Raw genomic sequence first — 144179 nt, forward strand, 5'->3', positions numbered from 1 at the left:
CTCTCTCTCCGTGTCTCCCTCTCTCTCTGTGTCCCCCTCTCTCTCCGTGTGTCCCCCTCTCTCTCCGTGTCTCCCTCTCTCTCTGTGTCCCCCTCTCTCTCCGTGTGTCCCCCTCTCGCTCCGTGTCTCCCTCTCGCTCTGTGTGTCTCCCTCTCGCTCTCTGTGTCCCCCTCTCTCTCTCTCTGTCCCCCTCTCTCTCTCTCTGTCCCCCTCTCTCTCTCTGTGTGTCTCCCTCTCTCTCTCTGTGTGTCTCCCTCTCGCTCTCTGTGTCCCCCTCTCTCTCTCTCTGTCCCCCTCTCTCTCTCTCTGTCCCCCTCTCTCTCTCTGTGTGTCTCCCTCTCTCTCTCTGTGTGTCCCCCTCTCTCTCTCTGTGTGTCTCCCTCTCTCTCTCTGTGTGTCTCCCTCTCTCGCTCTCTGTGTGTCTCCCTCTCTCGCTCTCTGTGTGTCTCCCTCTCGCTCTCTGTGTGTCCCCCTCTCGCTCTCTGTGTGTCCCCCCTCTCTCGCTCTCTGTGTGTCTCCCTCTCTGTGTGTCTCCCTCTCGCTCTCTGTGTGTCTCCCTCTCCCTCTCTGTGTGTCTCCCTCTCGCTCTCTGTGTGTCCCCCTCTCTCTCTCTGTGTGTCCCCCTCTCTCTCTCTGTGTGTCTCCCTCTCGCTCTCTGTGTGTCCCCCTCTCGCTCTCTGTGTGTCTCCCTCTCGCTCTCTGTGTGTCCCCCCTCTCGCTCTCTGTGTGTCTCCCTCTCTGTGTGTCTCCCTCTCGCTCTCTGTGTGTCTCCCTCTCGCTCTCTGTGTGTCTCCCTCTCTCTGTGTGTCTCCCTCTCGCTCTCTGTGTGTCTCCCTCTCTCTGTGTGTCCCCCTCTCGCTCTCTGTGTCCCCCTCTCTCTGTGTGTCTCCCTCTCGCTCTCTGTGTGTCTCCCTCTCCCTCTCTGTGTGTCCCCCTCTCTCGCTCTCTGTGTGTCTCCCTCTCGCTCTCTGTGTGTCTCCCTCTCGCTCTCTGTGTGTCTCCCTCTCGCTCTCTGTGTGTCCCCCTCTCTCTGTGTGTCTCCCTCTCTCTGTGTGTCTCCCTCTCTGTGTGTCCCCCTCTCTCTGTGTGTCCCCCTCTCTCGCTCTCTGTGTGTCTCCCTCTCGCTCTCTGTGTGTCTCCCTCTCGCTCTCTGTGTGTCCCCCTCTCGCTCTCTGTGTGTCCCCCTCTCGCTCTCTGTGTGTCTCTCTCTCGCTCTCTGTGTGTCTCCCTCTCGCTCTCTGTGTGTCTCCCTCTCGCTCTCTGTGTGTCTCCCTCTCTCTGTGTGTCTCCCTCTCTGTGTGTCTCCCTCTCTGTGTGTCCCCCTCTCTCTGTGTGTCTCCCTCTCGCTCTCTGTGTGTCTCCCTCTCTGTGTGTCTCCCTCTCTGTGTGTCCCCCTCTCTCTGTGTGTCTCCCTCTCGCTCTCTGTGTGTCTCCCTCTCTCTCTCTGTGTGTCTCCCTCTCTCTCTCTGTGTGTCCCCTCTCTCTGTGTGTCTCCCTCTCTCTCTCTGTGTGTCCCCCTCTCTCTGTGTGTCTCCCTCTCGCTCTCTGTGTGTCTCCCTCTCGCTCTCTGTGTGTCTCCCTCTCGCTCTCTGTGTGTCTCCCTCTCGCTCTCTGTGTGTCTCTCTCTCGCTCTCTGTGTGTCTCTCTCTCTCTCTCTGTGTGTCTCCCTCTCGCTCTCTGTGTGTCTCCCTCTCTCTCTCTGTGTGTCCCCCTCTCTCTCTCTCTGTGTGTCTCCCTCTCTCTCTCTGTGTGTCTCTCTCTCGCTCTCTGTGTGTCTCTCTCTCTCTCTCTGTGTGTCTCCCTCTCGCTCTCTGTGTGTCTCCCTCTCGCTCTCTGTGTGTCTCCCTCTCTCGCTCTCTGTGTCCCCCTCTCTCTGTGTGTCTCCCTCTCTCTCTCTGTGTGTCCCCCTCTCTCGCTCTCTGTGTGTCTCCCTCTCTCTCTCTCTGTGTGTCTCCCTCTCTCTCTCTGTGTGTCCCCCTCTCTCGCTCTCTGTGTGTCTCCCTCTCGCTCTCTGTGTGTCCCCCTCTCTCTCTCTCTGTGTGTCTCCCTCTCTCTCTCTGTGTGTCCCCCTCTCTCGCTCTCTGTGTGTCTCCCTCTCGCTCTCTGTGTGTCTCCCTCTCGCTCTCTGTGTGTCCCCCTCTCTCGCTCTCTGTGTGTCTCCCTCTCTCGCTCTCTGTGTCCCCCTCTCTCTGTGTGTCTCCCTCTCGCTCTCTGTGTGTCCCCCTCTCTCGCTCTCTGTGTCCCCCTCTCTCTGTGTGTCTCCCTCTCGCTCTCTGTGTCCCCCTCTCTCTGTGTGTCTCCCTCTCGCTCTCTGTGTGTCTCCCTCTCGCTCTCTGTGTCCCCCTCTCTCTGTGTGTCTCCCTCTCGCTCTCTGTGTGTCTCCCTCTCGCTCTCTGTGTCCCCCTCTCTCTGTGTGTCCCCCTCTCTCTGTGTGTCTCCCTCTCTCTCTCTGTGTGTCCCCCTCTCTCTGTGTGTCTCCCTCTCGCTCTCTGTGTGTCCCCCTCTCTCTGTGTGTCTCCCTCTCGCTCTCTGTGTGTCTCCCTCTCTCTGTGTGTCTCCCTCTCTGTGTGTCTCCCTCTCTGTGTGTCCCCCTCTCTCTGTGTGTCTCCCTCTCTCTCTCTGTGTGTCTCCCTCTCTCTCTCTGTGTGTCTCCCTCTCTCTCTCTGTGTGTCTCCCTCTCTCTCTCTGTGTGTCTCCCTCTCGCTCTCTGTGTGTCTCCCTCTCTCTCTCTGTGTGTCTCCCTCTCGCTCTCTGTGTGTCTCCCTCTCTCTGTGTGTCTCCCTCTCTGTGTGTCTCCCTCTCTGTGTGTCCCCCTCTCGCTCTCTGTGTGTCTCCCTCTCTCTCTCTGTGTGTCTCCCTCTCTCTCTCTGTGTGTCTCCCTCTCTCTCTCTGTGTGTCTCCCTCTCTCTCTCTGTGTGTCTCCCTCTCTCTCTCTGTGTGTCTCCCTCTCGCTCTCTGTGTGTCTCCCTCTCTCTCTCTGTGTGTCTCCCTCTCGCTCTCTGTGTGTCTCCCTCTCTCTGTGTGTCTCCCTCTCTGTGTGTCTCCCTCTCTGTGTGTCCCCCTCTCTCTGTGTGTCTCCCTCTCTCTCTCTGTGTGTCTCCCTCTCTCTCTCTGTGTGTCTCCCTCTCTCTCTCTGTGTGTCCCCCTCTCGCTCTCTGTGTGTCTCCCTCTCTCTCTCTGTGTGTCTCCCTCTCTCTCTCTGTGTGTCCCCCTCTCTCTCTCTGTGTGTCTCCCTCTCGCTCTCTGTGTGTCTCCCTCTCGCTCTCTGTGTGTCTCCCTCTCTCTCTCTGTGTGTCTCCCTCTCTCTCTCTGTGTGTCTCCCTCTCTCTCTCTGTGTGTCTCCCTCTCGCTCTCTGTGTGTCTCCCTCTCTCTGTGTGTCTCCCTCTCTGTGTGTCTCCCTCTCTGTGTGTCCCCCTCTCTCTGTGTGTCTCCCTCTCTCTCTCTGTGTGTCTCCCTCTCTCTCTCTGTGTGTCTCCCTCTCTCTCTCTGTGTGTCTCCCTCTCTCTCTCTGTGTGTCTCTCTCTCTCTCTCTGTGTGTCTCCCTCTCTCTCTCTGTGTGTCTCCCTCTCGCTCTCTGTGTGTCTCCCTCTCTCTCTCTGTGTGTCTCTCTCTCTCTCTCTGTGTGTCCCCCTCTCTCTCTCTCTGTGTCCCCCTCTCTCTCTCTCTGTGTCTCCCTCTCTCTCTCTGTGTGTCTCCCTCTCGCTCTCTGTGTCCCCCTCTCTCTCTCTCTCTCTCTGTGTCCCCCTCTCTCTCTCTCTCTCTCTGTGTCCCCCTCTCGCTCTCTGTGTGTCTCCCTCTCTGTGTGTCTCCCTCTCTGTGTGTCTCCCTCTCCCTCTCTGTGTGTCTCCCTCTCTCTCTCTCTGTGTCCCCCTCTCTCTCTCTCTCTCTCTGTGTCCCCCTCTCGCTCTCTGTGTGTCTCCCTCTCTGTGTGTCTCCCTCTCTGTGTGTCTCCCTCTCCCTCTCTGTGTGTCTCCCTCTCCCTCTCTCTGTGTGTCTCCCTCTCGCTCTCTGTGTGTCTCCCTCTCCCTCTCTGTGTGTCTCCCTCTCTCTCTCTGTGTGTCTCCCTCTCTGTGTGTCCCCCTCTCCCTCTCTCTGTGTGTCTCCCTCTCGCTCTCTGTGTGTCCCCCTCTCGCTCTCTGTGTGTCTCCCTCTCTGTGTGTCCCCCTCTCTCGCTCTCTGTGTGTCTCTCTCTCTCTCTCTGTGTGTCTCCCTCTCTCTCTCTGTGTGTCTCCCTCTCCCTCTCTGTGTGTCCCCCTCTCTCGCTCTCTGTGTGTCTCTCTCTCTCTCTCTGTGTGTCCCCCTCTCTCGCTCTCTGTGTGTCTCTCTCTCTCTCTCTGTGTGTCTCCCTCTCTCTCTCTGTGTGTCTCCCTCTCTCTCTCTGTGTGTCTCCCTCTCGCTCTCTGTGTGTCTCCCTCTCTGTGTGTCTCCCTCTCTGTGTGTCTCCCTCTCTGTGTGTCTCCCTCTCGCTCTCTGTTTCAGCCGTTCTCACTCTTCCTCTCTTTGTCTCTCATGTGTGTAAAATTGTGGGAACTGACATCTCTGTTATAGTATGACAGGCCAGGACAGACTCTGCAGCAAAAAAAGTAATGTATATTCACCTCAAAAGGCAGTTTAAGAAATCCTGCAATTTGTTCTTCAAATTTTAGAAGCTAAATACCACTGATTGAGTCATATGTGGAGCAGTGGACCAGGAAGAGCTGCTCCACCTCTACCACAGTGCTTACAAAGTCTGCTCTGGCCGTCCATGTTTGTTTATGGCGTCCTGTCTCTATTGCCAGGCTATGGTCACTCAGTCTGTACATTGTTCATGTCTTTCTTTGTTTGAAATATTTTATTTGGCGAGGTGTTGTGCTAATTTGATATCTCGGTTTGTAATTTGGTAACATTGAAGTTTATATGATTAAATAGAATTTCATTTTGCCAATAATTAGTGTATTAATAATGCACAGAGATTTCTATTTTTTGAATTTTGTTATTCAAAACTGTTATTCCCCCCTCTTTCGCTCTCCCTTCCGGCCCTGTGGCCTTTGTCCGGTGGTGATCCATGGATGACCGGTGTTTTCAGCTCACTGCTTTCGACAATTACCCCAGTGCAGCGTGGGAACGTCAGGCTGAAGAGGGCAGGGGCCTGTCAATCACACGTGTGTGTGTGTGTGTGTGTGTGTGTGTGTGTGTGTGTGTGTGTGTGTGTGTGTGTGTGCGTGTGTCAACTGCCACATAAGACTTCCTGGACCAGACCAGACCAGTCCTACTGTTGCTCCTTGGGATCAGTCTCTCGCGCTGCCTTCTGAGATGTGAAAACACTGTTTACACCATTACAGCTGGGGGATAGGAATGTTCCCAGTGCTAAACTGATGTTCAGCAGAGATTTTGAATTGAAGGCATGGTAGCCAACAAACAGCAATACAATTTTGACTGACATAAGGAAATCAATGTATGTAGAATTAGTCCTGACGGCTAGCCAACCACATGGTACAGCCCATATCCTAGGACTGACAGAAGGCTTAAGGGATCAATAGGGTCTCTGTGTGAATGGATGTTCCGCATGGACGATAGACCTGAGTCACTGACGGAGAAAACCCCTTAAAGATGGTGGTCTGATTAAGTTTGTGTTTGTTTGGGCAGAGAGCCAGACAGCTCATCCGATTCCCAAACAACACCCTATTCACTGAGCAGACAAAACATTGACAGACTAAAAAGGTGAATCCAGGTGAAAGCTATGATCCTTATTGATGCCACTTGTTAAATCCACTTCAAATCAGTGTAGGTGAAAGGGAGGAGACAGGTTAAAGAAGGATTTTTAAGCCTTGAGACAACTGAGACATGGATTGTGTATGTGCGCCATTCAGAGTTCGAATGGGCAAGACAAAAGATTTAAAGGGCCTTTGAACGGGGTATGGTAGTAGGTGCCAGGCGCACCGGTTTGTGTCAAGAACTGCAACGCTGCTGTTTTTTTTCTTCTCCAAGCTCAACCGTTTCCCGTGTGCATCAAGAAGGGTCCACCCAGAGAACATCCACAACTGACACAACTGTGGGAAGCATTAAGAGTCAACATTGGGCCAGCATCCCCTGTGTCCACGCCCCGACGAATTGAAGCTGTTCTGAGGGCAAAAGGGGGTGGGTGCAACTCAATAGTAGAAAAGGTGTTCTTAATGTTTTGTACACAATGTATAGTGAACTTCTTTTGACCACAACCCATAGGGAAACCCATAGCACTCCAGGTAAAAAGTAGTGCACTATATAGGAGATAGGTAGTGCCGAGTCCCCTAAAGGGTTTAGTTCTTCCTGGTGTGCAGCCAATCAGCTCAGCCGGTAACAGAATACACTTCAACTTAGCTGAATTAAATAGAACATTATATTTTTCCCCATTCCCGGAGCGAGTGCGCATACGAAGTGGCTATGTTGAGCGTAAAAGGCATCATTTGAAACAGGTCCCCGTGTGGCTCAGTTGGTAGAGCATGGCGCTCGCAACGCCAGGGTTGTGGGTTCGATTCCCATGGGGGGCCAGTATTATTTTTTTATTTTTTATGTATGCACTCACTAACTGTAAGTCGCTCTGGATAAGAGCGTCTGCTAAATGACTAAAATGTAAATGTAAAATGTCCTATACGCTAGATTGAGTTATTAGGCAACTTTAGTCGTGAATGATACAAACCATAAAATGATGTGACTATAGGCTGTTGACCATTTAAGAAAGTGCCAAAAAAAAGCTCTGTTCCTTGCCTCAGGCTGCACAGCTGTTCTCTCATCAAGTGATCATATTTTCACCCATCAGACTATTCTCAATTTAATCTTGTCTTTACTAATATGTAAAATGAGTTTCTATTTAGGATGGCCCATTATCAAATGGGAAGGAACAGGGACAAGGGGAAAAAAGACGTCATCTGGAATAGCGAACGGAGGCCGCGCGCTTTCCTGCCCGTCCGTTTGTCAAAGATGCACATTAGGCTGCTCCGGTTTTATAGCGGAGCTTAATATGAACAGCTGAGAAATAAATATAATAACACTCATTTCACTCCACACTTCAACCACATGCTCTCGCTGAGCGACCGGTGATATTCTGCCCAAACTCTGTATGCCATGGGCTCTCCAACCCTGTTCCTGCAGCTACCCAGTACTCTGTATGCCATGGGCTCTCCAACCCTGTTCCTCCAGCTACCCAGTACTCTGTATGCCATGGGCTCTCCAACCCTGTTCCTGCAGCTACCCAGTACTCTGTATGCCATGGGCTCTCCAACCCTGTTCCTCCAGCTACCCAGTACTCTGTATGCCATGGGCTCTCCAACCCTGTTCCTCCAGCTACCCAGTACTCTGTATGCCATGGGCTCTCCAACCCTGTTCCTCCAGCTACCCAGTACTCTGTATGCCATGGGCTCTCCAACCCTGTTCCTCCAGCTACCCAGTACTCTGTATGCCATGGGCTCTCCAACCCTGTTCCTCCAGCTACCCAGTACTCTGTATGCCATGGGCTCTCCAACCCTGTTCCTCCAGCTACCCAGTACTCTGTATGCCATGGGCTCTCCAACCCTGTTCCTCCAGCTACCCAGTACTCTGTATGCCATGGGCTCTCCAACCCTGTTCCTCCAGCTACCCAGTACTCTGTATGCCATGGGCTCTCCAACCCTGTTCCTCCAGCTACCCAGTACTCTGTATGCCATGGGCTCTCCAACCCTGTTCCTCCAGCTACCCAGTACTCTGTATGCCATGGGCTCTCCAACCCTGTTCCTCCAGCTACCCAGTACTCTGTATGCCATGGGCTCTCCAACCCGGTTCCTCCAGCTACCCAGTACTCTGTATGCCATGGGCTCTCCAACCCTGTTCCTCCAGCTACCCAGTACTCTGTATGCCATGGGCTCTCCAACCCGGTTCCTCCAGCTACCCAGTACTCTGTATGCCATGGGCTCTCCAATCCTGTTCCTGCAGCTACCCGGTACTCTGTATGCCATGGGCTCTCCAATCCTGTTCCTCCAGCTACCCAGTACTCTGTATGCCATGGGCTCTCCAACCCGGTTCCTCCAGCTACCCAGTACTCTGTATGCCATGGGCTCTCCAATCCTGTTCCTGCAGCTACCCGGTACTCTGTATGCCATGGGCTCTCCAACCCTGTTCCTGCAGCTACCCGGTGCTTAATTTGGGAAACCAAGTGAAATCTGTTTGGGAACATCAATACTAACATGGTTTTCGCAACTAAACATATTTAGGACCGGATAAAAGTACACTGCAGTTGAGGAACAATGGGAAAATAATTCTGCTTTGAAAGTTGATAAACCTGTAACCTCACTTTTGAGAAAGTGGCCCTTGAATGTTTTGGTACCTAGTGAAGAGCTCTTCTTTGTCTACACCCATTCAGCATCGTTCACACCCTCTTAAGCTTTAGCCCCAGCCATCTCTTTAAGGATTCACATGTGAGGCCATGTGCTAAACAGAGTGAGTAAGGTAGTGTAGTAAACAACCAAAGATTAAGACTAAAAGTGGTGAAAGTAGTAGCAAAAATCTAGTCCTTGGCCTATATCCTAATTTGACTTTGGTGCAGGTCATATTGTTCTTCACATTACTGTCTCTGATAAACACTATATCAAATAAAACCAACGTTTATTTGTCACATGCACAGGATACAGAAGGTGTAAACGGTACAGTGAAATGGTTATTTGCATGTTCGCATAGTAGCAATATCGAAAATAGCATGTGTCCCTAGAAATATTTTATCATTATTAGATGATGCTTACCCAGACACACTTGTCTAAATTGATGGGTCATGTGAAAGAAATGCTATAACCCCCCCTTTTCAGCCACATCTAGCTAAGTGGATGGGTCACTATTGTCTAGACATGTTCATGAAATACAGTAGATTACCGTAATCACACCCAGACACACCTGGCTAACTTGACGGGTCATGTAATCATCTGATGAAGTGGAGTCTTTTGTTAAGACATGAAGCTAAAACAATTAACCTAATGCTGCTTTCAAGACAACTGTGAACTTGGAAAAATACGAGGTCAAATCACGACGTCAGGTGATCTTCAGGTCGGAAAGTCGATGCTCTAGAAAGACGCCCGAGTTCCTGAGTTGGAATTCCGAGTTGGATAACCGTTCAAAATTATTTTCTCTCAGTCTAAGCTAGTTTTTTTTGTTGAGTTCCCAGTTGTCTTGAATGCACTAAAACACGGAAGTCTGAGATTTCCGAGTTCCCAGTTGTTTTGAACGTGGCAATAATCCCAACCCATACCACTAGCAATACAAACTGATTGTCATAGCTAGCCACCAGGCATTAGTCTGCAGCTAGCTAGCTAACATTAGGCTATAACTAGCAATGCAAATGGCTCTGAGATACAAATAATATTACTACACAGATCATACACGTAACGTTAGCTAGCGAGCCAGCCAGCTAACTAGCTAGCTAGCTAACAGTACACTTTAACTTGCAATGAAAATGACTTGCTGACAAAATTATAAACGTATAATATCTAGCTAGACTGTCTTACCCGTATACATGGAGGGACGCTTCTCCCTCTCTGTCACGGATGCCATGGTTGCCCTTAGTTTGAAGATGTAATCCGGAGACAGGTGTTTTATACAACAGCATATTTGCAATCAAACACCTGAATTTTCTCCATCTCCTTAGCTATCATACTCCACCGGGCATTCCACTGATTTCAGAACTCGTTCAACTTCTTCAATGACAACAACACTGTTGATCGCCGTTTCTTCCTACATCACTGTCATCAGAAGATTCTACAATGTCTGGTTCAATTTATTTATTTTTAACCTAAAATCAGAGATTTCCTCATCGTCAGATTCATTTTCAGAGTCAGAGAGAGTCAACATGGCAACGATCGTCCTCCAGAAAGTGGAGAGCAACACTTTTGCAGTTCTTCATGATATCTTTCAAAAAAGTTGTGGTAGAAAGGATTATCTACACATACAGCCCATGTTATAGACAGAAGCGTGCTACATGGCAGACCAATCCAAACTCATCTCTCGGCATGTCCAGCCCTATCCATTATCTCAGCCAATCATGGTTCCTGTCTTTTTCCGCGGCTAAACAAACTAGGCATCGTAATTTAACAATTTTATACGTATTTACAGATGGCATACAAGTTTGATATTAAGGCACATGAAAGTTCATATGTTCCCAGAAGGCATTTCTGCCAAAAAAACGATTTTTGCTAAAATAATACATGTTTACATTCAAAAGACTCTCCTGTGAAGTTGTGACGTGCGACATCCTCCTAGTTTCCTGAAACAAGTCACATTTCATTAAACTATTCCTCGAGAAAGGAATAAAGGAGAGAGAGGAGGAGATGGGAACGCACGGTGGTGAGATATTCTGTATAGCTAAAAAGGTAATGTGTCACCCAATTAATTATAAATAATTCCCTACTACTAGGCTATTCAAAATCAATGAACCGACTGCATCACCCAGGACTATACGTTCTCTCCCAGGATCATGGATAGAAATGTTGGAGCATAGCATAACCGGTCCATCCAGTACTCAAATGTGTTTCATTGTCGAGTATAGGGTAGACCAATTATGTACCAAAGACATCTTCAATCAGTTTTGTTTTTTTTGTTTTTCTGCCATGCGTAACATGTAGACTACGTATTGTATAAGGCACAATCATAATATACAAAATAAAAAATAACAGCCTTGGGCTCATAAAGGTCTATGGATGTTTTGAATGAATCATCACCTTAGAAAGCGCTGTCCATTTCGTTGTGTTAGGGTTTGAAACAACATCCACATCGACCATGTTTTCCACTCAGTTTCAACCTGCTGTTGATCTTCTTTATTCAAATTGATCGATCACAGTGTGGCAGGTGAGTTTTAAAAGCGTAATACTGTTTTGATGATAAGTGTTTGATGTGATTTTCGATTGCATTTGCATTGATGTCAGTCAGAGTGGTTAGAGGGGACAATAGAGCCCAGAGTACCAGGCCGTTAGCGACCTGATGGTAGTTTGGGTACTACCAACGCATGTCCAGAGTGCATAAGAGGAGATTACCGTGACTCAATAACATCCCATTTAGCAGACGCTTTTATCCAAAGCGACTTACAGTCATGTGCGTACATACATTTTTACGTATGGGTGGTTCCCGGGGGATCGAACCCACTACCCTGGCGTTACGAGCGCCGTGCTCTACCCATTGAGCTACGGAGGACCACTCAACAGTCACGTGGAATTTGACTGCGGTCATGGCTCGTGACTGCCGGCGTGTCGGTAATAGGGTCACCGCAACAGCTCTAAATGTATTTGGGGGTCTTTGGGAGAAAGGAAGGAACGGCTTCAGGACAAACTAACACACACTTGGCCTACATTCCAGATGTGTATTGATCATTCAATAATCAAAATCAGCTGATCAGCGTCAGGAGTAGGTCATGCACAATAGAGTTAGATATGGTTAGGGTTGTATGCTAACACAATTGACATTGGTCTGGTCTGGTCCTCTACTCGGTCACACACAACAACTGCAGCATGATTCTCAGAAGCTTCAGCAGGAAGTCATTGGAATGGCATCAGGACAAACTAACACACTTAGCCTACATTCCAAATGAGTAGGGCCTATTGATTACTCAATAATCAATTACTCAATCTGGTGATCAGCTTCGAGGGTATCAATCATGTCCACTGGTCAACCCAACCAAAGGCTGCATTGGACTATGAACATGTGATCAGGGTGTTCCATCGTCAGCCGACCACAGAGGGTGACCTGCCTGACCCTGAGGTGACCTCAGGTTTTGACTTATGACCCCCACGTGATCAGGCCTCCTAATGAGGGCAGCCATGGTGTCTGTTCACCGGGGGGGGGGGGGCAGACTGCAGTAATAGAAACCACAAGAGCCTTAATATTCCTCCTAGACAGGAGCTAGCTACTGACACACAGAGCTACTGACAACACAGAGCTACTGACACACAGAGCTGCTGACAACACAGAGCTACTGACACACAGAGCTACTGACAACACAGAGCTACTGACAACACAGAGCTACTGACAACACAGAGCTACTGACACAGAGAGCTACTGACAACACAGAGCTACTGACACAGAGAGCTACTGACAACACAGAGCTACTGACACACAGAGCTACTGACAACACAGAGCTACTGACAACACAGAGCTACTGACAACACAGAGCTACTGACACAGAGAGCTACTGACAACACAGAGCTACTGACACAGAGAGCTACTGACAACACAGAGCTACTGACAACACAGAGCTGCTGACACACAGAGCTACTGACAACACAGAGCTACTGACACACAGAGCTACTGACAACACAGAGCTACTGACAACACAGAGCTACTGACAACACAGAGCTACTGACACAGAGAGCTACTGACAACACAGAGCTACTGACACAGAGAGCTACTGACAACACAGAGCTACTGACACACAGAGCTACTGACAACACAGAGCTACTGACAACACAGAGCTGCTGACACACAGAGCTACTGACAACACAGAGCTACTGACAACACAGAGCTACTGACAACACAGAGCTACTGACACACAGAGCTACTGACACACAGAGCTACTGACAACACAGAGCTGCTGACACAGAGCTACTGACAACACAGAGCTACTGACAACACAGAGCTACTGACAACACAGAGCTACTGACAACACAGAGCTACTGACACACAGAGCTGCTGACAACACAGAGCTACTGACACACAGAGCTACTGACAACACAGAGCTACTGACAACACAGAGCTACTGACAACACAGAGCTACTGACACAGAGAGCTACTGACAACACAGAGCTACTGACACAGAGAGCTACTGACAACACAGAGCTACTGACACACAGAGCTACTGACAACACAGAGCTACTGACAACACAGAGCTACTGACAACACAGAGCTACTGACACAGAGAGCTACTGACAACACAGAGCTACTGACACAGAGAGCTACTGACAACACAGAGCTACTGACAACACAGAGCTGCTGACACACAGAGCTACTGACAACACAGAGCTACTGACAACACAGAGCTACTGACAACACAGAGCTACTGACACACAGAGCTACTGACACACAGAGCTACTGACAACACAGAGCTGCTGACACAGAGCTACTGACAACACAGAGCTACTGACAACACAGAGCTACTGACAACACAGAGCTACTGACACACAGAGCTACTGACAACACAGAGCTACTGACACAGAGAGCTACTGACAACACAGAGCTACTGACACAGAGAGCTACTGACAACACAGAGCTGCTGACACAGAGCTACTGACAACACATAGCTACTGACACACAGAGCTACTGACACACAGAGCTACTGACAACACAGAGCTACTGACAACACAGAGCTGCTGACACACAGAGCTACTGACAACACAGAGCTACTGACACAGAGAGCTACTGACAACACAGAGCTACTGACAACACAGAGCTGCTGACACACAGAGCTACTGACAACACAGAGCTACTGACAACACAGAGCTACTGACACACAGAGCTACTGACAACACAGAGCTACTGACAACACAGAGCTACTGACAACACAGAGCTACTGACACACAGAGCTACTGACAACACAGAGCTACTGACAACACAGAGCTACTGACAACACAGAGCTACTGACAACACAGAGCTGCTGACACACAGAGCTACTGACAACACAGAGCTACTGACACAGAGAGCTACTGACAACACAGAGCTACTGACAACACAGAGCTGCTGACACACAGAGCTACTGACAACACAGAGCTACTGACAACACAGAGCTACTGACAACACAGAGCTACTGACAACACAGAGCTACTGACACACAGAGCTGCTGACACACAGAGCTACTGACAACACAGAGCTGCTGACACACAGAGCTGCTGACACACAGAGCTACTGACAACACAGAGCTACTGACAACACAGAGCTGCTGACACACAGAGCTGCTGACAACACAGAGCTACTGACAACACAGAGCTACTGACAACACAGAGCTACTGACACACAGAGCTGCTGACACACAGAGCTACTGACAACACAGAGCTACTGACAACACAGAGCTGCTGACACACAGAGCTACTGACAACACAGAGCTACTGACAACACAGAGCTACTGACAACACAGAGCTACTGACAACACAGAGCTACTGACAACACAGAGCTACTGACAACACAGAGCTACTGACAACACAGAGCAACTGACAACACAGAGCTCCAATACTACATTATGGGTCTAAATCTTCTTCTTGTTTCAGACTTTCATGTTACTACTACAAAAATAGTGGAATACAGTAGGTGTGTCTGCTCGAGGACATTCAAACAAGACATTACAGGCTGCTGTTCCTGGGAAGAGAGACAAACGATTAAGGGCCAACTCCAGGAGGAGTCACCCTTTTCACACGGGGTGGACTAAACTGGGCCACCACTGTTTTGATCTCTCCTCAACACGGGCCTCCTCCGGTTGTGTAGAGGGCGTGAGGGCCCAACGATTTAACAGCAGAGAGCTACTTAACACCAAGTCCTGTATTGTGTTCTGTCACCGTAGCGTGAATCCACCGGAGTCCTTCTGTATGTCTGGGGCTCAACCTCTCGATCCTAAAACTCTCTTCTCTGCCAAGTCTCTGATTAGCCGTGACCTGGCAGAGGACAAACAAACACACACCAGGTATGTGTCCCAAATGGCACCCTATTCCCAACATAGTGCACTACTTTTGTCCAGTGCCCATAGGGACTATAGGAATAAGGTACCATTAGGATGCCACTTGGGATACAACCACAAAAAAGTGAAAAGCTGAACCTGTAGGAGGTACAAATTGTTCTATATAAGTGCCAAATAAGGGTTGTTAGGCTCGTAACCATAGCAGATCACTTGATGGTGCTAGACAGAACCCTGTGTTATAAAGTTATATAAAATAACCCTTTCCTAAGGTTCTACAAATAACCATTTAAAAAAAGGTTCTATATAGCACCAAAGGGTTGTAACGATAGCGGAACCGTTTTTGGTGCTATATAGAACCTTTCTTAAAATGGTTCTTTATAGAACCATAATGGAGAATGTGATTGAAAAAAGGTTCTTAATATAACCTAAGGTTCAACGAATAACAGTTTGAAGAACCGTACATGGTTTTTTATTCTGGTCAGCCATATTATATTGTTAAAATTCCCAGAGGTGTTATTATTGTGTTGATAATTGACTAGCTAATCAGGTGTGCTAGTTCTGGAACAGATGAGGAGAGAATTGACACAAGACCATACATGAGTCTTTCAGAAGACACCATTACTGGCCATAGTCATACAGTTGAAGTAGGAAGTTTACATACACGTAGGTTGGAGTCATTCAAACTTGTTTTTCAACCACTCCACAAATGTCTTGTTAACAAACTAGTTTTGGCAAGTCGGTTAGGACATCTACTTTGTGCATGACACAAGGAATTTTTCCAACAATTGTTTACAGACAGATTATTTCACTGTATCACAATTTCAGATGGTCTGAAGTTTACATACACTAAGTTGACTGTGCCTTTAAACAGCTTGGAAAATTCCAGAAAATGATGTAATGGCTTTACAAGCTTCTGATAAGCTAATTGACATAATTGTCACAAATGGGTCTTCCAAATGGACAATGACCCCAAGCATACTTCCAAAGTTGTGGCAAAATGGCTTAAGGACAACAAAGTCAAGGTATTGGAGTAGCCATCACAAAGCCCTGACCTCAATCCTATAGAACATTTATGGGCAGAACTGAAAAAGCATGTGCAACTAGGAGGCCTTACCTGACTCAGTTACACCAGCTCACCCAATTCACCCAATTTATTGCGGGAAGCTTGTGGAAGGCTACCCAAAACGTTTGACCCAAGTTAAACAATTTAAAAGGCAATGCTACCAAATACTAATTGAGTGTATGTAAACTTCTGACCCACTGAATGCGATGAAAGAAATAAAAGCTGAAATAAATAATTCTCTCTACTATTATTCTGACATTTCACATTCTTAAAAATAAAGTGGTGATCCTAACTAACCTAAAACAGACAATTTTTACTAGGATTAAATGTCAGGAATTGTGAAAAACTGAGTTTAAATGTATTTGGCTAAGGTGTATGTAAACTTCCGACTTCAACTGTATATAACATGTAACGGCATTACACAACACATTAAATAAACTGGAATGACACTCTCTCACGGTTGCACAAAAAGAGCTGTGAGCAAACCACGCCCCAAAATATTCTAATGAGCTGCCGCCCCTACATTTTAATTACACTAAAAGAGCAAATAACCCTTTTCTAATCTGTAATGAACCATTCAAATCAAATCAAATTTTATTGGTCGCATACACACACACACACACACACACACACACACACACACACACTACCAGTCAAAAGTTTGAATATACCATTCAAGGGTTTTTCTTTATTTTTACTATTTTCTACATTGTACAATAATAGTGAAGACATCAAAACTATGAAATAACATATATGGAGTCATGTAGTAACCAACACAGTGTAGGTGTCCTGGAGGGCAGGCAGTGTGCCCCCGGTGGTCCGTTGGGCAGACCGCACCACCCTTTGTAGAGCCCTGCGGTTGTGGACGGTGCAGTTACCCTACCAGGCGGTGATACAGGCTGACAGGATGCTCTCAATGGTGCATCTGTAAAAGGTTTTGAGGGCCTTATGGTCCAAGCTGAATTTCTTCAGCCTCCTGATGTTGAAGAGGCTCTGTTGCGCCTTCTTCACCACACTGAATGTGTGGTTGGATCATTTCAGATTGTCAGTGATGTGTACGCCGAGGAACTTGAAGCTTTTCACCTTCTCCACTGCGGCCCCATCGATGTGGACGGGGGCTTCTGGCACCACTCCGCCAGGGCCCTCACCTTCTCCCTTCAGGCTGTCTCATCGTTGTTGGTAATCAGGCCTACCGTTGTTGTCGTCTGCAAACTTGATGGTGCGATGGCGATTGAGTCATCCGTGGATCTATTTGAGAGGTATACAAATTGCAGTGGGTGTCAGGTAAGGTGGAGGTGATATGATCCTTAACTAGCATCTCAAAACACTTCATGATGACAGAAGCGACTGCTACGGGGCGACAGTCATTCAGTTCAGTTACCTTCGATTTCTTGGGTACAGAAACAGTGGTGGGCATCTTGACAACAGACTGGTATCGGGAGAGATTGAATATGTCCGTAGACACTCCAGACAGCCGGTCTGCGCGTGCTCTGAGGAAGAGGTTAGGGATGCCGTCTGGGCCTTTGCGAGGGGTTAACATGCTTAAAGGTCTTACTCACGTCAGCCACGGAGAATGAGAGCTCACAGTCCACAAAGAAGGTGTTTGGCTTGTCCGGGAGCAAGACGTTGGTGTCCGTGAAGTGTCCGAATTTCTTTTTATAATCCGTGACTGTCTGGAGTCCCTGCCACATACATCTCGTGTCTGAGCCGTTGAATATCGATTCCACTTTGTCTCTGTACTGCCTTTTTGCCTGTTTCACTGCCTTACGGAGGGCATAATTGGACTGTTTGTATTCGACCACATTCCCAGTCACCTTGCCGTTGTTAAATGTGGTGGTTCACGCTTTCAGTTTTATGCAAATGCTGCCATCTATCCACAGTTTCTGGTTTGGATAGGTTTTAGTAATCACAGTGGGAACAACATCCCCTATACACTTCCTGATGAACTCAGTCACCGTGTCAGCGTATACGTCAATGTTATTCTCAGAGACGACCCGGAATACGTCCCAGTCCGCGTGATCAAAACAATCTTGAAGCACGGATTCCGATTGGTCAGACCAGCGTTGAACAGTCCTTACTACGGGTACTTCCTGTTTAAGTTTCTGCCTATAGGAAGGGAGAAGCAGGAGGCGTTATCTGATTTGCCGAAGGGAGGGCGGGGGAGGGCCTTGTAGCCTTCAACAGGCTGTTGATTGTGGCCTGTGGAATGTTGTCCCACTCCTCTTCAATGGCTGCGCTAAGTTGCTGGATCACTAACAGGGATGTAAACTCATTTGTGCACAACACTTGAGAGACATTTTTGTGTGTATGGAAAATTTTTTAGATCTTTTATTTCAGCTCATGAAACATGGGACCAACACTTTACATGTTGCGTTTATATTTTTGTTCAGTATAAATAAAACATTTTCTACCCAGTCAGTCTAAATCACTCAGTAAATGAAGCAGTGGAATGGAGTCCTTCTATATTCTACCCAGTCAGCCTAAATCACTAATTAAATGAAGCAGTGGAATGGAGTCCTTCTATTTTCTACCCAGTCAGTCTAAATCACTCAGTAAATGAAGCAGTGGAATGGAGTCCTTCTATTTTCTACCCAGTCAGTCTAAATCACTCAGTAAATGAAGCAGTGGAATGGAGTCCTTCTATTTTCTACCCAGTCAGTCTAAATCACTCAGTAAATGAAGCAGTGGAATGGAGTCCTTCTATTTTCTACCCAGTCAGTCTAAATCACTCAGTAAATGAAGCAGTGGAATGGAGTCCTTCTATTTTCTACCCAGTCAGTCTAAATCACTCAGTAAATGAAGCAGTGGAATGGAGTCCTTCTATTTTCTACCCAGTCAGTCTAAATCACTAATTAAATGAAGCAGTGGAATGGAGTCCTTCTATTTTCTACCCAGTCAGTCTAAATCACTCATTAAATGAAGCAGTGGAATGGAGTCCTTCTATTTTCTACCCAGTCAGACTAAATCACTAATTAAATGAAGCAGTGGAATGGAGTCCTTCTATTTTCTACCCAGTCAGTCTAAATCACCTAGTAAATGAAGCAGTGGAATGGAGTCCTTCTATTTTCTACCCAGTCAGTCTAAATCACTAATTAAATGAAGCAGTGGAATGGAGTCCTTCTATTTTCTACCCAGTCAGTCTAAATCACTAATTAAATGAAGCAGTGGAATGGAGTCCTTCTATTTTCTACCCAGTCAGGCTAAATCACTAATTAAATGAAGCAGTGGAATGGAGTCCTTCTATTTTCTACCCAGTCAGTCTAAATCACTAATTAAATGAAACAGTGGAATTGAGTCCTTCTATTTTCTACCCAGTCAGTCTAAATCACTCAGTAAATGAAGCAGTGGAATGGAGTCCTTCTATTTTCTACCCAGTCAGTCTAAATCACTAATTAAATGAAGCAGTGGAATGGAGTCCTTCTATTTTCTACCCAGTCAGTCTAAATCACTCATTAAATGAAGCAGTGGAATGGAGTCCTTCTATTTTCTACCCAGTCAGACTAAATCACTAATTAAATGAAGCAGTGGAATGGAGTCCTTCTATTTTCTACCCAGTCAGTCTAAATCACCTAGTATTGTAAAGTGGTTATCCCACTGGCTATAGGGTGAACGCACCAATTTGTGAGTCGCTCTGGCTAAGAGCGTCTGCTAAATGACGTTAATGTGCCCTTGAGCAAGGCACTTAACCCTAATTGCTCCTGTAAGTCGCTCTGGTTAAGAGCGTCTGCTAAATGACTAAAATGTAAATGTAAAATGTAAATGAAGCAATGGAATGGAGTCCTTCTATTTTCTACCCAGTCAGTCTAAATCACTCAGTAAATGAAGCAGTGGAATGGAGTCCTTCTATTTTCTACCCAGTCAGTCTAAATCACTAATTAAATGAAGCAGTGGAATGGAGTCCTTCTATTTTCTACCCAGTCAGTCTAAATCACTCAGTAAATGAAGCAGTGGAATGGAGTCCTTCTATTTTCTACCCAGTCAGTCTAAATCACTAATTAAATGAAGCAGTGGAATGGAGTCCTTCTATTTTCTACCCAGACAGTCTAATCACTCAGTAAATGAAGCAGTGGAATGGAGTCCTTCTATTTTCTACCCAGTCAGTCTAAATCACTAATTAAATGAAGCAGTGGAATGGAGTCCTATTTTCTACCCAGTCAGTCTAAATCACTAATTAAATGAAGCAGTGGAATGGAGTCCTTCTATTTTCTACCCAGTCAGTCTAAATCACTCAGTAAATGAAGCAGTGGAATGGAGTCCTTCTATTTTCTACCCAGTCAGTCTAAATCACTAATTAAATGAAGCAGTGGAATGGAGTCCTTCTATTTTCTACCCAGTCAGTCTAAATCACTAATTAAATGAAGCAGTGGAATGGAGTCCTTCTATTTTCTACCCAGTCAGTCTAAATAACTAATTAAATGAAGCAGTGGAATGGAGTCCTTCTATTTTCTACCCAGACAGTCTAATCACTCAGTAAATGAAGCAGTGGAATGGAGTCCTTCTATTTTCTACCCAGTCAGTCTAAATCACTAATTAAATGAAACAGTGGAATTGAGTCCTTCTATTTTCTACCCAGTCAGTCTAAATCACTAATTAAATGAAGCAGTGGAATGGAGTCCTTCTATTTACTACCCAGTCAGTCTAAATCACTAATTAAATGAAGCAGTGGAATGGAGTCCTTCTATTTTCTACCCAGACAGTCTAATCACTCAGTAAATGAAGCAGTGGAATGGAGTCCTATTTTCTACCCAGTCAGTCTAAATCACTAATTAAATGAAACAGTGGAATTGAGTCCTTCTATTTTCTACCCAGTCAGTCTAAATCACTAATTAAATGAAGCAGTGGAATGGAGTCCTTCTATTTTCTACCCAGTCAGTCTAAATCACTAATTAAATGAAGCAGTGGAATGGAGTCCTTCTATTTTCTACCCAGTCAGTCTAAATACTAATTAAATGAAGCAGTGGAATGGAGTCCTTCTATTTTCTACCCAATCAGTCTAAATCACTAATTAAATGAAGCAGTGGAATGGAGTCCTTCTATTTTCTACCCAGTCAGTCTAAATACTAATTAAATGAAGCAGTGGAATGGAGTCCTTCTATTTTCTACCCAGTCAGTCTAAATCACTAATTAAATGAAGCAGTGGAATGGAGTCCTTCTATTTTCTACCCAGACAGTCTAATCACTCAGTAAATGAAGCAGTGGAATGGAGTCCTTCTATATTCTACCCAGTCAGTCTAAATCACTCAGTAAATGAAGCAGTGGAATGGAGTCCTTCTATTTTCTACCCAGTCAGTCTAAATCACTCAGTAAATGAAGCAGTGGAATGGAGTCCTTCTATTTTCTACCCAGTCAGTCTAAATCACTAATTAAATGAAGCAGTGGAATGGAGTCCTTCTATTTTCTACCCAGTCAGTCTAAATCACCTAGTAAATGAAGCAGTGGAATGGAGACCTTCTATTTTCTACCCAGTCAGTCTAAATCACCTAGTAAATGAAGCAGTGGAATGGAGTCCTTCTATTTTCTACCCAGTCAGTCTAAATCACTAATTAAATGAAGCAGTGGAATGGAGTCCTTCTATTTTCTACCCAGTCAGTCTAAATCACTAATTAAATGAAACAGTGGAATTGAGTCCTTCTATTTTCTACCCAGTCAGTCTAAATCACTAATTAAATGAAACAGTGGAATTGAGTCCTTCTATTTTCTACCCAGTCAGTCTAAATCACTAATTAAATGAAGCAGTGGAATGGAGTCCTTCTATTTACTACCCAGTCAGTCTAAATCACTAATTAAATGAAGCAGTGGAATGGAGTCCTTCTATTTTCTACCCAGACAGTCTAATCACTCAGTAAATGAAGCAGTGGAATGGAGTCCTATTTTCTACCCAGTCAGTCTAAATCACTAATTAAATGAAACAGTGGAATGGAGTCCTTCTATTTTCTACCCAGTCAGTCTAAATCACTAATTAAATGAAGCAGTGGAATGGAGTCCTTCTATTTTCTACCCAGTCAGTCTAAATCACTAATTAAATGAAGCAGTGGAATGGAGTCCTTCTATTTTCTACCCAGTCAGTCTAAATACTAATTAAATGAAGCAGTGGAATGGAGTCCTTCTATTTTCTACCCAGTCAGTCTAAATCACTAATTAAATGAAGCAGTGGAATGGAGTCCTTCTATTTTCTACCCAGTCAGTCTAAATACTAATTAAATGAAGCAGTGGAATGGAGTCCTTCTATTTTCTACCCAGTCAGTCTAAATCACTAATTAAATGAAGCAGTGGAATGGAGTCCTTCTATTTTCTACCCAGACAGTCTAATCACTCAGTAAATGAAGCAGTGGAATGGAGTCCTTCTATATTCTACCCAGTCAGTCTAAATCACTCAGTAAATGAAGCAGTGGAATGGAGTCCTTCTATTTTCTACCCAGTCAGTCTAAATCACTCAGTAAATGAAGCAGTGGAATGGAGTCCTTCTATTTTCTACCCAGTCAGTCTAAATCACTAATTAAATGAAGCAGTGGAATGGAGTCCTTCTATTTTCTACCCAGTCAGTCTAAATCACCTAGTAAATGAAGCAGTGGAATGGAGACCTTCTATTTTCTACCCAGTCAGTCTAAATCACCTAGTAAATGAAGCAGTGGAATGGAGTCCTTCTATTTTCTACCCAGTCAGTCTAAATCACTAATTAAATGAAGCAGTGGAATGGAGTCCTTCTATTTTCTACCCAGTCAGTCTAAATCACCTAGTAAATGAAGCAGTGGAATGGAGTCCTTCTATTTTCTACCCAGTCAGTCTAAATCACCTAGTAAATGAAGCAGTGGAATGGAGTCCTTCTATTTTCTACCCAGTCAGTCTAAATCACCTAGTAAATGAAGCAGTGGAATGGAGTCCTTCTATATTCTACCCAGTCAGTCTAAATCACTCAGTAAATGAAGCAGTGGAATGGAGTCCTTCTATTTTCTACCCAGACAGTCTAATCACTCAGTAAATGAAGCAGTGGAATGGAGTCCTTCTATATTCTACCCAGTCAGTCTAAATCACTCAGTAAATGAAGCAGTGGAATGGAGTCCTTCTATTTTCTACCCAGTCAGTCTAAATCACCTAGTAAATGAAGCAGTGGAATGGAGTCCTTCTATTTTCTACCCAGTCAGTCTAAATCACTATTTAAATGAAGCAGTGGAATGGAGTCCTTCTATTTCTACCCAGACAGTCTAATCACTCAGTAAATGAAGCAGTGGAATGGAGTCCTTCTTTTTTCTACCCAGTCAGTCTAAATCACTCAGTAAATGAAGCAGTGGAATGGAGTCCTTCTATTTTCTACCCAGTCAGTCTAAATCACTCAGTAAATTAAGCAGTGGAATGGAGTCCTTCTATTTTCTACCCACTCAGTCTAAATCACTAATTAAATGAAGCAGTGGAATGGAGTCCTTCTATTTTCTACCCAGTCAGTCTAAATCACCTAGTAAATGAAGCAGTGGAATGGAGTCCTTCTATTTTCTACCCAGTCAGTCTAAATCACTAATTAAATGAAGCAGTGGAATGGAGTCCTTCTATTTTCTACCCAGTCAGTCTAAATCACTCAGTAAATGAAGCAGTGGAATGGAGTCCTTCTATTTTCTACCCAGTCAGTCTAAATCACTAATTAAATGAAGCAGTGGAATGGAGTCCTTCTATTTTCTACCCAGTCAGTCTAAATCACTCAGTAAATGAAGCAGTGGAATGGAGTCCTTCTATTTTCTACCCAGTCAGTCTAAATCACTAATTAAATGAAGCAGTGGAATGGAGTCCTTCTATTTTCTACCCAGTCAGTCTAAATCACTAATTAAATGAAGCAGTGGAATGGAGTCCTTCTATTTTCTACCCAGTCAGTCTAAATCACTCAGTAAATGAATAATCCCTTTTGACACACACTTCCCTTTTCTTCCTGCTGGAGGGTCTCAATGGCTCTGGTCTCTGGTTAGTATCACTCTTTACCTTCTCTTATCTCTGTCCCAGACCCTCCCTCTCCCTCCTCCACTACCCCAGCGCAGCCCACCCCACCTCCCCGCCCTCTGCCATGGCTATCGCTGCGTATGAGAACCAGACCCCCTTCTATTTCCCTGCACTTAGCTCACATGCTAACAGTTCTAACGTTATCCAGCCGTTAGCTCACAGGGGGCGTGTCCCAAATGGCACCCTATTCCCTACACAGTGCGCTGCTTTTGACCAGACAATCCCTGGTCCTCGTCAAAAGAAGTGCACTATATAGGGGATAGGGTGCCATTTGGGAAGCAAAAGTCTAACATTAACCAGCCACATGTTTCCATTATACAGAGAGGGCAGCAGATGCGGTCACACTCAATAAAACTGCATTTGTCTGTTTCATTCCTCCTTTATCCCCTTTCCATTCCCCCTCCATCACAGAGTACCACATTGCCATTCCCCCCTCCACCACAGAGTACCAACCACACCGGTGACTTCCGTCTCGCTTCCGCATTGTCTCCGTGCTGCTGTGCTGTTTGTTGCTACTTGGCTACCTGCCAAACTATTCACGTTTTACTTTTAATAAACGTTTAATCAATCTCTGTGTTCAACAAATTTACCAACTTTTTAGTTTTGTCCTCACTCATCTTTTTTCGTTAAACTTTTTCACCCCGGACGTTTATCCCGAGACAGAAGAGTCATTTTCCTGTGCGTTTTAGCTGCCAACTTTACGTTATTTTCCTTTTTTCCATCGCAACTTTTTTCCCTTATTCAACTTTTTCACTCCGGACGCTTTATCTGGACATGGTTCATCAACATCTTCAACAGCCGAAGCTAAGTAGTAACATTAACATGATGTCTTCTAATTGCAGTCGCTGTACTCATAATATACAGGAGAACGATCGCCTTACGGCGAGAATAGCTGTGCTACAAGCCCAGCTTCAGACGCAATCGTTAGGCAAGGGTAATCTCAGTGTAGGAAAGGAAGAAACAGCGTCTGTGCCACCAGTAAGTACAGACAGTAACGTTAGTATAAATCCCCCCGCACAGTCCCCGCAGCCGGACAACTTTCTCATGGCTTCTGGAGGGAAATACTGTTGGAATGCTCAACCGGTGTCGCTCATTCAGCCGACAGAAACCTTCAACCGGTTTTCCCCATTATGTAGCGAGTCGGAGTCTGAGTCTGAGTCTTCTCTAGTCTCTACTCCTCCCGTTACGGGGTCTGAGACGCCGAAGGCTCCCACCATTAGCTCTGACAAATTGAAAACCCTAGTCATTGGCGACTCCATTACCCGCAGTATTAGACTTAAAACGAATCACCCAGCGATCATACACTGTTTACCAGGGGGCAGGGCTACCGACGTTAAGGCTAATCTAAAGATGGTGCTGGCTAAAGCTAAAACTGGCGAGTGTAGAGAGTATAGAGATATTGTTATCCACGTCGGCACCAACGATGTTAGGATGAAACAGTCAGAGGTCACCAAGTGCAACATAGCTTCAGCGTGTAAATCAGCTAGAAAGATGTGTCGGCATCGAGTAATTGTCTCTGGCCCCCTCCCAGTTAGGGGAAGTGACGAGCTCTACAGCAGAGTCTCAGCACTTAATCGCTGGTTGAAAACTGTTTTCTGCCCCTCCCAAAAGATAACATTTGTGGATAATTGGCCCTCTTTCTGGGACTCACCCACAAACAGGACCAAGCCTGACCTGCTGAGGAGTGACTGACTCCATCCTAGCTGGAGGGGTGCTCTCCTCTTATCTACCAACATAGATAGGGCTCTAACTCCTCTAGCCCCACAGTGAAATAGGGTGCAGGCCAGGCAGCAGGCTGTTAGCCAACCTGCCAGCTTAGTGGAGTCTGCCAATAGCACAGTCAGTGTAGTCAGCTCAGCCATACCCATTGAGACTGTGTCTGTGCCTCGACCTAGGTTGGGCAAAACTAAACATGGCGGTGTTCACCCTAGCAATCTTATTAGGATAAAGACCTCCTCCATTCCTGCCATTATTGAAAGAGATCGTGATACCTCACATCTCAAAATAGGGTTACTTAATGTTAGATCCCTCACTTCAAAGGCAGTCATAGTCAATGAACTAATCACTGATCATAATCTTGATGTGATTGGCCTGACTGAAACATGGCTTAAGCCTGATGAATTTGCTGTGTTAAATGAGGCCTCACCTCCTGGTTACACTAGTGACCATATTCCCCGTGCATCCCGCAAAGGCGGAGGTGTTGCTAACATTTACGATAGCAAATTTCAATTTACAAAAAAAAAAATGGCGTTTTCATCTTTTGAGCTTCTAGTCATGAAATCTATGCAGCCTACTCAATCACTTTTTATAGCTACTGTTTACAGGCCTCCTGGGCCATATACAGCGTTCCTCTCTGAGTTTCCTGAATTCCTATCAGACCTTGTAGTCATAGCAGATCATATTCTAATTTTTGGTGATTTTAATATTCACATGGAGAAGTCCACAGACCCACTCCAAAAGTCTTTCGGAGCCATTATCGACTCAGTGGGTTTTGTCCAACATGTCTCTGGACCTACTCACTGCCACAGTCATACTCTGGACCTAGTTTTGTCCCATGGAATAAATGTTGTAGATCTTAATGTTTTTCCACAAAATCCTGGACTATCGGACCACCATTTTATTACATTTGCAATCGCAACAAATAATCTGCTTAGACCCCAACCAAGGAGCATCAAAAGTCGTGCTATAAATTCTCAAACAACACAAAAATTCATTGATGCCCTTCCAGACTCCTTCTGCCTACCCAAGGACGTCAGAGGACAAAAATCAGTTAACCACTTAACTGAGGAACTCAATTTAACCTTGCGCAATACCCTAGATGCAGTTGCACCCCTAAAAACGAAAAACATTTGTCATAAGAAACTAGCTCCCTGGTATACAGAAAATACCCGAGCTTTGAAGCAAGCTTCCAGGAAATTGGAACGGAAATGGCGCCACACCAAACTGGAAGTCTTCCGACTAGCTTGGAAAGACAGTACCGTGCAGTACCGAAGAGCCCTCACTGCTGCTCGATCATCCTACTTTTCCAACTTAATTGAGGAAAATAAGAACAATCCAAAATTTCTTTTTGATACTGTTGCAAAGCTAACTAAAAAGCAGCATTCCCCAAGAGAGGATGGCTTTCACTTTAGCAGTGATAAATTCATGAACTTCTTTGAGGAAAAGATCATGACCATTAGAAAGCAAATTACGGACTCCTCTTTGAATCTGCGTATTCCTCCAGGGCTTAGCTGTCCTGGATCTGCACAGCTCTGCGAGGGCCTGGGATCGGGAGAGACACTTAAGTGTTTTAGTACTATATCTCTTGACACAATGATGAAAATAATCATGGCCTCTAAACCTTCAAGCTGCATACTGGATCCTATTCCTACTAAACTGCTGAAGGAGCTGCTTCCTGTGCTTGGCCCTCCTATGTTGAACATAATAAACAGCTCTCTATCCACCGGATGTGTACCAAACTCACTAAAAGTGGCAGTGATAAAGCCTCTCTTGAAAAAGCCAAACCTTGACCCGGAAAATATAAAAAACTATCGGCCTATATCGAATCTTCCATTCCTCTCAAAAATTTTAGAAAAAGCTGTTGCGCAGCAACTCACTGCCTTTCTGAAGACAAACAATGTATACGAAATGCTTCAGTCTGGTTTTAGACCCCATCATAGCACTGAGACTGCACTTGTGAAGGTGGTAAATGACCTTTTAATGGCGTCAGACCGAGGCTCTGCATCTGTCCTCGTGCTACTAGACCTTAGTGCTGCCTTTGACACCATCGATCACCACATTCTTTTGGAGAGACTGGAAACCCAAATTGGTCTACACGGACAAGTTCTGGCCTGGTTTAGATCCTACCTGTCGGAAAGATATCAGTTTGTCTCTGTGAATGGTCTGTCCTCCGACAAATCAACTGTACATTTCGGTGTTCCTCAAGGTTCCGTTTTAGGACCACTATTGTTTTCACTATATATTTTACCTCTTGGGGATGTTATTCGAAAACATAATGTTAACTTTCACTGCTATGCGGATGACACACAGCTGTACATTTCAATGAAACATGGTGAAGCCCCAAAATTGCCCTCGCTAGAAGCCTGTGTTTCAGACATAAGGAAGTGGATGGCTGAAAACTTTTTACTTTTAAACTCGGACAAAACAGAGATGCTTGTTCTAGGTCCCAAGAAACAAAGAGATCTTCTGTTAAATCTGACAATTCATCTTGATGGTTGTAAAGTCGTCTCAAATAAAACTGTGAAGGACCTCGGCGTTACTCTTGACCCTGATCTCTCTTTTGACGAACATATCAAGACTGTTTCAAGGACAGCTTTTTTCCATCTACGTAACATTGCAAAAATCAGAAATTCTCTGTCCAAAAATGATGCAGAAAAATTAATCCATGCATTTGTTACTTCTAGGTTAGACTACTGCAATGCTCTATTTTCCGGCTACCCGGATAAAGCACTAAATAAACTTCAGTTAGTGCTAAATACGGCTGCTAGAATCCTGACTAGAACCAAGAAATTTGATCATATTACTCCAGTGCTAGCTTCCCTACACTGGCTTCCTGTTAAGGCAAGGGCTGATTTCAAGGTTTTACTGTTAACCTATAAAGCGTTACATGGGCTTGCTCCTACCTATCTTTCCGAGTTGGTCCTGCCGTACATACCAATACGTACGCTACGGTCACAAGACGCAGGCCTCCTAATTGTCCCTAGAATTTCTAAGCAAACAGCGGGAGGCAGGGCTTTCTCCTATAGATCTCCATTTTTATGGAACAGTCTGCCTACCCATGTGAGAGACGCAGACTCGGTCTCAACCTTTAAGTCTTTACTGAAGACTTATCTCTTCAGTAGGTCATATGATTGAGTGTAGTCTGGCCCAGGAGTGTGAAGGTGAACGGAAAGGCTGGAGCAACGAACAGCCCTTGCTGTCTCTGCCAGGCCGGTTCCCCTCTCCACTGGGGTTCTCTGCCTCTAACCCTGTTGCAGGGGCTGAGTCACTGGCTTGCTGGTGCTCTTTCATGCCGTCCCTGGGAGGGGTGCGTCACTTGAGTGGGTTGAGTTACTGACGTGATCTTCCTGTCTGGGTTGGCGCCCCCCCCTTGGTTTGTGCTGTGGTGGAGACCTCTGTGGGCTATACTCGGCCTTGTCTCAGGATTGTAAGTTGGTGGTTGGGGATATCCCTCTAGTGGTGCGGGGGCTGTGCTTTGGCGGAGTGGGTGGGGTTATATCCTTCCTGTTTGGCCCTGTCCGGGGGTTTCTTCGGATGGGGCCACAGTGTCTCCGGACCGCTCCTGTCTCAGCCTCCAGTATTTATGCTGCAGTAGTTTATGTGTCGGGGGGCTGGGGTTAGTTGGTTATACCTGGAGTACTTCTCCTGTCTTATCCGGTGTCCTGTGTGAATTTAAGTATGCTCTCTCTAATTCTCTCGTTCTCTCTTTCTCTCTGAGAACCTGAGCCCGAGGACCATACGTCAGGACTACCGGGCATGATGACACCTTGCTGTCCCCAGTCCGCCTGGCCTTGCTGCTATTCCAGTTTCAACTGTTCTGCCTGCGGCTACGAAACCCCTACCTGTCCCAGACCTGCTGTTTTCAACTCTTAATGATCGGCTATGAAAAGCCAACTGAGAGACCTGAGCCCTAGGACCATACGTCGGGACTACCGGCCGTGGTGACTCCTTGCTGTCCCCAGTCCGCCTGGCCTTGCTGCTATTCCAGTTTCAACTGTTCTGCCTGCGGTTATGGAACCCCTACCTGTCCCAGACCTGCTGTTTTCAACTCTTAATGATCGGCTATGAAAAGCCAACTGAGATTTATTCCTGATTATTATTTGACCATGCTTGTCACTTATGAACATTTTTGAACATCTTGGCATGGTTCTGTTATAATCTCCACCCGGCACAGCCAGAAGAGGACTGGCCACCCCTCATAGCCTGGTTCCTCTCTAGGTTTCTTCCTAGGTTTTCGCCTTTCTAGGGAGTTTTTCCTAGCCACCGTGCTTCTACACCTGCATTACTAGCTGTTTGGGGTTTTAGGCTGGGTTTCTGTACAGCACTTCGAGATATTAGCTGATGTAAGAAGGGCTATATAAAATAAAATTGATTGATTGATTGATTGCCATTCCCCCTCCATCACAGAGTACCACATTGCCATTCCCCCTCCATCACAGAGTACCACATTGTCATTCCCCCTCCATCACAGAGTACCACATTGCCATTCCCCCCTCCACCACAGAGTACCACATTGCCATTCCCCCTCCATCACAGAGTACCACATTGCCATTCCCCCTCCAGCACAGAGTACCACATTGCCATTCCCCCTCCAGCACAGAGTACCACATTGCCATTCCCCCTCCATCACAGAGTAGCACATTGCCATTCCCCCTCCATCACAGAGTACCACATTGGCCAAGCTGTATGCTAGGATTAGATCTCCCTCGCTCTGTGTGTGTGAGAGAGAGAGCGAGAAGGCTACTTAAATGATTTCTCAGCGTTGTTCCCAGCCTACTACTGTTCTCTGTGTGCTGTGACCTGGCATTCCCCACAAAAGGACAACTTTCTATTCTGACCTTTCAACGGCCTACATCATGATACAAGGCAGGTATAAATATGCCCCAGGCCCACATTATGATATTTCCAGACTGTTTGTTTTTGCGGAGGAGTAAACTCCTGAGCAAAACCTCTTCTCATTCAGATGGATGTTAGCATCACACCTGAGCGCTCGGTCTGTATTTCATATAGAAAAAGACATAACCCAGTGGAGGAATTCACACAGCAAGAACCAATAGGACTCTACCTGAACAGCTAACCCTCCTCAGCAAACATCCTGAAGACTTTACCTGAACAGCGAACACTCCTCAGCAAACATCCTGAAGACTTTACCTGAACAGCTAACCCTCCCCAGCAAACATCCTGAAGACTTTACCTGAACAGCTAACCCTCCCCAGCAAACATCCTGAAGACTTTACCTGAACAGCTAACCCTCCTCAGCAAACATCCTGAAGACTTTACCTGAACAGCTAACCCTCCTCAGCAAACATCCTGAAGACTTTACCTGAACAGCTAACCCTCCTCAGCAAACATCCTGAAGACTTTACCTGAACAGCTAACCCTCCCCAGCAAACATCCTGAAGACTTTACCTGAACAGCTAACCCTCCTCAGCAAACATCCTGAAGACTTTACCTGAACAGCTAACCCTCCTCAGCAAACATCCTGAAGACTTTACCTGAACAGCTAACCCTCCTCAGCAAACATCCTGAAGACTTTACCTGAACAGCTAACCCTCCTCAGCAAACATCCTGAAGACTTTACCTGAACAGCTAACCCTCCTCAGCAAACATCCTGAAGACTTTACCTGAACAGCTAACCCTCCTCAGCAAACATCCTGAAGACTTTACCTGAACAGCTAACCCTCCTCAGCAAACATCCTGAAGACTTTACCTGAACAGCTAACCCTCCTCTGCAAACATCCTGAAGACTTTACCTGAACAGCTAACGCTCCTCATCAAACATCCTGAAGACTTTACCTGAACAGCTAACCCTCCTCAGCAAACATCCTGAAGACTTTACCTGAACAGCTAACCCTCCTCAGCAAACATCCTGAAGACTTTACCTGAACAGCTAACCCTCCTCAGCAAACATCCTGAAGACTTTACCTGAACAGCTAACCCTCCTCTGCAAACATCCTGAAGACTTTACCTGAACAGCTAACGCTCCTCATCAAACATCCTGAAGACTTTACCTGAACAGCTAACCCTCCTCAGCAAACATCCTGAAGACTTTACCTGAACAGCTAACCCTCCTCAGCAAACATCCTGAAGACTTTACCTGAACAGCTAACCCTCCTCAACAAACATCCTGAAGACTTTACCTGAACAGCTAACCCTCCTCAGCAAACATCCTGAAGACTTTACCTGAACAGCGAACACTCCTCTGCAAACATCCTGAAGACTTTACCTGAACAGCGAACACTCCTCTGCAAACATCCTGAAGACTTTACCTGAACAGCTAACCCTCCTCTGCAAACATCCTGAAGACTTTACCTGAACAGCTAACGCTCCTCATCAAACATCCTGAAGACTTTACCTGAACAGCTAACCCTCCTCAGCAAACATCCTGAAGACTTTACCTGAACAGCTAACCCTCCTCAGCAAACATCCTGAAGACTTTACCTGAACAGCTAACCCTCCTCAGCAAACATCCTGAAGACTTTACCTGAACAGCTAACCCTCCTCTGCAAACATCCTGAAGACTTTACCTGAACAGCGAACACTCCTCTGCAAACATCCTGAAGACTTTACCTGAACAGCTAACGCTCCTCATCAAACATCCTGAAGACTTTACCTGAACAGCTAACACTCCTCAGCAAACATCCTGAAGACTTTACCTGAACAGCTAACACTCCTCGGCAAACATCCTGAAGACTTTACCTGAACAGCTAACCCTCCTCAGCAAACATCCTGAAGACTTTACCTGAACAGCTAACACTCCTCAGCAAACATCCTGAAGACTTTACCTGAACATCTAACACTCCTCAGCAAACATCCTGAAGACTTTACCTGAACAGCTAACCCTCCTCAGCAAACATCCTGAAGACTTTACCTGAACAGCTAACACTCCTCAGCAAACATCCTGAAGACTTTACCTGAACATCTAACACTCCTCTGCAAACATCCTGAAGACTTTACCTGAACATCTAACCCTCCTCAGCAAACATCCTGAAGACTTTACCTGAACATCTAACACTCCTCTGGACAGAGACAAAGACCAGGGCTCATTAGGAGAATGGTCATCCTAACAGACAGCTAACTGTAAGGGAATGTAAATGGAGGGATAAGGTGAATTATGGAGCGAGACAGAGAGGAGCAAGAGAGAGTGAAGAGAGGGATCAAAAGCCCACAGGGATTGATACTGAAAATGACCATGATCTGCATCAGATGGACACAATGAATAAACTATGTGTTTGTTCCTGTCCCTATTCAAATAAGCCATAAATAAAGGACATTAAATGAGCACAGAAACAGTGCTCCTTCCTTCCCCAACGTAGTTTCTGCTCGCGTCCCAAATGGCACCCTATTCCCAATATAGAGCCCTACAGGCCCTAGTCCAAAGTCGTGCACTATAAAAAGGATAGGGTGCCATTTAGGAGCACTACAGTCAAAAGTTCTCAAATATTTACACATGTTAAGTTTGCTGAAAATAAACACAGTTGACAGCGAGAGGGCGTTTCTTTTTTTTGCTGAGTTTATGAATAAAAGGGGGAAAAGACTGTAAATTACCCACCACTCTAATGTATGAATAAGGGAAAAAGCACACAACAGTTTTGGGGTGAGACAAAAGGGAGCCACTGATCAGCAGGAATAGACACCATCCATGGTCCCATACTGCTGTTACCCTGCTCTGCCAATAGACACCATCCATGGTCCCATACTGCTGTTACCCTGCTCTGCCAATAGACACCATCCATGGTCCCATACTGCTGTTACCCTGCTCTGCCAATAGACACCATCCATGGTCCCATACTGCTGTTACCCTGCTCTGCCAATAGACACCATCCATGGTCCCATACTGCTGTTACCCTGCTCTGCCAATAGACACCATCCATGGTCCCATACTGCTGCTACGCTGCTCTGCCAATAGACACCATCCATGGTCCCATACTGCTATTACCCTGCTCTGCCAATAGACACCATCCATGGTCCCATACTGCTATTACCCTGCTCTGCCAATAGACACCATCCATGGTCCCATACTGCTATTACCCTGCTCTGCCAATAGACACCATCCATGGTCCCATACTGCTATTACCCTGCTCTGCCAATAGACACCATCCATGGTCCCATACTGCTATTACCCTGCTCTGCCAATAGACACCATCCATGGTCCCATACTGCTATTACCCTGCTCTGCCAATAGACACCATCCATGGTCCCATACTGCTGCTACGCTGCTCTGCCAATAGACACCATCCATGGTCCCATACTGCTGCTACGCTGCTCTGCCAATAGACACCATCCATGGTCCCATACTGCTGCTACGCTGCTCTGCCAATAGACACCATCCATGGTCCCATACTGCTGTTACCCTGCTCTGCCAATAGACACCATCCATGGTCCCATACTGCTGTTACCCTGCTCTGTCAATAGACACCATCCATGGTACCATACTGCTGCTACGCTGCTCTGCCAATAGACACCATCCATGGTCCCATACTGCTGTTACGCTGCTCTGCCAATAGACACCATCCATGGTCCCATACTGCTGTTACCCTGCTCTGCCAATAGACACCATCCATGGTCCCATACTGCTGTTACCCTGCTCTGCCAATAGACACCATCCATGGTCCCATACTGCTGCTACGCTGCTCTGCCAATAGACACCATCCATGGTCCCATACTGCTGCTACGCTGCTCTGCCAATAGACACCATCCATGGTCCCATACTGCTGCTACGCTGCTCTGCCAATAGACACCATCCATGGTCCCATACTGCTGCTACGCTGCTCTGCCAATAGACACCATCCATGGTCCCATACTGCTGTTACCCTGCTCTGCCAATAGACACCATCCATGGTCCCATACTGCTGTTACCCTGCTCTGCCAATAGACACCATCCATGGTCCCATACTGCTGCTACGCTGCTCTGCCAATAGACACCATCCATGGTCCCATACTGCTGCTACGCTGCTCTGCCAATAGACACCATCCATGGTCCCATACTGCTGTTACCCTGCTCTGCCAATAGACACCATCCATGGTCCCATACTGCTGTTACCCTGCTCTGCCAATAGACACCATCCATGGTCCCATACTGCTGCTACGCTGCTCTGCCAATAGACACCATCCATGGTCCCATACCGCTGTTACCCTGCTCTGCCAATAGACACCATCCATGGTCCCATACTGCTGCTACGCTGCTCTGCCAATAGACACCATCCATGGTCCCATACTGCTGCTACCCTGCTCTGCCAATAGACACCATCCATGGTCCCATACTGCTGTTACGCTGCTCTGCCAATAGACACCATCCATGGTCCCATACTGCTGTTACCCTGCTCTGCCAATAGACACCATCCATGGTACCATACTGCTGTTACCCTGCTCTGCCAATAGACACCATCCATGGTCCCATACTGCTGTTACCCTGCTCTGCCAATAGACACCATCCATGGTCCCATACTGCTGTTACCCTGCTCTGCCAATAGACACCATCCATGGTACCATACTGCTGTTACGCTGCTCTGCCAATAGACACCATCCATGGTCCCATACTGCTGTTACCCTGCTCTGCCAATAGACACCATCCATGGTCCCATACTGCTGTTACCCTGCTCTGCCAATAGACACCATCCATGGTCCCATACTGCTGTTACCCTGCTCTGCCAATAGACACCATCCATGGTCCCATACTGCTGCTACGCTGCTCTGCCAATAGACACCATCCATGGTCCCATACTGCTGTTACCCTGCTCTGCCAATAGACACCATCCATGGTCCCATACTGCTGTTACCCTGCTCTGCCAATAGACACCATCCATGGTCCCATACTGCTGCTACCCTGCTCTGCCAATAGACACCATCCATGGTCCCATACTGCTGTTACCCTGCTCTGCCAATAGACACCATCCATGGTCCCATACTGCTGTTACCCTGCTCTGCCAATAGACACCATCCATGGTCCCATACTGCTGCTACGCTGCTCTGCCAATAGACACCATCCATGGTCCCATACTGCTGTTACCCTGCTCTGCCAATAGACACCATCCATGGTCCCATACTGCTGCTACCCTGCTCTGCCAATAGACACCATCCATGGTCCCATACCGCTGTTACCCTGCTCTGCCAATAGACACCATCCATGGTCCCATACTGCTGCTACGCTGCTCTGCCAATAGACACCATCCATGGTCCCATACCGCTGTTACCCTGCTCTGCCAATAGACACCATCCATGGTCCCATACTGCTGTTACCCTGCTCTGCCAATAGACACCATCCATGGTACCATACTGCTGCTACGCTGCTCTGCCAATAGACACCATCCATGGTCCCATACTGCTGCTACGCTGCTCTGCCAGTGGGTAGAAACTTTACTGGACACTGCTGATGTTTCTGTAACTTCGGTATCTACATTTTACATTTACATTTGAGTCATTTAGCAGACGCTCTTATCCAGAGCGACTTACAGTTAGTGAATACATTTTTTTTTTTTATACTGGCCCCCCGTGGGAATCGAACCCACAACCCTGGCGTTGCAAACGCCATGCTCTATCAACTGAGCTACATCCCTGCCGGCCATTCCCTCCCCTACCCTGGACGACGCTGGGCCAATTGTGCACCGCCCCATGGGTCTCCCGGTCGCGGCCGGCTGCGACAGAGCCTGGATTCGAACCAGGATCTAGTGGCACAGTTAGCACTGCGATGCAGTGCCTTAGACCACTGCGCCACTGGCAGAGCAGAGCAACTGCAGTATTATGTTACAGTATCTACCCACTGGGAAGTAACCTTTAATGAACCTCCAGGGCTTTACTCTCCCAGAGAGAGAGAGTATTCTATATGAACTGATGAGAGAGTGATGAGGCCTTTCTGAACTGTGCGTATGCAGGCAGGCATGCATGTGAAACAGATAGAGGGTGAACGCCACGTCTAGTCAATTGGGCATAATGGAGGACGTGAGAGACCAGTGCAGACGTCCATTGTTCCTTATCCTAAACTTTAATTAATGAAACATCAACAAAAGGAGGAGACTGGTGGGCTTTCCTGCCCTTCACTTAACAAAACACATTACTCCTGTTAATTATGAGGGCTAGTTAGAGGATGGACAGGGCTAGTTAGAGGATGGACAGGGCTAGTTAGAGGATGGACAGGGCTAGTTAGAGGATGGACAGGGCTAGTTAGAGGATGGACAGGGCTAGTTAGAGGATGGACAGGGCTAGTTAGAGGATGGACAGGGCTAGTTAGAGGATGGACAGGGCTAGTTAGAGGATGGACAGGGCTAGTTAGAGGATGGACAGGGCTAGTTAGAGGATGGACAGGGCTAGTTAGAGGATGGACAGGGCTAGTTAGCGGATGGACAGGGCTAGTTAGCGGATGGACAGGGCTAGTTAGAGGATGGACAGGGCTAGTTAGAGGATGGACAGGGCTAGTTAGAGGATGGACAGGGCTAGTTAGAGGATGGACAGGGCTAGTTAGCGGATGGACAGGGCTAGTTAGGGGATGGACAGGGCTAGTTAGGGGATGGACAGGGCTAGTTAGGGGATGGACAGGGCTAGTTAGAGGATGGACAGGGCTAGTTAGAGGATGGACAGGGCTAGTTAGAGAATGGACAGGGCTAGTTAGAGGATGGACAGGGCTAGTTAGAGGATGGACAGGGCTAGTTAGAGGATGGACAGGGCTAGTTAGGGGATGGACAGGGCTAGTTAGAGGATGGACAGGGCTAGTTAGAGGATGGACAGGGCTAGTTAGAGGATGGACAGGGCTAGTTAGAGGATGGACAGGGCTAGTTAGGGGATGGACAGGGCTAGTTAGAGGATGGACAGGGCTAGTTAGAGGATGGACAGGGCTAGTTAGAGGATGGACAGGGCTAGTTAGGGGATGGACAGGGCTAGTTAGAGGATGGACAGGGCTAGTTAGGGGATGGACAGGGCTAGTTAGAGGATGGACAGGGCTAGTTAGGGGATGGACAGGGCTAGTTAGAGGATGGACAGGGCTAGTTAGAGGATGGACAGGGCTAGTTAGAGGATGGACAGGGCTAGTTAGGGGATGGACAGGGCTAGTTAGAGGATGGACAGGGCTAGTTAGGGGATGGACAGGGCTAGTTAGAGGATGGACAGGGCTAGTTAGAGGATGGACAGGGCTAGTTAGAGGATGGACAGGGCTAGTTAGGGGATGGACAGGGCTAGTTAGGGGATGGACAGGGCTAGTTAGAGGATGGACAGGGCTAGTTAGGGGATGGACAGGGCTAGTTAGAGGATGGACAGGGCTAGTTAGAGGATGGACAGGGCTAGTTAGGGGATGGACAGGGCTAGTTAGAGAATGGACAGGGCTAGTTAGCGGATGGACAGGGCTAGTTAGCGGATGGACAGGGCTAGTTAGCGGATGGACAGGGCTAGTTAGCGGATGGACAGGGCTAGTTAGAGGATGGACAGGGCTAGTTAGGGGATGGACAGGGCTAGTTAGAGGATGGACAGGGCTAGTTAGGGGATGGACAGGGCTAGTTAGAGGATGGACAGGGCTAGTTAGGGGATGGACAGGGCTAGTTAGAGGATGGACAGGGCTAGTTAGAGGATGGACAGGGCTAGTTAGAGGATGGACAGGGCTAGTTAGAGGATGGACAGGGCTAGTTAGAGGATGGACAGGGCTAGTTGATGAGAATAAGATTCGTCAGGCTCAGCCTTGCGCTGGTTAAACCAGAATGAATGCCCTAGGAGAACTAAAGCCCTCCAATATATGTTTAACGCTGTAAAAACCCCTAGAGTCCGTTTAAGCTGATGACGGCATCCGCCGACGGTGGAAGGCGACAGAGCTACAGCTGTGTTTGTCAGACCAGGAGACATCCAGAAAAATCTCACAAAAAACGTCTGTAGCTTCCGAACGGTTTGGGCTACAAAACTCATATGACCCGACCATCGAAAGATGAGACTCTCACGAACATGTCGGTAACAGGTACAACCCGGTACCAGGGGTGTAATCATTATTCCAAAATGTTCCGGTTAGCAACTAAAATGAGAATTTCTATTGGACAAATTCAGGTAGGTCCCTCCCCGTTCCGATTGCTTCCATTTAAGAAAAGTTTTGCAAAATCGGCATAATGAATACACCCCAGTTTAAAAAAAAAAAAGGAATGGAAGTACTTTAGTGGCCAAAAAAAACGGGTTAAATATTGTTTTTATACATATATATATATATATACAGTGGGGCAAAAAAGTATTTAGTCAGCCACTATTTGTGCAAGTTCTCCCACTTAAAAAGATGAGAGAGGCCTGTAATTTTCATCATAGGTACACGTCAACTATGAAAGACAAATTGAGAAAAAAAAATCCAGAAAATCACATTGTAGGATTTTTTATGAATTTATTTGCAAATTATGGTGGAAAATAAGTATTTGGTCACCTACAAACAAGCAAGATTTCTGGCTCTCACAGACCTGTAACTTCTTCTTTAAGAGGCTCCTCTGTCCTCCACTCGTTACCTGTATTAATGGCATCTGTTTGAACTTGTTATAAGTATAAAAGACACCTGTCCACAACCTCAAACAGTCACACTCCAAACTCCACTGTGGCCAAGACCAAAGAGCTGACAAAGGACACCAGAAACAAAATTGTAGACCTGCACCAGGCTGGGAAGACTGAATCTGCAATAGGTAAGCAGCTTGGTTTGAAGAAATCAACTGTGGGAGCAATTATTAGGAAATGGAAGACATACAAGACCACTGATAATCTCCCTCGATCTGGGGCTCCACGCAAGATCTCACCCCGTAGGGTCAAAATGATCACAAGAACGGTGAGCAAAAATCCCAGAACCACACGGGGGGACCTAGTGAATGACCTGCAGAGAGCTGGGACCAAAGTAACAAAGCCTACCATCAGTAACACACTACGCCGCCAGGGACTCAAATCCTGCAGTGCAAGACGTGTCCGCCTGCTTAAGCCAGTAAATGTCCAGGCCTGTCTGAAGTTTGCTAGAGTGCATTTGGATGATCCAGAAGAGGATTGGGAGAATGTCATATGGTCAGATGAAACCAAAATAGAACTTTTTGGTAAAAACTCAACTCGTCGTGTTTGGAGGACAAAGAATGCTGAGTTGCATCCAAAGAACACCATACCTACTGTGAAGTATGGGGGTGGAAACATCATGCTTTGGGGCTGTTTTTCTGCAAAGGGACCAGGACGACTGATCCGTGTAAAGGAACGAATGAATGGGGCCATGTATCGTGAGATTTTGAGTGAAAACCTCCTTCCATCAGCAAGGGCATTGAAGATGAAACGTGGCTGGGTCTTTCAGCATGACAATGATCCCAAACACACCGCCCGGGCAATGAAGGAGTGGCTTCGTAAGAAGCATTTCAAGGTCCTGGAGTGGCCTAGCCAGTCTCCTGATCTCAACCCCATAGAAAATCTTTGGAGGGAGTTGAAAGTCTGTGTTGCCCAGCGACAGCCCCAAAACATCACTGCTCTAGAGGAGATCTGCATGGAGGAATGGGCCAAAATACCAGCAACAGTGTGTGAAAACCTTGTGAAGACTTACAGAAAACGTTTGACCTGTGTCATTGCCAACAAAGGGTATATAACAAAGTATTGAGAAACTTTTGTTATTGACCAAATACTTATTTTCCACCATAATTTGCAAATAAATTCATTAAAAATCCTACAATGTGATTTTCTGGATTTTTTTTTCTCATTTTGTCTGTCATAGTTGACGTGTACCTATGATGAAAATTACAGGCCTCTCTCATCTTTTTAAGTGGGAGAACTTGCACAATTGGTGGCTGACTAAATACTTTTTTTCCCCACTGTATATATCTCCTGAGCTTTTTTATATCTCAGATATAGGACAGAAACTTCAGAACAAACATCCTTTTGATTTATTTTTGGACTGTCTGTTTTTCCATGTATGAATATTTTATTCAATGCGTTTCTATGGACTAAAAGCAGTAAAGGACAAATCCAATGGTTCATTAAATAAAAAAATTATATATTTGTTTTATACCTGCAGGGGTCCTAAAGTAAAAAATCTAATCGCTAAATTATCCTTGGTATGACCATCTTAAAACAATTCCATATGTTAGCTTGGTAGAAACCCAGCCCCGACTATGGAAAAGGAACAGCAGACATTTGACAAAACCAGGGTGAAAGCTTAAAGTGGGCAGACGCTATAAAAACAAGACAAGACACTGAAAAGCACTAGACCACTAGCCAAGGGTTTCCTATGTCGTTCACTTGAGTTCTTGGAATCGCAGTTGGTCTCAAATTAAGTAAATTGAGAGACAAGTCCCTAGAATTTAATTGTTACAAAAACACATTGCTTACAAACTTGACTTATAAATGAACTGCTTTACGGCTGCAGAGATGCCCTGTGGATGTGAGGCATGCCTTCTCAAATGTAGAGCAACAGCTCCCTCTAGTGGTAGTCTAAATAATAAACAAATAAATGACAAGTACTAACTGAAGAGTGTGTGTGTGTGTATATATATAAATAAAGATCAGTCAATAAGGAACATTTCAAGAACTTTTAAAGTTTCTTCAAGTGCAGTCGCAAAAACCATCAAGCGCTATGATGAAACTGGATCTCATGAGGATCGCCACAGGAATGGAAGACCCAGAGTTACCTCTGCTGCAGTTAAGTTAATTAGAGTTACCAGCCTCAGAAATTGCAGCCAAAATAAATGCTTCACAGACTTCAAGTCACAGACACATCTTAACATCAGCTGTTCAGAGGAGACTGTGTGAATCAGGCCTTCATGGTCGAATTTCTGCAACGAAACCACTACTAAAGGACACCAATAAGAAGAAGAGACTTGCTTGGGCCAAGAAACACGAGCAATGGACATTAGACAGGTGGAAATTTGTCCTTTGGTCTGGAGTCCAAATTGGAGATTTTTGGTTCCAACCGCCGTGTCTTTGTGAGACGAGGTGTGGGTGAACGGATGATCTCCACGTGTTATTCCCACCGTAAAGCATGGAGGAGGAGGTGTTATGGTGTGGGGGTGCTTTGCTGGTGACACTGTCTGTGATTTATTTAGAATTCAAGGCACACTTAACCAGCATGGCTACCACAGCATTCTGCAGCGATACGCCATCCCATCTGGTTTGGGCTTAGTGGGACTATCATTTGTTTTTCAACAGGACAATGACCCAACACACCTCCAGGCTGTGTAAGGGCTATTTTACCAAGAAGGAGAGTGATGGAGTGCTGCATCAGATGACCTGGCCTCCACAATCCCCTGACCTCAACCCAATTGAGATGGTTTGGGATGAGTCAGACCGCAGAGTGAAGGAAAAAGCAGCCAACAAGTGCTCAGCATATGTGGGAACTCCTTCAAGACTGTTGGAAAAGCATTCCAGGTGAAGCTAGTTGAGAGAATGCCAAGTGTGCAAAGCTGTCATCAAGGCAAAGGGTGGCTATTTGAAGAATCTCAAATATAACATATATTTTGATTTGTTTAACACTTTTATGGTTACTACATGATTCCAACATAGTTTTGATGTCTTCACTATTATTCTACAATGTAGAAAATAGTAAAAATAAAGAAAAATCCTTGAATGAGTAGGTGTGTCCAAACTTTTGACTGGTACTGTGTGTGTGTGTGTGTGTGAGAAATGATCAGTCTATACGTTTAATGGTAGGTTTATTTGAACAGTGAGAAACAGAATAACAACAACAAAATCCAGAAAAATGCATGTCAAAAATTGTATAAATTGATTTGCATTTTAATGAGGGAAATAAGTACTTGACCCCCTCTCAATCAGACAGATTTCTGGCTCCCAGGTGACTTTTATACAGGTAACGAGCTGAGATTAGGAGCACACTCTTAAAGGGAGTGCTCCTAATCTCAGCTTGTTACCTATATAAAAGACACCTGTCCACAGAAGCAATCAATCAGAAAATCCAAACTCTCCACCATGGCCAAGACCAAAGAGCTCTCCAAGGATGTCAGGGACAAGATTGTAGACCTACACAAGGCTAGAATGGGCTACAAGACCATAGCCAAGCAGCTTGGTGAGAAGGTGACAACAGTTGGTGCGATTATTCGCAAATGGAAGAACCACAAAATAACTGTCAATCTCCCTCAGCCTGGGGCTCCATGCAAGATCTCAACTCGTGGAGTTGCAATGATCATGAGAACGGTGAGGAATCAGCTCAGAACTACACGGGAGGATCTTGTCAATGATCTCAAGGCAGCTGGGACCATAGTCACCAAGATAACAATTGGTAACACACTACGCCGTGAAGGACTGAAATCCTGCAGCGCCCGCAAGGTCCCCCTGCTCAAGAAAGCACATATACAGGCCCGTCTGAAGTTTGCCAATTAACATCTGAATGATTCAGAGGAGAACTGGGTGAAAGTGTTCTTTGGCATCAACTCAACTCGCCGTGTTTGGAGGAGGAGGAATGCTGCCTATGACCCCAAGAACACCATCCCCACCGTCAAACATGGAGGTGGAAACATTATGCTTTGGGGGTGTTTTTCTGCTAAGAGGACAGGACAACTTCACCGCATCAAAGGGACGATGGACGGGGCCATGTACCGTCAAATCTTGGGTGAGAACCTTCTTCCCTCAGCCAGGTCATTGAAAATGGGTCGTGGATGGGTATTCCAGCATGACAATGACCCAAAACACACGGCCAAGGAAACAAAGGAGTGGCTCAAGAAGAAGCAGATTAAGGTCCTGGAGTGGCCTAGCCAGTCTCCAGACCTTAGTCCCATAGAAAATCTGTGGAGGGAGCTGAAGGTTTGAGTTGCCAAACGTCAGCCTCGAAACCGTAATGACTTGGAGAAGATCTGCAAAGAGGAGTGGGACAAAATCCCTCCTGAGATGTTTGCAAACCTGGTGGCCAACTACAAGAAACGTCTGACCTCTGTGATTGCCAACAAGGGTTTTGCCACCAAGTACTAAGTCATGTTTTGCAGAGGGGTCAAATACTTATTTCCCTCATTAAAATGCAAATGAATTTATAACATTTTTGACATGCATTTTTCTGGATTTTTTTGTTGTTATTCTGTCTCTCACTGTTCAAATAAACCTATAATTAAAATTATAGACTGATCATGTCTTTGTCAGTGGGCAAATGTACAAAATCAGCAGGGGATCAAATACTTTTTTCCCCTCACTGTATATATATACACACAGTGGGGAGAACAAGTATTTGATACACTGCCGATTTTGCAGGTTTTCCTACTTACAAAGCATGTAGAGGTCTGCAATTTTGATCATAGGTAGACTTCAACTGTGAGAGACAGAATCTAAAACAAAAATCCAGAAAATCTAATTGTATGATTTTTAAGTAATTAATTTGCATTTTATTGCATGACATAAGTATTTGATCACCTACCAACCAATAAGAATTCCGGCTCTCACAGACCTGTTAGTTTTTCTTTAAGAAGCCCTCCTGTTCTCCACTCGTTACCTGTATAAAAGACACCTGTCCACACACTCAATCAAACAGACTCCAACCTCTCCACAATGGCCAAGACCAGAGAGCTGTGTAAGGACGTCAGGGATAAAATTGTAGACCTGCACAAGGCTGGGATGGGCTACAGGACAATAGGCAAGCAGCTTGGTGAGAAGGCAACAACTGTTGGCGCAATTATTAGAAAATGGAAGAAGTTCAAGATGACGGTCAATCACCCTCGGTCTGGGGCTCCATGCAAGATCTCACCTCGTGGGGCATCAATGATCATGAGGAAGGTGAGGGATCAGCCCAGATCTACACGGCAGGACCTGATCAATGACCTGAAGAGAGCTGGGACCACAGTCTCAAAGAAAACCATTAGTAACACACTATGCCATCATGGATTAAAATCCTGCAGCGCACGCAAGGTCCCCCTGCTCAAGCCAGCGCATGTCCAGGCCCGTCTGAAGTTTGCCAATGACCATCTGGATGATCCAGAGGAGGAATGGGAGAAGGTCATGTGGTCTGATGAGACAAAAATATAGCTTTTGGTCTAAACTCCACTCGCCGTGTTTGGAGGAAGAAGAAGGATGAGTACAACCCCAAGAACACCATCCCAACCGTGAAGCATGGAGGTGGAAACATCATTCTTTGGGGATGCTTTTCTGCAAAGGGGACAGGACGACTGCACCGTATTGAGGGGAGGATGGATGGGGCCATGTATCGCGAGATCTTGGCCAACAACCTCCTTCCCTCAGTAAGAGCATTGAAGATGTGGTCCTCTGTAGCTCAGCTGGTAGAGCACGGCGCTTGTAACGCCAAGGTAGTGGGTTCGATCCCCGGGACCACCCATACACAAAAAAAAAATGTATGCACGCATGACTGTAAGTCGCTTTGGATAAAAGCGTCTGCTAAATGGCATATTATTATATTATAAGATGGGTTGTGGCTGGGTCTTCCAGCATGACAACGACCCGAAACACACAGCCAGGGCAACTAAGGAGTGGCTCCGTAAGAAGCATCTCAAGGTCCTGGAGTGGCCTAGTCAGTCTCCAGACCTGAACCCAATAGAAAATCTTTGGAGGGAGCTGAAAGTCCGTATTGCCCAGCGACAGCCCCGAAACCTGAAGGATCTGGAGAAGGTCTGTATGGAGGAGTGGGCCAAAATCCCTGCTGCAGTGTGTGCAAACCTGGTCAAGACCTACAGGAAACGTATGATCTCTGTAATTGCAAACAAAGGTTTCTGTACCAAATATTAAGTTCTGCTTTTCTGATGCATCAAATACTTATGTCATGCAATATAATGCAAATTAATTACTTAAAAATCATACAATGTGATTTTCTGGATTTTTGTTTTAGATTCCGTCTCTCACAGTTGAAGTGTACCTATGATAAAAATTACAGACCTCTAAATGCTTTGTAAGTAGGAAGACCTACAAAATCGGCAGTGTATCAAATACTTGTTCTCCCCACTGTATATTCAGTGTATTTATTTTTTGTGTCACTATTTTTATTTTTAACTGTGTATTGTTAGAAAATAACCCATAAGTAAGCATTTCACTGTTAGCCTACACCTGTTGTCTACAAAGCATGTGACAAATACAATTTTATTTTATTTGTTGTGCACTGAAGTCCACAAGCGAAGGGAAAGAGGAGGAGAGCATGTAGGAAGGAATTATACAACGAGCAAGTGATGAGGCTGTACGTGGCTGCTATTAAAAGTGAACTGTGTGATCAGGAGTGTATTCATTCCGCCAATTCTGTTGCAAAATGTTTCCTAAACGGAAGCAAACGCAACGAAATGGTGAGGGACATACCTGAATTTGTCCAATAGAAACTCTCGTTTTAGTTGCAAAAAGGAATGTTTTCGCAACTGTTTGGACTAATGATTACACCCCAGATCAGCTAGATGCAGGGAAGAGTGTGCAAGGTGGTATTGAATGTGTCACTGTCTGCCACCTTGATTACTCCAACTTGTCTCTCGACCTGTGCACCTACATTATAAACTTTCATTTGTAGGCTAGGTTGTAGCAGCCTTTTGATGGGTATAGGGCAAATTCAAGTATCATGTTGCAGCCTAAACCCATCGATGTTACATTGAGCTGGGTGAATGGAATATGAATGACAGTCATCCAATATGCTATAATAGAAATAAAGCCATACTCATTTATTCATTTTTATCGTCCTCCCTAATCTTGAACGGCACCAACCGCCACTGCTTAGTAGTTGCCAAAGTTCTGGAGCATGTCTTTAACCATTTTAAAATGTCAACTTCAATGGAGTAGGGATGTCCCAAGGATCCCGAATTACAAAGACCACATCCGATCATCGAATGCATCAAACATTACAGAATAAACTAGCTTATTATCAGTTACCCCAAGACAAAGATATAACAGTCAGATGAAAAAAACAACTTTAGTCCACCTGTTTATGGTGTTGGGCAGGGCTGCCCAAACCTCTTCCTGGAGATATACCATCCTGTGGGTTTTCAGTCCAACTCTAATTTAAAACACACCTGATTCTACTTATTAGCTGCTCAACAAGACCTTAACTAGCTGAATCAGATATGTTAAATTAGGGTTGGACTGAAAACCTACAGGACAGTAGATCTCCAGGAAGAGGGTTGGGTCAGCCCTGGTGTAGGGTGTTCAGGGTCTTTCCACTTACCTTGACAACAAACTTGTGAGGAGACATTCTTGTTGCGGTAGCTAGCTGTGGCTAATTGTAGTAACGTTAACTACGACCTGAAACAAACATTTAATGTTCTTTAGATTTGCCACCATATGCCTTCATAAAGATGACAATGGTTTATGTGACCTGGTGGAGAAATCACTAAGTAGCCTAACTGTGGTTTTTGCTTGAGTCACAATAGCTAGCATTCATTAGATATCCAGCTATGGAATAACGGATAGTAATTGCAATACTTATTTTAACAGAGTAATAACTTACTGTAGTTGCGTTTGGGGCTAACGTTAGCTACAAAACTTTGCTTGCTGAACATAACATACAAGCTAAACTAGTTAACGTTAGGTAGCTTGTAAGACGTGTTTGTTGAATTTACCGTAGCTTGCAAGCAAGAAACCGACTGTTATGCAATCCTCGGACTTCAGGACGAGCTGTAACGTTAGCTAATTCCTCTAGCTACTTTAATTGAATACCTGCATATCAACTCATTTTCCGTCACTAGTTACCACAGCCACAAAGTAAAAATGGGCTATAACGTAAAAATTAAAACAAAGGTTAGGGTTAGGCATACGGTTAGCATTGTGGTTAGGGTTAGGTTTAAAATCAGATTAGAAAAATATTAATTGTAGAAATAGGCAGGGTTTAGCCCTAATTATGACTTTGTGGCTGTGGTAACTAGTAACGACCATTTTCCGCCGAATGTTTTGAAAATGTATCACGTGACTTTTAGGACCCCATAGCGGGTCTAAGCTGTCATGGAAATGGTTTGGCTGTCCAAGAGAAGCCTGTGTTTCTCATCAAATAACCTCCAGGAAAATACACATTTCACCATTGACAACTAATAGAATAATTCATACACTATTATAATACACATTTCACCGAGTATAGGTACAGTCATTTCTGAGTAATAGGATTTAATCAACGTAATATATTGTATTGTAATCAGGCATTTTTCAATATACCTGAAACAGTCAAAGACAGTAACGCACTGTTGCTGTTTCGCAGCTCTAAAATGTGAGTTAAAGACAAAAGTCCAAGGCTATATGTAGCAATACCAAAGGGTGGGGTAAACATTTGTAATCGAGCAAAATCACACCCGAATTGATCAGAATGTGTGCTATTATAGTAGCTAGCTAACGCTGGCTAGCTATGCAACAATTAAGTTTTCATTTGGATGGCTTCTCGTCTTGTGTCTTCAGCTCCAATGATTTGTGCATGAAATAATAAATAACTATGTCTCGAGTTACCAAGAAAGCGTCGTCTGTGTGTACAGACAGCCCACTGAGCATGAGTGAAGTCTGTCGGAAGATGACACTGATGAGGCAGATCCTCACCTCTTGTTTCGGACCCAATGGTAGACTGAAGCAAGTCCATAACAACGTTGGCGGACACGTCCTGACCACATCCACCTCTACATCCCTACTTCAAGCTGTCTCCTCATCGGAGCCATTACTCAAACTCATAACTGCCTCCATCCTAAATCACCTGTCTCGGTTCAGTGACTGTGGTCTGTACACTGGCATCCTCTGTCTTTCCCTCATTGACCATGTTCAGAAGTCTGGCTTGAGACCAAGTGTTGCGATCAAAATCAACAAACAACTATTGGGGGTTTGCACCAGTTTCCTCAACCAGGAGGACTGTGGCTGTAAAGTGAATGTCGATTTCAACAGCTGCCAGACCTTGGTGACACTAGCCAGGAGTGTAATCTCTAGCAAACCTGCTTGTGTGTTGACTGAGAGAGAGCAACAGCATATCAGCACGTTGGCTGTCCATGCCTTTCTACTGACTGTCCCCTGTGGTGACACCCGGGGCTCCCCAGACAGAGTCCGTCTCGGTAGGACTGTGACCGTCTCCAGCGAGGGACACTTTGTGCTAGACTCTGCCGTGTTTCCAGGTCTGCTGGTGAATGCCCCAGACATGCAGCTTCACCCCACAGACTCGGAGAGAACCAGACGGGGGCCCGGTCCCTTCCGACTGGCCCTGTTCACGGTGTCTCTCTCAGGGGATCTATCTGAGCTCGGAGTGGAGACCCTGGAGGTAATGGTATACCTTACCTTTGCCACTAAATGCAATCTTTTAGTGTCCCCAAAACATAAATGTACATATTGTCAAGGATTTTATTCAAAAACGCGTTTTAACTTGAATGTTTTCTTTGTCTGTTTATATCAATGCAATATCCATGCATTTTCAATGTCTATGACTGCCACGTGGGTGTTATTAAACACTTGGTCTTGAAAGGTGCACCGTGGAGCCCCTGACCCAGAAGAGCTGATCCTGGATCAGTTACTGAGGCTGGGCGAGCAGGCCGTTACGGACCAGGTGGAGGTGTTTATGTGTCAGAGAGTGATACACCCTGTACTGCAGCATTACCTCCGGAGGCACGGGGTCCTGGTCATAGAGAGACTCGGCATTGCAGTCATCGAGCCCATTGTTCAAATGACAGGTAATGTAATAAACTGTAGTTGTCGGTAATGCTTTTACCCAGCATAGATATATTTTTGTATTTTGTAGTAGGTAGGTTCATGTTGAGAATAGAATACATTTAGGGGCCTATTTTCTATTTTGTGATAATACGGGTATATGTATGTATATATAATATGGGTTTTATACAGCGCTTTTAATGGACCTAAAGACGCTAAATATAATCCAACTAGATTCAAGAAAGCACCGGTTTTCATCTCTCCTTCTGTTCCAGGTGCTCAAGCAGTGGCTTTGTACCAGACCCCTATCCCTCCTGAGGCCTATGGCCAGGTGAAAGGCTGCTGTGTCAGGACCATTGGATCCAGAGAGATGCTGCACCTCCTTCCCCCTCAGGAACCAGCACCAGCTGTCTGCACTATGGTCCTCTTCCACAGGAACGAGACCATGCTCAACGAACTGAAGGTAGACTAGGCTGAGCCTATTCTGTTCTATGTGTAACGGAGATAAGAACGTGAAGTAAGCTCGCTCCACAGCTAGCTTGAAATGTTGCCAACGGTGCTATGGAATTGGAGGCGGGCTGACCCTGGTTTAAGCCCAGTCAGAGGGTTGTTCAGGGAGGCAGCGCTAAGCTAGCCCCCTTTACATATGCTCAATGAACTGAAGGTAGGAACACTGACACCCATCTTTTCAGATAGTATTCAATACCAATCCATCTGGCTTAGTAACAACAGTCAAGTAACAACAGTCAAGTAACAACAGTCAAGTAACAACAGTCAAGTAACAACAGGCAAGTAACAACAGTCAAGTAACTACAGTCATGTAACAACAGTCATGTAACAACAGTCATGTAACAACAGGCATGTAACAACAGGCAAGTAACTACAGTCAAGTAACAACAGTCAAGTAACAACAGTCAAGTAACAACAGTCAAGTAACAACAGGCAAGTAACAACAGTCAAGTAACTACAGTCAAGTAACAACAGTCATGTAACAACAGTCAAGTAACAACAGTCATGTAACAACAGTCATGTAACAACAGGCATGTAACAACAGGCATGTAACAACAGGCAAGTAACTACAGTCAAGTAACAACAGTCAAGTAACAACAGTCAAGTAACAACAGTCAAGTAACAACAGGCAAGTAACAACAGTCAAGTAACTACAGTCAAGTAACAACAGTCATGTAACAACAGTCAAGTAACAACAGTCATGTAACAACAGTCATGTAACAACAGGCATGTAACAACAGGCAAGTAACTACAGTCAAGTAACAACAGGCAAGTAACAACAGTCAAGTAACAACAGTCAAGTAACAACAGGCAAGTAACAACAGTCAAGTAACTACAGTCAAGTAACAACAGTCATGTAACAACAGTCAAGTAACAACAGTCAAGTAACAATAGTCAAGTAACAACAGTCAAGTAACAACAGTCAAGTAACAACAGTCAAGTAACAACAGGCAAGTAACAACAGGCAAGTAACTACAGTCAAGTAACAACAGTCAAGTAACAACAGTCAAGTAACAACAGTCAAGTAACAACAGTCAAGTAACAACAGTCAAGTAACTACAGTCAAGTAACAACAGGCAAGTAACAACAGGCAAGTAACTGCAGTCAAGTAACAACAGTCAAGTAACAACAGTCAAGTAACAACAGTCATGTAACAACAGTCAAGTAACTACAGTCAAGTAACTACAGTCAAGTAACTACAGGAAAGTAACAACAGTCAAGTAACAACAGTCAAGTAACTACAGTCATGTAACAACAGTCAAGTAACAACAGGAAAGTAACAACAGTCAAGTAACAACAGTCAAGTAACAACAGGCAAGTAACTACAGTCAAGTAACAACAGGCAAGTAACTACAGTCAAGTAACTACAGTCATGTAACAACAGTCATGTAACAACAGTCATGTATAGCCTACCTATACTCTGAATGTATTCCAGGCCTTTGCTGTCTTAGAAGTGTAATCTAGTTCCTCACATGTTTTAGATAATGTTAGAATGTTGATTTAGGTTTTTCTTGGAGGCAATGATCTGTCTGTGTCTGTGATGTTCCAGACTGCCTGTCAGAGGGCAGAGCATGTGTTGAGGCTGACCCTGAGAGACCCAGTCGCTCTGCTGGGAGGAGGTTGCACTGAGACACACCTGGCAGCCTACGTCCGTAACAAGGTCTGTACCACAATCACATCTCACATAACACTATACCTGGCAGCCTACGTCCGTAACAAGATCTGTACCACAATCACATCTCTCATAACACTATACCTGGCAGCCTACGTCCGTAACAAGATCTGTAGGACACCATTCTTCCATCTTATAGCTTAGCACGTGTGACACATAAGCCTTTATAAATGCATCAGTGTTATTAACACCCATAAGGTCGACGTCTGCGCCCCTGCGGCAATCTAATTAGCATAATACAAATATCCCCATACAAATGTGTCAATTTAAGTTGGATAATTTTATTTTTTCATTCGATGGGTCTCAATCCACCGCCGATGTAACACTTCCGCATCTGCGGTGGAAAGTGACAGAGCTGGAGCGATTATTTGTCAGACCATGAGACGTCCAGAAAATCAGTCTTCTCACAAAATCGTCTGTAGCGTCCGAACGGTTCGGCCTCCAAACTATCATGACCCCTCTATGGAGAGATGAGACTCTCACCAACACCACGGTCGTCTTGGGACGCGTCTGAAGTCCGTACAGCCGATCTGCCAACGCCTGTCTGTAGCGTCCGAACAGTTTGAGAAACACACTAATATGTGTAAAGGTGAGACTCTCACCAACACGTACGTATCGGTGGTTGTTGTGCTCTTGGACGTCCACAGGCCTCACAAGACCCGTCTGAAGGTCCCCCGGTACCAGATGAAAAGATTAATGGAAGTCTATATGGAGACTGTTTAGTGCCAAAAATAAGGGGTTAAATACATGTAAACGTGCAGGTATTCAGACCCCTTGACTTTTTCCACATTTTGTTAGATACTTCAAGGGGTCTTAAAATTCAAAATCAACTAGCTAAATTATCCTTGGTATGACCCTCTTAAAACAATTCCATATAGCTTATTAGAACCCCCCCCCCCCCGTTAACCAATAAGGTTTAGAACATTGTAATTACATACTGCTCGATAACACTGATCCAGAAATACTCATATTTATGACTGATTTCATGTTGGTCCTCTGTAGCTCAGTTGGTAGAGCATGGCGCTTACAACGTCAAGGGTTCAATTCCCGCTGGGGCTACGCACTGAAAAATACATTCACGAATGATTAAGTCGCTTTGGATAAAAGGGTCTGCTAAATGTCATATATAGTAATATTATTATTATATTACGTTCGCTGATTTTGAGTGATTGAAATCTAACGTTATCCAATCACAGGGCACTACTGAAGCAGCGGAGGCAGCGTTATCCCTGGGAGTCTCCCGGTCTCAGTACCTACTGGGACTGAACGGGTTCTGCTCCTCCCTGGAGACTGTAGCCCTGGCCCTGGAGCACGATGGAGGAACCAGCCTCGTAGACCAGACCCACGCCCACCACTGGTCTGTGCCCCAGGGAGAGGGCCTCCAGTGGGGCGATGGAGGTGAGGTGCCAGCCTCCTGTGGCTGTGGCCTGGTGGAGAGGAGGGCCAGGCCTGGGCTGGAGCTGGAGTGGACCCCCCTCAACACCAGGTACCCACCGTAGATCCGTTAATATGTCGATGTTGGGCATTGTATGTTATTGTGTGTGATGTATGTTATTGTATGTGGTGTATGTTATTGTATGTGGTGTATGTTATTGTATGTGATGTATGTTATTGTGTGTGATGTATGTTATTGTGTGTGATGTATGTTATTGTGTGTGGTGTATCTTATTGTGTGTGATGTATGTTATTGTGTGTGATGTATGTTATTGTGTGTGATGTATGTTATTGTGTGTGATGTATGTTATTGTATGTGGTGTATGTTATTGTATGTGATGTATGTTATTGTGTGTGATGTATGTTATTGTGTGTGATGTATGTGATGTATGTTATTGTGTGTGATGTATGTTATTGTGTGTGATGTATGTTATTGTGTGTGGTGTATGTTATTGTATGTGGTGTATGTTATTGTGTGTGATGTATGTTATTGTATGTGGTGTATGTTATTGTATGTGGTGTATGTTATTGTATGTGATGTATGTTATTGTGTGTGATGTATGTTATTGTGTGTGATGTATGTTATTGTGTGTGGTGTATCTTATTGTGTGTGATGTATGTTATTGTGTGTGATGTATGTTATTGTGTGTGATGTATGTTATTGTGTGTGATGTATGTTATTGTATGTGGTGTATGTTATTGTATGTGATGTATGTTATTGTGTGTGATGTATGTTATTGTGTGTGATGTATGTGATGTATGTTATTGTGTGTGATGTATGTTATTGTGTGTGATGTATGTTATTGTGTGTGGTGTATGTTATTGTATGTGGTGTATGTTATTGTGTGTGATGTATGTTATTGTGTGTGGTGTATGTTATTGTATGTGGTGTATGTTATTGTATGTGATGTATGTTATTGTGTGTGATGTATGTTATTGTGTGTGATGTATGTGATGTATGTTATTGTGTGTGATGTATGTTATTGTGTGTGATGTATGTTATTGTGTGTGGTGTATGTTATTGTATGTGGTGTATGTTATTGTGTGTGATGTATGTTATTGTGTGTGGTGTATGTTATTGTATGTGGTGTATGTTATTGTGTGTGGTGTATGTTATTGTGTGTGATGTATGTTATTGTGTGTGATGTATGTTATTGTGTGTGATGTATGTTATTGTATGTGATGTATGTTATTGTGTGTGATGTATGTTATTGTGTGTGTTGTATGTTATTGTATGTGGTGTATGTTATTGTATGTGATGTATGTTATTGTGTGTGATGTATGTTATTGTGTGTGATGTATGTTATTGTGTGTGATGTATGTTATTGTGTGTGATGTATGTTATTGTGTGTGATGTATGTTATTGTGTGTGATGTATGTTATTGTGTGTGATGTATGTTATTGTGTGTGGTGTATGTTATTGTGTGTGGTGTATGTTATTGTGTGTGATGTATGTTATTGTGTGTGATGTATGTTATTGTGTGTGATGTATGTTATTGTGTGTGATGTATGTTATTGTGTGTGATGTATGTTATTGTGTGTGATGTATGTTATTGTGTGTGATGTATGTTATTGTGTGTGGTGTATGTTATTGTATGTGGTGTATGTTATTGTGTGTGATGTATGTTATTGTGTGTGATGTATGTTATTGTGTGTGATGTATGTTATTGTGTGTGATGTATGTTATTGTGTGTGATGTATGTTATTGTGTGTGATGTATGTTATTGTGTGTGATGTATGTTATTGTGTGTGATGTATGTGGTGTATGTTATTGTGTGTGATGTATGTTATTGTGTGTGGTGTATGTTATTGTGTGTGATGTATGTTATTGTGTGTGATGTATGTTATTGTGTGTGGTGTATGTTATTGTATGTGTTGTATGTTATTGTATGTGATGTATCTTATTGTGTGTGATGTATGTTATTGTGTGTGATGTATGTTATTGTGTGTGATGTATGTTATTGTGTGTGATGTATGTTATTGTGTGTGATGTATGTTATTGTGTGTGATGTATGTGGTGTATGTTATTGTGTGTGATGTATGTTATTGTGTGTGATGTATGTTATTGTGTGTGATGTATGTTATTGTGTGTGATGTATGTGGTGTATGTTATTGTGTGTGATGTATGTTATTGTGTGTGATGTATGTTATTGTGTGTGATGTATGTTATTGTGTGTGATGTATGTTATTGTGTGTGATGTATGTTATTGTGTGTGTTGTATGTTATTGTGTGTGATGTATGTTATTGTGTGTGATGTATGTTATTGTGTGTGGTGTATGTTATTGTATGTGGTGTATGTTATTGTGTGTGATGTATGTTATTGTGTGTGGTGTATGTTATTGTGTGTGATGTATGTTATTGTGTGTGATGTATGTTATTGTGTGTGATGTATGTTATTGTGTGTGATGTATGTTATTGTGTGTGATGTATGTTATTGTGTGTGATGTATGTTATTGTGTGTGTTGTATGTTATTGTGTGTGATGTATGTTATTGTGTGTGATGTATGTTATTGTGTGTGATGTATGTTATTGTGTGTGGTGTATGTTATTGTATGTGGTGTATGTTATTGTGTGTGATGTATGTTATTGTGTGTGGTGTATGTTATTGTGTGTGATGTATGTTATTGTGTGTGATGTATGTTATTGTGTGTGATGTATGTTATTGTGTGTGGTGTATGTTATTGTATGTGGTGTATGTTATTGTGTGTGATGTATGTTATTGTGTGTGGTGTATGTTATTGTGTGTGGTGTATGTTATTGTGTGTGATGTATGTTATTGTGTGTGATGTATGTTATTGTGTGTGATGTATGTTATTGTGTGTGATGTATGTTATTGTATGTGGTGTATGTTATTGTGTGTGATGTATGTTATTGTGTGTGATGTATGTGGTGTATGTTATTGTGTGTGATGTATGTTATTGTGTGTGATGTATGTTATTGTGTGTGATGTATGTTATTGTATGTGGTGTATGTTATTGTGTGTGATGTATGTTATTGTGTGTGGTGTATGTTATTGTATGTGATGTATCAAATCAAATCAAATCAAATGTTATTTGCCACATGCGCCGAATACAACAGGTGTAGACATTACCGTGAAATGCTTACTTACAAGCCCTTAACCAACAATGCATTTATTTTTTCATAAAAAAAGTAAAATAAAACGACAACAACAAAAAAGTGTTGAGAAAAAAAGAGCAGAAGTAAAATAAAATAACAGTAGGGAGGCTATATATACAGGGGGGTACCGGTGCAGTATATAGAAGAGGATGTGTGCATGTCCTCTTGTGTTATCTTGTGACTGAATAAACAAACTTTATGTTCACCAGGTACCCTTTTCGTCCTGTCCCCCTGGTTGTGGATAAGGACACTGCCCCTACCCCACAGCTCAGGGTGCTGGACTCCTTCACAGCCAAACTCAATGCTCTGCAGGTTGCCGTGGAAATGGCTAATCTGGTACTGGACATTAGATACGTCATCCAAGATGTCAACTGACACCGACCTCTCTCTCTCTCAATTCAATTGAAAGGGGCTTTATTGGCATGGAATGTGTTTACGTTGAAACAAACAAAACAATGACAATCAGCCTTTGACAGTAAACACACAACTTTCAAGAGAATAACAGCGTTTCAAATATGATATTACTAGTTACTAGTTACTAGTATAACATTTAAAATGTTACATAAGCTAGGTGTTTTGACAATGAATATAGTAGAATGTACGAATGACGGGGGGGGGGGGGGTGGATATGCAGATAAATATAGGTTATATTACACTGGTGTTTCTGACCCACTGGTTGACCTTCTCTTGTGGCAGCAGGTCAACACATGTTGCTGCTGTCTTCTCTTGCGATCCAGGTCTGCCAACGGCGGCCTCTCTCAATAGCAAGGCTATGCTCACTGAGTCTATACATAGTCAAAGATTTCCTTCAGTTTGGGTCAGTCACAGTGGTCAGGTATTCTGCCACTGTGTACTCTCTGTTTAGGGCCAAATAGCGTTCTATTTTGCTCTGTTTTTTTTTGTTAATTATTTCCAATGTGTCAAGTAATTCTCTTTTTGTTTTCTCATGATTTGGTTGGGTCTAATTGTGTTGCTGTCCTGGGGCTCTGTGGGATCTGTTTGGGTTTGTGAACAGAGCCCAGGACCAGCACCAGCTGGCTGAGTCTAATTTTATGTTCATTTTGATGGCGTAGAAGGCCCTTCTTGCCTTGTCTCTCAGATCATTCATAGCCTTGTGGAAGTTACCTGTGGTGCTGATGTTTAGGCTGAGGTACTCTATGTGTATTTCTTTGTGGGCAACGGTGTCTAGATAGAATTAATGTTCGCTCTCTCAATATAATTATTTATTGAGGTCAGTATTTCAGCATATAAAACTGGAGCCTGCTGTTTTGCAGTACTTCACTTTCAACACTAGATGTTAGCATTTTCTATCTGTTGTCATACCTAGATTAGAACGTTCTATGACTGTAAGTCGCTTTGGATAAAAGCGTCTGCTAAATGGCATATTATTATTATATTATTAGTTACGTCTTTTATAGGTCAAAACATTTGCTGGTATATTTCAGAGTTGCATATCAACGTTTAAATATGTTCACATCACGACAAGAAAACCACCGTTGTTGATGAAAAATAAACATGTTATTTCCTGGTCTTCTGTCTCCCATCCTTTTCCCTGCTATCATTCCGGTGTAGTTTGACAACCCAGAGAGCTGCACTGGGTGTGTTTTACTGAGAAAGACACAAACTGGTTGTACTTAACTTGTAGGGATGTTCTACACTACATTGCCAAAAGTATGTGGACATCCCTTCAAATGAGTGGATTTGGATATTTCAGCCACACCCATTGCTGACATAGACAAACATTGGCAGTGGGGATGGCCTTACTGAAGAGCTCAGTGACTTTCAAGGTGGCACTGTCATAGGATGCCACCTTTCCAACAAGTCAGTTCGTCAAATTTCTGCCCTGCTAGAGCTGCCCTGGTCAACTGTAATTGCTGTTATTGGGATGTGGAAATGTCTAGGAGCAACAGCTGCTCAGCCCCGAAGTGGTCGGCCACACAAGCTCACAGAACGGGACCGCCGAGTGCTGAAGCGTGTAGAGCATCAAAATCGTCTGTCCTCGGTTGCAACACTCCAAACTGCTTCTGGAAGCAACGTCAGCACAAGAACTGTTTGTCTGGAGCTTCATGAAATGGGTTTCCATAGCCGCACACAAGCCTAAGATCACCATGCGCAATGCCAAGCGTCGGCCGGAGTGGTGTAAAGCTCACCGCCATTGGACTCTGGAGCAGTGGAAACGCGTTCTCTGAAGTGATGAATCACGCTTCACCATCTGGCAGTCCGATGAACGAATCAGGGTTTGTCGGATGCCAGGAGAACTCTACCTGCCCCAATGCACAGTGCCAACTGTAATGTTTGGTGGAGGAGGAATAATGGTCTGGGGCTGTTTTTCATGGTTCAGGCTCCTTAGTTCCAGTGAAGGGAAATCTAAACGCTACAGCATACAATGACATTCTAGATTATTCTGTGCTTCCAACTTTGTGGCAACAGTTTGGGGAAAGCCCTTTCCTGTTTCAGCATGACAATGCCCCCGTGCACAAAGCGAGGTCCATACTGAAATGGTTTGTCGAGATCGATGTGGAAGAACATAACTGGCCTGCACAGAGCCCTGACCTCAACCCCATCTAACACCTTTGGGATTCATTGGAACGCTGACTGCGAGCCAGGCCTAATCGCCCTACATCAGTGCCCGAACCTCACTAATGCTCTTGTGGCTGAATGGAAGCAAGTCCCCGCAGCAATGTTCCAACATCTAGTGGGAAGCCTTCCCAGAAGAGTGGAGGCTGTTATAGCAGCAAAGGGGGGACCAACTCCATATTAATGGCCATGATTTTGTAATGAGATTTTTGACGAGCAGGTGTCCACATACTTTTGGTCATGTAGCGTATATTTAGCTATGCTGGTTGTGTTTACAGTTGTAATCAATGAGCCAAACATACTGTATACTGTGGTGCTATGATTAACAATGATGATTGAAGGGAATACTTCTAGAAGAATTGGAAGGATTCTACTGGAACATGTTCATTAAAGATATGGCTGTATTGCAATAAATTAGGTGCAGTTTTGCTCTGGTATAAAAACAATTAAAAAAGGTAAAATATGAAAGTGCCTATGAAGTAGATCTCTACTGGCTATATGCAGACATCTTCAGTGAGGGAAAAAAGTATTTGATCCCCTGCTGATTTGTAAAGTGCGGTGGGATTGAATCCTGGTCTTAGTGCTGTTACTTTAACTTAAAAACATCTAAAACATTTTATTAAGTTTACTATGAACAAGTATGATGAATGCTTTAAGAAAAAGACACCAGAGAATAAATATTTTCAGTCAATTTTACTCTTTTCTTTTTGTAACATGAATCCTACGTAAATAGTCTTAGAGATGCTTTAATCAGTTTAACCTGAGATTAAAAAACTCCTTCTGGGGAGTTATACTTCATTATTTTTATAAATGGAGGTTTAATGTGAATCTGAGGAGTAACTTTCACTCTCTTTACGCAACAGAATACAAAAAAAATACAAAAAACAATAACAGTTAAACATAAGGAACAAAAATATGAATCCTCCTGAACAGGGACAGTAAATTGAGGGCCAGTCCCAATTCGCTCCCTAGCACTTCCCTTTGGCCCTTCGATGTTTGTAGATCTGCAAGGTGTTAGCAAAGTCTTAGCCGAGGGGAAAGGGTGGGGAGAGAATTGGTACCGATTGGTTGAATACACTTCTCCCATGCTGAAGTAAGGGGACAACAGGTGGATACCATCTCAGACAAAGGTAGAGGGGGACAACAGGTGGATACCATCTCAGACAAAGGTAGAGGGGGACAACAGGCGATACCATCTCAGACAAAGGTAGAGGGGGACAACAGGTGGATACCATCTCAGACAAAGGTAGAGGGGGACAACAGGTGGATACCATCTCAGACAAAGGTAGAGGGGGACAACAGGGCGATACCATCTCAGACAAAGGTAGAGGGGGACAACAGGTGGATACCATCTCAGACAAAGGTAGAGGGGGACAACAGGTGGATACCATCTCAGACAAAGGTAGAGGGGGACAACAGGTGGATACCATCTCAGACAAAGGCAGAGGGGGACAACAGGTGGATACCATCTCAGACAAAGGTAGAGGGGGACAACAGGTCAGAACAGGTCATATACTCTACAGTGTACTGGTGGACATATTGGGAGATATTATATTTCTGGGCACTAGGTGAGAGCAGACCTACACGAGTAGAATCATTACGCTAGGAGGTAAACAGTCTCAAAGACAAATTAAAAAGCAAACATACTATACGTCTAATATATGTGTTGTATTGTACAGCAGAGGGTTAGTTAGTGAACTGGTTGGCCGTATCCCAAATAGCACCTTATTCCCTTTGGAGTGCACTACCTTTGACCTGATCCTCCGTCCTGACCGCTGTTCTCTCGTTTCACTTCGTCCATCTTTCATAAGGTCCGCATAGCAGAATGTAAGCTTGCGAGATCAGGATGTCCGAACGACACTAATTAGGGAAGTGCACTATATAGGCAACAGGGTGGCATTTGGGAACGACACTAATTAGGGAAGTGCACTATATAGGCAACAGGGTGGCATTTGGGACGCTCCTTGTGTGCAACCCTTTGTTAGCAACTACAATAGTAGGCTTCATTATGTTAAACAACGGTGGTAGCTAGTAGCTACCTGGGATGCTATTCTCAGTGTGTCCCAAATTGCACCCTAAGGGGGCCGGTCAAAGGTTGTGCGAATAGGGTGGCATTTGGGACTCTAGCCAGGGTATTATTACTGGGACATTATCATAGCTTGTAAAGCAGTCAGTCAAAACACTATTTTCCATTTCCATCTGCAGTTCATTTATTATTCATTTAGTAAGTCCTACAAGACCCCCAAATACACCCCCCTTAACCCCCTACAAGACCCCCAAAACCCCCCACTTACAAGACCCCCAAATACACCTCCCTTAACCCCATACAAGACCCCCAAATTCACCCTCTTACCCACTACAAGACCCCCAAATAGACCCCCACTTACAAGACCCCCAAATACACCCCCCTTAACCCCATACAAGACCCCCAAATTCACCCTCTTACCCACTACAAGACCCCCAAATACACCCCCCTTAACCCCATACAAGACCCCCAAATTCACCCTCTTACCCCCTACAACACTCCTTCCCTCCCCACCAATCTCAGAAACTGCAACTTCAAGCAAAAGTTTTAAGACTGAAAGAAAAAAAACTCTCCCGACTCACAACTGGGGAGAGGGGGAGGCAGGGAGGGGTGCTGTGGATATAATAGCTCTTCTCATTGGCTAGCGGAGTTAGGGTGTGTCCAGGTCGTCGTTATGACGATAGAGGTTCAGGGGTTCAGAGCTGCAGTAGCCCTTCGAAAGGGATGCGTCCCAAATTGCACCCTATTACCTAGTGCACTATGACCAGAGTCCTATGGACCCTGCGATAAGACTAGCGTCCTGTCCAGGGGGGTGGACTTGTATATCAAGCTGCCTCACACTACAGAATCAGGAGATAGCCGGAATGGCCCATAGGGCAGGAGCCTATGGACAAGGCTACCATGGGCCCTGGTCAAAAGTAGTGCAGTGTAATGGGGAATAGGGTGCCAATGGGAACACGTTTGAGGTGGACCACATCAATGTACAATGAGGGCCCCGGCTGCGTAGCTAACAGAGCTGTCCTGCCAGTTCCTGCACTGGGACGACTGGGCATAGTTTAGGAAGGAGAAGTTCATCTCTGTTCCACTCTTCCTCAGCTCAGACACAGCCTGGAAAACACAACCAATCACACACAGGAACAGTCAGATACACGTCACATGACACAGGAACAGTCAGATACACGTCACATGACACAGGAACAGTCAGATACACGTCACATGACACAGGAACAGTCAGATACACGTCACATGACACAGGAACAGTCAGATACACGTCACATGACACAGGAACAGTCAGATATACGTCACATGACACAGGAACAGTCAGATATATGTCACATGACACAGGAACAGTCAGATACACGTCACATGACACAGGAACAGTCAGATACACGTCACATGACACAGGAACAGTCAGATATACGTCACATGACACAGGAACAGTCAGATATACGTCACATGACACAGGAACAGTCAGATACACGTCACATGACACAGGAACAGTCAGATATACGTCACATGACACAGGAACAGTCAGATATACGTCACATGACACAGGAACAGTCAGATACACGTCACATGACACAGGAACAGTCAGATACACACTACAAGTCAAAAGTTTGGACACACCTACTCATTCAAGGGTTTCTTTATTTTTACTATTTTCTACATTGTAGAATAATAGTGAAGACATCAAAACTATGAAATAACACATATGGAATCATGTAGTAACCAAAAAAGTGTTAAACAAATCAAAATATTATTTTATATTTCAGAATCTTCAAATAGCCACCCTTTGCCTTGATGACAGCTTTGCACACTCTTAACCAGCTTCACCTGGAATGCTTTTCCAACAGTCTTGAAGGAGTTCCCACATATGCTGAGCACTTGTTGGCTGCTTTTCCTTCACACTGTGGTCCGACTCATCCCAAACCATCTCAATTGGGTTGAGGTCAGGGGATTGTGGAGGCCAGGTCATCTGATGCAGCACTCCATCACTCTCCTTCTTGGTAAAATAGCCCTTACACAGCTTGGAGGTGTGTTGGGTCATTGTCCTGTTGAAAAACAAATGATAGTCCCACTAAGCCCAAACCAGATGGGATGGCGTATCACTGTAGAATGCTGTGGTAGCCATGCCAGTTAAGTGTGCCTTGAATTCTAAATAAATCACAGACAGTGTCACCAGCAAAGCACCCCCACACCATAACACCTCCTCCTCCATGCTTTACGGTGGGAAATACACATGCGGAGATCATCGGTTCACCCACACCGCGTCTCACAAAGACACAGCGGTTGGAACCAAAAATCTCCAATTTGGACTCCAGACCAAAGGACACATTTCCACCGGTCTAATGTCCATTGCTCGTGTTTCTTGGCCCAAGCAAGTCTCTTCTTCTTATTGGTGTCCTTTAGTAGTGGTTTCTTTGCAGCAATTCGACCATGAAGGCCTGATTCACACAGTCTCCTCTGAACAGTTGATGTTAAGATGTGTCTGTTACTTGAACTCTGTGAAGCATTTATTTGGGCTGCAATTTCTGAGGCTGGTAACTCTAATTAACTTATCCTCTTAAGCAGAGGTAAATCTGGGTCTTCCATTCCTGTGGTGGTCCTCATGAGATCCATTTTCATCATAGCGCTTGATGGTTTTTGCGACTGCACTTTAAGAAACTTTCAAAGTTCTTGACATTTTCCGTATTGACTGACCTTCATGTCTTAAAGTAATGACGGACTGTCGTTTCTCTTTGCTTATTTGAGCTATTCTTGCCATAATATGGATTTGGTCTTTTACCAAATAGGGCTATCTTCTGTATACCCCCCTTCACCTTATTACAACACAACTGATTGGCTCAAACACATTAAGGAGGAAAGAAATTCCACAAATTGGAAGGCACACCTGTTAACTGAAATACATTCCAGGTGACTACCTCATGAAGCTGGTTGAGAGAATGCCAAGAGTGTGCAAAGCTGTCATCAAGGAAAAGGGTGGCTATTTGAAGAATCTCAAATATAAAATATATTTTGATTTGTTTAATACTTTTTCGGGTTACTACATGATTCCATATGTGTTATTTCATAGTTTTGATGTCTTCACTATTATTCTACAATGTAGAAAATAATACAAATATAGAAAAAAACTCTTGAATGAGTAGGTGTGTCCAAACTTTTGACTGGTACATCACATAACACAGCCCTGTGTGCAAGAAGACGTGTGTAACTAAGAAAAGGTGAATGCCTGATGCTATACTGATATGCCTGATGCTATACTGATATGCCTGATGCTATACTGATATGCCTGATGCTATACTGATATGCCTGATGCTATACTGATATGCCTGATGCTATACTGATATGCCTGATGCTATACTGATATGCCTGATGCTATACTGATATGCCTGATGCTATACTGATATGCCTGATGCTATACTGATATGCCTGATGCTATACTGATATGCCTGATGCTATACTGATATGCCTGTTGTTGTACCCGTATGGTCGTTGTTGTACCCGTATGGTCGTTGTTTTACCCGTATGGTCGTTGTTGTACCCGTATGGTCGTTGTTTTACCCGTATGGTCGTTGTTGTACCCGTTATGACTCACGTTTAGCAGCACTCCAATAGGATGACGTCCACAGATGGTGTTGTGGTATTTCTTCAAGTAGTTGGTGAAGGACATGGGGTCCAGTGTTTCTATAATGCCCATACCCTGGAGAGACAAGACAGAGGGGTTCAGAACCCAGCCTGATACACCTAACAGTTAGCTATCTAACCCTAACCCTGGAGAGACAAGACAGAGGGGTTCAGAACCCAGTCTGATACACCTAACAGTTAGCTATCTAACCCTAACCCTGGAGAGACAAGACAGAGGGGTTCAGAACCCAGTCTGATACACCTAACAGTTAGCTATCTAACCCTAACCCTGGAGACAAGACAGAGGGGTTCAGAACCCAGTCTGATACACCTAACAGTTAGCTATCTAACCCTAACCCTGGAGAGACAAGACAGAGGGGTTCAGAACCCAGTCTGATACACCTAACAGTTAGCTATATCACCCTAACCCTGGAGAGACAAGACAGAGGGGTTCAGAACCCAGTCTGATACACCTAACAGTTAGCTATATCACCCTAACCCTGGAGAGACAAGACAGAGGGGTTCAGAACCCAGTCTGATACACCTAACAGTTAGCTATCTAACCCTAACCATGGAGAGACAAGACAGAGGGGTTCAGAACCCAGTCTGATACACCTAACAGTTAGCTATCTAACCCTAACCCTGGAGAGACAAGACAGAGGGGTTCAGAACCCAGTCTGATACACCTAACAGTTAGCTATCTAACCCTAACCCTGGAGAGACAAGACAGAGGGGTTCAGAACCCAGTCTGATACACCTAACAGTTAGCTATCTCACCCTAACCCTGGAGAGACAAGACAGAGGGGTTCAGAACCCAGTCTGATACACCTAACAGTTAGCTATCTAACCCTAACCCTGGAGAGACAAGACAGAGGGGTTCAGAACCCAGTCTGATACACCTAACAGTTAGCTATATCACCCTAACCCTGGAGAGACAAGACAGAGGGGTTCAGGACCCAGTCTGATACACCTAACAGTTAGCTATCTAACCCTAACCCTGGAGAGACAAGACAGAGGGGTTCAGAACCCAGCCTGATACACCTAACAGTTAGCTATCTAACCCTAACCATGGAGAGACAAGACAGAGGGGTTCAGAACCCAGCCTGATACACCTAACAGTTAGCTATATCACCCTAACCCTGGAGAGACAAGACAGAGGGGTTCAGAACCCAGCCTGATACACCTAACAGTTAGCTATCTAACCCTAACCCTGGAGAGACAAGACAGAGGGGTTCAGAACCCAGTCTGATACACCTAACAGTTAGCTATATCACCCTAACCCTGGAGAGACAAGACAGAGGGGTTCAGAACCCAGCCTGATACACCTAACAGTTAGCTATCTAACCCTAACCCTGGAGAGACAAGACAGAGGGGTTCAGAACCCAGCCTGATACACCTAACAGTTAGCTATCTAACCCTAACCCTGGAGAGACAAGACAGAGGGGTTCAGAACCCAGCCTGATACACCTAACAGTTAGCTATCTAACCCTAACCCTGGAGAGACAAGACAGAGGGGTTCAGAACCCAGCCTGATACACCTAACAGTTAGCTATCTAACCCTAACCCTGGAGAGACAAGACAGAGGGGTTCAGAACCCAGTCTGATACACCTAACAGTTAGCTATATCACCCTAACCCTGGAGAGACAAGACAGAGGGGTTCAGAACCCAGTCTGATACACCTAACAGTTAGCTATATCACCCTAACCCTGGAGAGACAAGACAGAGGGGTTCAGAACCCAGTCTGATACACCTAACAGTTAGCTATATCACCCTAACCCTGGAGAGACAAGACAGAGGGGTTCAGAACCCAGTCTGATACACCTAACAGTTAGCTATATCACCCTAACCCTGGAGAGACAAGACAGAGGGGTTCAGAACCCAGTCTGATACACCTAACAGTTAGCTATATAACCCTAACCCTGGAGAGACAAGACAGAGGGGTTCAGAACCCAGTCTGATACACCTAACAGTTAGCTATCTAACCCTAACCCTGGAGAGACAAGACAGAGGGGTTCAGAACCCAGTCTGATACACCTAACAGTTAGCTATATCACCCTAACCCTGGAGAGACAAGACAGAGGGGTTCAGAACCCAGCCTGATACACCTAACAGTTAGCTATCTAACCCTAACCCTGGAGAGACAAGACAGAGGGGTTCAGAACCCAGCCTGATACACCTAACAGTTAGCTATCTAACCCTAACCCTGGAGAGACAAGACAGAGGGGTTCAGGACCCAGCCTGATACACCTAACAGTTAGCTATCTAACCCTAACCCTGGAGACAAGACAGAGGGGTTCAGAACCCAGCCTGATACACCTAACAGTTAGCTATCTAACCCTAACCCTGGAGACAAGACAGAGGGGTTCAGAACCCAGTCTGATACACCTAACAGTTAGCTATCTAACCCTAACCCTGGAGAGACAAGACAGAGGGGTTCAGAACCCAGCCTGATACACCTAACAGTTAGCTATCTAACCCTAACCCTGGAGAGACAAGACAGAGGGGTTCAGGACCCAGCCTGATACACCTAACAGTTAGCTATCTAACCCTAACCCTGGAGAGACAAGACAGAGGGGTTCAGAACCCAGTCTGATACACCTAACAGTTAGCTATCTAACCCTAACCCTGGAGAGACAAGACAGAGGGGTTCAGAACCCAGTCTGATACACCTAACAGTTAGCTATCTAACCCTAACCCTGGAGAGACAAGACAGAGGGGTTCAGGACCCAGCCTGATACACCTAACAGTTAGCTATATCACCCTAACCCTGGAGAGAGAGAGGTGGTCTCAATCAAGCGATATGAGAAGTGTGGTGTTACAACCTAGTGTGGAAGTGAATATCAGAATGTGTTGTTAACCATTTTATCAAGGTGTTCAATGGATCTGTGGATCTCTCCTTGAGCCTCGTCATAGTAGGTGTAGCGGAACCGTTGGCCTGTTGGGGAGGAGGGAAAGATATTAAGTCAGACCCAACCCTGAAGGAGACAGAACCATTGTTTCTATATTTAGAACGCCTTTCACACGATTGCCCTGAACCAAACTAAACAGTGCTGGCTTTTCTTTTCACGTTATCTTTCCAGCACAGTTCCAGCAACTACGGTGGATAGATGTATAGCCAGACTAGCTCAACTCAGTAGCGTGAACAGGGTATAATATCGATCTCTACCAGTCCTGCTCAGTACGTACCCCAGTGGCAGAAGTCAGAGGAGATGTTGAACAAGTTGGAGGGATCAGCCAGATACCTGCTGAGCAGTTTCCCATAGTCCTGTTCTTTAGACTCACTGAGGGCTCCCACCAGCACCGGGACAATGCTGAGCTCATCTTTATGACTGTAGTAGGAGAGGGAGACGACACATTACAAGTCCGTATGTGTGTGATGTACTGGGGACAGTTACCTGACCAAGATGGTAGAAGCTTTTACAGGGACTGAACACTTGTAAACCAACCTAATAAAAAAGGTGTGTTTATTAAAACCAACCAAACACAAGGTACAGTTGAAGTCGGAAGTTTACATACACCTTAGCCAAATACATTTAAACTCAGTTTTTCACAATTCCTGACATTTAATCCTAGTAAGAATTCCCTGTATTAGGTCAGTTAGGATCACCACTTTATTTTAAGAATGTGAAATGTCAGAATAATAGTAGAGAGAATTATTTATTTAAGCTTTTATTTATTTCAATACATTTCCAGTGGGTCAGAAGTTTACATACACTCAATTAGTATTTGGTAGCATGGTCTTTAAATTGTTTAACTTGGGTCAAACGTTTTGGGTAGCCTTCCACAAGCTTCCCACAATAAGTTGGGTGAATTTTGGCCCATTCCTCCTGACAGAGCTGGTGTAACTGAGTCAGGTTTGTAGGCCTCCTTGCTCGCACACACCTTTTCAGTTCTGCCCACAAATGTTCTATAGGATTGAGGTCAGGGCTTTGTGATGGCCACTCCAATACCTTGACTTTGTTGTCCTTAAGCCATTTTGCCACAACCTTGGAAGTACGCTTAGGGTCATTGTCCATTTGGAAGACCCATTTGCGACCAAGCTTTAAACTTCCTGACTGATGTCTTGAGATGTTGCTTCAATATATCCACATAATTTTCCTTCCTCATGATGCCATCTATTTTGTGAAGTGCACCAGTCCCTCCTGCAGCAAAGCACCCCCACAGCATGATGCTGCCACCCCCGTGCTTCACGGTTGGGATGGTGTTCTTCGGCTTGCAAGCATCCCCCTTTTTCCTCCAAACATAACAATGGTCATTATGGCCAAACGGTTCTATTTTTGTTTCATCAGACCGAGGACATTTCTCCAAAAAGTACGATCTTTGTCCCCGTTTACAGTTGCAAACAGTAGTCTGGCTTTTTAATGGCGGTTTTGGAGCAGTGGCTTCTTCCTTGCTGAGCGGCCTATCAGGTTATGTTGATATAGGACTTGTTTTACTGTGGATATAGATACTTTTGTACCTATTTCCTCCAGCATCTTCACAAGGTCCTTTGCTGTTGTTCTGGGATTGATTTGCACGTTTCGCACCAAAGTACGTTCATCTCTAGGAGACAGAACGCATCTCCTTCCTGAGCGGTATGACGGCTGCGTGGTCCCATGGTGTTTATACTTGCGTACTATTGTTTGTACAGATGAACGTGGTACCTTCAGGCATTTGGAAATTGCTCCCAAGGATGAACCAGACTTGTGGAGGTCTACCATTTTTTTCTGAGGTCTTGGCTGATTTCTTTTGATTTTCCCATGATGTCAAGCAGAGGCACTGAGTTTGAAGGTAGGCCTTGAAATACATCCACAGGTACACCTCCAATTGACTCAAATTATGTCAATTAGCCTATCAGAAGCTTCTAAAGCCATGACATCATTTTCTGGAATTTTCCAAGCTGTTTAAAGGCACAGTCAACTTAGTGTATGTAAACTTCTGACCCACTGGAATTGTGATTAAGTGAAATAATCTGTCTGTAAACAATTGTTGGAAAAATTACTTGTGTCATGCACAAAGTAGATGTCCTAACCGACTTGCCAAAACTATAGTTTGTTAACAAGAAATGTGTGGAGTGGTTGAAAAACAAGTTTTAATGACTTCCGACTTCAACTGTATGTGTGTGTTTATTAAACCAACCTAACACAAGGTGTGTGTGTGTTTATTGAGTGGGTCCATTAATTGAGCATGCAGGCCTTATTTCATTAGTAAACAATCAATCATAAACCATAGTAATGACTCAAACCATCCTGGGGCTGGGGGAGACCGAGAGAGAGAACTACACAAAATGTCAAGGCAAACCAGTCATTACTGACCCACAGCTCTCCTCTATTGGTCACGAATCCCTGCAGCCTCTCAGGCCTGTATTACTGTCCTCTCTGCTTGTGATTATTGAAGCAGACATCCTTTTAGCTAGTTCCTCTGTCTTACCTCTCCATGGCTTTAGCAGTGTAAGGCAGGTGCATTTCAATGCTGTGCTCATCCTCGTCTGTCTGAAGACTCATCCTCTCAAACATCCCAGTCTTCCAGAGGTCAGCATAGACTAGAGAGAGAGAGGGGGAGGGAGAGAGAGAGAGACAGAGAGAGAGAGACAGAGAGAGAGAGACAGAGAGAGAGAGACAGAGAGAGAGAGACAGAGAGACAGAGAGAGAGAGAGAGACAGAGAGAGAGACAGAGAGAGAGACAGAGAGAGAGACAGAGAGAGAGAGAGACAGAGACAGAGAGAGACAGAGAGAGAGAGAGACAGAGAGAGAGAGACAGAGAGAGAGAGAGACAGAGAGAGAGAGACAGAGAGAGAGAGACAGAGAGAGAGAGACAGAGAGAGAGAGACAGAGAGACAGAGAGAGAGACAGAGAGACAGAGAGAGAGAGACAGAGAGAGAGAGAGAGAGAGACAGAGAGAGAGAGAGAGAGAGAGGTGAGGATTCAATATGCACATGAATTATTACTGGCCAAGTAAGGCTTGAATTAGCATATTACTGCTAGTCCTTAGCATGTATTTGTCCTGAACCGTTCTGGTACGGGGACCTGGGTTCGGTCCGCACTGTGAACCCAAATGAATACATAACAATAAGAACCCTCAGCCAATAGACTACGCTGCCTTGTACGCTGCCGAGTACATCTGAGCTGAAAAACGATTTCAGGCTATTCAGTTAAAACAACTACAGCCTATGCAGACATTGTAATCAAATCTTAACTGGTGCATTTCAAACTGTCCTTTTGTGAGGCGCAGCGGGGAACTAGTTCTGTACGATGGCGAGTGGTGGGGGTCGATAAACCAGGAGGATTTCTCCATCATCGTTTAAAATCTCCAGTTTGGGAACATTTTGGCTTCCCAGTAGATTACAACGCCGATGGACAGAGAGTTGCGGATAAAAGGTTAACAGTATGTCGCCACGCTCAACGAGAATAGCCTCTGCAGCTGCCAACACCTCAAAACAGGTTGACACATTTAGGCCGACATCACCCCAGTATACCGGAGCATGACGGAAACGCAAAGACACTACAACACAACATCGTCTCCCCTCTGCAGTCAAGCAGCCCTTGGCAGCTGATTCTGACCGGGCCGAAGAAATTACAAGAGCGATAGGTGTTTTTGCCGCGGATATGCCACGCCTTTCTCAGTGGTCGAGAGGAACAGGAGGCTTCAGCACCTCGTGACCTCTTCCTCGAGCCACGTTAGGAACTTCCTTCTCCCACCCATTTCAGCAAACAGCTATTACCTGCTTCTATATAAGCAAGCTAAAGCCGAAGTTGTCAGTGAATTGGCCAACGCACCCTGTGTTGCCTTTCCTACAGATGGACGGACCTGCGGGGCTACAGAGAGCTACATCACATGACCCTGGAGTGGGAAATGACAAGTACCACGCTACAGACACGCCCCCTTTATGAGAGTCACAAGCGTGCGAAGAAAAACATTACAGCCTATACACACGCATATATCAGGAATACCAACACTTGTTTTTTTTTTTTTTTTATAAACTATAATGAACTACAGTAACTGTTGGCATTTCATTTTCCCGCTGTACTGAAACCGAACCGTGATCCCAAAACCGCAATACATACCGAACTGTAGGTTTGGTGAACCGGTCCACACCTACTAGACACACTGCAGCTTGTTTGGTTTGTTTGTTCGTCAGTGAGAATGTCTCTTTTCCAGTGTCAGTCAGACGGTTGGTCCCCTGAGGACATTTACGGTTTTTGTTTTTTTCTACAAGTGTCAAGCTTCGAAGTTTAAAAAGGCAAAATACAACACAGAAACATCAAAAACAAGGTTCTTGACATTAGGAAAACTAGAAAATTACCCCGTCTGGTCAATCCGGAGGTCGTCGAGCAGTGTTATAAACCATTCATTAGAGGACAGGGCACAGAACGTGTGTGTGTGTGTGTGTGTGCGTGTACCTACCATTCTGGTCAATCCGGAGGTCGTAGAGAGGGGTTTTATAAACCTCAGCAGATGACAGGGCACAGCGGGACAGAGGAACGTGGTGAGACGGACCCAAGATGAACACCCTGCGACTACAGGGGGGAAGAGAGGACTCCGTCACCTCACTCTGTCACCTTTTACCTCTCTGACTCACATTAGCAGCTCAGTGGACCATTCACCGGGCCATTAGTAGCCAGGCTTTTCGCTCACGTTGTTCCAAGGTGAAGCCGTGACAGAGGCTAGGCCAATACCGCTAAATACTCTCTGTCTGAGGTAACTAAGGGCGGATAGTTCCTTCAGGGTGAAACAGGGCAGGCAGATCTAAGGTTTGATAAGGAGGGAAAATGTAGAAACGAAAAACAATACATTTACATTTTAAAACCATCTAATTTCGATATATAATGTGATGATACTTCTACATGGAAATTCATTTCGTTACTGACAAAAAAAGTTGTTTTATTTATTAAAAATTCACTGAACATTTGTAATGTAACTGTAAACGAGGTTAAATGACTTACGTGACAGAAGGGTCTATCTGTTTGTATGCGTGTGCAGCACAAGCGCCACAGTAGGAATACCCTGCATGCCTGAAATCACAGATATCTGTTAGGAGGAAGTGACATCATGGCAGCAAGACACCATTACATTTACATTTACATTTTTAGTCATTTAGCAGACGCTCTTATCCAGACCGACTTACAGTTAGTGAGTGCATACATTTTTGTAATATTTTTTTTTCATACTGGCCCCCTGTGGGAATTGAACCCACAACCCTGGCGTTGCAAACGCCATGCTCTACCAACTGAGCTACATCCCTGCCGGCCATTCCCTCCCCTACCCTGGACGACGCTGGGCCAATTCTGCGCCGCCCCATGGGTCTCCCGGTCGCGGCCGACTACGACAGAGCCTGGATTCGAACCAGGATCTCTAGTGGCACAGCTAGCACTGCGACGCAGTGCCTTAGACCACAGCGCCACTCGGGAGACTGGAACAATAGAAAAGACGACATCCTTTGAGGACGACCTTTGACCTGCCACTGCCCCCATCACTACATTTACATTTGAGTCATTCATACGCCGTTATCAAAAATCATATTTAGAGAGTGACTCTTGACGACAAGATGAGGCCTTTTCACATGACAGATATCACAACGACCAGTGGTGCTTACGGTGCTATGATTGCTCTGGCTGGTGTGACAGTGGACTGGGCTTGAGACAACCAACCTTCCAGTTGTGTATTCAGCTGGGAGCCTGAAAGGGAAGCGACGGAACAAATTAAAAGAAAAATAACACTTTCCGTACGAAACAGAAATTGGTCTTCTGCTGGACCCAACCGCTCTTATACAGTGCCTTCCGAAAGTGGATTACATTGAGATTTTGTGTCACTAGCCTACACACAATACCCCATAATGTCAAAGTCGAAATATGTTTTCATATATATATATATATATATATATTTTTTTTTTTTTTTTTTTGATGAATTACAAATTAAAAGCTGAAATGTTTTGAGTCAATAAGTATTCAACCCCTTTGTTATGGCAAGCCTAAATAAGTTCAGGGGTAAAAATGGGCTTAACAAGGTCACCTAATAAGTTGCATGGACTCACTCTGTGTGCAAGACATAACATTATCTGTAAGGTCCCTCAGTCGAGCAGTGTATTTCAAACACAGATTCAACCACAAAGACCAGGGAGGTTTTCCAATGCCTCACAAAGGGCACCTATTAGTAGATGAGTAAAAATAAAAAAAAGCGGACATTGAAATTCCCTTTGAGCATGGTGAAATTATTAATTACACTTTGAATGGTGTATCAATACACCCAGCCACTACAACGATACAGGTGTCCTTCCTAACTCAGTTGCCGGAGAGGAAGGAAACTGCTCAGGGATTTCACCATGAGGCCAATGGTGACTTTAAAACAGTTACAGAGTTTAATGGCTGTGATAGGAGAAAACTGAGGATGGATCAACAACATTGTAGTTACTTCACAATACTAACCTAAATGACAGAGTGAAAAGAAGGAAGCCGGTACAGAATAAAAAAATACCAACAGTGCATTTATTTTTAATAAAAAAGTAAAATAAAACAACAAAAAAGCGTTGAGAAAAAAGAGCAGAAGTAAAATAAAATAACAGTAGGGAGGCTATATATACAGGGAGGTACCGGTGCAGAGTCAATGTGCGGGGGCACCGGCTAGTTGAGGTAGTTGAAGTTATATGTACATGTGGGTAGAGTTAAAGTGACTATGCATAAATAATTAACAGAGTAGCAGCAGCGTAAAAAGATGGGGTGGGGGGGCAGTGCAAATAGTCTGGGTAGCCATGATTAGCTGTTCAGGAGTCTTATGGCTTGGGGGTAGAAGCTGTTGAGAAGTATTTTGGACCTAGACTTGGAGCTCCGGTACCGCTTGCCGTGCGGTAGCAGAGAGTGACTAGGGTGGCTGGAGTCTGACAATTTTGAGGGCCTTCCTCTGACACCGCCTGGTATAGAGGTCCTGGATGGCAGGAAGCTTGGCCCCAGTGATGTACTGGGCCGTACACACTACCCTCTGTAGTGCCTTGCGGTCGGAGGCCGAGCAGTTGCCATACCAGGCGGTGATGCAACCAGTCAGGATGCTCTCGATGGTGCAGCTGTAGAATTTTTTGAGGATCTGAGGACCCATGCCAAAACTTTTCAGTCTCCTGGGGGGGAATAGGCTTTGTCGTGCCCTCTTCACAACTGTCTTGGTGTGTTTGGACCATGATAGTTTGTTGGTGATGTGGACACCAAGGAACTTGAAGCTCTCAACCTGTTCCACTACAGCCCGGTCGATGAGAATGAGGGCGTGCTCAGTCCTCTTTTTTTTCCCTGTAGTCCACAATCATCTCCTTTGTCTTGGTCACGTTGAGGGAGAGGTTGTTATCCTGGCACCACACGGCCAGGTCTCTGACCTCCTCCCTATAGGCTGTCTCATCGTTGTCGGTGATCAGGCCTACCACTGTTGTGTCGTCTGCAAACTTAATGATGGTGTTGGAGTCGTGCCTGGCCATGCAGTCATGGGTGAACAGGGAGTACAGGAGGGGACTGAGCACGCACCCCTGAGGGGCCCCCGTGTTGAGGATCAGTGTGGCAGATGTGTTGTTACCTACCCTTACCACCTGGGGGCGGCCCGTCAGGAAGTCCAGGATCCAGTTGTAGAGGGAGGTGTTTAGTCCCAGGATCCTTAGCTTAGTGATGAGCTTTGAGGGCACTATGGTGTTGAATGCTGAGCTGTAGTCAATGAATAGCATTCTCACGTAGGTGTTCCTCTTGTCCAGGTGGGAAAGGGCAGTGTGGAGTGCAATAGAGATTGCATCATCTGTGGATCTGTTGGGGCGGTATGCAAATTGGAGTGGGTCTAGGGTTTCTGGGATAATGGTGTTGATGTGAGCCATGACCAGCCTTTCAAAGCACTTCATGGCTACAGACGTCAGTGCCATGGGTCGGTAGTCATTTAGGCAGGTTATCTTAGTGTCCTTGGGCACGGGGACTATGGTGGTCTGCTTGAAACATGTTTGTATTACAGACTCAGTCAGGGACATGTTGAAAATGTCAGTGAAGACACTTGCCAGTTGGTCAGCGCATGCTCGGAGTACACGTCCTGGTAATCCGTCTGGCCCTGCGGCCTTGTGAATGTTGACCTGCTTAAAAAGTCTTACTCACATCGGCTACGGAGAGCGTGATCACACAGTCATCCGGAACAGCTGGTGCTCTTCTTGGCAGGAAGTAATGGGGGTCCATAATAAATACAAATAGGATGCGCAGAAGGGAACCACAATTTTGGCCCCCATAACAATATAGTTGAATAGCCCCGTCATAGCCATTCTAAGGATAGCTTTCCCACCTTGTTGGGTCTCCCGAGTGGCGCAGTGGTCTAAGGCACTGTATCGCAGTGCTAGCTGTGCCACTAGAGATCCTGGTTCGAATCCAGGCTCTGTCGTAGCCGGCCGCGACCGGGAGACCCATGAGGCGGCGCACAATTGGCCCAGCGTCGTCCAGGGTAGGGGAGGGAATGGCTGGCAGGGATTTGGCTCAGTTGGTAGAGCATGGCGTTTGCAACGCCAAGGTTGTGGGTTCGTTTCCCGTGGGGGGCCAGTATAAAAAATATATAAAAAATAATAATGTATGCACTCACTAACTGTAAGTCGCTCTGGATAAGAGCGTCTGCTAAATGACTAAAATGTCAAATGTAAATGTTGTTGTGACTGACTGGGTTTGAACCAGCGCTCCTGCATGTCACAAGACTATGTTATCCCGCTTAGCTAAAGCCCACAGGGATGAGATCTGGAAGTTAATGTAAAGGACGACACGCTGCTTACTCAGCGAGTACCGCTTCTTCCTGATTCAGCTCATACGGAGACTGAAACTCAGGACCTTTGCCTTGAAAACAAACGCGACCCCCCACCTCCGGTTGCATACCAACCCATCAAACTTTTTTTTTTTTTAAGGCCTTCTTCAATTGCGCAAGGGGCAAAACTTCAGGCTGAGGAGTGAGTTGTCACAGATCCCCATCTGCTACACTAATACCAGTCTTCAAGATCCAGCAAGGTTACTCATCACAACAGCGTGGTTTGGTGACCCATGTTTACGTGATGAGATACTCGTGTTAGTTGGACACGTCTCCGGCAACGGTACACATTATAAGGGTAACGTGACTGACTGGGTTAAGACTGTTAGCCTACTGAGCTAAAGCCTAGGCATTGGTTCTGTGACTTGGATGGGTCTCAGCTATATCCAGTCAGCTATATCCAGTCAGCCAATACCAGTCAGCTATATCCAGTCAGCTATATCCAGTCAGCTATATCCAGTCAGCTATATCCAGTCAGCTATATCCAGTCAGCTATATCCAGTCAGCTTTATCCAGTCAGCTATATCCAGTCAGCTATACCCAGTCAGCTATATCCAGTCAGCTATATCCAGTCAGCTATATTGGTGCCGTGATCTCTGAGTAGGAGGTCAAAGGGGGGGGGGGGGTGAAATGTATCCGGGGTCCACGCTCTTTTCATGAGTAACCTTGCCGAAGACTTGTGTTAGCTTCCTGAACTCGTCCCTATCGGCTTTAGCTAAGTGGGCTAACACAGTCGTGACATTAATTAGGAAGTGCTATGGGGCTAAGACAGGGCTATTCTTTTTACTCCGTAATTAATTATTTTTTACTCCCTTATAAACGTGTCTAGAGGGGAACAGAAGGCACGGCCATGCTCCAGAGAGTCTTAGCTTTCAGGAATGGGGTCATAGTAGCTTATAGTCCAAACGCTAGAGCCAAATTCACAGGAAGAAAATAAATTAAACATGCCACATTGGCTTCAGGAACCACCAGAAACCTGTTTAATACAGAGAGCGTTTTTGATTCTATCTGTTCTCTTCTATCATTCCTTGCTGGAAACGTACCAGAATGTTGTCTCTGGTTTTAATCTGAATTTATTGAACTTTTTTTGATGAATCTGAATGCGTCTGAGAAGTTGAATATATTAAACTTTGAGAAACTTGAAATTATAGTTTGTAAACTCGATACAAACAATTGTATCGAGACCATACTGAACCTGAATAAATATTGAATTTGAAAATGTAATTAAAAACATTTAAAACTGAATGCAATGTTAATTCAATTCAGTTTCAAACCATGAAATACAAATTCAATTTATGAATTCAATTAATCAATTTGTGCATTACAAATTCCAAAATATTACATTCAAATTCCAAATGCAAAAAATATTTAATTAAAATGCTGTTTCTGTTGGCACTGAAATCGCTCCCGTTTTTAGTCATTTATATGCTCTTATCCAGAGCGACTTACAGTTAGTGAGTGCATAAATTTTCCATACTGGTCCCCCGTGGGAAACGAACCCACAACCCTGGCATTGCAAGCGCCACGCTCTACCAACTGAGCTACACGGGGCCCTATGGGGCTCTGTGTTGAAGCCACTGTGCCTCCATATTGGCACTCCCCCACAATTGTAAACAAAATATTTTGGAAGCTTTAGAAATGCATTTATTAATTTCTACATTCGTTTTTGCCACATTCTATTATAGACACTGTAATGCTTACTTTTAACTGTGAGCTAAACAATTTTTTTTTTTTACAAATATATTAAAACATTTCCTAAAGTATAATTTTTTGAGATGATTCATGTTACTGTCCCCACTAAAACAACAAAAATACTTAAATACATTTAATTTTGTCCTTGAAACAATGAATTCCATTCATTCCTATGGAGGACTGCTCCTACTGGGAGTGCCAATATGGCCGACCAGTGGTTTCAGAGCCTCTCCATGGCCAATACATGGCATCAGCAATCCAGGGTTTATATGATCAGGCCATTTCATCTCACCAGGACAGGAGGAAAAAACCAATGCAGGCTTTGTTGCTCTGAGACAGCTGATTGGGAGAGCACGGCCTGTTGTGCTTTCCTATAATATAAAATAATTCCTCACCTCTCTCCTACTCAATTAGCCAACTAGCTAGCAACCTATCTATACTGAACAAAAATATAAACGCAACATATAAAGTGTTGGTTTCATGAGCTGAAATAAAAGATCTCAGACATTTTCCTATATGCACAAAAAGCTTTAGCTAAAATTTTGTGCACAAATTTGTTTACATCCCTGTTAATGAGCATTTCTCCTTAGCCAAGATAATCCATCCACCTGACAGGTGTGGCATATCAAGAAGCTGATTAAATAGCATGATCATTACACAGGTGCACCTTGTGCTGGGGACAATAAAAGGCCACTAAAATGTGCAGTTTTGTCAATGCCACAGATGTCTCCAGTTTTGAGGGAGCGTGTAATTGATATGCTGACTGCAGGAATGTCCACCAGAGCTGTTGCCATTGAATTTAATGTTAATTTCTCTACCATAAGCCACCTCCAACATCATTTTAGAGAACTTGGCTGTATGTCCAACCTGCCTCACAACACCAGCCAGCATCTGAGACCAGCCACCCGGACAGCTGATGAAACTGAGGAGTATTTCTGTTTGTCTGTAATAAAGCCCTTTTGTTGGGAAAAACTCATTCTGACTGGCTGGGCCTGGCTCCCCAGTGAGTGTGCCTGGCTCCCAAGTGTGTGGGTCTATGCCCTCCCAGGCCCACCCATGGCTGCGCCCCTTCCCAGTCATGTGAAATCCATAGATTAGGGCTTTATTTATTTCAATTGACTGATTTCCTTATATGAACTGTAACTCAGTAAAATCGTTGAAATTGGTGTGTTTATATTTTTGTTCAGTATAGTTACTTCCCAGGACAACAGCCCAAAGAGAGACCAGTCTCAAACCAAACACTACAGAGAGCTGTCTGCAGCTAGCTAGCTAGCTTGGTTAGATAACCCCTGGTCTCTAGCCCATTCCCCGGTTCAGTTCTCTACCTGAGGCGGCGTACCAACTGCCAGCGTGACTTGCTTCTCTGCACACTGTTCGGTTCGACATCTCAACTCCCGAGCTGCCTGTTGGAACCTGGTCAGGAAGAAAAAGTCCAAACCCAGGGGGAAAACAACTGGCCAGAAAGAAACCACCAACAAAAAACAAACGTCGGCTAGACAAAGAAGGAATGCAAAAAATAGGAAGTTAGCCAGCTAGATAAAAATGCTGAGAAAAGTTCGTCTGTTTGATAGCTAGCCAGCAGGCTACTTTAAAATACGATATTTGAAACGATAGTTACGGACGAACAAAAGCTCAATGCAGTGTGTCTGTTGGTTGCCAAAATAGCACCACTGACTTGACTAAAACTGGGGGTTGCGTAACTCGGGATCGCTCGTAGCGTCTTGTTACGCCTGTTACGTTAGTGCGTCAGTATCGACCTAACAGCCATTGGCTGGCAGCATATTTCAGAGGACGCCGATTCGTTGCTTCTTCGTGGCAGGTAAAAGGCGGGGTTAAACGTTTTCTAAAAATGACGTAAGGCTGCGTGGATTGGTTGCTCGAAGAGAATGCAAAGAAACTATTCGTAAAAAAATGTTGTAGGCGTGGCTATGACCCACCTGTAGAAAGTGGGTAAACTCGGTTTCGCCGGCACGCAAATATGATATTACTTGAATAGATGTGATTACATAGTTATGAAGTTTTGAACCCATTCATAAAGAGCCCTTTTGCCGTAATATTGTGTACCGCAATGCCGTGACCCGGATTCGAACCGGGGTTGCAGCGGCCACAACGCAGAGTACTAACCACTACATTTTAGTCATTTAGCAGACGCTCTTATCCAGAGCGATTTACAGTTAGTGAGTGCATACATTTTTTTCCTTGTTTTTTTCTCATACTGGTGGGAATCGAACCCACAACCCTGGCGTTGCAAGCGCCATGCTCTACCAACTGAGCTACACGGGACCACTATAAGGTCACGGCAAACTACCAGGGCTTGCACATGAATGGGAGACATTCCCCGCATAGAACTCGCGTGAAGGTGTTGCTTATCCTGTAATTCTCAATTAATTGAAATCATGGTACAAGGTTGATTTTGCCGAATGCAAACCGTGCACTTTCGGGCCTTCTTCAGGACGGCATAGCCCGGTGCCCCCGGGTGCCTGGAGATTTCACTTAAGGACCAATGGAATGGTCTAAAATATACAAACTCCGCCCACCAGGGGCACTGGACCATGCAAAACGAACACGCCCATTATTGTGTATAAATGTGCGGATTCGGTTATGCTGAGCGGCGGGCACCGGGCAGCGGCCCGTTACATCATCGGGCTAATCTGTGCCACTCGGCCATTTTGCCAACAAGGCAGCATGGTGCATCATCCAGAAACATACAACATCTCTTTACCATTAAATAAATGTTTTAATGTTCTATCTCGTCTTCATCGGGAAGGCAGATAAAGCTAAAAAGCAATCACTTTTGCATGTGAAAACAAAAGAATCCTACTCATTACTCCACGTGCCCCCACGTCACTTTGTTTGAACCGATTTCGCAGTGGGTTTTAGTTCCAAAAGGAATGCAATGAACTTTCAACCGGTGCAAAACAGGCCTAAATGGGCGCCTGGGCGACATTAATGGTCCAATGAAAAGCGTTAGGATTGGTCGATTCTCTTACTAGCGTTGCAGCAGCAGAGTTTAGGTCTAAACTAAGGCAAGGAAACATAAAACCATTAGGTATTCACACACCACTGTCAATTCCATGTACTTTTTCTTTTATAATACTGTACAATGGAAATAAAACCATATATTTGGCATATTATTGGCGTCATAACACTTGATGCACTTGTCTTTTCTTACTGACAGTGATTGACTTGGGCCAGAGCTGTCCAGAGCACTGTAGCAGCATGTCTAATTTGGGGGGAATTGTACGGATGTCCAGTACGGAAGTCCAGAGAGGACATATTAATAAAAAAAAAACACTATAATATTCCCTTGTTATGTCAGATTACAATTTATTTTTCTCATGATCACAACATAACAAAAGTTGTTTTGTCGAGATCACAAGATACATTTCCCGTGACGATATAACAAAAGTTGTTTTCTCAAGATCATGAGTAAAACTCTATAAATAGAAGTGGATGTCTTGATGATAGATTGCCAGAATGGATGAGGCGGCAGAGCCCACTGTGTATCAGCGCATACGTTTTTATTGATTGCTACACTAAGGGATGGTACATTTCATGCTAACACCATGCTTGAATTTGTGTTTGGAGCTCATTATCAATTTATAAATTAGAACGTTAGCAAGCGGGAACGTGCCACCCCGAAGTCCACAGCCAATTGCATGCAATCAACAACGCAGCTAACGTGGCTAGTCTTGTTATCTATGCAGGTTCTTAGCTTGCGTAACTGATATGTGTATAACTATTAGGGACACTTAATGCTTTGAGGATAATATTTAAATTTACAGAGTGGGTGGGATCCACTCCTGGCAGGCTGATCAGATTCAATTTCAGCCTCAGAGGCTGTTAAGTCAGAATGTTGCCTTGTAGGCAGATTAGTTGTCAAAGTGCTTTATAGGCAGATGTATATCTGATCCAGGGGGTGCGCTCTATTCCTGGCAGGCTGATCAGATTCATTAGCAGCCTCAGAGGCTGATAAATCAGGAGGCTGCCTTGTAGACTGTTTCATATTTACATTTCAGTCATTTAGCAGACACTCTTATCCAGAGCGACTTACAGTTAGTGCATACATTATTATTCTTTAATTTTTTTTCATACTGGCCCCCCGTGGGAATCGAACCCACAACCCTGGTGTTGCAAACGCCATGCTCTACCAACTGAGCTACATCCCTGCCGGCCATTCCCTCCCCCTACCCTGGACAACGCTGGGCCAATTGTGCGCCGCCCCACGGGTCTCCCGGTCGCGGCCGGCTACGACAGAGCCTGGATTCGAACCAGGATCTCTAGTGGCACAGCGCCACTCGGGGAGGTTGTAAGGCTCCTTGCAGACAGCCTACAAGGCAGCATCCTGACTTATCAGCCTCTGAGGCTGATAATGAATCTGATCAGCCTGCCAGGAATAGACCCCAACCAGACTTGATCATATAACGCACTGACTGCTAATCTACCTGCAAAGAGCTTTACCTATGAAACAGCCTACAAGGTGGCGAGCGATATTTCAGCAGCAGGTATAAAATAATGACAGACAACAGACTAACCAGATAACCAATTCAAAACATAACTTGTAGCAGTTATTGTGCTAGTTAACTAGCCAACAGTATATAAACGTGTCTAGTTAGATACTGTTCCTTGCTTTGAAGTAGCCCACCTTTTCCATTTCATCCCTGAAATGAGGGAATCATTTTTATAAAGAAAAGTATTTGGTTATATTTTATATCAAGTGTGGCAGCCATCCTCCAGGATAGCTACTGGGTGTGCAGGCTTTTGTTCCAAGTCCTGGTCTAACCACATTGTAGCCTAAACATCAGCCTCTCAACAGGACCTTGATAAGCAGACTTGGGTGTTTCAGGGCCGGATCAAAAGCCAAAGGCTGCACACCCAGGAGCTCGCCAGATGGAAGGGTTGACCACATGTTGACAAGGGCACCAGCGCAGGAGACAAGACACAGCAGCCTGTCAACAATGTAGACTATAATAATAGTCATGACTATGTGGTTAAAAGTCATGGAGAAGTCATGGAAAATGTGTACGAACCCTTAACAGTGAATAATCAGAGGTCTGTTTATAGCATAATGACATTTGTGAATTTCAGTGAACATAGTTTCAATGGACCGACTTGGAAAATGACAGCTATTTTAGTCCCAAGTCAAGCACAGTTTACTAGCAATGATTTAGCTGACAGTTGCTTTAACGAGGAACGTTTTACTTCCAATGACTGACTGACATTTGGTTCTCTTATGAGAATGCAGAATGCTCTGACACGGTAAATCTCTCAGAATATCAAGACATTTGATATCAGTCATGGATGTTTAATGGGTACACATGGGGAAGGAACACGCTCCGTAACATGTACAGTCAATTACAGAAACCCAAAAAAACAACAAGTTTCTTCAACAAAAAAATAATAAAATCAGTACACAGTAATAATAATAAAATAAAAACACTTTACAATTCGGATGCAGAATGAAACACATCTCGTCTCGGATGACAAGTCGACCAGTGTAGTCTCTTCAGAGACGTCTAGATGCGGTCCTCATATTGAGACTTGTTCTGGAGGAGATGTGCAGCTAGAAATTCAATGGGATTACGAGGCCTGGAAGGGAAAGAGGATGAATACAAAAATCATCAAATAACACGATACAATATCTTTACTGCTCCATTATACAGAGACAACTGAAATGGGTTTTATTTATTTTTGGCACAGCAGCCAATAAAAACAACAAGGGGTATTCTTCAGGTGTGCGGGTATCTGTGGTCCTCTGTAGCTCAGCTGGTAGAGCACGGCGCTTGTAACGCCAGGGTAGTGGGTTCGATCCCCGGGACCACCCATACACAAAAAAAATGTATGCACGCATGAAAAAGCGTCTTCTAAATGGCATATTATTATTATTATTTATTTCAGAGCCCAGCCTCACCACACAACACAGGCTGATGTTGCGAGACCGAGGTTATACAGCATGTGAGACAGGGAAAGGAAATGTATTGGAGCCTGCTTCCTCCGTTTCTTCCTAGGTTCCTGCCTTCTAGGGTGTTTTTCCCTAGCCATCGTGCTTCTGCACTGCTTGCTCTTTCAGGTTTTTAGGCTGGGTATCTGTAAAGCATTTTTGATGTACCAAAAAAGGACTTTTATAAAAATGTGATTTATTGTAGCCCACCTCTCTTTGGCTAGCACAGAGATCCCCTGTAGAAGGACCGGCACCACAGTCTGGTCCAGATATGCCCGTGTTGGGAGAGACTGAAGATCCACCTTCTGTTTAGACATCTTCTCGGTGTTGGACCTCTCGGTATCCTCGATCTTCTGGAGGGGAGGAGTGATGTACAAGCACGTCAGCATGTAAGCCTACATTTCCCTAGCCCCCCCCCACAAGTTCACCATCATCATGTATACAGTTAGTAACTTGTAAGTTCAGTTATTATTAACAGTAACGTCGAGGTCTATACCATTGGCTAATGTTTCCCTAACCTCGGCTCAAGGCTTCATTCACTTTGAGGTGAAAGCCTGTAGCAGAGGCTTAATATTTCCCTAAAACAGTCACACACAAACCAGAGTCTGCGCTTACAGGATACGTTGAATATGGCGATTCTCCTTTAAGCCCAGGAAGCAGCCGTTCAACTTGCCGTTCACCAGCTTTTCAAGCTTAATAATGTCAAAATATGTTCAAATAATGGAGTTTCGCTGAGCAACTATCGTCATTACTGCCATTAAGGCCGGTATGTACTTCCAAAACAGGTCTAAGTAACAAGTTATATGCAACCGGAAAAATGCCTTGTCGGGAAAGAATATAAGTATTTTTTTTGACCATCCGCCAAATCTACCTCCTTCAATATTAGTAATGTAATTAAAATACACTAAATAAAGCCTATCTAGAAATATACAATCACTAAAAACGTAGCCTAGTGTCAACTAAATAAAGCCTATCTAGAAATATACAGTCACTGTAAAAACAGGCTTTATTTAGTTGACACTAGGCTATCTAGAAATATACAGTCACTGTAAAAATATTCCTTATATTGTCTACTGAATAAAGCCTATCTAGAAATATACAGTGACTGTAAAAATGTAGCCTATAGTGTCTACTAAATCTACTTACATGAAATCTTATTCTGTGTAGCACGGCTGAAACAGATTGATATGACATTAATACACTGTTGTTGGTGATATAAACCAATGAGCTTTCCTGCTGCTGGATCAGCCGACCTGTGCATGGCAGTAACGAGTGATTTTATTGGATCAGCCGACCTGTGCGTGGCAGTAACGAGTGATTTTATTGGATCAGCCGACCTGTGCGTGGCAGTAACGAGTGATTTTATTGGATCAGCCGACCTGTGCGTGGCAGTAACGAGTGATTTTATTGGAGGTGTGCATGTGCCAAATCCACTTGGTCAAAAACAATACTTATAATTTTTCCAGACAAGGCATTTTTCCGGGTGCATGTAACTTATTTAAAAACCTTTTGTGGAAGTACATACCGGCCGTAACGGCAGTAATGACGGTAGTTGCTCAGCGAAACTCCATTATTTGAACATATTTTCACATTATTAAGCTTGAAAAGCTGGTGAATGGCAAGTTGAACGGCTGCTTCCTGGGCTTAAAGGAGAAATCGCCATATTCAACGTCTCCTGTATGCCCAGACTCTGGCAGGGAGCTTAGTGGTTAAGAGCGTTGTGCCAGTAACCGAAAGGTCGCTGGTTCTAATCCCCGAGCCAACTAGGTGAAAAATCTGTCGATGTGCCCTTGAGCAAGGCACTTAACCCTAATTGCTCCTGTAAGTCGCTCTGGATAAGAGCGTCTGCTAAATGACTAAAATGTAAAAATTCAACACAGTACAGTAAACTTACAGCTGTATGACTCGCCATGCTCTGGTCCATGCCTGCGTGATCTGAACGTAAACACAACAATGGGAGTAAAAGGTGTTAATCAGGTCTCCAGGTAAGGGCTTGAAACAAAGTGACTAGCTATTCTGTTTCTATGATTGTGATAGCATGGCTTTGTTCTGGTCTAGATGTCAAAGCTAACCAACCGTCTGCAGCAAACAGTTGGAATTGATTCTAGTAGCTAGTCTCTCCCAACTTTACATGACGACGACGGCAGGGTTGGGGAAGCTACTCTGAACATGACGACGACGGCAGGGTTGGGGAAGCTACACTGAACATGACGACGGCAGGGTTGGGGAAGCTACACTGAACATGATGACGACGGCAGGGTTGGGGAAGCTACTCTGAACATGATGACGACAGCAGGGTTGGGGAAGCTACACTGAACATGACAACGACGGCAGGGTTGGGGAAGCTACTCTGAACATGATGACGACAGCAGGGTTGGGGAAGCTACACTGAACATGATGACGACGGCAGGGTTGGGGAAGCTACTCTGAACATGACGACGACGGCAGGGTTGGGGAAGCTACACTGAACATGACAACGACGGCAGGGTTGGGGAAGCTACTCTGAACATGACGACGACGGCAGGGTTGGGGAAGCTACTCCTGAACATGACGACGACGGCAGGGTTGGGGAAGCTACTCTGAACATGACGACGGCAGGGGAAGAAAATGACTTTATTATAAAGGAAATGACTTCACACTGGAGGAAGTTATGCTACACTAAAGCTATCCTTAAGAAAAGTGTAGTTTACTGAACTAAAGTTACTTTGAACAAACATCAAAATCAAGCTTTATTTATACAGCACATTTCAGACATGGAATGCAACACAATGCACTTTACAGGAAAAAAAAACTTATAAAAAAAACATATTTTTACTCCACAAACATAAGAGGATAAAAACTAAAGAATAACTAAAACTGAACTATAAAAAGCATCCTGAGGAAAAGCAAAGCTAAAAAAAAGGGGTGTTTTAAGATCTTTTAAATATGCCCACAGTTTCAGCCCCCCTCAGGTTCTCTGGCAGGCTATTCCAGAGGCTTGGGGCATAGTAACTAAAGGCTGCCTCTCCATGCCTCTTGGTCCTGGGCTTTGGGATAGTTAAAAGGCCAGTGCCAGAGGACCTGAGGGACCTACTGGGTACATAACTTAAAAGCATGTCTGACATGTATTGGGGTCCAAAATCAAGGATTGACTTAAAAACCAATAGAAGAATCTTAAAAGTAATTCTAAAACTCAGGCAGCCAGTGCAGAGACTTTAAAACCGGTGTAATGTGTGCTCTCCGTCTGGACTTGGTCAGTACCCGTGCTGCAGCATTCTGTATGTTTTGCAGTTGACCAGTGGCTTTCTTGGGTAGACCAGACAGGAGAGCATTACAGTAGTCAAGCCTGCTTGTAATAAAAGCATGGATGAGTCTCTCTGTATCCGCCTGAGAGAGAAACGGCCGCACCTTGGCAATGTACCTCAGGTGGTAAAAAGCTATTTTGGTCACATTCCTAATGTGTGATTCAAAGTTGAGTTCAGAATCTACAATAACACCCAGGTTTTCTACCTGCTGTTTTATCTATATTGCCTGTGAATTAAAATGTTCGGCCAGATTCTCTATGTGCTTTGGCTCCAATAATAAAAACCTTGTCTTGATTTAGCTGGAGGAAGTTGTGAGCCATCCAAGTATTTAAATCACTAATACATCTGTGGAGCTAAAATCATCTGGTGACACAGAAATGTAAAGTTGTGTATCCTCTGCGTAGCAGTGAAAATCAATGCTGTGCTTTCTGATAACGCTGCCAAGGGGTAACATATATAAACTGAACAGTACCGTACCCAAAATCAAACCTTGCGGAACGCCACACGTGATATCTATTTTCTCTGAGTTATGTTCACCAAGGGTGACAAAACTCTCGAACAGGTAAAAATAGGTCCTAAACCAATTTATAACTGGACCGTAGAGGCCAACCCACCTCTCCAGTCTGTCCAGAAGGACATCATGGTCAACAGAGGCCAACCCACCTCTCCAGTCTGTCCAGAAGGACATCATGGTCAACAGAGGCCAACCACCTCTCCAGTCTGTCCAGAAGGACATCATGGTCAACAGAGGCCAACCCACCTCTCCAGTCTGTCCAGAAGGACATCATGGTCAACAGAGGCCAACCCACCTCTCCAGTCTGTCCAGAAGGACATCATGGTCAACAGAGGCCAACCACCTCTCCAGTCTGTCCAGAAGGACATCATGGTCAACAGTGTCGAATGCGGCGCTTAAATCCAAGAGTACAAGGACAGAGAGCTGTTTGGCATCTTTATTGGCTCTAAGATAATTTACCACTTTAACTAAGGCTGTCTCTGTGCTGTGCTGGGCACGAAAATCAGATTGGAATTTTAACTAAATACAGTTGGCACTTCAATCATTTAGCTTTTTGAAGACCAATTTCTCCAGAACTTTGTTTAAGAATGGAAGGTTGGAGATTAGCCGAAAATTGCTAAAAACGGAAGAATCTAGATTACTTTTCTCCAGAAGGGATTTCACCATAGCAGTGGGGAAAGTGCCCGTAAACAGGGAGTGATTAACAATAGCTTGCACTTCTTCAGATATGCAATTAAAAACTGTTTTGAAGAAGGTGGTGGGGACAGGATCGAGAAGGCAGGTAGAAGGCTTAAGTTGTGATATCACTTTCCTGAGCATGTCTGTGTCAACCAGGGAAAATAATCAATAGTGCCTTTGCGTGGTAGGCTAGGGCACATATCAAACTTCTCATCAGGTCTTGCTTGACTGATAGCAAACATTAAGCTGGGTATCTTATTTCTGAAATATGCCGCAATATACTGGTAAAACAGTAGTGTGTAGTTCCAGTAGTTAGCTACACCGCTACACGGTAAAACAGTAGTGTGTAGTACCAGTAGTTAGCTACATGGTAAACAGCAGTGTGTAGTACCAGTAGTTAGCTATACCGCTACATGGTAAAACAAGTAATTAACTACTGAAAACACTAAACACTACCTCCATTTGAATGTAGTTCCACTACCACCAAGCTACTGCTAAATGTAGTTAAATTACTATTTTAACTATGTTGTTCTTATTATACCCCAGTGGTTGAACTACACTGAACAAAAATATAAAGTGCAACATGTAAAGTGTTCGTCCCATGTTTCATGAGCTGAACTTTTTCATATGCACAAAAAGCGTATTTCGCTCAAAGTTTGTGCACAAATTTGTTTACATTCCTGTTAGTGAGCATTTCTCCTTTGCCAAGATAATCCATCCACCTGACAGGTGTGGCATTTCAAGGTGAGTAAACAGCATGATCATTGCACAGGTGCATCTTGTGCTGGGGACAATAAAAGGCCACTAAAATGTGCAGCTCTGTCATACAACACAATGCCACAGATGTCTCAAGTTGAGGGAGCGTGCAATTGGCATGCTGACTGCAGGACTGTCCACCAGAGCTGTTGCCAGAGAAATGTATGTTAATTTCTCTAAGCCGCCTCCAACGTCGTTTTAGAGAATTTGGCAGTATGTCCAACCGGCCTCACAACCGCAGACCACGTGAATGGCGTCGTGTGGGCGAGCGGTTTGCTGATGTCAACGTTGTGAACAGAGTGCCCCATAGTGGCGGTGGGGTTATGGTATAGGCAGGCAGAAGTTACGGACAATGAACACAATTGCATTTTATCGATGGCAATTTGAATGCATAGAGATACCGTGAAGAGATCCTGAGACCCCATTGTCATGCCATTCATCCGCCGCCATCACCTCATGTTTCAGCAAAATGATGCACGGCCCCATGTTGCAAGGATCTGTACACAATTCCTGGAAGTTGAAAATGTCCCAGTTCTTCCAAGGCCTGCATACTCACCAGACATGTCACCCATTGAGCATGTTTGGGATGCTCTGGATCGACATGTACGACAGCATGTTCCAGTTTCCGCCAATATCCAGCAACTTTGCACAGCTATAGAAGAGGAGTGGGACAACATTCCACAGGCCACAATCAACTCTGTGTGAAGGAGATGTGCTGCATGAGGCAAATGGTGGTTACACCAGTTACTGACTGGTTTTCTGATCCATGCACCTACTTTTTTATTTATTTAAAGGTCTCTGACCAGCAGATGCATATCTGTATTCCCAGTCATGTGAAATCCATATATTAGCGCCTAATCTATTATTTAAATTGACTGACTTCCTTATATGAACTGTAATACAGTAAAATCTTCGAAATTGTTGTGTTTATATTTTTGTTCAGTTAACATGTATTCACTATACATTCATTACTCCCCAACACTGGACAAGTCACCAGCTTTGAGCTAGCTTGTGTTAGCTTGCTAGCTACTAGACGTGGTCCCTAGTCTTCCGTCTCCCAAGACGCTTATAAATCTGAAAACCGCTGCAAATAAATATTTGCTACATAATGTTAGGCGTTAGATATCGTATAATCGTATCTTTGGTTACCTTCTGCCATGGTTTATGCTGGTTTCTAAATTGATGTCACCGCCGAAACAACAACAGCCAGAGAGCGCTAACGAAGCAGTCGTCAGAAAATTAGGCGCCTTTTGATTGGCTATCCAAATTCCGGAAATGTGACTTTTAAAGGGCTAGCGCCGAAATTCCTGAACGGAAGTTCAACAGATTATCCATTATATTGACCAGATGCTCGAGTGACCGCTCTAACAATGAAAATACATGTCTTCAGAAATGGAAGGCAGTCGGGAGGAGGCGAGATCTCCCGAGTGGCGCAGTGGACTAAGGAGGGTTTGGCCGGCAGGGATGTGGGTTCGTTTCCCACGGGGGGCCAGTATGAAAAATAATTGAAAAAAACATGTATGCACTCACTAACTGTTAGTCGCTCTGGATAAGAGCGTCTGCTAAATGACTGAAATGTAAACGTAAACGTAAGATCAAGGTGGGACCATTCTAGCCAATGAGAGGGTAGATATGCGCTTGAACAACGGGAAGAACTCCGATATAAAGTGTTTTTTTTTCTCTCAAAGTTGGCGTGTCCTACTTATATCAGTAGACTCGTAACAACCTAAACATTACGAAACTTTTATTCGATGAAATAAGCCACACGTAACAAAATAAGCCATTCAATTTTGTGTTAATTAACCAAACGCGACACTCATTGACCTTCATACAAAAACTCGCCGGTTGTTGAGCAAAAAAAAAAGAAAAAAAAAAGAGAAGCTGGAGAAGACAGATTTTGGGCCCAGTTATCCCTCTCGCTTCGCCTTATCCTCTCTGGTATTTCTTAAAAAATAATGAATATTACATTAGTTTTGGTATGCCACGGTAAACTTCCACACTTTATCTACTCTCAGTGCTTGTCGATGTACTTGTCTGTATACCATTATCTATACACTTATTACCGTATGTGGGGTCTTGTTTACGTGTTAGACAAGTCCGGTGTTCCACGCATGCGTAGCGCCAACTTCCTGTTACAACAAGACACCGATGTCTTGGAACTGTGTGGACTGGATCTCTACAGTGGTTTTGTTATTATGATAAAATAGACAGGTTTACGATCACCTCCTGGATATGAAAATGGTAACTAGCTACTGTAACTAGTTGTGTAGAGTTGTAACGTTACAGTATTTCACTACCATGTCGGACAAAGTTAGGGCTGGGGACGGCAAAGACAACGGAGATCTCATTAGAAGCTACCATAAACAGGCATTTCAATACATATCCGTGGCACTCAAGATCGATGAAGATGACAAAGGTTGAATGCATCTCATCTTTTTTTATATTTTTTATATTGTAGATGTTTATCATACATTAGCTTCGATGAAACCAAGAGAGTTTTACAATGTCAAAACTCTTGGTTGCTTCGAAGCTAATCATACATGTTGTGTGACTGTATGCAAGCATATGCAATGGCTCACTGGGAGTGTGTGTGTGTATATGTGTGTGTGCGCGTGAGAGAGAGAGAGTGAGTCAGTGAGTGTGAGAGTGAGTGAGTGTGTGAGAGTGAGTGTGTGTGAGAGAGTGAGTGTGTGTGAGAGAGTGAGTGTGTGTGTCTGTCTGTCTGTCTGTGTACTCTCTCTCTCTCTATCTCTCTCTCTCTCTCTATCTGTGACTCTGAGCCTGTGGGTTTGTGATGGCAGGTGTCAAGGAGGAGGCAGTCCAGTGGTATCAGAAAGGCATTTCAGAGCTTCAAAAGGGGATTGCTATTGAAGTCATAGGACAAGGTAAACTAATTCCTACCTCATCGTCTTTCAAGTTAATACGAGGTGGTTTGTGTTTTGGCCAGTTACCATGTTTCTCTTTCTTTCACTTTCACTTTAGGAGAACATTATGATCGGGCAAAGAGGCTTCAAACTAAGATGATCACCAATCTCACCATGGCAAAGGACCGACTCGCTCTTTTAGGTCAGCTGTCTGACGTTTTTTTTTAGATTATATCACATCATGATAACTTCCCATACTGGTAATATATGAGTCATGCTGCAGTCTTCTCTCACAACACATTTGAAGTGATGCCACTCTTAGATTTGAGCTATAAAGATTTGTGCTGTAAAGAAATCCCTGACTAAGATCAGTACTTTTATCTCTCTTTCTCTCTCTCCCCCTCACTCAACAAGGTTTAAAAATATATAGACATTTCAAGTGTTATATTACCAGCTATGTGTTAGCAATGTGCAAATAGTTGTAGTGCGTATAGTAGGGTCTCTCTCTCTCTCTCCATCCTCTCTTTCTCTCTCTCTCTCTCTCTCTCTCTCTCGCTCCATCCTCTCTCTCCCTCTCTCTCTCTACATCTCTCTCTCTCTCTCTACATCTCTCTCTCTCTCTCTCTCTCTACATCTCTCTCTCTCTCTACATCCTCTCTCTCTCTCTCCATCCTCTCTCTCTCTCTCTCTCTCTCTCTCTCTCCATCCTCTCTCTCTCTACATCCTCTCTCTCTCTCTCTCTCTCTCTCTCTCTCTATCCTCTCTCTCTCTCTCTCTCTCTCCATCCTCTCTCTACATCTCTCTCTACATCCTCTCTCTCTCTCTCTCTCTCTCTCTCTATCCTCTCTCTCTCTCTCTCTCTCTCTCTCTCCATCCTCTCTCTCTCTCTCCATCACCACAGAAGGTGCATCGGCGTCTAAAAAGAGAAACAGCTCTCAGAGTCCATCGGGCCATCTCCCTACCCCTCCAGTGAGGCCTACTGGTCCAAAGAACCAGCCAGGTCCAGGTGGTTCCATGTCCAGTCATAGCAAGCCAGCGAGCACTGGAAGAACTGTCTCAAGCAAGACTAACAATATCAAGGTATCCCTGGTCCAATTAAAGTACAGGCCTTGTCCTATACTGTCTCTTATACCTGGTCCCATAAACGATTTAGTCCTAGTCTTACAACCTCCCCGAGTGGCGCAGCTGTGCCACTAGAGATCCTGGCTCGAATCCAGGCTTTGTTGTAGCCGGCCGCGACCGGGAGACCCATGGGGCGGCGCACAATTGGCCCAGCGTCGTCCAGGGTAGGGGAGGGAATGGCCGGCAGGGATGTAGCTCAGTTGGTAGAGCATGGCGTTTGCAACGCCAGGGTTGTGGGTTCGATTCCCACGGGGGGCCAGTATGAAAAAAAAAACTGTAAGTCGCTCTGGATAAGAGCGTCTGCTAAATGACTAAAATGTCAATGTAACAGTTTACAGAAAACAACGTTTCTGAGTAGTACTGTTTCAAATGGGACATTGTTGCTCATAGTGTAGGCTTTTTGTTTTATGTGAAGTGTATTTTTATGGTCTTATGGAGTGCTCTCTTTAAGGTTGTCCCTCGGGCTGCAGGACGAGGACAGAATGGCAGACCGGCAGCAGCATCAAAGGAACCACAGAGGAGGGATATGAAGAACTTTAAGAATGTGGACAGCAAGCTGGCCAACCTCATACTGAATGAGATCGTGGACAGGTAGGGTAGAGAAGTAGCCTAGCCTGGATCTATCCGTGTAGTCTTTTGATCATTGTCTAGGGAGTTGGCTATACAGTACAAACAGATGTATGACCAGGCTATGATAGAGAAGACCCTCAGCACATTCAATGGAGGGATTCTAGATACGATGATAGTGGACTGCAGTCAGGATCAAATTATACATAGACTCTTGGGGATGCCCTGACGTCAAAATCTTCGACTTTTGAGGGGGCCCACACTGGTACCTTTGTTAAGGCGGTGCCTAGCTCTCCTGTAATTTAACCCATGACTGTAATTGAGACTGCTGTGGTTCTGGAGTCATTCAAACATGTGTGTCTGTGTATTTCAGTGGGTCAGCAGTGAGCTTTGAAGACATAGCAGGACAGGAGCTGGCTAAACAGGCTCTCCAGGAGATAGTTATCCTGCCTGCACTCAGACCTGAGGTGAGATTGTTTCCTTTCTACTCTGTGTTATGAGCTGCTATCTGTCAGTGATGAGCTGCTATCTGTCAGTGATGAGCTGCTATCTGTCAGTGATGAGCTGCTATCTGTCAGTGATGAGCTGCTATCTGTCAGTGATGAGCTGCTATCTGTCAGTTATGAGCTGCTCTCTGTCAGTGATGAGCTGCTATCTGTCAGTGATGAGCTGCTATCTGTCAGTGATGAGCTGCTATCTGTCAGTGATGAGCTGCTATCTGTCAGTGATGAGCTGCTCTCTGTCAGTGATGAGCTGCTATCTGTCAGTGATGAGCTGCTATCTGTCAGTGATGAGCTGCTATCTGTCAGTGATGAGCTGCTATCTGTCAGTGATGAGCTGCTATCTGTCAGTGATGAGCTGCTATCTGTCAGTTATGAGCTGCTATCTGTCAGTGATGAGCTGCTCTCTGTCAGTGATGAGCTGCTATCTGTCAGTGATGAGCTGCTATCTGTCAGTGATGAGCTGCTATCTGTCAGTGATGAGCTGCTATCTGTCAGTGATGAGCTGCTCTCTGTCAGTGATGAGCTGCTATCTGTCAGTGATGAGCTGCTATCTGTCAGTGATGAGCTGCTATCTGTCAGTGATGAGCTGCTATCTGTCAGTTATGAGCTGCTATCTGTCAGTGATGAGCTGCTCTCTGTCAGTGATGAGCTGCTATCTGTCAGTGATGAGCTGCTATCTGTCAGTGATGAGCTGCTATCTGTCAGTTATGAGCTGCTATCTGTCAGTGATGAGCTGCTATCTGTCAGTGATGAGCTGCTATCTGTCAGTGATGAGCTGCTATCTGTCAGTGATGAGCTGCTCTCTGTCAGTTATGAGCTGCTCTCTGTCAGTTATGAGCTGCTCTCTGTCAGTGATGAGCTGCTATCTGTCAGTGATGAGCTGCTATCTGTCAGTGATGAGCTGCTATCTGTCAGTGATGAGCTGCTATCTGTCAGTGATGAGCTGCTATCTGTCAGTGATGAGCTGCTATCTGTCAGTGATGAGCTGCTATCTGTCAGTGATGAGCTGCTATCTGTCAGTGATGAGCTGCTATCTGTCAGTTATGAGCTGCTCTCTGTCAGTTATGCCTGATTCACATTCTAGGGTCAAACCTACCCAAGCCAAGCTGAGCTGCATTGGTCTGGTCTGGTTACACATCCACCATATTTGCTGAAACCGTGCTGAAAAGGACAATTTGAAATGAAAGTATCAGAGCCAGCACAGTACGGTTGAGGTCGGCCCTATTGTGGGAATCAGGCTTCACAGTTGTGTAGTGGTCTCTACTCCAGTCTATGGTGTTGTCTCTACTCCAGTCTGGTGGTGTTGTCTCTACTCCAGTCTATGGTGTTGTCTCTACTCCAGTCTGGTGGTGTTGTCTCTACTCCAGTCTATGGTGTTGTCTCTACTCCAGTCTGGTGGTGTTGTCTCTACTCCAGTCTATGGTGTTGTCTCTACTCCAGTCTGGTGGCGTTGTCTCTACTCCAGTCTATGGCGTTGTCTCTACTCCAGTCTGGTGGCGTTGTCTCTACTCCAGTCTATGGTGTTGTCTCTACTCCAGTCTATGGTGTTGTCTCTACTCCAGTCTATGGCGTTGTCTCTACTCCAGTCTATGGCGTTGTCTCTACTCCAGTCTGGTGGCGTTGTCTCTACTCCAGTCTGGTGGCGTTGTCTCTACTCCAGTCTGGTGGTGTTGTCTCTACTCCAGTCTATGGCGTTGTCTCTACTCCAGTCTGGTGGCGTTGTCTCTACTCCAGTCTATGGTGTTGTCTCTACTCCAGTCTATGGCGTTGTCTCTACTCCAGTCTATGGTGTTGTCTCTACTCCAGTCTATGGCGTTGTCTCTACTCCAGTCTATGGCGTTGTCTCTACTCCAGTCTATGGCGTTGTCTCTACTCCAGTCTATGGCGTTGTCTCTACTCCAGTCTATGGCGTTGTCTCTACTCCAGTCTATGGTGTTGTCTCTACTCCAGTCTATGGCGTTGTCTCTACTCCAGTCTGGTGGTGTTGTCTCTACTCCAGTCTATGGTGTTGTCTCTACTCCAGTCTGGTGGCGTTGTCTCTACTCCAGTCTATGGTGTTGTCTCTACTCCAGTCTGGTGGCGTTGTCTCTACTCCAGTCTGGTGGCGTTGTCTCTACTCCAGTCTATGGTGTTGTCTCTACTCCAGTCTGGTGGCGTTGTCTCTACTCCAGTCTGGTGGCGTTGTCTCTACTCCAGTCTGGTGGCGTTGTCTCTACTCCAGTCTATGGTGTTGTCTCTACTCCAGTCTATGGTGTTGTCTCTACTCCAGTCTGGTGGTGTTGTCTCTACTCCAGTCTGGTGGCGTTGTCTCTACTCCAGTCTGGTGGCGTTGTCTCTACTCCAGTCTATGGCGTTGTCTCTACTCCAGTCTGGTGGCGTTGTCTCTACTCCAGTCTGGTGGCGTTGTCTCTACTCCAGTCTGGTGGCGTTGTCTCTACTCCAGTCTGGTGGCGTTGTCTCTACTCCAGTCTATGGTGTTGTCTCTACTCCAGTCTATGGTGTTGTCTCTACTCCAGTCTATGGCGTTGTCTCTACTCCAGTCTGGTGGCGTTGTCTCTACTCCAGTCTATGGCGTTGTCTCTACTCCAGTCTATGGCGTTGTCTCTACTCCAGTCTATGGTGTTGTCTCTACTCCAGTCTATGGGGTTGTCTCTACTCCAGTCTATGGGGTTGTCTCTACTCCAGTCTATGGCGTTGTCTCTACTCCAGTCTATGGCGTTGTCTCTACTCCAGTCTATGGTGTTGTCTCTACTCCAGTCTATGGCGTTGTCTCTACTCCAGTCTGGTGGCGTTGTCTCTACTCCAGTCTATGGCGTTGTCTCTACTCCAGTCTATGGTGTTGTCTCTACTCCAGTCTGGTGGCGTTGTCTCTACTCCAGTCTATGGCGTTGTCTCTACTCCAGTCTATGGCGTTGTCTCTACTCCAGTCTATGGTGTTGTCTCTACTCCAGTCTATGGTGTTGTCTCTACTCCAGTCTATGGGGTTGTCTCTACTCCAGTCTATGGCGTTGTCTCTACTCCAGTCTGGTGGCGTTGTCTCTACTCCAGTCTGGTGGTGTTGTCTCTACTCCAGTCTATGGGGTTGTCTCTACTCCAGTCTATGGCGTTGTCTCTACTCCAGTCTGGTGGCGTTGTCTCTACTCCAGTCTGGTGGCGTTGTCTCTACTCCAGTCTGGTGGCGTTGTCTCTACTCCAGTCTGGTGGCGTTGTCTCTACTCCAGTCTGGTGGCGTTGTCTCTACTCCAGTCTGGTGGCGTTGTCTCTACTCCAGTCTATGGTGTTGTCTCTACTCCAGTCTGGTGGCGTTGTCTCTACTCCAGTCTATGGCGTTGTCTCTACTCCAGTCTGGTGGCGTTGTCTCTACTCCAGTCTGGTGGCGTTGTCTCTACTCCAGTCTATGGTGTTGTCTCTACTCCAGTCTGGTGGCGTTGTCTCTACTCCAGTCTGGTGGCGTTGTCTCTACTCCAGTCTGGTGGCGTTGTCTCTACTCCAGTCTATGGTGTTGTCTCTACTCCAGTCTATGGCGTTGTCTCTACTCCAGTCTGGTGGCGTTGTCTCTACTCCAGTCTGGTGGCGTTGTCTCTACTCCAGTCTATGGCGTTGTCTCTACTCCAGTCTGGTGGCGTTGTCTCTACTCCAGTCTGGTGGCGTTGTCTCTACTCCAGTCTGGTGGCGTTGTCTCTACTCCAGTCTGGTGGCGTTGTCTCTACTCCAGTCTGGTGGCGTTGTCTCTACTCCAGTCTGGTGGCGTTGTCTCTACTCCAGTCTGGTGGCGTTGTCTCTACTCCAGTCTATGGCGTTGTCTCTACTCCAGTCTATGGTGTTGTCTCTACTCCAGTCTATGGTGTTGTCTCTACTCCAGTCTATGGTGTTGTCTCTACTCCAGTCTGGTGGCGTTGTCTCTACTCCAGTCTATGGTGTTGTCTCTACTCCAGTCTGGTGGTGTTGTCTCTACTCCAGTCTATGGCGTTGTCTCTACTCCAGTCTGGTGGCGTTGTCTCTACTCCAGTCTGGTGGTGTTGTCTCTACTCCAGTCTATGGCGTTGTCTCTACTCCAGTCTGGTGGCGTTGTCTCTACTCCAATCTGGTGGCGTTGTCTCTACTCCAGTCTATGGCGTTGTCTCTACTCCAGTCTGGTGGCGTTGTCTCTACTCCAGTCTATGGCGTTGTCTCTACTCCAGTCTGGTGGCGTTGTCTCTACTCCAGTCTATGGTGTTGTCTCTACTCCAGTCTATGGTGTTGTCTCTACTCCAGTCTATGGCGTTGTCTCTACTCCAGTCTGGTGGTGTTGTCTCTACTCCAGTCTGGTGGCGTTGTCTCTACTCCAGTCTGGTGGCGTTGTCTCTACTCCAGTCTATGGTGTTGTCTCTACTCCAGTCTGGTGGCGTTGTCTCTACTCCAGTCTGGTGGCGTTGTCTCTACTCCAGTCTGGTGGCGTTGTCTCTACTCCAGTCTATGGCGTTGTCTCTACTCCAGTCTATGGTGTTGTCTCTACTCCAGTCTATGGTGTTGTCTCTACTCCAGTCTATGGTGTTGTCTCTACTCCAGTCTGGTGGCGTTGTCTCTACTCCAGTCTATGGCGTTGTCTCTACTCCAGTCTGGTGGCGTTGTCTCTACTCCAGTCTGGTGGCGTTGTCTCTACTCCAGTCTGGTGGCGTTGTCTCTACTCCAGTCTGGTGGTGTTGTCTCTACTCCAGTCTGGTGGCGTTGTCTCTACTCCAGTCTGGTGGCGTTGTCTCTACTCCAGTCTGGTGGTGTTGTCTCTACTCCAGTCTGGTGGCGTTGTCTCTACTCCAGTCTGGTGGCGTTGTCTCTACTCCAGTCTGGTGGCGTTGTCTCTACTCCAGTCTGGTGGCGTTGTCTCTACTCCAGTCTGGTGGCGTTGTCTCTACTCCAGTCTGGTGGTGTTGTCTCTACTCCAGTCTATGGTGTTGTCTCTACTCCAGTCTGGTGGCGTTGTCTCTACTCCAGTCTGGTGGCGTTGTCTCTACTCCAGTCTATGGCGTTGTCTCTACTCCAGTCTATGGCGTTGTCTCTACTCCAGTCTGGTGGTGTTGTCTCTACTCCAGTCTATGGTGTTGTCTCTACTCCAGTCTGGTGTTGTTGTCTCTACTCCAGTCTATGGCATTGTCTCTACTCCAGTCTATGGTGTTGTCTCTACTCCAGTCTATGGTGTTGTCTCTACTCCAGTCTGGTGGCGTTGTCTCTACTCCAGTCTATGGCGTTGTCTCTACTCCAGTCTGGTGGCGTTGTCTCTACTCCAGTCTGGTGGCGTTGTCTCTACTCCAGTCTGGTGGCGTTGTCTCTACTCCAGTCTGGTGGCGTTGTCTCTACTCCAGTCTGGTGGCGTTGTCTCTACTCCAGTCTGGTGGCGTTGTCTCTACTCCAGTCTGGTGGCGTTGTCTCTACTCCAGTCTGGTGGCGTTGTCTCTACTCCAGTCTGGTGGCGTTGTCTCTACTCCAGTCTGGTGGTGTTGTCTCTACTCCAGTCTATGGTGTTGTCTCTACTCCAGTCTGGTGGTGTTGTCTCTACTCCAGTCTATGGTGTTGTCTCTACTCCAGTCTGGTGGTGTTGTCTCTACTCCAGTCTATGGTGTTGTCTCTACTCCAGTCTGGTGGTGTTGTCTCTACTCCAGTCTATGGTGTTGTCTCTACTCCAGTCTGGTGGCGTTGTCTCTACTCCAGTCTATGGCGTTGTCTCTACTCCAGTCTGGTGGCGTTGTCTCTACTCCAGTCTATGGTGTTGTCTCTACTCCAGTCTATGGTGTTGTCTCTACTCCAGTCTATGGCGTTGTCTCTACTCCAGTCTATGGCGTTGTCTCTACTCCAGTCTGGTGGCGTTGTCTCTACTCCAGTCTGGTGGCGTTGTCTCTACTCCAGTCTGGTGGTGTTGTCTCTACTCCAGTCTATGGCGTTGTCTCTACTCCAGTCTGGTGGCGTTGTCTCTACTCCAGTCTATGGTGTTGTCTCTACTCCAGTCTATGGCGTTGTCTCTACTCCAGTCTATGGTGTTGTCTCTACTCCAGTCTATGGCGTTGTCTCTACTCCAGTCTATGGCGTTGTCTCTACTCCAGTCTATGGCGTTGTCTCTACTCCAGTCTATGGCGTTGTCTCTACTCCAGTCTATGGCGTTGTCTCTACTCCAGTCTATGGTGTTGTCTCTACTCCAGTCTATGGCGTTGTCTCTACTCCAGTCTGGTGGTGTTGTCTCTACTCCAGTCTATGGTGTTGTCTCTACTCCAGTCTGGTGGCGTTGTCTCTACTCCAGTCTATGGTGTTGTCTCTACTCCAGTCTGGTGGCGTTGTCTCTACTCCAGTCTGGTGGCGTTGTCTCTACTCCAGTCTATGGTGTTGTCTCTACTCCAGTCTGGTGGCGTTGTCTCTACTCCAGTCTGGTGGCGTTGTCTCTACTCCAGTCTGGTGGCGTTGTCTCTACTCCAGTCTATGGTGTTGTCTCTACTCCAGTCTATGGTGTTGTCTCTACTCCAGTCTGGTGGTGTTGTCTCTACTCCAGTCTGGTGGCGTTGTCTCTACTCCAGTCTGGTGGCGTTGTCTCTACTCCAGTCTATGGCGTTGTCTCTACTCCAGTCTGGTGGCGTTGTCTCTACTCCAGTCTGGTGGCGTTGTCTCTACTCCAGTCTGGTGGCGTTGTCTCTACTCCAGTCTGGTGGCGTTGTCTCTACTCCAGTCTATGGTGTTGTCTCTACTCCAGTCTATGGTGTTGTCTCTACTCCAGTCTATGGCGTTGTCTCTACTCCAGTCTGGTGGCGTTGTCTCTACTCCAGTCTATGGCGTTGTCTCTACTCCAGTCTATGGTGTTGTCTCTACTCCAGTCTATGGGGTTGTCTCTACTCCAGTCTATGGGGTTGTCTCTACTCCAGTCTATGGGGTTGTCTCTACTCCAGTCTATGGCGTTGTCTCTACTCCAGTCTATGGCGTTGTCTCTACTCCAGTCTATGGTGTTGTCTCTACTCCAGTCTATGGCGTTGTCTCTACTCCAGTCTGGTGGCGTTGTCTCTACTCCAGTCTATGGCGTTGTCTCTACTCCAGTCTATGGTGTTGTCTCTACTCCAGTCTGGTGGCGTTGTCTCTACTCCAGTCTATGGCGTTGTCTCTACTCCAGTCTATGGCGTTGTCTCTACTCCAGTCTATGGTGTTGTCTCTACTCCAGTCTATGGTGTTGTCTCTACTCCAGTCTATGGGGTTGTCTCTACTCCAGTCTATGGCGTTGTCTCTACTCCAGTCTGGTGGCGTTGTCTCTACTCCAGTCTGGTGGTGTTGTCTCTACTCCAGTCTATGGGGTTGTCTCTACTCCAGTCTATGGCGTTGTCTCTACTCCAGTCTGGTGGCGTTGTCTCTACTCCAGTCTGGTGGCGTTGTCTCTACTCCAGTCTGGTGGCGTTGTCTCTACTCCAGTCTGGTGGCGTTGTCTCTACTCCAGTCTGGTGGCGTTGTCTCTACTCCAGTCTATGGTGTTGTCTCTACTCCAGTCTGGTGGCGTTGTCTCTACTCCAGTCTATGGCGTTGTCTCTACTCCAGTCTGGTGGCGTTGTCTCTACTCCAGTCTGGTGGCGTTGTCTCTACTCCAGTCTATGGTGTTGTCTCTACTCCAGTCTGGTGGCGTTGTCTCTACTCCAGTCTGGTGGCGTTGTCTCTACTCCAGTCTGGTGGCGTTGTCTCTACTCCAGTCTATGGTGTTGTCTCTACTCCAGTCTATGGCGTTGTCTCTACTCCAGTCTGGTGGCGTTGTCTCTACTCCAGTCTGGTGGCGTTGTCTCTACTCCAGTCTATGGCGTTGTCTCTACTCCAGTCTGGTGGCGTTGTCTCTACTCCAGTCTGGTGGCGTTGTCTCTACTCCAGTCTGGTGGCGTTGTCTCTACTCCAGTCTGGTGGCGTTGTCTCTACTCCAGTCTGGTGGCGTTGTCTCTACTCCAGTCTGGTGGCGTTGTCTCTACTCCAGTCTGGTGGCGTTGTCTCTACTCCAGTCTATGGCGTTGTCTCTACTCCAGTCTATGGTGTTGTCTCTACTCCAGTCTATGGTGTTGTCTCTACTCCAGTCTATGGTGTTGTCTCTACTCCAGTCTGGTGGCGTTGTCTCTACTCCAGTCTATGGTGTTGTCTCTACTCCAGTCTGGTGGTGTTGTCTCTACTCCAGTCTATGGCGTTGTCTCTACTCCAGTCTGGTGGCGTTGTCTCTACTCCAGTCTGGTGGTGTTGTCTCTACTCCAGTCTATGGCGTTGTCTCTACTCCAGTCTGGTGGCGTTGTCTCTACTCCAGTCTGGTGGCGTTGTCTCTACTCCAGTCTATGGCGTTGTCTCTACTCCAGTCTGGTGGCGTTGTCTCTACTCCAGTCTATGGCGTTGTCTCTACTCCAGTCTGGTGGCGTTGTCTCTACTCCAGTCTATGGTGTTGTCTCTACTCCAGTCTATGGTGTTGTCTCTACTCCAGTCTATGGCGTTGTCTCTACTCCAGTCTGGTGGTGTTGTCTCTACTCCAGTCTGGTGGCGTTGTCTCTACTCCAGTCTGGTGGCGTTGTCTCTACTCCAGTCTATGGTGTTGTCTCTACTCCAGTCTGGTGGCGTTGTCTCTACTCCAGTCTGGTGGCGTTGTCTCTACTCCAGTCTGGTGGCGTTGTCTCTACTCCAGTCTATGGCGTTGTCTCTACTCCAGTCTATGGTGTTGTCTCTACTCCAGTCTATGGTGTTGTCTCTACTCCAGTCTATGGTGTTGTCTCTACTCCAGTCTGGTGGCGTTGTCTCTACTCCAGTCTATGGCGTTGTCTCTACTCCAGTCTGGTGGCGTTGTCTCTACTCCAGTCTGGTGGCGTTGTCTCTACTCCAGTCTGGTGGCGTTGTCTCTACTCCAGTCTGGTGGTGTTGTCTCTACTCCAGTCTGGTGGCGTTGTCTCTACTCCAGTCTGGTGGCGTTGTCTCTACTCCAGTCTGGTGGTGTTGTCTCTACTCCAGTCTGGTGGCGTTGTCTCTACTCCAGTCTGGTGGCGTTGTCTCTACTCCAGTCTGGTGGCGTTGTCTCTACTCCAGTCTGGTGGCGTTGTCTCTACTCCAGTCTGGTGGCGTTGTCTCTACTCCAGTCTGGTGGTGTTGTCTCTACTCCAGTCTATGGTGTTGTCTCTACTCCAGTCTGGTGGCGTTGTCTCTACTCCAGTCTGGTGGCGTTGTCTCTACTCCAGTCTATGGCGTTGTCTCTACTCCAGTCTATGGCGTTGTCTCTACTCCAGTCTGGTGGTGTTGTCTCTACTCCAGTCTATGGTGTTGTCTCTACTCCAGTCTGGTGTTGTTGTCTCTACTCCAGTCTATGGCATTGTCTCTACTCCAGTCTATGGTGTTGTCTCTACTCCAGTCTATGGTGTTGTCTCTACTCCAGTCTGGTGGCGTTGTCTCTACTCCAGTCTATGGCGTTGTCTCTACTCCAGTCTGGTGGCGTTGTCTCTACTCCAGTCTGGTGGCGTTGTCTCTACTCCAGTCTGGTGGCGTTGTCTCTACTCCAGTCTGGTGGCGTTGTCTCTACTCCAGTCTGGTGGCGTTGTCTCTACTCCAGTCTGGTGGCGTTGTCTCTACTCCAGTCTGGTGGCGTTGTCTCTACTCCAGTCTGGTGGCGTTGTCTCTACTCCAGTCTGGTGGCGTTGTCTCTACTCCAGTCTGGTGGCGTTGTCTCTACTCCAGTCTATGGCGTTGTCTCTACTCCAGTCTATGGTGTTGTCTCTACTCCAGTCTATGGTGTTGTCTCTACTCCAGTCTATGGTGTTGTCTCTACTCCAGTCTGGTGGCGTTGTCTCTACTCCAGTCTATGGTGTTGTCTCTACTCCAGTCTGGTGGTGTTGTCTCTACTCCAGTCTGGTGGTGTTGTCTCTACTCCAGTCTATGGCGTTGTCTCTACTCCAGTCTGGTGGCGTTGTCTCTACTCCAGTCTGGTGGTGTTGTCTCTACTCCAGTCTATGGCGTTGTCTCTACTCCAGTCTGGTGGCGTTGTCTCTACTCCAATCTGGTGGCGTTGTCTCTACTCCAATCTGGTGGTGTTGTCTCTACTCCAGTCTATGGCGTTGTCTCTACTCCAGTCTGGTGGCGTTGTCTCTACTCCAGTCTATGGCGTTGTCTCTACTCCAGTCTGGTGGCGTTGTCTCTACTCCAGTCTATGGTGTTGTCTCTACTCCAGTCTATGGTGTTGTCTCTACTCCAGTCTATGGCGTTGTCTCTACTCCAGTCTGGTGGTGTTGTCTCTACTCCAGTCTGGTGGCGTTGTCTCTACTCCAGTCTGGTGGCGTTGTCTCTACTCCAGTCTATGGTGTTGTCTCTACTCCAGTCTGGTGGCGTTGTCTCTACTCCAGTCTGGTGGCGTTGTCTCTACTCCAGTCTGGTGGCGTTGTCTCTACTCCAGTCTATGGCGTTGTCTCTACTCCAGTCTATGGTGTTGTCTGTACTCCAGTCTATGGTGTTGTCTCTACTCCAGTCTATGGTGTTGTCTCTACTCCAGTCTGGTGGCGTTGTCTCTACTCCAGTCTATGGCGTTGTCTCTACTCCAGTCTGGTGGCGTTGTCTCTACTCCAGTCTGGTGGCGTTGTCTCTACTCCAGTCTGGTGGCGTTGTCTCTACTCCAGTCTGGTGGTGTTGTCTCTACTCCAGTCTGGTGGCGTTGTCTCTACTCCAGTCTGGTGGCGTTGTCTCTACTCCAGTCTGGTGGCGTTGTCTCTACTCCAGTCTGGTGGTGTTGTCTCTACTCCAGTCTGGTGGCGTTGTCTCTACTCCAGTCTGGTGGTGTTGTCTCTACTCCAGTCTGGTGGCGTTGTCTCTACTCCAGTCTGGTGGCGTTGTCTCTACTCCAGTCTGGTGGCGTTGTCTCTACTCCAGTCTGGTGGCGTTGTCTCTACTCCAGTCTGGTGGCGTTGTCTCTACTCCAGTCTGGTGGTGTTGTCTCTACTCCAGTCTATGGTGTTGTCTCTACTCCAGTCTGGTGGCGTTGTCTCTACTCCAGTCTGGTGGCGTTGTCTCTACTCCAGTCTATGGCGTTGTCTCTACTCCAGTCTATGGCGTTGTCTCTACTCCAGTCTGGTGGTGTTGTCTCTACTCCAGTCTATGGTGTTGTCTCTACTCCAGTCTGGTGTTGTTGTCTCTACTCCAGTCTATGGCATTGTCTCTACTCCAGTCTATGGTGTTGTCTCTACTCCAGTCTGGTGGCGTTGTCTCTACTCCAGTCTATGGTGTTGTCTCTACTCCAGTCTGGTGGTGTTGTCTCTACTCCAGTCTATGGCGTTGTCTCTACTCCAGTCTATGGTGTTGTCTCTACTCCAGTCTATGGTGTTGTCTCTACTCCAGTCTGGTGGCGTTGTCTCTACTCCAGTCTGGTGGCGTTGTCTCTACTCCAGTCTATGGTGTTGTCTCTACTCCAGTCTGGTGGCGTTGTCTCTACTCCAGTCTGTTGTTGTCTCTACTCCAGTCTGGTGGTGTTGTCTCTACTCCAGTCTATGGTGTTGTCTCTACTCCAGTCTGGTGTTGTGTTGGTCCCCTCTAGCTGTTCACTGGTCTCAGATCCCCGGCACGAGGTCTGCTCCTCTTCGGCCCTCCAGGCAACGGAAAGACCATGCTGGTGAGTCAAACGTTTTGTGACCATGACATCGCATGGTGTTGACTGCATGTCCAAGAGGTTATTCCTCCTTCTCTTGATAATGATTGGTCTCTTTTGTCCCCCTACCCAGGCCAAAGCAGTAGCCATGGAATCCCACGCCACCTTCTTTAACATCAGTGCCGCCACTCTGACCTCTAAATGGGTGAGTGGTCTGAAGAGTGTTGTCATTTTCTGAGTCCCAAATGGCACCCTATTCTCTAAGTAGTAGCACTACTTTTGACCAGGACCCAGAGGGTAGTGCACTACTTTTGACCAAGACCTATAGGGTAGTGCACTACTTCAGACCAGGACCCAGGTAGAGCGATGTCTCACCTAGTGGATTAGCTAACGTTAGTGGTAGCCTTTTTATACACTCTTTACAACCACTTTATAAAGTGTACTTGAGTGACCTTTGACCTGTATCTCTCCTTTCCAGGTGGGAGAGGGAGAGAAGCTGGTCAGAGCTTTGTTTGCTGTGGCCAGAGAACTACAGCCTGCCATCATCTTCATTGGTTGGTTTGATTGATTTTATTGAATGTCTGACGTCTAACATTGATCTGAGGTCTAACATTGATCTGACGTCCAACATTGATCTGACGTCTAACAGTAATCTGACGTCCAACAGTGATCTGAGGTCTAACAGTGATCTGAGGTCTAACAGTAATCTGACGTCCAACAGTGATCTGAGGTCTAACAGTGATCTGACGTCCAACAGTAATCTGACGTCCAACAGTGATCTGAGGTCTAACAGTAATCTGAGGTCTAACAGTGATCTGAGGTCTAACAGTGATCTGACGTCTAACAGTGATCTGACGTCTAACAGTAATCTGACGTCTAACAGTGATCTGACATCTAACAGTGATCTGACGTCTAACAGTGATCTGAGGTCTAACAGTGATCTGAGGTCTAACAGTGATCTGAGGTCTAACAGTGATCTGAGGTCTAACAGTAATCTGACGTCTAACAGTGATCTGACATCTAACAGTGATCTGAGGTCTAACAGTGATCTGCATATTGCAGTTTATATTTAATTGTATAATTTATTTTCCTGGTTGTGTTTGTTTCTGAGAGACTGAACAGACAGTAGCTGTTCACTGACCTTGTGGTGATGCTGTTTGCCGTCCTCCCAGATGAGATCGACAGCCTTCTGTGTGAGAGGAGGGAAGGGGAACACGATGCCAGCCGACGGTTAAAAACCGAGTTCCTCATCCAGTTCGATGGGGTAAGACCCCTTTGTTATGTCACAGTAATGTTACTCATACTGCAATTATCAATGGCAGTTGCAATGCCTATGTACTGTTTTATTCATGTTTTATGTATGGGTTATCAATGAGCTATAAAAAGACCTTGTGTACACTACACTACATTACCAAAAGTATGTGGACACCTGCTCGTCGAACATCTCATTCCAAAATCATGGGCATTAATATGGAGTTGGTCCCCCCCCTTTGCTGCTATAACAGCCTCCACTCTTCTGGGAAGGCTTTCCACTAGATGTTGGAACATTGCTGCGGGGACTTGCTTCCATTCAGCCACGAGAGCGTTAGTGAGGTCAAAAAAAGTATAATATCAATATCATATGTTATTTGTCACATGCACGTGTTTAGCAGATGTTATTGCAGGTGTAGCGAAATGCTTGTGCTTCTAGCTCAGACAGTGCAGTAATATCTAACAAGTAATATCTCACAATTTCACAACATATACCCAATACACACAAAACTACTAAGGAATGGAATTAAGAATATATACATATATGGACAAGCAATGACAGAGCGGCATGGACTAAGATACAGTAGAATATTATAGAATACAGTATATACATATGAGATGAGTAGTCCAAGATATGTAAACATTATTAAAGTGACTAGTATTCCATTTCTTAAAGTGGCCAGTGATTTCAATAGGCAGCAGCAGCCTCTAATGTGCTAGTGATGGCTATTTAACAGTCTGATGGCCTTGAGATAGAAGCTGTTTTTCATTCTCTCGGTCCCAGCTTTGATGCACCTGTACTGGCCTCGCCTTCTGGATGATAGTGGGGTGAACAGGCAGTGGCTCGGATGGTTGATGTCCTTGATGATCTTTTTGGCCTTCCTGTGACATTGGGTGCTGTATGTGTCTTGGAGGGCGGGTAGTTTTCCCCCGTTAATGCGTTCGGCAGACGGCACCACCCTCTGGAGAGCCCTGTGGTTGCGGGCGGTGCAGTTGCCGTACCAGGCGGTGATACAGCCCGACAGGATGCTCTCAATTGTCGTGCACTGATGTTGGGCGATTAGGCCTGGCTCGCAGTCTGCGTTCCAATACATCCCAAAGGTGTTCGATGGGGTTGAGGTTAGGGCTCTGTGCAGGCCAGTCAAGTTCTTCCACACTGATCGCGACAAACCATTTCTGAATGGACCTCGCTTTGTGCATGGGGGCATTGTCATGCTGAAACAGGAAAGGGCCTTCCCCAGACTGTTGCCACAAAGTTGGAAGCACAGAATCGTCTAGAATGTAATTGTATGCTGTAGCGTTTAGATTTCCCTTCACTGAAACAAAGGGGCCTAGCCCGAACCATGAACAGACCCAGACCATTATTCCTCCTCCATCAAACTTTACAGTTGGCACTATGCATTCGGGCAGCTTGTGTTCTCCTGGGCATTGCGCATGGTGATCTTAGGCTTGTGTGCGGCTGCTCGGCCATGGAAACCCATTTCATGAAGCTCCCGACAAACAGTTATTGTGCTGACGTTGCTTCCAGAGGCAGTTTGGAACTCGGTAGTGAGTGTTGCAACCGAGGACAGACAATTGTTATGCGCTTCAGCACTCTGTGGTCCCATTCTGTGTGCTTGTGTGGCCTACCACTTCGGGGCTGAGCCATGATAATAGACGTTTCCACTTCACAATGTTTCCACTTCAGAGTTGACCGGGGCAGCTCTAGCAGGGCAGAAATTTGACGAACTTACTTGTTGGAAAGGTGGCATCCTGTGACGGTGCCACGTTGAAAGTCACTGAGCTCTTCAGTGAGGCCATTCTACTGCCAATGTTTGTCTATGGAGATTGCATGGCAGTGTGCTCGATTTTATACACCTGTCAGCAACAGGTGTGGATGAAATAGCTGAATCCACTAATTTGAAGTGGTGTCCACATACTTTTAAAATATACAGTGGGGAGAACAAGTATTTGATACACTGCCGATTTTGCAGGTTTTCCTAATGCAAATTAATTACTTAAAAATCATACAATGTGATTTTCTGGATTTTTGTTTTAGATTCCGTCTCTCACAGTTGAAGTGTACCTATAATAAAAATTACAGACCTCTACATGCTTTGTAAGTAGGAAAACCTGCAAAATCGGCAGTGTATCAAATACTTGTTCTCCCCGCTGTGTATATATATATATATATATATATATATATATAGTGTAGGTATCCTTCAACAACACTAGTCTCCTGATTAGTGTCCACTAATGTCCTGCAGGTGCAGTCAGAAGGTGCAGAGAGGGTCCTGGTGATGGGAGCTACCAACAGGCCACAGGAGCTGGACGAAGCTGTTCTCAGGTACTGGATATGATACACAAAATAAAGTTCTGAACCGGTTCAAACCCCAAAAAATAAGGAACATTTTATATCGTTCATTTCTGTTCTTTTTTTAAAAAACATTTAGCTCAACATTAAATTAACACTGTGTGGATAGAGCAGCAAGCCATGTACAGTACATGCATTGGACAGACAAGTGTAGGGCGCGAGATGTGACTAAAGTTTTGCGGGTGGTGATAGAGGGTGGAGGAGGAGGCTTGGCTTGAAACACTGGGCATGTTGTTATGACATTATCTGAATTATACATATGAATTAGCAGCTTCTATGAAGGAAGGAACTTTGAATGTCTTTGAACTTCCTGGAGTTGGCTTAACATTGGACCAGAGGGGGGGGGGGGGCAGGTAGCCTAAAACAACCGGGAAAATAACGGTTCTGTTCCGGAACAGTATAGATCACTTTCGTTCCCAGTTCTGATTCTGTTCCTTGAAAAATGTCCTTATTTTCCGGGTTTTCTGTTCTGTTCCCTGAACCGGTTCTAATTTGTTATTTTATTTGTCCTTTTTATAGGCGATTTGCCAAACGGGTGTACGTGTCCTTGCCAACAGAGGAGGTAAACCCACGTTGCATGTTTCTGAACTTTGCTATGGCTTGAGTAGTTTACCGGGTAGATAAAAAAAAAAAACAATGTTATGTGTTTGCTATCGCCACAGACGCGTTTCAAGTTGCTGAATAATCTATTGGGAAAGCATGGACACCCACTCAACCAGAAGGAATTAGCCCATCTAGCAAAGTAAGTTCTCACACTATGCTACCCTTGGCCACATTTTTTCCCCCCCAAAGCATAAAACCGTAAAACTATACAACCGAAACATGCTCTAACCTCCTCAGAATGACAGGGGGCTATTCAGGAAGTGATCTTACCTCATTGGCTAAGGATGCTGCTCTTGGACCAATCAGGGGTGAGTAAAGGCCGATCTTTCAGCCTGTACCAATGCCCAAAGGTTATGGCTATATGCAATAGTAATAGACAATGTATCTATTATACCTATATATACACTCACCGGACAGTTTATTAGGTACACCCCGGATCACACCTACTATATAAAAACAGGCATCGAGGCATCCAGTTACTGTTCGACTGAATGTCAGAATGGGCAAAACAAGTGACCTAAGCGACTTTGAGCCTGGTATGATCGTCGGTGCCAGGCACGCCGGGTCCAGTACCTCTGAAACGGCCGACCTCCTGGGCTTTTAATGCACGACACAGTGTCTAGGGTTTACCAAGAATGGTGGGACAAACAAAACATCCAGTCAGCGTCAGTCCTGTGGGGGAAAACAGCTCGTTGATGAGAGGGGTCGAAGGAGAATGGCAAGAATTGTGCAAGCTAACAGGCGGGTCACAAACAGACAAATAACATGTTTACATTTTAGTCATTTAGCAGACGCTCTTATCCAGAGCGACTTACAGTTAGTGAGTGCACACATTTTCATACTGGCCCCCCCGTGGGAATCGAACCCACAACCCTGTCGTTGCAAGCGCCATGCTCTACCAACTGAGCTACACGGGACACTAAGTATTTATAACGGTGCAGTACAACAGTGGTGTGCAGAACGGCATCTCGGAATGCACAACTCGTCGATCCTTGTCACAGATGGACGACCACACCGGGTTCCACTCCTATCAGCTAAAAACAAGAAGAAGCGGCTCCAGTGGGCAGGCCATCACCACCACTGGACAACTGAGGAGTGGAAAAACATAGCCTGAAACATGACAGTGAGTTTCAGTTTACTTGAGTGGCCTGCACAGTCCCCAGACCTCAACCCAATAGAGCGTCTTTGGGATGAGATGGAACGGCCTGTTCGCAGAATGAATGTACCACCGTCCAATCTGTAGCATGGACCGACATCCTTGTGGAACTTTTCCGACACCTTGTAGAATGCCCCGAAGAAATCAGGCTGTTCTGGAGGCAAAGTGGGGTCCGAACCCGGTACTAGTTGGGTGTACCTAATAAACTGTCCGGTCAGTGTATATTATAATATTGTAGCAGACCTGATGGGTAGCCCCGACCAGGACTCAAACCCAGGTCCAGCGACTGTCAACAGCTTAACCGTTACGCCAAGAGGTCCGAACCCCTTGACGAGGTCGCTAGGTGTTGGGTTAAGGTCTCCACAATATCTTTATGCCTGGTGCCTGATCATGTTTGTTTTGTCTGTTTACACAGAACTGGGACCAGAGCAAGTGAAAAACATGGCTGCTAGTGACGTAAGTTGTAACAGCTAAAAGCTAGAATAGACTATATCTGACATGAATAGAGAATATATTTCTGTGTCTGAATAGAGAATATACACTATATATACAAAAGTATGTGGACACTCCTTCAAATGAGTGGATTTGACATTTTCAGCCACACCCGTTGCTGACAGGTGTATAAAATCGAGCACACAGCTATGCAATCTCCATAGACAAACATTGGCAGTAGAATGGCCTTACTGAAGAGCTCAGTGACTTTCAACGTGGCACTGTCATAGGATGCCACCTTTCCAACAAGTTAGTTCGTCACACAAGCTCACAGAACGGGACCGGCGAGTGCTGAAGCGCGTTAAAATGGTCTGTCCTCGGTTGCAACGCTCACTACCGAGTTCCAAACTGCCTCTGGAAGCAACGTCAGCACAAGAACTGTTCATCGGGAGCTTCATGAAATGGGTTTCCATGGCCGAGCAGCCGCACACAAGCCTAAGATCGCCATGCGCAATGCCAAGCGTCGGCCGGAGTGGTGTAAAGCTCGCCGCCATTGGACTCTGGAGCAGTGGAAACACTTTCTCTGGAGTGATGAATCACGCTTCACCATCTGGCAGTCGGACGTACGAATCTGTGTTTGGTGGATGCCAGGAGAACTCTACCTGCCCCAATGCACAGTGCCAACTGTAACGTTTGGTGGAGGAGGAATAATGGTCTGGGGCTAGGCCCCTTAGTTCCAGTGAAGGGAAAGCGTAATGCTACAGCATACAATTACATTCTAGACGATCCTTCCCAGAAGAGTGGAGGCTGTTATAGCAGCAAAGGGGGGGGACCAACTCCATAGTAATGCCCTTGATTTTGGAATGAGACGTTCGAAGAGCAGATGTCCACATACTTTTGGTCATGTAGTGTATTTCTGTGTATGAAGAGAGAATATATTTGTGTCTGAATAGAGAATATATTTATGTGTCTGAATAGAGAATATATTTCTGTGTCTGAATAGAGAATATATTTGTGTGTCTGAATAGAGAATATATTTATGTGTCTGAATAGAGAATATATTTATGTGTCTGAATAGAGAATATATTTCTGTGTATACTGATGCTTTTTGCATTTACAGATGCGTAACATCCGCTGCCGGGACTTTGAGGATTCTCTGAAGCGTATAAAGCCCAGTGTCAGTCCCACAACCCTGGACGCGTATGTTAGGTGGAACACTGACTATGGAGACACTACGGTCTTCTAGAACCGTGGAACTAACTCACTTCCCAGCTAGCGCATAACGTTCTAAGAACCATATGTTTCTTCGAGCTTGGTGAGAGCGTGGTTGTCCTATGGTTATTTTGCATTAAAACCTTTCCACAACTTTCTGGGAACGGTGCAGGTAGTTGCTTGGCTTTGGAACGTTCTTTTATTGGTATTTCAATACTTTAACCAGAACGTTTCCTAAAAGTTCAAACATGGTTGCATTTAATCTCAATTTTGGTAATGTTCTAGGAACGTTCTCCAACTGGTTTGACGTTGGGAATGTTCTCAAATAGTTCAGTGAACGTTAAGAAACAACGTGGGAATTTCAGTACTTCAGCATAACGTGTCCTACAGGTTGCCTCCTGGTTCTATTTAAAGTCATGTTAAAAAAATAATCTGAGAGCGTTAAGAAAACTTTCCATAAAAAACCCACAAGAAAACTTTAACGTTCAGAGAACGTTCTAAGAATGTTATTTAAAAACATATACATTCTGTTCTCAGCATCAACAAAACTGTCTCTATCCTCTATCTTGTTAAGTGTGTTCAGGTGTGTTGGCCGCGCACACTAATTGGCCACACCTAATCTTAATGAGTGCTTGTTTCCTTTAAAAAAAGTGGTCTGTTTGAATAGACTTAAATGAACAGCTTTGTATGCGTAAAAAACTTAACATGCTAACTCCATCCTGGTGGTGCAGTGGACTAATTCCATGGATAGAGAACAGAAGATGATGGGTTCGAATCTCACTGATGCTGTGTCACAATAAAAAATTAATGTGTTTGCCTGATTAATGTCAAAGGAAATGAATGTCCGTGTGTCCTATGTGTGCTGGGAGTTCAAAACAGTTAACCTGAGCTAGCAGTGTTATTAAAAGTCTTATTGAAATATTCAGTGAAAGTTTTAAGGACGTTTTTCAGAAACTTCCAAATAACCTATAATTTCCATTCTCACAGCATTAATAAAACCTCCCGGGAAAGATGCGCCGAATACAACAAGTATAGACTTTACCGTTTTAAATGCTTACATACGAGCCCTTTCCCAACAATGCAGTTAAAAAGTACTACAATTAACAAATAGATTAAAAATAAAATAGTGACACAATAAAAAAAAACGTTAAAAAAAAAACTATCAAGGAACCAGAGTAAAACGTTCTCAGAACCTCCCTGCAACCTAAAAATGAACCCAACCTAAAGATAAACCCGGAACAGTCAACATTTTCACTTCTTTTCTCAGAAGGTTAAAAAAAAAAAAAACGTACATTTTTACCGCTCAGGAAGCATATGGCTTTGTTCCCACAACCAATGTGAAACCTTAAAGCATATGTTCCCATAACGCCAAACGAACCAAATGTGCTAGCTGGGTTAGTTCCATCTGAGATGTGATGCAACCAGGGATATATTCATTAGTGAATACATACAGTTTTGCAACGGAAAACGTTTTGCACCGAAAACCACAGTTTCTTATTGGACAAGTTCAGGGTTAGTCTCTCCCTGTTTTCAGCGATTGCTTCAGTTTTGTTTCAAGTGAATACATCCCTGAGTAGTGCGAGGGAAATACAGATAAATAGAATCACTGTTGAATTTGATGGATTGGAAATGTAGCAAATTTGCATAGCAACAGGAATGGCATTCTGATTTGTTGATATTGTTGATTGACAGCTTTGAGAGTTTAAATTATACTACTGCATATATAGCTACTGCGTGAAGACTAAGGAGTGAACAATGATATGCACTCTACAAGGTGTCGAAAGCGTTCCACAGGGAAGCTGGCCCACGTTGACTCCAATGCTTCCCACAGTTCTGTTAAGTTGGCTGGACGGGTGGTGGACCATTCTAGATACACAAGGGAAACTGTTGAGTGTGGAAAAACCCAGCAGCGTTGCAGTTGTTCTTACAAACCGGTGCGCCTGGCACCTACTACCATACCCCGTTCAAAAGGCACTTAAATATTTTGTCTTGCCCATGCACCCTCTGAATGGCACACATACACAATCCATGTCTCAAGGCTTAAAATCCTTCTTTAACCTGATTGAAGTGGAGTTAACAAGTGACATCAATAAATGATCATAGCTTTCAACTGGATTCTCTTGGTCAGTCTGTCATGGGAAAAAAGCAGTTGTTCCTAATTTTTTGTCCACTCAGTGTACGCGTCAGCAACCACAGCTAGTGAAATCACTGCAACCCTAAACAAAGAGTTGCAGTCCGTTTTGGAATGGGGTGGCTGGTAATACACTGGTCCTGAACATCTCTAAAACTAAGAGCATTTTATTTGGTACAAATCATTCCCCAAGTTATAGACCTCAGCTGAATCTGGTAATGAATGGTGTGGCTGTTGAACAAGTTGAGGAGACTTAACTTCTTGGTGTCACCTTAAACCAGGGATCATCAACTAGATTCAGCCGCGGGCCAACACAACGCCTCTCTCTATCGGAGCTAGTAACCTAGTAACCTAGTAACCTAGTTAAGTCAGATGTTCAGTACATGTAGTAAATGATGAATGCATGTAAGTCTGTCTATGTTAATGTTTTTAAATGTATGTAAATTGTAAAGTATTTTAGTCTGTAATGTATTTTTCGTTATGTGTCGGACCCCAGGAAGACTAGCTGTCGCTATTGGCGTCGGCTAACGGGGATCCCAATAAAATGTATAAATGTATTTATTATAAGGTTGCATTCTACAGCTCCAGATTTCTGATCAATCTAATTGGATTGGATGGATCAGATTGATTGATTGACGATTGGGAAAAGATGGTATGATATTAATAACTTATTTTGGAAAGTAACTGATGATCAGTTTTAGTTTTCTGCCATCCCCCCAAAAAAAGTATTATATGATTGTTGTTGTTGCATACTTCATCTAGGGCAGGGGGTGTCCACCTCGTCCCCATGGAGGGCCGAAAGGCTGCTGCTGTCAGCGGTTTCCTTTCACTTCAATTAATACCTGAACAACCTGGGTCCCAACCGTTGTCGAACGTTGCAGATAGAAATGCCGTGAATAGAGCCGACGTGATTCCTTGGTCTACGTGTCGGGAGAGGCATGTTTGTTCGACATGACATATTCCTATCTGAACATTCCAAAACGTTGTGTCCTGCTGAACGAGCCCCAGATTTAGCTAGAGAGCTAACTAGTCAACTGGGGCGTTTCTAACTAACAAATGACCTTAATTGATCAATCAAAGTACAAGGGAGGAGTCAAAAACCCGCAGACACGCTGCCCTCCGTGGAATGAGTTTCGCACTTGTGATCTAAAGGATAATTTCATTAAGAACGATCATCAGATCGGCCGGTCGCTCAGCTGCTAAACCGGTAACTGCAACTGGAGGGGGTTGGGGATGAAATTTTTATTATGACACAGACATGTCTAAAGAAGAATCCCACTCTGAAAGTGTTGTTTGTATACCTAGAAATTAGATCCACTCTGCAATAACCTATCCAGAAACACTACTGTCAGGGACTGCTAGGTTTTCTGTTCTACCTGATAACTAATTACACTCACCTGGTGTCCCAGGTCTAAATCAGTCCCTGATTAGTGGGGAACAATGAGACAGAAAGTGGAACTGGCTTCAAGGTCCACATTTGAATTTGACGGTACTACATGCTTGGACTCACGCCGAGATCATGTCCCAGTTCTTGTAGCTAGATGGCGCCACAGTACTAGGTTGCTCAATAACTGCACTTGCCCCGTCTCAAAACTCACAGTGAACCACAACACAAATGGATTCATATCATATTAATACATAGGTCAGAGATTCATATACATCCTTTGTTTGTAAAAGGCTCTATTTCTGTTTTACATTTCCGTCCAACTCTGCTGAGCACAGTACATTATTTACGAAGGACATTTTCCTGTTGGTTGGGGCTTGTTGACAGGTTGAGTGAGGAGGCTGGATGAAATGTGCAGGTGTGAGTGTAAATCCCAAGTGGGGTGGGTTGTGGGTAGTGTGTGTGTGTGTGTCTGACTGTGCGTGTGCACGTGTGTGTGTGTGTCTGTTCGTCCATACAGTACATACGAGTGGCGCAGTGGTCTAAGGCGCTGCATCGCAGTGCTAGCTGTGCCACTAGAGATCCTGGTTCGAATCCAGGCTCTGTCGTAGCCGGCCGCGACCGGGAGACCCATGGGGCGGCGCACAATTGGCCCAGCGTCGTCCAGGGTAGGGGGAGGGAATGGCCGGCAGGGATGTAGCTCAGTTGGTAGAGCATGGCGTTTGCAACGCTAGGGTTGTGGGTTTGTTTCCCACGGGGGGACAGTATGAAAAATCAAAAAATAATGTATGCACTCACTAACTGTAAGTCACTCTGGATAAGAGCGTCTGCTAAATGACTAAAAAAATGTTTAAAAAAATTAAAATGTACAGAGCCACGCCCTCCTACCTGTCCCTGTGTAGCCCTCCTACCTGTCCCTGTGTAGCCCTCAGCCCTCCCACCTGTCACTATGTAGCCCTCAGCCCTCCCACCTGTCACTATGTAGCCCTCAGCCCTCCCACCTGTCACTATGTAGCCCTCAGCCCTCCTACCTGTCCCTGTGTAGCCCTCAGCCCTCCCACCTGTCACTATGTAGCCCTCAGCCCTCCCACCTGTCACTATGTAGCCCTCAGCCCTCCCACCTGTCCCTGTGTAGCCCTCCTACCTGTCCCTGTGTAGCCCTCAGCCCTCCCACCTGTCCCTGTGTAGCCCTCAGCCCTCCCACCTGTCCCTGTGTAGCCCTCAGCCCTCCTACCTGTCACTGTGTAGCCCCCAGCCCTCCTACCTGTCCCTGTGTAGCCCCCAGCCCTCCTACCTGTCCCTGTGTAGCCCTCAGCCCTCCCACCTGTCCCTGTGTAGCCCCCAGCCCTCCTACCTGTCCCAGTGTAGCCCTCAGCCCTCCCACCTGTCCCTATGTAGCCCTCAGCCCTCCCACCTGTCCCTGTGTAGCCCTCAGCCCTCCCACCTGTCCCTGTGTAGCCCTCAGCCCTCCTACCTGTCACTATGTAGCCCTCAGCCCTCCCACCTGTCACTGTGTAGCCCTCCCACCTGTCACTATGTAGCCCTCAGCCCTCCCACCTGTCCCTGTGTAGCCCTCAGCCCTCCTACCTGTCACTATGTAGCCCTCAGCCCTCCCACCTGTCACTGTGTAGCCCTCCCACCTGTCACTATGTAGCCCTCAGCCCTCCCACCTGTCCCTGTGTAGCCCTCAGCCCTCCTACCTGTCACTATGTAGCCCTCAGCCCTCCCACCTGTCACTGTGTAGCCCCCAGCCCTCCTACCTGTCCCTGTGTAGCCCTCAGCCCTCCCACCTGTCCCTATGTAGCCCTCAGCCCTCCCACCTGTCCCTGTGTAGCCCTCAGCCCTCCTACCTGTCCCTGTGTAGCCCCCAGCCCTCCTACCTGTCCCTGTGTAGCCCTCAGCCCTCCTACCTGTCACTATGTAGCCCTCAGCCCTCCCACCTGTCCCTGTGTAGCCCTCAGCCCTCCTACCTGTCACTGTGTAGCCCTCAGCCCTCCCACCTGTCCCTGTGTAGCCCCCAGCCCTCCCACCTGTCCCTGTGTAGCCCCCAGCCCTCCCACCTGTCCCTGTGTAGCCCTCAGCCCTCCTACCTGTCCCTGTGTAGCCCTCAGCCCTCCTACCTGTCCCTGTGTAGCCCTCAGCCCTCCTACCTGTCCCTGTGTAGCCCTCCTACCTGTCACTGTGTAGCCCTCAGCCCTCCCACCTGTCCCTGTGTAGCCCTCAGCCCTCCTACCTGTCACTATGTAGCCCTCAGCCCTCCCACCTGTCACTATGTAGCCCTCAGCTGCTGTCCCTGTGTAGCCCTCAGCCCTCCCACCTGTCACTATGTAGCCCTCAGCTGCTGTCCCTGTGTAGCCCTCAGCCCTCCTACCTGTCCCTGTGTAGCCCTCAGCCCTCCTACCTGTCCCTGTGTAGCCCTCAGCCCTCCTACCTGTCCCTGTGTAGCCCTCCTACCTGTCCCTGTGTAGCCCTCAGCCCTCCTACCTGTCCCTGTGTAGCCCTCAGCCCTCCTACCTGTCCCTGTGTAGCCCTCCTACCTGTCCCTGTGTAGCCCTCAGCCCTCCTACCTGTCCCTGTGTAGCCCCCAGCCCTCCCACCTGTCCCTGTGTAGCCCTCAGCCCTCCTACCTGTCACTGTGTAGCCCTCAGCCCTCCCACCTGTCCCTGTGTAGCCCTCAGCCCTCCTACCTGTCCCTGTGTAGCCCTCAGCCCTCCCACCTGTCACTATGTAGCCCTCAGCCCTCCCACCTGTCCCTGTGTAGCCCTCAGCCCTCCTACCTGTCCCTGTGTAGCCCTCAGCCCTCCCACCTGTCCCTGTGTAGCCCTCAGCCCTCCTACCTGTCCATGTGTAGCCCCCAGCCCTCCCACCTGTCCCTGTGTAGCCCTCAGCCCTCCTACCTGTCCCTGTGTAGCCCTCAGCCCTCCTACCTGTCCCTGTGTAGCCCTCAGCCCTCCCACCTGTCCCTGTGTAGCCCTCAGCCCTCCTACCTGTCCCTGTGTAGCCCTCAGCCCTCCCACCTGTCCCTGTGTAGCCCTCAGCCCTCCCACCTGTCCCTGTGTAGCCCTCAGCCCTCCTACCTGTCCCTGTGTAGCCCTCAGCCCTCCTACCTGTCCCTGTGTAGCCCTCAGCCCTCCCACCTGTCCCTGTGTAGCCCTCAGCCCTCCTACCTGTCCCTGTGTAGCCCTCAGCCCTCCCACCTGTCCCTGTGTAGCCCTCAGCCCTCCCACCTGTCCCTGTGTAGTCCTCAGCCCTCCCACCTGTCCCTCTGTAGCCCTCAGCCCTCCCACCTGTCCCTATGTAGCCCTCAGCCCTCCCACCTGTCACTATGTAGCCCTCAGCCCTCCCACCTGTCCCTGTGTAGCCCTCAGCCCTCCCACCTGTCCCTGTGTAGCCCTCAGCCCTCCCACCTGTCCCTGTGTAGCCCTCAGCCCTCCCACCTGTCCCTGTGTAGCCCTCAGCCCTCCTACCTGTCCCTGTGTAGCCCTCAGCCCTCCCACCTGTCCCTGTGTAGCCCTCAGCCCTCCCACCTGTCCCTGTGTAGCCCTCAGCTCTCCTACCGTCACTATGTAGCCCCCAGCCCTCCCACCTGTCCCGGTGTAGCCCTCAGCCCTCCTACCTGTCCCTGTGTAGCCCTCCTACCTGTCCCTGTGTAGCCCCCAGCCCTCCTACCTGTCACTATGTAGCCCCCAGCCCTCCCACCTGTCCCTGTGTAGCCCCCAGCCCTCCCACCTGTGTAGCCCTCAGCCCTCCCACCTGTCACTATGTAGCCCTCAGCCCTCCTACCTGTCACTATGTAGCCCTCAGCCCTCCTACCTGTCCCTGTGTAGCCCTCAGCCCTCCTACCTGTCACTATGTAGCCCTCAGCCCTCCTACCTGTCCCTATGTAGCCCTCAGCCCTCCTACCTGTCCCTGTGTAGCCCCCAGCCCTCCCACCTGTCCCTGTGTAGCCCTCAGCCCTCCCACCTGTCCCTGTGTAGCCCTCAGCCCTCCCACCTGTCCCTGTGTAGCCCTCAGCCCTCCTACCTGTCCCTGTGTAGCCCCCAGCCCTCCCACCTGTCCCTGTGTAGCCCTCAGCCCTCCCACATGTCTCTATGTAGCCCTCAGCCCTCCCACCTGTCCCTGTGTAGCCCCCAGCCCTCCTACCTGTCCCTGTGTAGCCCTCAGCCCTCCCACCTGTCACTATGTAGCCCTCAGCCCTCCTACCTGTCCCTGTGTAGCCCTCAGCCCTCCCACCTGTCACTATGTAGCCCTCAGCCCTCCCACCTGTCACTATGTAGCCCTCAGCCCTCCCACCTGTCCCTGTGTAGCCCTCAGCCCTCCTACCTGTCCCTGTGTAGCCCTCAGCCCTCCCACCTGTCCCTGTGTAGCCCTCAGCCCCCCTACCTGTCCCTGTGTAGCCCCCAGCCCTCCCACCTGTCCCTGTGTAGCCCCCAGCCCTCCCACCTGTCCCTGTGTAGCCCTCAGCCCTCCTACCTGTCACTATGTAGCCCTCAGCCCTCCCACCTGTCCCTGTGTAGCCCTCAGCCCTCCTACCTGTCCCTGTGTAGCCCTCAGCCCTCCCACCTGTCCCTGTGTAGCCCTCAGCCCCCCTACCTGTCCCTGTGTAGCCCCCAGCCCTCCCACCTGTCCCTGTGTAGCCCCCAGCCCTCCCACCTGTCCCTGTGTAGCCCTCAGCCCTCCCACCTGTCCCTGTGTAGCCCTCAGCCCTCCTACCTGTCCCTGTGTAGCCCTCAGCCCTCCTACCTGTCACTATGTAGCCCTCAGCCCTCCCACCTGTCCCTGTGTAGCCCCCAGCCCTCCTACCTGTCCCTGTGTAGCCCTCAGCCCTCCTACCTGTCACTATGTAGCCCTCAGCCCTCCCACCTGTCCCTGTGTAGCCCTCAGCCCTCCTACCTGTCCCTGTGTAGCCCTCAGCCCTCCTACCTGTCCCTGTGTAGCCCTCAGCCCTCCTACCTGTCACTATGTAGCCCTCAGCCCTCCTACCTGTCACTATGTAGCCCTCAGCCCTCCCACCTGTCCCTGTGTAGCCCTCAGCCCTCCTACCTGTCACTATGTAGCCCTCAGCCCTCCTACCTGTCCCTGTGTAGCCCTCAGCCCTCCTACCTGTCACTATGTAGCCCTCAGCCCTCCCACCTGTCACTATGTAGCCCCCAGCCCTCCCACCTGTCACTATGTAGCCCTCAGCTGCTGTCACAATAAAGAGCTGTATACTCAGTTGGTATACTCAGTTACATACTGTAGCTCAGTTGGTAGAGCATGGCGCTTGCAACGCCAGGGTTGTGGGTTCGATTCCCACCGGGGGCCAGTATGAAAAATTTATGCACTCACTAACTGTAAGTCGCTCTGGATAAGAGTGTCTGCTAAAAGACTAAAATGTAAATGTATACTGACAATAAAGCGCTGAATACTGACAATAAGGAGCTGTATACTGACAATAAGGAGCTGTATACTGACAATAAAGAGCTGTATACTGACAATAAGGAGCTGTATACTGACAATAAGGAGCTGTATACTGACAATAAGGAGCTGTATACTGACAATAAGGAGCTGTATACTGACAATAAGGAGCTGTATACTGACAATAAGGAGCTGAATACTGACAATAAGGAGCTGTATACTGACAATAAGGAGCTGTATACTGACAATAAGGAGCTGTATACTGACAATAAGGAGCTGTATACTGACAATAAGGAGCTGTATACTGACAATAAGGAGCTGTATACTGACAATAAGGAGCTGTATACTGACAATAAGGAGCTGAATACTGACAATAAGGAGCTGTATACTGACAATACGGAGCTGTATCCTGACAATAAGGAGCTGTATACTGACAATAAGGAGCTGTATACTGACAATAAGGAGCTGTATACTGACAATAAAGAGCTGTATACTGACAATAAGGAGCTGTATACTGACAATAAGGAGCTGTATACTGACAATAAGGAGCTGAATACTGACAATAAGGAGCTGTATACTGACAATAAGGAGCTGTATACTGACAATAAGGAGCTGTATACTGACAATAAGGAGCCGTATACTGACGGGGTCAGATGCTGTCACAATAAATAATTATATACTGACAATAAAGAGCTGTATGCTGACGGAATATGTTCCGGAATTCAATTAAGTTTGCAGATGACACGATGGTGGTAGGCCAGATCACCCACAATGATGAGACAGCCAATAGGGAGGAGGTCAGAGACATGAAGATAAAGGAGCTGAGTGTGGACCACGGAGGGCCGAGCACGCCCCCATCCACATCGACGGGCCTGTAGTGGACCACGGAGGGCCGAGCACGCCACCATCCACATCGACGGGCCTGTAGTGGAGCAGGACGAGATCTTCCAAGTTCCTCGGTGTCCACATCACTAAGGATCTATCATTGTCCACACACCCCAACACCGTTGTGAAGAGGTCATGACAACGCCTCTTTCCCCTCTGGAGGCTGAAATGATTTGGCATGGACCCTCAGATCTTCAAAAAGTTCTACAGCTGCACCATCGAGAGCATCTTGACTGGCTGCATCACCGCCTGGTATGGCAACTGCTTGGCATCTGACAGCAAAGCGCTACAGAGGGTAGTGTGTACGGCCCAGTACATCACTGCCATCCAGGACCTCTATACCAGGCGGTGTCAGAGGAAGACCCCAAAAATTGTCAAAGACTCCAGCCACCCAAGTCAAAGACCGTTCTTACTGCTACCGCACGGCAAGCCGTACTGATGAACCAAGTCTAGAACCAACAGGACCCTGAACAGCTTCTACCTCCAAGCCATAAGACTGCTAAATAGTTAGTTAAATAGTTAACCAATAGCTACCCGGACTATCTGCATTGACCCTTTTTGCACTAACTCTTTTGACTCATCACATACACTGCTGTTACTGTTTATTATCTGTCCTGTTGCCTAGTCACTTTGTCCCTACCTAAATGTACATACACATAAATGCCAAAAGTATGTGGACACCCCTTCAAATGAGTGGATTCGGTTATTTCAGCCACACCCGTTGCTGACAGGTGTATTAAATCGAGCACACAGCCATGCAATCTACATAGGAAAAAACATAGGCAGTAGAAAGGCCTTACTGAAAAGCTCAGTGACTTTCAACGTGGCACCGTCATAGGATGTCACCTCTCCAACAAGTCAGTTAGTAGGCCACACAAGCTCACAGAACGGGACCACCAAGTGCTGAAGCGCTTAATTCGTAAATATTGTCTGTCCTCGGTTGCAACATTCACTACCGAGTTCCAAACTGCCTCTGGAAGCAACATCAGCACAATAACTGTTTGTCGGGAGCTTTATGAAATGGGTTTCCGTGGCCGAGCAGCCGCACACAAGCCTAAGATCACCATCTGCAATGCCAAGTGTCGGCTGGAGTGGTGTAAAGCTCGCTGCCATTGGACTCTGGAGCAGTGGAAACGCATTCTCTGGAGTGATGAATCACGCTTCACCATCTGGCAGTCCGACGGACGAATCTGGGTTTTGGCGGATGCAGGAGAACGCTATCTGTCCGAATGCATAGTGCCAACTGTAAAGTTTGGTGGAGGAGGAATAATGGTCTGGGGCTGTTTTTCATGGTTCGGGCTAGGCCCCTTAGTTCCAGTGAGAGGAAATCTTAGCGCTACAGCAGACAATGGCATTCTAGACGATTCTGTGCTTCCAACATTCTGGTAACAGTTTGGGGAAGGCTCTTTCCTGTTTCAGCATGTCAATGCACCGGTGCACAAAGCGAGGTTAATACAGAAATGGTTTGTCGAGATCGGTGTGGAAGAACTTGACTGGCCTGCACAGAGCCCTGACCTCAACCTCATCGAATACCTTTGGGATGAATTGGAACGCAGACTGCGAGCCAGGCCTAATCGCCCAACGTCAGTGTCCGACCTCACTAATGCTGTTGGTGCTGAATGGAAGCAAGTCCCCACAGCAATGTTCCAACATCTAGTGGAAAGCCTTCCCAGAGGAGTGGAGGCTGTTATAGCAGCAAAGGGGGGGACCAACTCCATATTAATGCCCATGATTTTGGAATGAGATGTTTGACTAGCAGGTGTCCATGTACTTTTGGCCCTGTAGTGTATCTACATTAATTACCTCGTACCCCTGCACATCGACTCAGTACTGGTACCCCGTGTATATAGCCAAGTTATCGTTACTCATTGTGTATTTATTCTTTGTGTTATTAATTTTTCAATTATTATTATTCTGCATTGTTGGGAAGTAATCATTTCACTGTTAGTCTACACTTCTTGTTTACGAAGCATGTGACAAATACAATTTGATTTTCCAGTTAATTCAGTACCTTCTATTTCTGCGCACAGTAGTTCACACTTCATAAAGGAGAGAAAACACATCAGAGGAGGCTGGTGGGAGGAGCTATAGGAGGACGGGCTCATTGTAATGGCTGGAATGGAATTAATGGAAAAGAGTCAAACGTGGGTTACATATGTTTGATGTTGTTCCATTTCAGCCATTACAATGAGCCCGTCGTCCTATAGCTCCTCCCACCAGCCTCCACTGATGCACATACAGATATACAGTAATCTCCAAAAGTATTGGGACAGTGAAACTTCTGTTGTTGTTTTGGCTCTGTACTCCAGCACTTTGATTTGAAATAATACATTGACTATGGAGGTTAAAGTGCAGACTGTCAGCTTTAAATTGAGGGTATTTACATCCATTTCGGGTGAACCGTTTAGAAATTACAGCACTTTCTGTACATAGTCCCCCCATATTAGGGGACCAAAAGTATTGTGACAAATTCACTTATATGTCCATTAAAGTAGTCAAAAGTTAAGTATTTGGTCCCATGTTCATAATACACATTGACTACATCAAGCTTGTGACTCTACACAGTTGTTGGATAAATGTGCTGTTTGTTTTGGTTGTGTTTCAGATTATGTTGTGCCCAAGATAAATTAATAATGTATTGTGTCATTTTGGAGTCACTTTTATTGTAAAAAAGAATAGAATATGTTTCTAAACATATTTCTACATTAATGTGGATGCTACCATGATTATGGATCATCCTGAATGAATCGTGAATAATGATGAGTGAGAACGTTACAGAGGCATTAATATTATATACCCCCAAAAATGCTAACCTCCCCTGTTATTGTAATGTTGAGAGCATGTCTTGGGGGTTTGGTACTGTATAGATGTAATGGTTAGCATGTCTTGGGGGTTTGGTACTGTATAGATGTAATGGTTAGCGGTTAGCATGTCTTGGGGGATCTGGTGCCATATAGATGTAATGGTTAGCGGTTAGCATGTCTTGGGGGTCTGGTACTGTATAGATGTAATGGTTAGCGGTTAGCATGTCTTGGGGGTTTGGTACTGTATAGATGTAATGGTTAGCGGTTAGCATGTATTGGGGATCTGGTACTGTATAGATGTAATGGTTAGCGGTTAGCATGTCTTGGGGGTTTGGTACTGTATAGATGTAATGGTTAGCGGTTAGCATGTATTGGGGATCTGGTACTGTATAGATGTAATGGTTAGCGGTTAGCATGTCTTGGGGGTCTGGTACTGTATAGATGTAATGGTTAGCGGTTAGCATGTCTTGGGGGTCTGGTACTGTATAGATGTAATGGTTAGCGGTTAACATGTCTTGGTGATCTGGTACCGTATAGATGTAATGGTTAGCATGTCTTGGGGGATCTGGTACCGTATATATGTAATGGTTAGCGGTTAGCATGTCTTGGGGGTCTGGTACTGTATAGATGTAATGGTTAGCGGTTAGCATGTCTTGGGGGTCTGGTACTGTATAGATGTAATGGTTAGCGGTTAGCATGTCTTGGGGGTCTGGTACTGTATAGATGTAATGGTTAGCGGTTAGCATGTCTTGGGGGTCTGGTACTGTATAGATGTAATGGTGAGCGGTTAGCATGTCTTGGGGGGTCTGGTACTGTATAGATGTAATGGTTAGCGGTTAGCATGTCTTGGGGGGTCTGGTACTGTATAGATGTAATGGTTAGCGGTTAGCATGTCTTGGGGGTCTGGTACTGTATATATGTAATGGTTAGCATGTCTTGGGGGTCTGGTACTGTATAGATGTAATGGTTAGCATGTCTTGGGGGTCTGGTACTGTATAGATGTAATGGTTAGCGGTTAGCATGTCTTGGGGGTCTGGTACTGTATATATGTAATGGTTAGCATGTCTTGGGGGTCTGGTACTGTATAGATGTAATGGTTAGCGGTTAGCATGTCTTGGGGGTCTGGTACTGTATAGATGTAATGGTTAGCATGTCTTGGGGGTCTGGTACTGTATAGATGTAATGGTTAGCGGTTAGCATGTCTTGGGGGTCTGGTACTGTATAGATGTAATGGTTAGCGGTTAGCATGTCTTGGGGGTCTGGTACTGTATATATGTAATGGTTAGCATGTCTTGGGGGTCTGGTACTGTATAGATGTAATGGTTAGCGGTTAGCATGTCTTGGGGGTCTGGTACTGTATAGATGTAATGGTTAGCGGTTAGCATGTCTTGGGGGTCTGGTACTGTATAGATGTAATGGTTAGCGGTTAGCATGTCTTGGGGGTCTGGAACAGCAGACGGAGGATTTGAACCCCTGACCTTGGAGGTCGTTAAGGTAAAGGTTAGAGTTCGTAAAGGTTAGAGTTGAGGCGATAACTGTTTTGCCTGAGGGTGTTCCTTTCAACATGGCCACTATGACTGACGCATTATTATCAGGGGCGCCAAGTTGATTACCTTTCTGACTGGGAACAGAAAGAGTGTTTACAAGGGAGTCATTATAGTGTTTAGAAGGGAGTCATTATAGTGTTTAGAAGGGAGTCATTATAGTGTTTAGAAGGGAGTCATTATAGTGTTTAGAAGGGAGTCATTATAGTGTTTAGAAGGGAGTCATTATAGTGTTTAGAAGGGAGTCATTATAGTATTTAGAAGGGAGTCATTATAGTGTTTAGAAGGGAGTCATTATAGTGTTTAGAAGGGAGTCATTATAGTGTTTAGAAGGGAGTCATTATAGTGTTTAGAAGGGAGTCATTATAGTGTTTAGAAGGGAGTCATTATAGTGTTTAGAAGGGAGTCATTATAGTGTTTAGAAGGGAGTCATTATAGTGTTTAGAAGGGAGTCATTATAGTGTTTAGAAGGGAGTCATTATAGTGTTTAGAAGGGAGTCATTATAGTGTTTAGAAGGGAGTACTTTCAATGACTAGTGTGTGATTGTCACGAACGTTGAGAGACGGGTCGGACCAAGGTGCAGCGTGAAAAGCGTACATGTTTATTAACTCAATAAACATTCAACAAAACAAGAAACAACGTAACGTGAAGTCCAATGGGCTATACACACCAGACTAACAGGAACAAGATCCCACAATACACAGCAGGCAATGGGCTACCTAAGGATGATCCCCAATCAGAGACAACGAGCGACCAGCTGCCTCTGATTGGGAATCACACCCGGCCAAACATAGAAATACAACCTAGATCTACCACATAGAAATACACTAACATAGATCTCAACAGAAAACTCACACCCTGACCCAACCAACGAGAGTTCTCTCGATCAGGGCGTGACAGTACCCCCCCCCCAAAAAAAATACGTACTCCGGCCGCACCAACCTGACTCATTAGGGGAGGGTCCGGGTGGGCCTTCGTCCTCGGATGCGGATCCGGCTCCGGACGTGACGACCTCTCCCTCTCTGCCTCCCTGTTGCGCCCCTGGTCTGGTTTGGTGCGAGGAGCTGGCACAGGACGCACTGGGCTGTGGAGGCGCACTGGCGACGCAGTGCATTTCTCCGCATACCTTGGTTCCTCAATGAACACACGCTCCTTCTGTTGCCTGACCAGCTCCTCTCTCCGTGCCTCCACTACCTCCTTCTCCCTTTGAGCCTCCTGTAGCACCTCCTGTAGCGCCTCCCTCCCGCTCCCTCTGAGCTAACAGCCCCCGTAACGTGGTGGCCTCCTCTCTCAGACTGCTCCAGTCCTTCTCTCTCTTTCCCGCCAATCCTCCTCCAGTGAGGACTCTGATTGGGAAACCACACCCGGCCAAACATAGAAAGATCATCCTAGATCTACAACATAGAAATACACTAACATAGATCTCAACAGAAAACTCACACCCTGACCCAACCAACGAGAGTTCTCTCGATCAGGGCGTGACAGTGATTGACATGATGTTTAGCTCCAGGCAGTTTCACCTCTAGCCTTTAGAGGGCCCTAAGTGAGATTTGGTTGCTGAATATATTTAATTAAACTGCTGAAAACCCTCCCACTTGCTAGCCAACAGATTTTCTCATGGAGTTTTCATTCAATAGGGTTTTCAGTACATTTATCTAAAGCCATTCCTTAAAATGTGGGGTACCTTTAATTAGAATTTTCGACAGACTCACTAGAATATATGGAGAGAACGGTTCAGAATATTAGGGATCAATTAAAGAAAGCCATGTAAATACACACATATTCGTCACCTTTTCAGCACGAAACGGTAGATTAAAAAAGTATTTTGATCTTGTATATTATTTAGGGTTAAGAAAATATTTATGAATAATAAAAAAACAGGTTTGGAGAGCCTTTACGCACTAAATACATCGGTGAATCAAAAATACAGTGGTTTGATTCATCCTGAAAGTTGCCATATTCAATTGTTCAATCCATGAAATATTGGAAGTTAAGAAAAGTGTACAATAGGGGTTAAACAGTAGTCCTATAAATAACTTGCCATTTAGCAGACGCTTTTATCCAAAGCGACTTAGTCATAATTTTTTTTTGTGTGTGTATGGGTGGTCCCGGGGATCGAACCCACTACCCTGGCGTTACAAGCGCCGTGCTCTACCAGCTGAGCTACAGAGGACCACTAATCATGGAACTGTGATGACAACCGTCCAGTCGTCGGGAAACCGTGCTCCAGGCTCCAGGCTCCAGGCTCCAGGCTCCAAGCTCCAGGCTGCAGGCTCCAGGCTCCAGGCTCCAGGTTTAAACTGCTACGTGTGGTCTGTGTTCCATAATAATTAAAATTATTGCACAACTTGTAATATGATCCACTATTGACAGCGATCCTCAGGAACAACCTTACGAACGTGACAGAGGAAAGAAAGGTAAACTAACTAACACTTCACTGAGGAAAAGGTGTTAAAAATTAAAATTACAATTTGTCTGTCATAGTTGACGTGTACCTATGATGAAAATTACAGGCCTCTCTCATCTTTTTAAGTGGGAGAACTTGCACAATTGGTGGCTGACTAAATACTTTTTTTCCCCACTGTATGTTGATATGCTTCAGTTTGCTGTTTCACATTTGTCTCCATAAGGTAAAATAGATCTAAAGCAATTGTCATTTATATTTACAATCCCCTTATCCAAAATGGCTTACTCATTTACCCAGCTCTTATCAGTAGCTCAGCCTCTTATCAATTTGTAAAATTGCAGTGCAATGGAGAATGGTGTTATTCCTATCGGGGAAAAAGGAAGTAGATGTTGTTCCGCTTGGAACCGACAGGTTGTTTGACTTCATTCATCGTTTCGTCACGTGTAAAGGCATCAAGGTGGTGGAATTATGAGGGAATTAAGTCCAGGTCAGAATATGGTGTATCTGTAGACACGCCTCCACCACACCTTCATTAATATGGTGTATCTGTAGACACGCCTCCACCACACCTTCATTAATATGGTGTATCTGTAGACACGCCTCCACCACACCTTCATTAATATGGTGTATCTGTAGACACGCCTCCACCACACCTTCATTAATATGGTGTATCTGAAGACACGCCTCCACCACACCTTCATTAATATGGTGTATCTGTAGACACGCCTCCACCACACCTTCATTAATATGGTGTATCTGTAGACACGCCTCCACCACACCTTCATTAATATGGTGTATCTGTAGACACGCCTCCACCACACCTTCATTTATTAGATCTCCGCCCAGAATGAATAGCGGATGAATAGTCTGATATTCTCATGCTGAAGTTCAAGATCAGAATACGCTTAGAGAGAAAAGTGCATAAAATGGGAATTACTTTCCATTTACTCACGATTATCTAGGGTCAGAAACACCCCTTACTGCCCCCCTCTTGGCAGTGGATCATCTTTTTTGCAGTGTTAAAGTGAATTTCCTGCAATTCTACACATTTTGCCATGGGGTGTAGAGAAAATGTTGCAGTTTTAAAGCAAATTTAATGCAGTTCTACTCATTTTGCCATGGGCTGGTGAAACTTTTTTGCAGGTTTAAAGCTAATTTCCTGCAATTCTACACATTTTTTCCATGCCTTATGCCATGTTCAAATGATATCTGAGTGAGAGGGACTAACAAAATCAATGGGGACCCCCCCCGGAGGTCAGGGCCCCTGACTATGCCCTGTGTGCCGGGTCAGTAATTTGGTGATGATTACTACAAGGTTTGGACAGCTGACGAGATTACCTTATTTAGCAATCTAAAAACAAAATGTAGCTGACATGGGCTAACTGAGTGACTGTCATAATAATATGCCATTTAGCAGACGCTTTTATCCAAAGCGACTTACAGTCATGTGTGCATATATTTTTACGTATGGTTGGTCCCAGGGATCGAACCCACTACCCTGGCGTTACAAGCGCCGTGCTCTACCAGCTGAGCTACAGAGGACATAACAAGAGAGAAACTGCTGATTCACAGCCACATTTCGAAAATTGCACCTTGTGTATTCTACTTTTCTAACTCTTAACAGTAGGGGAGAGTGGGGTAGGTTGAGACATTTTTTTTACATTCAGCAATCACTCCGTCAAGGGAAATATAGTATTCTTTCTAACAAAGATTCTACCTATATTTCAGGATGTGTTTCCCTGGAAATAATCAGAATTCATGTAAACGTTACAGTCTATTGGTATGTTGTTGAGCCGCAGGACAGGGTAAGATAAGACGCCTCTACATTTCTGTACTGAATGAAAACCGTTAAAAAAGCCATGTCTATCCTTATTTCCCATTTTTCATTTTAAGCATATTTTAAAAGTGCAGTATGCAGAAATCACTCAGCCATTTCCTGGTTGCTTATGTTAAAATTGTTCGGCTAATTTCAGTTTATGTTACAAAACAAGCAATGTAGAGTATAGACAGTCATTGTACCATCTAAACCGCTGTAAAACACTGACTAGTTATTACACTGTTTTGACCAATGAGATATAACCGTTTATTAATGGTTTAAAATGCATTTACAAATGATTAAATAATCATTAATAACGTAATTATAATCCCTTTATAAAACCCTTTCCAAATGGAACCTTGTTGTAATCTAAAGTGTTACCAATATCTTTACAATAACCCAAAATGTTGTCTTTTCAGCTGTTTGAAGGTGGTGTAAAAACCAAAAGTAAAAGACGTAAAAATGAAACTTAAGAACGGGAAGCATAGAAATTGTGCACATAGAACGGATCTACAGCTTCATAGACTTGCTTTCAATGTGAATGACAGATCTGTAACTCACAATTCTATGCATTACGCCTGTGAAGAAAACGCTTGAATTTGCTAAACTTGCCATTGGCTCAAACCTCAACTTACCCCAAGGCAATATCACAACTTACCCCAAGGCAATATCACAACTTACCCCATGGCAATATCACAACTTACCCCAAGGCAATATCACAACTTACCCCAAGGTAAACAGTTTGACTATATTAGCCCACACAGCTACAAGGATGCACTTTCATGCTAGGTTTACGACCTCATATTGAAGCTTATAGAGATGAGCTGATGTATAAAACTACTTTGGTTTAGATACAAGCATCATGAAACCCAATAAATGTAACCCAATAAATTAATTTGACTTGGTGAAAATCCGTTTTGGGGACCTAATTTGCATACCACTTTTTTCATGTGGTTTCTTCCTTCACAGACTCCATGAAATTATATAATCTCTTGCTAAATATTTGGTCAAATTAATCATTTTGTGTATGGTTTCCTAGAAACGGGTGGCTCAATTTACCCCAGTCTCCCCTAAGTTGTGACCCAGACTGAGTTGTATTTTTTGTTCGGATGCCCCCCTAACGGCGTAGCGTCTAGTCTGTGTGTAGGCAGAGGTGGCACTGGCTCCAGGTTTGAGTGACGCTGTGGACCCAATTAAATCAATTGCACTCGGAAAGTTCACGCTAAATCAAAAGGTGTTATCCACGTTCACATACTGTAACAGGTGTCAGTGTTAGCATTAACTGCTGCCTCCCTGAATTAGCCTCTGACTGGGCTTGAACCATTGTCCTCTACCTCGACAACACACGTGACTTTCGGCTTAACAACGTATGAACCGATTGAGCTATAGAAAAGGATCCAATTTCATAGCACCATCGGTGACTTTTCAAGTTATCTTATTACATTTAAAACTGAGTGAACATTCTGAGTGAACCTGCCGCTGTATCTGTGATTGAATTGGGACTCTTGATGGTTTTGTCGGATATACAGTGAGGGAAAAAAAGTATTTGATCCCCTGCTGATTTTGTACGTTTGCCCACTGACAAAGACATGATCAGTCTATCATTTTAATGGTAGGTTTATTTGAACAGTGAGAGACAGAATAACGACAAAGAAATCCAGAAAAGAGACACCTGGGAGCCAGACATCTTCCTGATTGAGAGGGGGTCAAATACTTATTTCCCTCATTAAAATGCAAATCAATTTATAACATTTTTGACATGCGTTTTTCTGGATTTTTTTGTTGTTATTCTGTCTCTCACTGTTCAAATAAACCTACCATTAAAATTATAGACTGATCATTTCTTTGTCAGTGTGCAAACGTACAAAATCAGCAGGGGATCAAATACTTTTTTTCCCTCACTGTATACCGTCACTCTAGGGAAAACAGCACCAACTACAGTGCCTTCAGAAGGTATTCATACCCCCTTGACTTATTCCAAAATGTGTTGTTTACAGCCTGAATTTTAAATGTTGATTAAATAGATGTTTTCTCACCCATCTACAAACAATACCCCATAATGACAAAGTGAAAACATGTATTTAAAAATTAAATACAGAAATATCTCATTTACAAAAGTATTCGCACCCCTGAGTCAATACATGTTAGGAATCACCTTTGGCGGAGATTACAGCTGTGCATCTTTCTGGGTAAGTCTCTAAGAGCTTTCCACACCTGGATTGTACAACATTTGCCCATTATTCTTTTCAAAATTCTTTAAGCTTTGTCAAATTGGTTGTTGATCATTGCTAGACAGTCATTTTTAGGTCTTGCCATAGATTTTCAAGTAGATTTAAGTAAAGACTGTAACTCGGCCACTCAGGAACATTCACTGTCTTCTTGGTAAGCAACTCCAGTGTAGATTTGGCCTTGTGTTTTAGGTTATTGTCCTGCTGAAAGGTGAATTCATCTCCCAGTGTCTGGTGGAAAGCAGACTGAACCAGGTTTTCCTCAAGGATTTTGCCTGTGCTTAGCTCTGTTCCGTTTGTTTTTACCCAGAAAATCTCCCCAGTCCTTAACGATTACAAGTATTCCCACAACATGATGCAGCCGCCACTATGCTTGAGAATATGAAGAGTGGTACTCAGTAATGTGTTCAGGACAGAAAGTGAATTGCTTTGTCACTTTTTTTGCAGTATTACTTTAGTGCCTTGTTGCAAACAGGATGCGTGTTTTGGAATATTTGTATTCTGTACAGGCTTCCTTCTTTTCACTCTGTCAATTAGGTTAGTTTTAAATTCAGGCTGTAACACAACAAAATATGGAAAAAGTCAAGGGGTGTGAATACTTTCTGAAGGCACTGAAACAGACCACCCTGCAGACACACTGTGTGGAATAATAGTATCTCTCTCTCTCTCTCTCTCTCTCTCTCTCTCTCTGTCTCTGTCTCTCTCTCTCTCTCTCTCTGTCTCTCTCTCTCTCTCTCTCTCTCTCTCTCTCTCTCTCTCTCTCTCTCTCTCTCTCTCTCTCTCTCTCTCTCTCTCTCTCTCTCTCTCTCTCTCTCTCTCTCTCTCTTTCCTCTCTCGCTCTTTCTTTCTCTCTCTCTCTCTCTCTCTCTCTCTCTCTCTCTCTCTCTCTCTCTCTCTGTCTCTCTCTCTCTCTCTCTCTCTCTCGCTCTCTCTCTCTCTCTCGCTCTCGCTCTCTCGCTCTCGCTCTCCTCTCTCCTCTCTCTCTCTCTCTCTCTCGCTCTCGTCGCTCGCTCTCGCTCGCTCGCTCTCGCTCGCTCTCTCTCTCTCTCTCTCTCTCTCTCTCACTGTGCCTGTTATTTAAACAGACCTGGACTGTTTCTTCAACACTCGGCCCCAGTGATGTACTGGGCTGTCCGCACCACCCTCTCTAGTGCCATGTGATCGAGGGCGTGATGGAGAGAGTCAGGATGCTCTCAGTGGTACAACTGTATAACTTTTTGAGCATTTGAGGGCCTGTCATGCCAAATAATGTACCCCTCTGCATCACAATTGGAACTTTTTGAGCATTTGAGGGCCTGTCATGCCAAATAATGTACCCCTCTGCGTCACAATTGGATTCGGTGTGATGACCTAATGATTTCTAATTCTGGAGATCATTGCATCCTAAAACACGATATTTTCATCATCACTATGCAAACAAGGCTGATTTCCGCGACAATTTCGCTGTTTAAACGAGTTTTGTTTAGCGAATAAAATGAAAACATGACTTCGAACTGCTTTTGGGTACCTTGTTAACATTACAACATTAAATCCATGTCTTAAAACGTTGCTACGTTTCGGAAATGGCGAAGAAAACGTGTAATCAGCTTGACACGTTAAAGTTACTTACCTTAGAGATCACAAAGTCAGCTTATTTCCACTCCATTCATATGCAAATACGTTTGATACATACTCTGGCTTGTCTGGCTGTCACGTTTTTATTTTAACCTGCCCTTCCCTTGTCTACACTGAAATAATATAATTTCAGTAGTCCTCTATTATGATGAATTGTTTTTATACCTCGCATAGCTCATTAGGTCACCCCTGTGGTTTAATATATATGTATCTATTATAGGTCCTAGTATACAACAATAATGTGGAACTAATAAATACCATCAAAGGATTCCTTCCAACTTACAATAATGAACACCTTGTGAAACAGCTGTGAAAACCAACCTGGCAATATTTAAGATTTGAATACATAAACTTTGATATTTTTTGGTACAGTTGTGTCATTAATATATTTACAGATTTTTTGTTGTACACTCACATGGCAATCATAGACTGAAATACTGAATTCTGGTGTGTGGAATACAGAGAGGTGGTGGTTGCTGTGTGGGTGGGAGGTTCTGCCTGCCACTTGTTCTCAACAGGCAGCCAGTCTCAGAAGGGGGACTTATAATAATATATAATAATAATAATATGCCATTTAGCAGACGCTTTAATCCATGCTCTACCAATTGAGCTACAGAGGACTTGAAGAGGGAGAAATCCAGGCACCGCTGCTCTCTTTGTTCTGAGTGTTTGCAGCGCTAGTGTTTTTAGTTCATCTGTGTATCTCACATATTATGTGGCCCAGTATGATAGAGCAAGAACACTTTCTTAGCAGATAATGACAACATGACAACAACAGTAGCTGTAGATGATGTAATGAAACGTTGGAGGGTGGTTGGTAATGGAGGACATATCGTATATGAAGATTATGACGTTGTTAATGTTTTAAGTGGAACCGGAGAGCACGTTGATTTTAGTATCAAGAGGGAATGTTTTAGTGTAACGCCACATACAACAGACAGGAAGTGTGTTGTAGACAGGGGATTGGACAGTAGAGGGAGCCACCCACATCTTGGGGAGATTATATATACTGGGGGAAAAACGAAGAAGAGTCAGAAGCATTCAGATTAATTTGGGACGGGGCTTCTCCAGACACCGCGGGTCTGTAACTTATGCTGTAACCGTGTGTGATATTAATAAAAGCCTCTAATCACGGTGCAGCCTAAGCGGACTCCTTGATTGACAGCAATAATTGCCAGCATTCACCCGATACGACAGACATCAGGTGGTTTCCACGTCTGGCTGTTGGGCAGAACCCCTAGGTCCTGGAGAACAGGAGCAGAGTTAAAGGGAACAGGTCTGGGTGTTGGGCAGAACCCCTAGGTCCTGGAGAACAGGAGCAGAGTTAAAGGGAACAGGTCTGGGTGTTGGGCAGAACCCCTAGGTCCTGGAGAACAGGAGCAGAGTTAAAGGGAGCAGGTCCGGGTGTTGGGCAGAACCCCTAGGTCCTGGAGAACAGGAGCAGAGCTAAAGGGAGCAGGTCTGGGTGTTGGGCAGAACCCCTAGGTCCTGGAGAACAGGAGCAGAGTTAAAGGGAACAGGTCCGGGTGTTGGGCAGAACCCCTAGGTCCTGGAGAACAGGAGCAGAGCTAAAGGGAACAGGGGAGGAGACCGAGACGTAAACAAGCAAACACAGGTTACACTTTACTGTGAGGAAATGTGATGGATTAGGGCAGTGTTATAAATGGGAGATGTGTAGTTTTCTACACTTTTGGAAGGTATAGCCTACCTCAAGCTGGTCCCCCTCCGACTCAGAGCACAGAGAATCAGATCCGAACTCACTGGTTCTGGTAGATGGGATACCCTCTGGGGGGCTCGGACAGTCGATGGTCCTAAAGTCATTTGGAGAGGTCAATTGAAGAGGTACATTTTTTATAAGATCAGCATAACTACCATTTCTTGCTTTCTCAAATGTCAACCAAAGCGTAACATACTTTGTCTATTGGGCTTCACCGAAGTGTAGGGCGTCAGGGCTTTCAGTGGTCGACCGTCCAACTGCTCCAACTGGAGAAGATTGTTGGCTTCCACCGAGGAAACCCTAGGAAGACGAAGAGAAAAAATATCAGTGTTAGGGAAACAAAAACTAGCTTCAGGTTATTTTGTGTGCAAATAGTAACCTTTCGGCACATCAACAGATTTTTCACCTAGTTGGCTCGGGGATTAGAACCAGCGACCTTTCGGTTACTGGCACAACGCTCTTAACCACTAAGCCACCTACCTTGTCCATGTTCAGTCTCACCTTGAGTCTAGCGAAGACACCTCGTTAAGGGCCTTTGGATTTACCGTAATTGCTTACACCTATCCATTTGCTTGATCAAGTTTGTGTGTATTGGGTATATGTTGTGAAATTGTTAGATATTACTTGTTAGATATTACTGCACTGTCGGAGCTAGAAGCACAAGCATTTCGCTACACCAAGCAATAACATCTGCTAAACACGTGCATGTGACCAATAATTTGATTTGATTTGATTTAACTTATAGCTAGATACCTCAATGTGACAGACATATAACTATATCAGTGGAGGCTGTTGAGGGGAGGACGGCTCATAATAATGTCTGGAATGGAGTCAATTGAACGGTATCAAACACATGGAAACCAGGTGATTGATGCCATTCCATTTACTCCATTCCAGACATTATTATGAGCCGTCCTCCCCTCAGCAGCCTCCACTGAACCATTTGTATAGCTAGCAACATGTAGATGACCAACTAGCTAGATGGAAAATGGTTGTTTAAGATTGACGTAAAAAGATTTTCACTGGAGCTGATATGCTCGATCCATTTCTGCTCCAGCTCTCTGATTGCTGAATCATGAACCTATATTTTTAACCTGACGATTATATCTGGTACTATCTCCAATGTTTGGAAGGCGGCCTTCGTGGTGGTGACCCTCGTGACCGAAATAATTATCAGCCTCTTTCTAAACTTTCTAGCCTAGCTAAAATATTAGAATCATTGATTCATTCTCAGCTAAGATCTTTCATATCTTTGAAATATATTCTAAGTGTACATTAGTCTGGTTTTAGACCAGGTCATAGCACTATCTCTGCTGCTTCCCTAGTTATAAATGATGTGGTTCACTGTATGGATAAAAGGCAACGTGGTGCTGCCCTCTTCATCGACCTGTCAAAGGCTTTCCATACTGTTCATCACTCACTGCTAATTCAGAGGCTTTCCTCAATCGGCCTAAACCAGTCTGCAGGTAACTGGTTTAAAAATGACTTGACAGATATAACTCAATATATCTACTTATGGTGTTAAATCAGGTTTCCTGGATATTACGAAAGGCGTCCCACAGTGGTGGATTCTGGGTCCTGTATTTTTTGCTGTTTACATTCCCAATATCAACTCTGTAAAAAAAAATGTAACTGCACTTGTATGCCGATGATACTGTCGTGTTTTCTATTGCCCCCACGGTTGACCAGGCTCTATCTGAACTACAGTCTACCCTCATTGTATTACAGAAAAAACGTTATTGACCTGAAATTAGTATTGAATGCTGGTAAAACCACAAGTATATGTTGTTCTCTAGAGCGCATTAAAATAAGTCTGATGATTTAAGCATATGTACTTTGGATGGTGTCCATATTGATCGTGTCCCTGCTTACAAATATCGGGGCATCTGGAGAGACGAAAATCAGTCTTTTAAAAAGCATGTTGATGAGTTAGTTAAGAAACTGAGAATTAAAATGGGCTTCTTCTATGGAAACAGGTCCTGCCTCTCGATAAATAGTAGAAAGCTGATTATTCAGTCGACGTTCCAATCGGTGCTAGACTTTGGCGACATCATCTATATGAACGCAGCTGCCACTTCATTAAAGACGTTAGATGCAGTTTTATCATAGAGCACTGCGCTTTATTACGGATGACAGGTTTGGTACTCATCACTGTGTTCTCTGCCAGGAAGTTGGTCGGCCATCTTTGATGTCACGTAGGTTGATACATTGTTATGTTTTCATTTATAAAGCCCTTTTACAAAAGGTCCCACTGTACCTAACATCATTACTAAACTTTAGACGTACGAGTTACCAAACCCGGTCTCAGGGATGGCTAACTCTGGAAATTCCTTTGGTCTCTACTGAGTTAGGTAAATCATAAAATATTCAATTTTATTTGGAACGGCAAGCCAGACAAAATTAAACGGGCCAATTTATATAATGAATATGAATTCCGTGGACAGAAATGATTAAATATTAAAGCATTAGACCTCTCACTAAAAGCTTCAGTCATACAAAAGTCAATCACCCTCTGTCTGGGGCTCCATGCAAGATCTCACCTCGTGGGGCATCAATGATCATGAGGAAGGTGAGGGATCAGCCCAGAACTACACGGCAGGACCTGGTCAATGACCTGAAGAGAGCTGGGACCACAGTCTCAAAGAAAACCATTAGTAACACACTACGCCGTCATGGATTAAAATCCTGCAGCGCACGCAAGGTCCCCCTGCTCAAGCCAGCGCATGTCCGTCTGGACCTCTGAGTAAGGTCCCCCTGCTCAAGCCAGCGCATGTCCGTCTGGTCCTCTGAGCAAGGTCCCCCTGCTCAAGCCAGCGCATGTCCAGGCCCGTCTGGTCCTCTGTAGCTCAGCTGGTAGAGCACGGCGCTTGTAACGCTAAGGTAGTGGGTTCGATCCCCGGGACCACCCATTCACAAATTTTTTTTTTTTATGCACGCATGACTGTAAGTCGCTTTGGATAAAAGCGTCTGCTAAATGGCATATTATATTATTATATATTATAAGTTTGGCAATGACCATCTGGATGATCCAGAGGAGGAATGGGAGAAGGTCATGTGGTCTGATGAGACAAAAATAGAGCTTTTTGGTCTAAACTCCACTCGCCGTGTTTGGAGGAAGAAGAAGGATGAGTACAACCCCAAGAACACCATCCCAACCGTGAAGCATGGTGGTGGAAACATCATTCTTTGGGGATGCTTTTCTGCAAAGGGGACAGGACGACTGCACCGTATTGAGGGGAGGATGGATGGGGCCATGTATCGCGAGATCTTGGCCAACAACCTTCTTCCCTCAGTAAGAGCATTGAAGATGGGTCGTGGCTGGGTCTTCCAGCATGACAATGACCCAAAACACACAGCCAGGGCAACTAAGGAGTAGCTCCGTAAGAAGCATCTTAAGGTCCTGGAGTGGCCTAGCCAGTCTCCAGACCTGAACCCAATAGAAAATCTTTGGAGGGAGCTGAAAGTCTGTATTGCCCAGAGACAGCCCCGAAACCTGAAGGATCTGGAGAAGGTCTGTATGGAGGAATGGGCCAAAATCCCTGCTGCAGTGTGTGCAAACCTGGTCAAGACCTACAGAAAACGTATGATCTCTGTAATTGCAAACAAAGGTTTCTGTACCAAATATTAAGTTCTGCTTTTCTGATGTATCAAATACTTATGTCATGCAATAAAATGCAAATTAATTACTTACAAATCATACAATGTGATTTTCTGGATTTTTGTTTTAGATTCCGTCTCTCACAGTTGAAGTGTACCTATGATAAAAATGACAGACCTCTACATGCTTTGTAAGTAGGAAAACCTGCAAAATCGGCAGTGTATCAAATACTTGTTCTTCCCACTGTATATATATATATATATATTTGCGAGAAAACAACAAAACAAATGGGGGATTGGAAGTGATGCAGACAATTACATTGATGGAAGTTACAATCTATCTGCAATATTAAAGCTGATCTACCCCCTAAGAGAAAAAAACAAAAAAACAAAAAACAAACAAGAGTTAGGTAAATCAACTGTTTACAAAACATACAGATCAGCAAATTAAAAAGCTAAGATTTAAAGTGGGCTTCTTTTTTAGAAATAGATCTTGCCTTTCCCTAAATAGCAGGAAGCAGATTGTACAGTCGACTTTCCTGCCAGTTCTTGACTATGGTGATACCATTTACCAGATTACAGCAGCCACCAGTCTTAAACCATTGGATGCCGTCTACCGTAGCGCCCTTCACTTTATCACAGGTGACAGTTGTAATACTCATCACTGCATCCTGTATCAAAAGGTTGGCTGGTCCTCATTATAGTCCCGTAGATCAATTCATTACTCCCCCTTTTGTTTCCAAAGCCCTACAACACAAGCTTACAACTTACCTAGCTTTGTTGCTAATGTATAAAAGAATGAGAAACCAAACCCGTTCACAGGGTTGCTTAACTCTTCAGATACCTCGGGTCTCCACGGAATTAGATAAATCCGCTTTTACTTTTCACGCTCCACATTTTTGTGTGCAATTGTTTTTTTTTTGTAGATTGATTTAGTAAATCGTTTCGGATGCTGTGATGTTGGGGATGTTCTAATGATCTGGTTATTAGATCTGGTTATTAGATCTGGTTATTAGATCTGGTTATTAGATCTTGTTATTAGATCTGGTTATTAGATCTTGTTATTAGATCTGGTTATTAGATCTTGTTATTAGATCTGGTTATTAGATCTTGTTATTAGATCTGGTTATTAGATCTTGTTATTAGATCTGGTTATTAGATCTTGTTATTAGATCTGGTTATTAGATCTTGTTATTAGATCTGGTTATTAGATCTGGTTTTAATATCTTGTTATTAGATCTTGTTATTAGATCTGGTTATTAGATCTGGTTATTAGATGTGGTTATTAGATCTTGGTATTAGATCTTGTTATTAGATCTGGTTATTAGATCTGGTTTTAATATCTTGTTATTAGATCTTGTTATTAGATCTGGTTATTAGATCTGGTTATTAGATGTGGTTATTAGATCTTGGTATTAGATCTTGTTATTAGATCTGGTTATTAGATCTGGTTATTAGATCTGGTTATTAGATCTGGTAATTAGATCTTGTTATATTTGTATCTTTTGCTTTGTGGTATCAGGGCAAAATTGAAAATGAGACACTGGTCTCAATTGGGCTCCCTTCTCTGTCTCCCCATAACCTCAACCTGTCTCCCCATCCCCTCTCTGTCTCCCCCATCAACTCTCTGTCTCCCCCATCCCCTCTCTGTCTCCCCCATCTCCTCTCTGTCTCCCCCATCCCCTCTCTGTCTCCCCCATAACCTCACCCTGTCTCCCCCGTCCCCTCTCTGTCTCCGCCATCTCCTCTCTGTCTCCCCCATAACCTAACCCTGTCTCCCCCATAACCTCACCCTGTCTCCCCCATAACCTCACCCTGTCTCCCCCATCCCCTCTCTGACTCCCTCATCCCCTCTCTGTCTCCCCCATCCCCTCTCTGTCTCCCCCATAACCTAACCCTGTCTCCCCCATAACCTCACCCTGTCTCCCCCATCCCCTCTCTGTCTCCACCATCCCCTCTCTGTCTCCCCCATCCCCTCTCTGTCTCCCCCATCCCCTTTCTGTCTCCCCCATCCCCTCTCTGTCTCCCCCATCCCCTCTCTGTCTCCCCCATCCCCTCTCTGTCTCCCCCATCTCTCCTCTGTCTCCCCCATAACCTCACCCTGTCTCCCCCATCCCCTCTCTGACTGCCCCATCCCCTCTCTGTCTCCCCCATCCCCTCTCTGTCTCCCCCATAACCTCACCCTGCCTCCCCCATCCCCTCTCTGACTGCCCCATCCCCTCTCTGTCTCCCCCATCCCCTCTCTGTCTCCCCCATCTCCTCCCTGTCTCCCCATCCCCTCTCTGTTTCCCCCATAACCTCACCCTGTCTCCCCCATCCCCTCTCTGTTTCCCCCATCTCCTCTCTGTCTCCCCCATCCCCTCTCTATCTCCCCCATCTCTTCTCTGTCTCCCCCATCTCTTCTCTGTCTCCCCCATAACCTCACCCTGTCTCCCCCATCCCCTCTCTGTCTCCCCCATCCCCTCTCTGTCTCCCCCATCCCCTCTCTGTCTCCCCCATCTCTTCTCTGTCTCCCCCATCCCCTCTCTGTCTCCCCCATCTCTTCTCTGTCTCCCCCATAACCTCACCCTGTCTCACCCATCCCATCTCTGTCTCCCCCATCCCCTCTCTGTCTCCCCCATCCCCTCTCTGTCTCCCCCATCCCCTCTCTATCTCCCCCCTCCCCTCTCTGTCTCCCCCATCCCCTCTCTGTCTCCCCCATCCCCTCTCTGTCTCCCCCATAACCGTATCCTGTCTCCGCTAATGCAGAATCACAAGAAGCACCTTCAGACTGAATTGACACTAAATTATGCTTTTCAGATGCATATCACCATAAGAAACAGTTGGTTGTTTGAAAGTTGATCCATCACTTAAATGGACAAAACCGGATTTTCTTGCAGCCAGCATTCCAAGACAAATGTTATATGCCACATAGGTTTCATATTTAATATGGAACAAAAATCATACCTTAGGGTGAAACCTGACAGAAATATTTGTTGGAATTGGCTTCTGTTACTGTGTTTGACATGAAATGCTTAGTGTAATCATCTGATAGTGATTTAGACCACGAGAGACATAGGTAATGATAATAATAATATTCCATTTAGCAGACGCTTTTATCCAAAGCGACTTACAGTCATGTGCGCATACATTTTTACGTATGGGTGGTCCCGGGGATCGAACCCACTACCCTGGCGTTACAAGCGCCATGCTCTACCAATTGAGCTACAGAGGACCACATAGGTCGCACTTTATATTAAGGTCACTTAATAAAACATTTATTAAACGTTTGTAAATAGTTTACATTCCATTTATTAATCATTGTTCCTACATTTGTAAATGTCACTAAGCAATCTCTAAATTGTAATTCACGCATTTATAAACGCTATTTTAAATTATTTATTCATGATTTATAAGATAATTAATAAGGAGTTTGATCATAGTATGTTTACAATTTGTAAATGATTAATAATGTACTACTAATGTACTATAAATCAGCTATAAAGGAGACGTCAACTAATCAGATTATTTATAAGGTATTTGTTAATGGTTGATTAATGCTTTGACATTTATGTACATATTTATAATGGATTTATATATGCCATGAAGGAGATATTTAATAATTGTTAAACATTGTTTTTGTCTTGGCTGTGTGCTTAGGGTCGTTGTCGTGTTGGAAGGTAAACCTCCGCCCCAGTCTGAGGTCCTGAGCGCTCTGGAGCAGTATTTTATCAAGGATATCTCTGTACTTTGCGCTGTTCATCTTTCCCTTGATCCTGACTAGTCTCCCAGTCCCTGCCGCTGAAAAACAGCACCATGCTTCACCGTAGGGATGGTGCCAGGTTTCCTCCAGACGGGACGATTGGCATTCAGGCCAAAGAGTTCAATCTTGGTTTCATCAGACCAGAGAATCTTGTTTCTCATGGTCTGAGAGTCCTTTAGGTGCATTTGGAAAACTCCAAGCGGGCTGTCATGTGCCTTTTACTGAGGAATGGCTTCCATCTGGCCACTCTACCATTAAAAGCCTGATTGGTGGAGTGCTGCACAGATGGTTGTCCTTCTGGAAGGTTCTCCCATCTCCACAGAGGAACTCTCGAACTCTGTCAGAGTGACCATCGGGTTCTTGGTCACCACCCTGAGCAAGGCCCTTCTCCCCCGATTGCTCAGTTTGGCAGGGCGGCCAGCTCTAGGAAGAGTCTTGGTGGTTCCAAACTTCTTTCATTTTAAGAATGATGGAGGCCACTGTGTTCCTGGGGTTCTTCAATGCTGCAGAAATGTTTTGGTACCCTTCCCCAGATCTGTGCCTCGACACAATCCTGTCTCGGAGCTCTACGGACAATTCCTTCGACCTCATGGCTTGGTTTTTTCTCTGTGTGCCTTTCCAAATCATGTCCAATCAATTGAATTTACCACAAGTGGACTCCAATCAAATTGTACAAACATCTCAAGGATGATCAATGGAAACAGGATGCAACTGAGCTCAATTCCAAGTCTCATAGCAAAGGGTCTGAATACACAACTCTACGGTTGCTACCCAAGCCGGCTGGTCATTCATTGTCTCGGTT

General features: G+C 45.5%; 6 protein-coding genes across 6 annotated transcripts in view; 3 read left to right on the plus strand and 3 right to left on the minus strand.

The window, feature by feature from the left end:
- Positions 1-17378, minus strand: part of slx4ip (SLX4 interacting protein) — a gene marked incomplete at both ends in the record, with an annotated part of 81685 nt that extends 64307 nt beyond the window's left edge. The window contains one exon of the mRNA XM_084168101.1: positions 17243-17378. Within this exon, the coding sequence (XP_084024227.1) occupies positions 17243-17378 (136 nt within the window). The remainder of the gene's footprint in view (positions 1-17242) is intronic.
- A 30044-nt stretch (positions 17379-47422) lies between these two features.
- Positions 47423-57138, plus strand: mkks (MKKS centrosomal shuttling protein). The gene is made up of 6 exons (XM_084155771.1): positions 47423-48490; positions 48692-48896; positions 49149-49336; positions 50933-51043; positions 52252-52541; positions 55817-57138. The coding sequence occupies exons 1-6, from the start codon at positions 47687-47689 to the stop codon at positions 55980-55982; spliced, it is 1764 nt and encodes a 587-aa protein (XP_084011897.1). The 5' UTR covers positions 47423-47686; the 3' UTR covers positions 55983-57138.
- Positions 57139-58862: 1724 nt separating this feature from the next.
- On the minus strand, positions 58863-78977 carry memo1 (mediator of cell motility 1). Its single transcript, XM_084163962.1, has 9 exons — positions 78622-78977; positions 72408-72489; positions 71758-71826; positions 71219-71331; positions 69245-69356; positions 67022-67164; positions 66694-66770; positions 63806-63910; positions 58863-61317 (listed from the first exon to the last, which is right to left on the minus strand). The coding sequence occupies exons 1-9, from the start codon at positions 78680-78682 to the stop codon at positions 61186-61188; spliced, it is 894 nt and encodes a 297-aa protein (XP_084020088.1). The 5' UTR covers positions 78683-78977; the 3' UTR covers positions 58863-61185.
- Positions 78978-81709: 2732 nt separating this feature from the next.
- Positions 81710-89725, minus strand: LOC311142405 (protein dpy-30 homolog). The gene is made up of 4 exons (XM_084178052.1): positions 89619-89725; positions 85132-85172; positions 83448-83590; positions 81710-82885 (listed from the first exon to the last, which is right to left on the minus strand). The coding sequence occupies exons 1-4, from the start codon at positions 89626-89628 to the stop codon at positions 82813-82815; spliced, it is 267 nt and encodes an 88-aa protein (XP_084034178.1). The 5' UTR covers positions 89629-89725; the 3' UTR covers positions 81710-82812.
- Positions 89726-90603: 878 nt separating this feature from the next.
- On the plus strand, positions 90604-112931 carry LOC311131888 (spastin-like). The gene is made up of 16 exons (XM_084165007.1): positions 90604-90885; positions 91271-91354; positions 91452-91535; positions 92235-92413; positions 92907-93046; positions 93396-93489; positions 105053-105127; positions 105237-105308; positions 105582-105657; positions 106276-106367; positions 108601-108680; positions 109227-109269; positions 109370-109449; positions 109548-109618; positions 110882-110922; positions 112019-112931. Exons 1-16 carry the CDS (start codon positions 90768-90770, stop codon positions 112142-112144), a joined length of 1455 nt encoding a protein of 484 aa, XP_084021133.1. The 5' UTR covers positions 90604-90767; the 3' UTR covers positions 112145-112931.
- A 15518-nt stretch (positions 112932-128449) lies between these two features.
- The window catches only part of LOC311134432 (visual pigment-like receptor peropsin), a gene marked incomplete at both ends in the record, with an annotated part of 73672 nt that continues 57942 nt past the window's right edge, over positions 128450-144179 (plus strand). The window contains one exon of the mRNA XM_084168112.1: positions 128450-128563. Within this exon, the coding sequence (XP_084024238.1) occupies positions 128450-128563 (114 nt within the window). The remainder of the gene's footprint in view (positions 128564-144179) is intronic.

This window comes from Coregonus lavaretus (assembly GCF_964263955.1).
Source record: "Coregonus lavaretus genome assembly, chromosome: 1".
Lineage (NCBI taxonomy): Eukaryota > Metazoa > Chordata > Actinopteri > Salmoniformes > Salmonidae > Coregonus > Coregonus lavaretus.

Coding starts and splice junctions, on each gene's coding strand:
- mkks (XM_084155771.1), top strand. CDS start 47,687: ATGTCTCGAGTTACCAAGAAAGCGTCGTCTGTGTGTACAGACAGCCCA. Junction 49,337..50,932: donor CCATGCTCAACGAACTGAAG/GTAGACTAGGCT, acceptor GTGATGTTCCAG/ACTGCCTGTCAGAGGGCAGA. Junction 51,044..52,251: donor CAGCCTACGTCCGTAACAAG/GTCTGTACCACA, acceptor ATCCAATCACAG/GGCACTACTGAAGCAGCGGA.
- memo1 (XM_084163962.1), bottom strand. CDS start 78,682: ATGTCGAACCGAACAGTGTGCAGAGAAGCAAGTCACGCTGGCAGTTGG. Junction 72,490..78,621: donor CAGTTGGTACGCCGCCTCAG/GTAGAGAACTGA, acceptor CTTCCCTTTCAG/GCTCCCAGCTGAATACACAA. Junction 71,332..71,757: donor CAGATAGACCCTTCTGTCAC/GTAAGTCATTTA, acceptor TCCCCCCTGTAG/TCGCAGGGTGTTCATCTTGG.
- LOC311142405 (XM_084178052.1), bottom strand. Junction 83,591..85,131: donor GCATGGCGAGTCATACAGCT/GTAAGTTTACTG, acceptor CCTCCCCTCCAG/AAGATCGAGGATACCGAGAG. Junction 82,886..83,447: donor TCTGTGCTAGCCAAAGAGAG/GTGGGCTACAAT, acceptor TTTCCCTTCCAG/GCCTCGTAATCCCATTGAAT.
- LOC311131888 (XM_084165007.1), top strand. CDS start 90,768: ATGTCGGACAAAGTTAGGGCTGGGGACGGCAAAGACAACGGAGATCTC. Junction 105,128..105,236: donor GCAACGGAAAGACCATGCTG/GTGAGTCAAACG, acceptor CCCCCTACCCAG/GCCAAAGCAGTAGCCATGGA. Junction 109,619..110,881: donor TGCTCTTGGACCAATCAGGG/GTGAGTAAAGGC, acceptor CTGTTTACACAG/AACTGGGACCAGAGCAAGTG.